Source organism: Pistacia vera, unplaced genomic scaffold (assembly GCF_008641045.1).
Source record: "Pistacia vera cultivar Batoury unplaced genomic scaffold, PisVer_v2 Contig562, whole genome shotgun sequence".
Lineage (NCBI taxonomy): Eukaryota > Viridiplantae > Streptophyta > Magnoliopsida > Sapindales > Anacardiaceae > Pistacia > Pistacia vera.
The window spans coordinates 185,410-329,588 of record NW_022196404.1 but is presented as its reverse complement, the minus strand read 5'-3'; the positions used below and the strand labels follow the sequence as shown (position 1 = coordinate 329,588).

The following is a 144,179-nucleotide window of genomic DNA, read 5'->3' as shown; positions in this document are numbered from 1 at the left end:
TGTCATTAAATCATTCATCAAACTTGAGAAGATCACCTGAATATTATATGGTCTAATTATATTTTCAAGATCATCACCTTGTACAATTGATATTATTTTTGTAGACATGTCTTTGATATTTGATGTCAGTATTTTGTAGTGAATCGTGTATGATATTTAAGATCACCTGAATATTATCAAGATCAATTATTTAAACTTAAAATTTATACTGACCGTCTGCAAATTCTGTTATTTATATTCATTTTCAAGTTGCGTTGCGTGGGTATGTTTATTATAATTTTTTTACATTATTATTGGTTTTTTTGTCTTTTAAATATATATTTTCTATATTGAAGTTTATTTTATATTGAATTAATAATTAAAAAATCAATAAATAAAATATCCCCAAATTGAACTCAAGTCTATATATCATCATGGTTCTTCTCAAATATGTCACCATTTGAAATTTGCAACCAAAGTTTAAAACTTTGTCAAGAAAAGCAAAAAAATTTGCAGGATAACCCACTGGGTATTATTGGTAAGTCTATAAATTAATCAAAGAAAGAAAAACCTTGTTGAAAAATGTGAACTTTTAAGCAAGAGACTTGTAGAGCCAAAGAAAAAACTGATTTTGATTGTTGAGAAGAGAAAATGAATTATTATTATTATTATTATTATTTTAGAAATTAAAAAAATTAAGAATGTTGAGAAGAAAACTCACATAGAAAGCAACAACAACTCCAACAGTATAATCTGAATGCAACTTAATTGAAGCATTGAAGAAGCCATGAAGATAAAGGTCATGTGACACAAATCTATTTGCTACAATTAGAATTAACCACCACCTATAACAAAAATGCATTTGATGATAGCATCCTAAAGAAAGACGATAATTGTAAAACCCACAAATCAAACAACAAAATCAATCTAAAAATCAACAAAAAGAGATAGAACAAATACAATTAAAACAACATATCATTATTTGTTTTCCTTTGTCATCACAAAAATTGAATTTGTTTTATGTGTGTGATGATAAAATAAATGGTTTAACAGCAGGTCTATAGTTATCCTAATTCTTTGTATAATATATCAAATTAAAGCCCTATATATCCAGTTTTCAAAAATTCAAACTGCTCATCAATTGGATTTTTATTGAGCAAGTTATAGCTAATTTACTACTGATTGTTTAGTAGAAATCGAGAAATAGGGGAAACCGATATGTGTGTGATGATAAAAAGAATTGTTTGGCAGTGGGGCTACAGTTATCCAAATTAAGCGTGTAATATATCAATTTAAATGCATGTCTGTCTAGTTTCTAAAGATGAAAACCTCTCATCAATTGAATTTGTATTGAGCAATTATGGTCAATTTACTACTAACTGTTTAGTGGAAGCTGAAATGTATGTGATGATGAAAGAAATGGTTCGGCAGTGAGGCTACAGTTATCCAAATTAAGTGTATAATATATCAAATTAAATTGTCTGTTTAGTTTCTAAAGATTCAATCCTCCCATCAATTGGATTTTTATTAAGCAAGTTATGGTCAATTTACTACTGGTTGTTCAATGAAAACCAAAATGCATATGATGATAAAATGAATTGTTTACTTGACCCAAATTTAAGGGATTATCATATTATGACTGATAAGAAATATTTCAAATAACACCTATCAATTGGAAAACGAAATCAGCCAAAATTAATTCATTTAACATATATACTCGCACATCAGTAAGACATAAACAATTAATCATTCATATCATAAATTAAAATACACGAATGTTTTTATAGAAAACATATTTAACACAAATGAACTATTTCTACTAATATAAATATGACACATACTCACAGTTCGACTGACAATAGGATCATCCTCGATTTGAACTTAATAAAGTACATGAACATTTCCTTGAATACAAACATAACAAAATCGAATCGATCTTTATGTTAAGATTGTTAAGGAACAATTATTCATTCGTATAACAACTATTACCTGAAAACGAAATTAACGAAAGTTAATTAATCTTCATATGAAAATTGTTAAGGAATACACTTACCGTTTGGCAGGACTAACACAATTAATCATTCAAATAGATTGATTGAACAAAAACAATCATTCAATCAAATAATAACCGTTAAAATAATTAGGAGATATACTTATAATTTCTGATTAAAATAGTCAGAAGATATACTTACAGTTTAGAAGAATGAATCAAAATAACAACTCATTTGACAATGTCAATCGGTCATCATTCCTTTATTTCATGTCAATTCATGAATCTTTGACCTGTAAACAATAACAAAAACATAAATAAACAAAAAATCACCGATTAACAAAATCATGAAGAATAGACATATTATTGACACAAACTAACATGACCTATAAACAATTAACAAAAAACCAGATGTATTGTTGACATCAACTAACATATTGCGATAATACACAACCGAACATACGCCCCTTTTATAACCCCTTATTTAGACCTTTCAAATGCCAACACAATTAAATACGAATTGAATACGAAGAAAGGTTTGCAATGTCAATGCAATGCACCTCTGTAATTATTAATAAACATGTATGTTTTTGCTACCAATGTAGTGCACCTATCTAATCAAATCTTTATGTCTATTTATTTAGACTTTGGAATACTAATGTAGCAATTAATATTGTCTACATCATCACCAATAAAATTCAACCACATGCAATCACAAATCCAAGGTGTCATTATGGTTAGACCTTTAGAATGTCAACGCAATGCACCTATATAATTAGTCTTATTATTAATTATTAATACAACCAATGCAATACACCTATATAATCCAATCTTTATTTCTATTTATTTAGACTTTGGAATAGCAATGCAGCAATTAATATTGTCCACATCATCACCAATAAAATTCAACCACATGGCAATCACAAATCTAAGGTGTCATTATGATTAAACCTTTAGAATGGTAATGCAAAGCACATGCATTATTATTATTAATAATTATTAATACATATTCTATTTTTTAATTAATAATTATAGATGGAGCAACAAATACCAATCTAACGTGTCAAGATAGAGCAATTTGATTAGCTTGTCAATCCAATGTGTCAAAATAAATGGAGCAATTCTAGAGCTTCCAAAATGTGTCACACATGACGAATAACTATATATATAGATGGTCACACATGGGTATTCAGCTATATATATAGATGGTCGAGTCTTATCAGAATATTTAATGTCTAAGAGCCTGTTAGACTTCACTAGAATAATTACTCTCCATTAATTGTGACTATTTGTATTACCAACTTTATAAGTCAATTTGCATTTCTTTTACATAATATTATAATTTGGAGGAGTTTGTTTGGATTTCACGAGAACAATTATTGTCACCATAAATTGTGTGACTATTTGTATTACCATTAGTGTTCAATTATGATTATATATTAACTTCCTTGAATCACCATTCTCTCAATTGACTGCTTGCAATTTGCAGCCATGGTTACAATCACTCCTGATTGGACTAGACATCCTCGAGACCTCCTCACCTCAATAGTAAAACGTCTCCACATACGAATTGACATTCTTCGTTTTCGTGCAATTTGTTGCTCATTTCGATGCATACTTCCTTTTCTTCCAAAAGTCATGTTCACAGAATCCATTTTAAGAACTACTAACTTTCTCAAAGGTCCCTATCCTGACAATGAAGGCCCCTTTGACCTCATTGAGTCTACTATTTATGCTATCCAGCCCTTTTACGATGAAATGTCTCAACCATGGTTGGTCCAAGTAAAAGAATCAACTTCATGTAAAGTCCGAATGGAAGATCCCCTCTCTGGATTTCATTTTAAAAGCTTGGAAAACAAGTCTTTGAACTTGTTGGATTATCGGGTCAAGGAAATAAGTAAATCATACGTTTTTGAATCGGCTGCTATTAGTTGGGAGATGTACTCAATGATATCTCCTATTGTTGCAAAAGTGGTTTTTTCTTCTTTGCTTGATGAGACTGATGATGGGTTTGCTATCATGGCGAAATTTAGAGACAAAGAGCTGAGTGTGTGGAGAAATGTAGACAAGAAATGGACTAAGATAAACCTTGAGTTTTGTTATGCCTAAAAAGGTAGGGTTGATGTGGAGCCTTGTCAGTAAAGTATGGTTAGGACTCAGAAGGCTTTTGTGTCGTCCAAGTGCGGCCACATTGCGCCCAGTGCAAGTGGCATGGCTCCTAGTATAGCAGGTGGGTGCCAGACTTGCAAGGGGTTGGAGATTGCCCACGTGTCAAAACCAGTCAAGGAAATCGCTTGGGTAGGTGACCAATGGGACATAGAGAAGGATTTGTACAGCATCTACCCACTTGCAGCTTTCATAATCATTACCTTGAACTCTCATACTATAAATAGAGGACTTCTCTCTCGTTTTGGGGGATTAGTCAATTTCACACTTAAACAGCTCTCTCTCTCTCTTGTATTCTCACTCAAATTTTAACCCAGCTCGCTGAACGCGACCTAATCTCTCTCTTATTAATACAATAGCAGTGGACATAAGATTCACCTTCGAGCATCCGAACCACTTTAAATACTATTCTTCATCCTTTGCTTAATTCAACTCCCTCATATCACGTGTGACTTCTAAGTCCTTTTAGCATTTTACACGTGCTAGTAGTTAGTGTCAAAATCAAGCATCAATAGTTTGACACTAGAAGGAGGGTCTGATTTAGTACCTACTCTTTATCAGAGGAATCTTTGACTAATCGATCCCATAACAGCAAATAGCTTGCGGTTTCAAATCTGAGCGAACCAGTCATGGTAATGAAGTAATCCCCCAGGTATAGAAAGACACTTCTCTCGAAGAGCCAAGAGTCCAGTAGAATATCATGGGGGATATTCCTTCAAGCTCACAGCCCGACCTAACCATCATGAGTTACTGGAGAGGTCAATAATACTCTTCAAACGGTCAGCCGAAGGCTAGATCGATTGGATTGGGTCATGCCACCCAAATCCAATGAGGTGGTGGCACCACCAAAAACGCTTGCAGATCATGTGAAAGCATGGAAAAGGGCGAAAACCCATGTCGTGTGCACTGCAGAGCATCAGAGAAAGGGAAAGCAAGTGGCACACAGCGGACCCAAGGGCTCTGAGGGAATAGCAAACACTGATCACACCTTGGGTAGAATACCTATGGCATTGCGACTCGGTGATATGTAGCAGCATGAGCCATCCCATGCCATGTCGCATGGGCACGCCCCTAAAGGTGCAAGGCGAGGCGATTCCTATCGTCAGCGGGTCGTTTCATACCACCGCAGAGGTCGGGAAGACTCTCCAAATTGCTTAATGCCATCATAAGGCTCCAACCAACGTGTGTCGAGATTAGCCAGGGCTCCCAGCCGAGGTGAGGAAGAGTCTGACTTGTGGTCTTTCCTCAACCGCAATCGTGAAGGTTGAACCCACGTTGCGGAAAGTAATCGCCAGGTAACTCTGCTGCCTCAGATTGAGGAGTCAAACAAGCCTTGGATCATCTTAAAGCTCAACAGAATGAGCGAAAGGAAGGTCGCAGAGGCGTTTCCCTTTTCTCTGGCAATTTTAGTTGCCCCTCTCCCATCGAAATTCAGAATGCCTGACATGTGAGCATTTGACGAGAATTTCAATTCGCAGGATCATTTATACGAGTTTAACGACCTTATGGAACTCCACCAAGTCTTTGACTTGGCAAAATGTCATTGTTTGGCAGTAACTCTTATCGCCCATGCCAAGCACTAGTTTAGGTCGCTCCTAGCAGGATCAGTCGGCTCATGGCCTCAAATAAGGTTGCATGGGCATGTAAAGTATGTGGGAGACTTGCATAACCATTAAAACACGACATTTACACAAAACAGTGTCTAACCACAATTATGGACAAACCCAACACAAAACAGAACCAATAGTTCAATGTTTAAAACCATGTTGTAATAAACCATTTTCAAAAACCTCACAAAACCTTTCAACTAGCACCTCAATTGCTTCTAAAATGGTGATTATGCATGAATTCATGAAATATATATATATATTTTTTAAAATAACTCAATTTAGTTTACTTTTATCACTTTTGGACTTACAAGAGTAAGATTCAATATATTTTCAACAAAAAATATCATCATGCCACAAAAATATGATGCACAATCCATTCAACACACAGTCTCCACAAAAGCATCATCAACAACACTTCACAAAAATATCACAATCTCCACGAAAGCATCATCAACAACACTTCCCAAAAATATGATCAACAACATACTCCACAAAAATAAAAATCAATCAACACTCCCCAACTTAAAATGTCATTGTCCTCAATGACCCACAACTACAAACATCCTCCCCAACTTAGCACCAAATGATCTCAAATGGCAATATGATCAATAACATTAAAATTGTCCAACATATTTGAGAAACAAGAAATCTAACAATAACAGCATATAAGGTGGAGAGATACAACCTAAGGGACAATGGTGGGGTTGTCACCAACGGAGTTTGTGGAGCATGCGTAAGCATAGCCTTGGACTAGCTAATGAGTTTCCAAACATGGCAATTCCTGCAAAGACAAAAATAACAAAAACATAAAAGCAATAAAAACATATTTAAAAAGGTGGGTTGCCTCCCACAAGCGCTAAGTTTAAAGTCTTTAGCCAGACTAAATGCAAACATCAAGTTCAAGGTGGTTGAAACATTGGCGGTGCCTTACATAACCCTCGCCATTCAGCAACAAATAGGGTATCACGAGGTCCCTAGAAGGCATATTTGAATTTAATACACCATTTCCATGTGCACAAGTCTTTTAAGAACTTAGCATAGGCAAGTATGAGCTTAATGGCATCTAGAAGTGAAATACCAATCAGCCCTTGTCTAAACAACTCAACCATTTCCTCCATCCTGGTAGTTTTCTTAAAATTGGATGCATTATTCGACTCTAGGTATTGAGGACAAGGTTCTATCGGCATCCAAATGCAAGGGATGGTTCTTTCTCCCCAACTTCCTTGTTTTCATGTCTCAGCATACCTAACTCTATGGTTGGTTCTCTTTCACTCCTCTCGGCTTGGTTTCCCTCTAAGCTCTCTTTCTCTCCAAACTTAGCTTATAATTCCCTCTCAAGCCTAGCTTGTTCATGACACCCCATCTGGTGAGGTTCACCATTGGGATTATCTACAACTTGACTCAGCAAATGACATTCCTCTTTCGTATAAACCGCTTCAGCTATTTAACCTATTTGGGTTTCTAGCTTACTAATAGATTGGGAATGTGAATGTAATATCTGATAATGCTGCTCTAAGTCATTGAACCTAGCATTCATGTCATCTTTTTTTTCCTGCATGGTCTGGAGCATTTGAGCCATCATTGATTCCAGTGGATTGGGCTCTAGAGTGGGCTGTTGGACGGGAGGTGGGATCCTAGGTTGGGTGGGTGGTTGGACCGAATACATGTCCTAATAATTGCCCTATTGATTAGAATAACTATATGGCATATTATGGGAGACATTCTGAGATTGTTCTTGCTTCCGTGCAAAATGAGGATGGTTATGCCACTCACTATCAAATGTGTTCGAATACGGATCATTCTGTCTCTGGAAACCTTGTGCATCTTGCACTTGCTCCTCAAAAGTATAGGGAGCTGGTTCCTCAAATGTGTACTCAACAGCTAAAAAGTCTAAAGGCATAGAAAAGACATCCTGACTTGGCCTATCGGGAGCTGGTTGCCTAGAAGTTTGCCCTTGTATAGATATGAACGTGTCAAATTGATAGGCTAAAGACTCCAACTTGGAGTCTATATCGTCTAAGGGAGAAACCTCATAAATGCCACCATTCCTAGACGGCTGTCCTATGATAGGAATCTTAGAAGCTAGATGGTTGTGCATGGGATACAGAATATCATCCATCCTACGTGCTTTCTATTTTCAAATCCCAGGGTACTAAAATTGAAAATTGGTTGATACGACTATCTACCAAGCATTTATCAACAAATGTACCAAAGGTTCCACCAACAACCACAACATCAAAATTAAAAAAAAAAAAAAAAAAAGAATCCACACAATCAACAAACTAACCAACAGTCAAACAAAAAGAAATTATTTCTAAATCAAAAACCAAATCCTATGAATAAAAACAAAATATGCAAAACTAATACAAACATGCAAACTAAATGAACACGAAACATGCAAACATCACACACACGATTAACAAGAACTAAAAAGAACTAAAGCTAAAAAGATTAGAAAATATCACAATCGGGTCACGCTTAAACTTTGATGCACATGACACACTGCAGCGTTTCCCCAATTATGATCTTCCTGCAAAATAAAAACAAACACGAATGAAACTGTCCTAATGAAAACTAAAGAACGTAGAAAAATTAGACTTAAAGTAATTACAAACCCAAATACACACAAAGTCAAAAGCACATTGCTCCCTGGCAATGTCGCCAAAATTTTGTCAAACCGGTCGTCACAGTCACAAAATTAAACCTAAATACCATAGTTAGTAGTAAGCAAGGTCGAATCCACAGAGAGCAAGACTAATGACCTAATGTATATTTGAGTTAACGAAAGAGAAATTGGCAAAATGATTGATTAAAACTAAGGAAACTAATTACTTGCAGGAAATTAAAAGCATTAAATAAATTGTTAACTAAAACACAATATTAAAAGCATTGTCGCTACGGGTTCGGTTTGACTCAAGACCAACTCTCACAATTCCACTTCTCGCTCTTCAATTTCCTAATCCTACAAGGCTAGACAAATCAATAAAATGGCTTCCGGCAAGCTAGGTATAATCTATCCTGTCTCCCTGTCGTCTTAGTTATAGATCGATTGGTTAAAGACTATCATCGACTAACCGAAAAACGCTAAACTCTTAAACACCACTAGTTGGTACAATGTTAACAAGTACAACCTATCAACTTGTATCTTCCAATCAACCAACTTCACAATAAACGCAACAACAATAGAAATGAAATTAAATCCGAACACAACTCAATTACAATCGATGCAAAGTAATGAAAAGAAATATCCATCATTCAATTATTTCAAACCAACGTTTATCATTCAGCAAGTTCTATGAAAACATTAAATCACAATGGACAACAATATTCATCACAAATTATGCTCAAATCATATTAAAGTATCGAAATCAAATATAATTCGAAACACAATACTACCAAATGTCCTACAATCAGGCTCATCCAACTAGTCGAGAGTTGATGAGCAGAGTCGTGGAGTCAATCCCGATCTCGCCTACATCGTAACAGACAACTGAAAACTCATCTGCTCATGGTGGTGATGACGGAGACTGAAACGGTGGAAATGAAGCTGATCATGGCGAAGAGGAGATAATCGACAGCGATATGATGCAAAGAAGGGGCAAAAATGACCAACGAATAGCCCAGAATACGAATAGCTGCACTTATCGGAAAACATTAATTTTCTGACGGGTCTTTCGAAAAACAGTGGCGAAAATGGGATCCGAAGGTACCGATGGAAAGCTCTGGTGATGGGGAGTTTAGATCAGCTCCTGGGGAGATGAGAAGTCACCAAAAATGAGCAGGATCTAGGCTGAAAGATGAAGAGGTGCAGCAACGATTTGGCGGATTTCGGCGGTTTTTGCGGCGGCTGAAGCTTACAAAGGGTAGATCCGGCCTTGGGGAAGGGAGATCAAGTCTTGGGGAGTCCAATCATCCAATCGTCACCGAAAAATGGTGAAATCTTGGCTAGAATGAGAAAAGTCATGGTGGGAAGATGAAGCGTCGTGGTGGAATGCGTGTTTCATGGTGGTGATGATGGGATGATGGTGACCGAAGCAAGGGGAAGCCGAAAGGTCATCGGAAAAGGAGATGAAGGGTCGCTGGAGCTTGGTCGGAGAAGGTGAAGAGTTTTGGTGGGTGGTAGCCCCCAAGTCTACGACCATGAACTGTAGCTTTATATAAAATTTGGCAAATTCGTTTAGTCCCTACACATTTGAAAATGACAAAATCAACCTCAAGATTATGACAATTTGACCCCTGAATGGCATAAATGAGACAACATCAACCCTAAAAAATAAATCACATCCTAATTTCAACTTACTCAATCTCAAATTTCAATCCAAACATGCCAAATTAGTAAGAAAAACTCAAAATATGATTTTTAAACATAAATTCATAATTTCTCTTAAGTGTCTCAATATAACTTTAATTCAATTACACATAGGGTCTTTTTATCACCAAAATAGAGTCACTTTCATGACTCTAACAACCTTCACATTGAAAATTTTGTGGCCACTCTCAATCGCCATGACCTTGGCCCTTCAGGTATTGCTCCTAACCTGGGGGAGAATAGGAGGGTTGATCGTAGCTGGGCTAATGATGATCAGTGAAAATAAAAGAAGCAGCAGTACGAGCCCAAGAAATCTTATGCCTTAGTCCCTCGTCACGATCACGACAAGAGTTAATACACTCCTCTAAATACCTCAGTATCGGCTATTCTGGATAAATCAGAGGAGACCGGTTTTCTCAAAGAGCCCGAGCCCGAGCCCATGAAGAATCCCCCCTCAGCCAGAAACAATAAAAAGTACTACCATTATCATCAAGATAATGGGCACCACACCAATGAGTGTCAATCCCTCATGTAAGCAATTGAGGACCTCATTAAACAAGGGCACTTCAAAGAATTTTTCGGTGACTCAGCTCCCATTCGGGAGAAAAATCATGAGGAACCAGGGAAAAAGCATCGTGGTCGCAAAGGTCTTTATAGTGTGAAGGATCGCACCTCGCAAGAAACTCTCAAGGTGCACAGGAAATGTACGCTCGGGAAGCTCATCATGACCCTATGAGTGTCATAAGCACGATACCGCGACCCGCTAAGGTTCACAAAGAGGAGGAAATCACCTTCTCTGAGAAAGACATGGTGTGACTGCATCATCCCCACCATGATACTCTCGTCATCACGCCTGAAATAGGTTGGTGTGAAGTCCATAGGATGTTGGTGGACAATGGAAGCACCGTGAATATCTTATTTCAGCAAGCCTTCGAGAAGATGAAACTAGACGACGTAGATCTGAAGCCTGCCTCTATCCCTTTGTATGGTTTCACCGAAGATCATTTGATCCTCGAGGGGACGATCTCGCTCCCGATCACGTTAGGAGAAACCAACAAGATGACTAAAATAACTGAGTTTCTAGTGGTAGACTGTCATTCCGTTTTCAATGGCATATTGGGGCGACCTCTACTACGAAAATTCAAGGCAGTCACCTCGATATATCATTTGAAGATGAAGTTCCCCACCCCGATGGGGATAGGGGAAGAAAGTGGATCTCAACGCGCATCTCGCGACTGCTATGTAAGGGCAGTGCAGATGGCATGCAAGGAAAAGGGAGTGTTGTTTGGCATCCCCAAGTTGGCAATAACGATCAATAGGATTGAGCCATGGCCTAGCCCGGTTGAGGATGATATGGATCCTCGTATCCAGGAATGCCCTCATAGTAGGCCGGTCGAGGAACTATCTGAGGTGTCGGTTGATCAAAACGAGCTGACCCGAGTGTTAAGGATTGGGAGTAATCTTAGTCCTCAGATCGCTAACGACCTGACAAGCATCCTCAGGTAAAATATCAATGTGTTCGCATGGACTCATGCTGACATGGTTAGGATCAGCCCGAATGTCATATGCCATGCCTTGAATATTGACAATGAGGTCAGGCTGGTTCACCAAAAGAGGAGAGCAATGGACTCCGAGCGATATGTCGCCTTGAAAGTTGAGGTAGATAACCTCTTCTTGAACTGGTCCATCCGAGAGGCACTTTACCCGAGTTAGGTTGTCAACACAGTTTTGGTAAAAAAGCCCAATAACAAATGGTGAACCTGCGTTGACTTCACCGATCTCAATAAAGCCTGTTAGAATGACAACTTTCCCTTGCCAAGAATCGACTAGCTCGTCGATACCACATTCGGGCATGAGCTGTTGAGTTTTATGGACACCTACTCGGGATACAATCAGATTCTAATGTACGCGTTGGATGAAGAGCATACCTCCTTTGTTACAGATCGAAGGCTGTATTGCTATAAGGTTATGCCCTTTGACCTAAAAAACGTTAGGGCAACTTACTAACGGCTGGTTAACCGAATGTTTTCTGAGCAGATTGAAAAGTCAATGGAAGTCTATGTTGATGATGTGCTAGTCAAGTCGCATGCCATTTCAGATCACATAGCATATCTCGTTGAGATGTTCTGCATACTCCGAAGGTACAGAATGAAGCTCAATCCTCTCAAGTGTTCATTCGGGGTATCCTCGGGAAAATTCTTAGGGTTTATGGTTAACCGGGGGGAATAGAAATCAACCCTGAAAAGATCCAATCTCTTCTTGATATGAGCAACCTAACCAACCAAAAACAAGTTCAGAGTCCCAATGGGAGAATAACCGCTCTTAGTTGCTTCATATCAAGGGCAACAGATCACTGCTTGCCATTTTTCAGTATACTTAGGGCCAATAAAAAGTTCGAGTGGACTCTAGACTGCGAGCATGCTTTCCAGAGCATTAAAGAGCACCTTGGAAAGCCGCCTCTCCTGTCCAAGCCGCTCCCTTAAGAAATTCTTCTTTTGTATCTATTCGTCTCTCAGCATGCGGTCAGCGTAGCTCTGATTCAGGAAGAAAACAGAGTCCAATGGCCCGTATATTACTCGTGTAGGCATCTGTTAGCCGCCAAAATATAGTATCTAGAGATAGAGCGATTAGCTTATGTCTTGCTGATCGCCTCCAAGAAGTTGCAACCTTATTTTCATACCTACACTATCCATGTATTAACCAACTACCAACTCAGGCAGGTCTTTTAGAAGCCAGAGGCTTCAGGTAAGTTACTCAAGTAGGCGATGGAACTAAGTCAATTCGATCTGCAATACAGATCGAAAGCAACCATTAAGAGGCAAGTTATTGCCAATTTCATTTTAGAATTTTCATATCAACCAATTCAGGAACCCGAGCAACAGTCTAGGGAAGTCACCTAGGAAACTATTCTTTTCATTCAGCTCCAAGAGTCCTCTAGCAGATTCTAGTTGGGTATTTTGTTGGGCCAGGTGCAGAGCGAGCAAAGACTGCACGAGAAATAAGCAAGTGTTAAGAGCTTCCTTGAAAAGAATAAAGTATTGAAAAGTCCTCAACGAGGACAAACCATTTACCTGACTTTGTTGTTGGATCGCCTTGATCATTAGGTCTGCAAGGTTGGAGGCCACGAGCTCTTCAAACACTTTGGTGAGCTGGCACTCCAAAAGGGTGTACACCACCTATTGTAGGTGCTTTGGGAGTTGACCCATGGAGTCCAACATCGGGGTGTCAACAGAAGGCACCTCGCTAGCTGGCCCTTTGCCTTCTCTCTTCCCAGGAGTCACAATTTGTCTTCTACGTGAATGGCTCAGGAGAATTGTAACCCTAGTCACGTGCCTCGAGCTCCTTCTTGCACGAAGAGCCTGATAAGGCTACAACCTCTCAGGTTGCACCCCCTAGCCCTCTGGCTCGGACTCCAACTCTTCGGGTTGTAGCACCCTTCTCTTCTTAGTCTTCTAGCCCATAATTTTCTGCTTTAGGCGAGTAGTCACAGGTTGAGGAGCTTCAGTTGGTTGGATGGGTGGTTGCGCCCACAACTATGCTCATTCGGAAGAAGGGTTGCTAAGGCCCGCCTCGACTGGTCTCATGGCGCCAACCCAAGGAAAGATGAAAGCTCTCTTTAGCACTCTGGTTGGCATGTTCGCTATGTTCAGTACTGTTAGTAAAAATTTTCGCTACATGTAAAAAGCAAAAACTTGAAGAGATTACGAACACTTACAAAGTAGGGGTTCTAAGGTCGCTTCAAGGCTGAAGAAGTCGTACTTCCTCAAGTTCACGGTTGTCACGAGCTACTTTACGTCGCAATAGTAATATGACAGGGTATCGAATGAAACTATTCGGCTATGGTCAGAAAGGTCTATCAGCCTGGTCGACTTGTTTACTGCGAAGAGACAAGAAAGGTTGTTAAAAAGCAAAGCCAGAAAGAAATAAAAAATTCGTTAAGTACAAAATGGGAAGACCTACTTGGTTCCCTGAAGTGGCAGATGCCATCATAATGAAAAAAGAAAAATTTTGTCTCATATGCCCCAACATTGCTGAGGTAATTATAAATGCCTCCCTCGATCATCAGTCACTTCGAGAGATAATATGAGTCTTTGTCTTTGCTTTTCTTTAGGTAATACGAGTAAGTGAGCTCCAGCGCCATCAGCTAGCCTAGGCCACACTCGACGCACGCAATACATAGCCATGACTATCATATACGCGTTAGGCGTCACCTGTAAAGGTGCGACCTTGAAGTGATCGGGTATCGACCTAATGAAAGGGTGGAAGGGGATCAGTGCTCTGCACTTAAATATGGCTTCAGAGATCGTAGCCATTCCCTCTCGTCGATTCCGAGCTATATGCCTCCTGTACCAGTAGACATCTACGCTAATTGCATATTGGTCTATTGCCTCTTGTATTTCATATCGAGTATCTATTGACATAATCTCTTGCGCAGGACCCACTAGGGTTGGAAATCCTTGGGGTTCCAAGTGGGGGCTGATCCTGGAGATGACTTATGTATAAATTGATTCCATTTGATATGGATTGGCAGCAAGGGGAAAAGAGACGAAAGCTAGGGTTTCTTCAGGTTGTATTCTTTCTTACTTCTTCAGTTTCTTTCTTTGTTCAATACTCTGTAAATTGTCTACTTGACTGTGATAGTAATGACATCATATTTGTGCCTTGAAGAGTGGATGTAGGCTACCCAACCGAACCACTATAATACCTTATGTTGATCATTATCTCTTTACTTGATCTGCTGTTAATTAATGCTTGATGATTCACTGTTTTAATATGTGATTACTTGGTTGTTAACCAGAGAACTTAATATGTGATTATCATCTTATTATATAGTTTTTTAGTTAGCCTTAGAACTGTAATCTATGATAACTCAGGACAAAATCTTAATAGATTGGTATCAGAGCTTGGTTCAGGCTTCGTAAAGTGTGTTTTTTTTTTTTTTTTGAGTATTCTGTGACCAGTTTCAAAGGCTAAACTCTAATCATGTCCACTAAATTTGAACTTGAAAAGTTTATAGGTGAGAATGATTTTGGTCTATGGAAAATGAAGATGGAAGCAGTATTGATCAAGGAAGGGCTAGCCCTAGCCCTAAAGGAAGAGACTGAACTTCCAGAGACTATGATAGCTTCCAAGAAGTAGGAAATGCTAGACAAAGCCAAAAGCTCCTTGATCCTTGGATTGGGTGACAAAGTCCTTCGGAAGGTCAAAAAGGAGAAGACAGCTGCTAAAATCTGGAGTAGGTTAAATTCTCTCTATCAATCTAAAACTGTCCCAAATAGATTATTTTTAAAGCAAAGGTTGTTTGGCTTTAAGATGGATGAGCATAAATCTTTAAAAGATAATAAAGATGATTTTTTGAAAGTGATTCAAGATCTAGAAAGTATTTCTGTAAACATTAATGATGAGGATCAGGCATTAATCCTGTTGAATGCATTGCCTAAATCATATTCTAATTTTGTGGAAACCCTTAAATATGGTAGGTGAACACTGAAGTTAGGAGAGGTATAGAGGCTATTTCTACCAAGGATAGTGAGAATAGGATGAGAGATAAAAATAGTGGTGATGGTAAAGGCCTTAATGTTAGAGGGAGATCAGATAGGAAGAATTGGAAAAAAGGGAGGGCAAAATAGGAACAGGTCTAAATCTAGGTTAGGAAATAGAAAATGTTTCTTGTGCCATAAGGAGGGTCATTTTAGGAGAGATTGTCCTGAGAGAAAGAACAAGCAAAAACCTGAAAGAGATAGTGAGGGAGGCAATACTGGTGTAGCATCTCAGGGACATGAAAGTTCTGAAGTCTTAGTTATTTTCGAGGGTAAAACCAGTGAGGAGTGGCTCCTAGACTCAGGGTGTACATACCACATGACACCAAATAGAGAATGGTTCAGCTCATTTCAACCTTTAGATGGTGGGAAAGTTCTGATGGGGAATAATGTTGTATGTCATATAAAAGGTATAGGTACAGTTAAACTAAATCTTCAAAGTGGTGTAACTAAAACTCTCACAGATGTTAGATATATCCCTAACCTGAAAAGGAATTTAATCTCACTAGGAACTTTAGATTCTAATGGGTTTAGCTATAAGGCAGCAAATGGCAGCCTTAGTGTCATGAAAAGATCTCTAGTTGTTATAAAAGCTGAGAAGAGAAATAGGTCATATGTGTTGAAGGGTAGAGTGGAGAGTGGGATTGCTACTGTTGGGTCAACAGAAGTTCAAGATAGAACTTCATTGTGGCATTAAAGACTTGCACATTTTAGTGAGAAGGGCTTAGTAGAGTTAGGGAAGCAAAACCTGCTGTGTAGGGATAAGATTGGAAGTCTAACTTTCTGTGAACATTGTGTCTTTAGAAAAATGAGTAGAGTTAAATTTGGATCTGGTGAACACTACTCAAGTTCACCACTTGAGTATGTTCACTCAGATGTTTGGGGGCCATCTAGGCACTACTCACTAGGAGGATGTAGATACTTCATTAGTTTTATTGATGATTATTCTAGGTATGTGTGGATCTATTTCCTTAAAACCAAGGATGAGGCATTCTCTAGGTATAAGGAATGGAAAGTTATGGTAGAAACACAAACTGGAAACAAGTTAAAGAAACTTAGGACTGATAATGGTCTAGAGTTTGTAAATGAAGAATTTAACAGTTTTTGTAGGATACATGGAATTGTGAGACACAAAACAGTACGGAATACCTCACAATAAAATGGTATGTGTGAGAGGATGAATAGAACCATTTTAGAAAGGGTTAGGAGCATCATGTCTAGCTCTAGACTGCCAACTAAATTCTAGCCAGAGGTAGCATACACAACAGTCTACCTAATCAACAGAACTCCATCTTCAGCAATAGGTTTTAGGGTCCCTCTGGAGAAGTGGACTGGTCATCCTATAAAACTAGAAAATCTTAGAGTTTTTGGGTGTCTAGCTTATGTCCATGTTAGAGAAGACAAATTAAAACCTAGAGCCATTAAATGTATCTTCTTAGGTTATCGAGATGGGGTAAAGGGCTATAAACTCTAGAACTTAGAGTCTAAGAAATGTATCATCAGCAGAGATGTTGTTTTTAGAGAAGAAATCATACCTGGCGTTGGAAATGATTCTGAAAATTTAGAGGGTAGTCCATTAGGATCAGATTACTTAGAACTAGAACTTTAAAACCCAAAAGATGATCAAACTGTGAATCAAGGTGGAGCTGATGAGATTAAAGCTGAAGAAAATTATTCTGAAAATTTTGTGGGTGATCAAACTGGTGAACTTAAAGGTGAGAAGTTGAACCATGGTGATGAATTAGGGCTGTCTAATTACCAACTATCTAGAGATAGAGTTAGAAGGGTAATTAAACCTCCAAGCAAATTAGGGTATGCTGATCTGGTGGCTTATGCTTTACAAGTTGAAGATGATATGAGTGATGAACCTAAGTCTTTTCAAGGGGCTGTGTCAGGACCAGAAAAATTACTATGACTTAAAGCAATTGAAGAAGAGTTTTCTTCCTTGATAAAGAATGAAACCTGGATTTTAGTAGATAAGCCAAGAAATTGTAGAGTGGTCAAGTGCAAATGGATTTTTTTAAAGAAAATCAGGTTTAAACCTAACTGAACCACCAAGGTATAAGGCAAAGCTGGCCACAAAGGGGTTTACACAAGTGGAGGGCATGGATTACAATGATATTTTTTCCCCCATTGTCAAGCATTCCTCCATTAGAATTTTGCTGCCACTTGTTGTCCAATTTAATCTAGAATTGGAACAATTGGACGTGAAGACAACTTTCTTACATGGAGATTTGGAAGAAACCATTCTGATGGAGCAGCCAGAAGCACATAGAGATGTTGCAGGTAAAGTTTGTCTACTTAAAAAATCCTTGTATGGTCTAAAACAGTTACCACGACAGTGGTATAAAAATTTTGATTCATTCATGATTGAAATACGTTTTAACAGATGCAATTATGATAGTTGTTTCTATTTTAAGAGAGTTTCTGAACTGACTGACATTTTCCTACTTGTGTATGTGGATGATATGCTTGTGGCTTGTCATGAACAATCTGAGTTGTCTCGGTTGAAAAAGATTCTTAACACCAAATTTGAGATGAAAGAGCTGGGTCAGGCTCAAAAGATTCTTGGGATATCAATCATTAGAGACAGAGTTCATGAAAGTTTGAAGCTGGTTCAGCAAGATTATGCTAAAAAGATTCTGCAGAAGTTCAACATGAAGGATGCAAAGGTTGTCCAAACTCCCCTTGGTCAGGATTTTAAGCTGTCTCAAGATCAGAGTCCCCAAATTGAAGAGGGAAAACTTGAAATGTCATCTACTAATGTGCTGGGCAGTTTAATGTATTTGATGATATGTTTAAGACCCGACTTGGCCTGTTCAGTAAGTATTGTGAGTAGGTTCTTGAGTAATCCAAGGAAGATCCATTGGACTGCATTGAAATGGATCTTGAGGTACATAAAGGGGACCAGTTTAGTAGGTATAATGTATAAGAGGAATCAGAAAGAAAACTACTGTGTTGAAGGATTTGTTGATGCAGACTATGCTGGTGATGTTGATAGAAGGAAATCAACTTCAGGTTTTGTTTTTACAGTATGGGGAAACATTGTTAGTTGGAAGTCTAAACTCCAACACTTGGTTACATTATCTTCAACTGAATCTGAGTATGTGGCACTAACAGAGGCAGCAAAAGAAGCAAAGTGGCTGAAGGGTTTTGTGATTGAGCTAGGTTTAGAACAGAGGGCAGTAACAGTTTACAGTGATAGTCAAAATGCCATACATCTCTGTAAAAATCAAGTATTTCACGAACGGACTAAACACATTGATGTTCGACTCCACTTCGTTAGAGGGATGATTGATAAAGGTGAAATAAAGGTTGAAAAGGTGGATGGTTCTCATAACCCAACAGATATGCTTACAAAACCTATTACTGCTGACAAACAAAGGCTCTGTATGAGCCTTCTTAATGTTACCTGAGCAAAGCCTATTTCCAAGGCCAAATAGGGTGTCAAAACAAAAGCCAAGGTGCAGAATTGTGGTGATGCGGCTTGTGTTTATGCCACGATGGAGTCAATTAAAAATTGGGTGAGTCAAAGAATGCAGCGATGTCGTTTTATGATGAACTAAAAAGGGTTTTTCATCTCATTCGATCCAACCCTCATTTCTCTTCTCAAACTTCATTTGTTCCAGAATGTACTAATGGAAGACAAAATCTGTTACTCATCTATGGTTGGAAATCCTTGGGGTTCCAAGTGGAGGCTGATCTTAGAGATGACTGATGTATAAATTGATTCCATTTGATAAGGATTGGCAGCAAGGGGAAAAGAGAAGAAAGCTAAGGTTTCTTCGGGTTGTATTCTTCCTTGCTCTTTCTGGTTCTTTCTTTGTTCAATACTCTGTAAATTGTCTACTTGACCGTGATAGTAATGACATCCTATTTGCGCCTTGAAGAGTGGATGTAGGCTAGCCAGCCAAACCACTATAATTCCTTGTGTTGATCTTTATCTCTTTACTTGATCTGCTGTTAGTTAATGCTTGATGATTCACTGTTTTAATCTATGATTACTTGGTTGTTTGGGGATTGGTTGTTAACCAGAGAACTTATTCTGTGATTATCATCTTGTTATACAGTTGGTTAGTTAGCCTTAGAACTATAATCTGTGATAACTCAGGACAAAGTCTTAACATTAATAATATATTGATTGAACATGGTGTTCATTATTTTACATTATCTTCTCATTTGCATCCCGATGCTTTATTTAGGCTCAATATGACTTTCATTTGGTTCTTTTGTTTTTGTACATTGGCGTCTGTGGACCTTAAAGTTGAATTACTGGAGTTCTGGAAGCTCTCTCCCTACTTCATCCCTATAATTTACAAGAATTACAAGATGTTAAATAATGAATGCTAGTGCAAGCTTTCGTTAGTAGTCAAAATTAAAAAAGGTATTGCTAATTAGGGGTGTTCAAAAGAACCGATTGGAACCGAAACCAACGGGTACCCTGGGTTTGGTTCCGGTTCCTATCCAGAACCTGTCGTCAATGGGTAGGTTCCGGTTCCAAATTTTTGGAACCGTTACTGTGCAGTTCCGGTTCCGGTTCCTATAGTTAGGAACCGGAACCGGAATCAGAATCAGGAACCAAGAATCGAGACTAATATAAAATAAAATTAAAGATTAAGGGGGTTAATAAAAACTTTTGTAGAAAAAGTAATGTGAATACATTTATATTTATATTTCATAACATTTAAAGTAAGTTGGTTTGACTTTTGAGAATCTACCTTTACAAAGTAATGGAGTTTGTAATTTTGAATACATTTATATTTATATTTCATAACATTTAAAGTAAGTTGGTTTGACTTTTGAGAATCTACCTTTACAAAGTAATGGAGTTTGTAATTTTGAATTTATAATTTGTAATTTTATTTTTGTTAACAAGTGCTAGGTGGGGGGGTATTTGTAAGTTTTTAAGGGTTTTTTTGCCCTTTTAAAAACTCTTGGGGGGTCAGGAATTTTACAAGGTACCCAGAATCGGAATCGGAATCGGAACCGTTGTTACAGGTTCTGGTTCTAGGTACCTAGGAACCAGAACCGTCGGTTCCGGTTCTGGTTCCAAATTTCAAGGAACCGTCGGTTCCGGTTTCGGTTCCTTCAAAAAGTGCAGGGTACCCGGAACCGAACACCCCTATTGCTAATGCATCAAGAGTTAAGTTCAATAGATAGAAAATAAAATTGCTTGTGATGCCTGATATATCTATAGAGTACTTCTCTACTCGAAGAAAAGAGCATATTAGATATTCTCAAATACGGAGACTGATATGTGATCTGAAATTCACATTTGTGAGGGTTAATTTGTTGAGGTATTTAAGCTTTTTAAGGAGAGAAGAAAGTGGTTTTGGGTGAAGGATGGAGTAGGATTATCCATATTCTGTATCGGTTAAGGAGTTCCTGAGCTTTAAAGAGGGCTGTGTTAATTATGCAGGTGATACAGATGATGGCTATCCGGGACAAGGTACCTGGATTTCTGACATAAAGAATGGTGTAGTCAAATGTCTCCCGAAATTTCCAGGCTATTTAAGCGTTTTTTGGCCTCCACCAGCTTGGTTAATGTAAGTGTTTCTTCGTTCTACTTGTTTCGATTTCAAATGAAAATGTATCTTGATAAATTTCGTGTGTCTCAAGGTGCTCTGTTTCCGAAATTCTTTGCTTGCAGATACTTGTTACAAATCTCAAGAGCTGACTAAGTCTGATAGTTTAATTTTTTTAACATGGTGTACTTTGTTTTTCATTATCATCTCTATATGCATCTTTGTAACTTTTTTAGGCTTAATATCATCTTTTATTTTGTTCTTTTTTGTTGCTATGATAGGATCTGTAGACCTTGAAGTTTTATATCAGAAGTTATGGAAGTTCTTGCGGAACTCCGTGTGAAGCTTAATTCATCTAGAGTTTCTCCTCTTCCCCATGGATCAAAGAGAAGAGTATATTAGATATTCTCAAATATGGACATTCACCAAAGAGCTAAAAAGAATGCATGATTAGTACTTTCACAAGAATGTAAAATTTTGTGTTTTTGTAATTCTTACCTGTATTCTGCATCCTTTGGAAGAGAGAATGGCTAATGTGTATATGTTACATGGTATTTAACTTCAGAAACGGGCAAGAGCTGATGGCCAATCCTGGTGGAGGAGGAACACAGAGAAGGCAGCAGAGATACACCACTAAGGTTTATTGTTGCCGACAGGGTTTGATTGTCGGTTGACAAGCTTGAAATGGTGAATGAACGCCATGATTTATGTATCATACTTGTTTGCATACAAATATTGTATATATTAATTTCATGGAAATTAATTCTACTCTTTAGTCATTTTCATGAAAGAAAAAGTTTCCGAAAATGGGATAATTTTATTAACATCCCTTAGGTTTCAACAATTACATATGTGTACCATGACTTTCTCAAAAGTTAAGCCAACCTTATCCTTGAAGTAATGGAAGGGACAAGAAAAGCTAAAAAATTCGATCCTCTTCTTCGTCTTCATCTTCGTCTTCATCTTCATCCTTTGCTTCTTCTTTGCTATGGAGAGAATGAAATGCGATTGGAGCAAACTTCTTGAAGACCTAATTTTCTCCATCATAAAACTTCTCCCCACAAGAATTGATATCCTTCGCTTGCGAGCTGTTGTTGTCATTTCGCTCCACAATTCCTCTTCCTCCATTGGAATACAAACTAAAACTAATGATGTTTTTTTAAACGGTGTACATATACAAACTAAAACTAATGTATACAAACTCACTATTCATTAGTTGACATGTTATTCACCTTTATTTTTTTAGTATTAAAGTTCATTTTTTGCATGTATTCATTAATCGTTAGATTCAATTTAGAGTAATATTACGTTGATAAATCTTTCTCACTAACTTTTTCTCACAAATGCAACGTAACTGCTCGCAATGAGTCTTGTCTATCCAATAATGGGTTCTGCTAACCAATTGCAAGCTGTCACGTCACGTTTGTGAGAAGTGTTTGTCACCCAATCTCTATCGTTCAATTTATAACACATCGACTTGTATAAAAAAGTTTGTACATACTAAGTTTTCAGAAAAGAAAAAATCTTCTTAAAACCCCTTAGTTCTTAGCAATTGCATATGAGTGATAAGATTGCAAATTTTACAATACACCCCGAAGTTTCTCAAAACTTAACCCCCATCCCATCAAGATTCAAGAAAAGCTAAACATTTATCTTGTCTTCAGTCTTTATCTTCCTCCATCAAGATTCAAGAAAAGCTAAACATTTATCTTGCCTTCAGTCTTCGTTTTCTTCCTGCTTCTTCTTTGTCATGGCCAGAATCGAACCCGATTGGAGCACACTTCCTGAAGACCCTCTTCTCCATCGTAAAACTTCTCCCTACACGAATCGATATCCTCCGTTTTCGCGCCGTTTGTCGTTCATTTCACGCCACAATTGCTCTTCCTTCAGAACAATACCCATTCCCACACTCTATTTTAACCACCGCTGACTTCCTCAAAGGCCCAAACCTAGATGACAAAGACATCTTTGACTTCATGTTCTCCACTATTTACGCCATCGAGTCCCTCAACAAAACCTCCCATACCCACGACGAAGAAACTCCACAAACGTGGGTGGTCAAAGTGCAAGAGCCGAACCCAGGTAGAGTCCGAATCATTGATCCTATTACTGGTTCAGAATGTCAAAACTTGTCCGATTGGTTACTGTTTCATTAAATCTATTGGATTATCGGGTTACTGAAATAACCAAGTCATACGAACTTAAACCAACTGTTGAATTGCTTGATGTTTCAAAAGTGATATTTTCTTCATCTCTTGATGAGAATGAGGACGAGTTTACTGTTATGGCGAGCGATAGTTATGGAAAAGAACTTGGAATCTGGAGAAATTTAGACAAAAATGGAGTAAAATCGACATTGAACTTAATTTTCCCGAGTTCTTTGTGGAGAATATTATTTATCATGCTCACAAGTTTTATGCAGTGCTCACCATGGGCCACACTGTAACTGTGGATCCTAAATCTTTGGTTATTACTCGAGTTGCAGGAAAGGTGCAGTTGTATTACGAATGTGCGATGCTATACTTGATCGGGCTGAATAATGATTTGTTTTTTATTGTTCAGTTCCAGGACGACGATGATGATTATGACGAGTGTAATATCGCAATTTTTAAGCTTAATGAAGAGAACCAAAAATGGGTTCCAGTTGTGGATGGATTAGAGTTAGAAGATAGAGTGTTATTTGTGGGTAGAAGTAGTTGTGCATATTCGTTTTTTATTAAAGAGGTCGCGGGTTGTGTGTACTATGCAGGTTTTAGGGAACTCTCTGTTTTTCCAAGCTATTTGAACCTTTTCTGGCCTCCTCCAGCTTGGTTGAGGTAAACATTTCTTTTTTATAGTCGTTTCCAATTTCCATTCCATTTATATCTAGATGTATATGCATCTCGAGTTCCACTTTCTGTGTGGTGCTCAATCTTCTATAGGTGTTGAAATAAAATGAAATGAAATCAGTCAATTCTCAAGTATATTTTTTTGTGTTCCAACTCGTGTATTATCAACAAATGTATTTTAGAAATATGAATATTTGTTGCAAATGTCAAGAGCTTATTATGTACGATAACTTGCCAATAATGCTTGATTTATCTATAGAGTTTCATCTTTGCCTGGAAGAGAAGAGTATATTAGATATTCTCTAATGTGGAGACATTTGCTTTAAAAGCTAAAAGCAATATATGATTAGTAAAATTTTGTGTTCTTGTAATTTTTATCTGTAGACGTTTTGGGGTCTGAATTTTGTGTCGTTCCGATTTCCGAAGAGAAAATGGCTGATGTGTGTATGTTTGTATATATGGTTGTTAACTTCAAAAACAGGCAAGAGCTTACTGCCAGTGGTGGGGAGAAACAGAGAAGAGGAAGCAGAGATGATTGTGAGGAAACATGCCAAGCTTGATGTTGTGATGGTTAAAGAAGCATGGTGAACATTTGCGGATATGGTTTGATTGCCGGTTGACAAGCATGGAATGTGAAATGGATGCCACCAATGGATCAGAAATGGTGAAATGAATGCTTGACTATCTCTTCCTACTTAGCAACAATTAGTTGTTAGTTTGTATGATAGATCAGAACAGTGTTCAAAAGGTCACAACAATGTTCACACCCACCAAGCTGTTTCCTGCAAATGAAAGTCTGAATTAAGAAGAATGTATTTCAGATTGGAAGACCGTAAAAAGCAGCAACCTCTCTACTTTATAAAAATACAACCAAAAAAAAAAAAAAAAATTCAATAACATGAGCATGAAAAACATATAGTAACTATCACAAAAACCTACATCTTTTTAACTGGCAGCAAATTGAGCAGTCCTTTTACAGATGCAAGGGGCACAACAGTTTCATAGCACTAGCAAGTTTGGCCAGCATCTGCAGACAACCATGTCTATGATACATTATAATGGACAAAAAATAAAATAAAGTTGAGAAAGTTTCAATTGTACCCCCAGAGTTTTTCAGTTTCTCTCTTTAAACGTGAAAATTAATTATTAGTAAAGAAGTTTATATAGACAAAATTATACCAAAAAAAAAAAAAAAAATCAATTAAAATGAATTCTGTTAACATCATAATAATTTTAAAAATCAAATCGATTTTTTTTATGGAGATTAATTATAACAACCAATTTTGAAATATTTATTATTTATAATACAAGGTCTTCAAGAGTTGCCTACTTTTTGTTTTTTGTTTTTTGTTTTTTTTTTTGTTCTTATATTGAGAAAATGGTTGAGTCTTATCAGAATATTTAATGTCTAAGAGTCTGCTGGATTTCCCTAAAACAATTATTGTCTCCATTAACTGTGTGACTATTTGTTTTAGCCAAAGAGTTCTCCAGATATGAAGGGAGTTGTATTTATGTTATAAGATTTTGCAGAACTTTTCGTTATAAATACTGGGAGGAGCAGCCTGGATTTTTAAGTTGAAAAGATGGTAAAGGTAAAGTTGTTCACATCTCAGATGAAACAGGACATTATAACATCTTTCGGCCTTCATCAACTTGGCTGAACCAGCATTCCAGTTTCAGCTTATGTCGTTCTCCCGTTTTTCAAGTGGTGCACATATACAAACTTAAGAGACACTATTTATTAATTGACGTGTCATTCGTTTATTTATTATTATTTTTTTTTTCACATCTATTCATTAATTCAATCTATAACACATGGGTTTGTAAAATATAAGTTGTAAAAGTTTTCGAAAAAGAAAATTCTCACTCCCAAAACCCCTTAGTTTTCAATAATTACATATGAGTGACACACAACTTTGAAAATTTTGAATCCCCGGAGTTTCCCAAAACTTACAACCCCATCCCATCAAGATTCAAGAAAAGCTAAACATTTATCTTCCCTCCAGTCTTCGTCTTCCTCCTGCTTCTTCTTTGCCATGGCCAGAATCGAACCCAATTGGAGTACACTTCCTGAAGAACTCCTCTTCTCCATTGTAAAACTTCTCCCTACGCGAATCGATATCCTCCGTTGGCGCGCCGTTTGTCGCTCATTTCGCGCCACAATTCCTCATCCTCCAATACAATACCCATTCCCACACTCTATTCTAACCTCCAACGACTTCCTCAAAGGCCCAAACCCTAAAGAAAATGACGTCTTTACCCTCATGGTGTCCACTGTTTACGCCATCGAACCCCTCAATAAAGTCTCCAATATCCAGGGCGAAGAAACTCCCCAAACGTGGGTGGTCAGAGTCCAAGAACCAAACCCAGGTAGAGTCGTAATCATTGATCCAATTTCTGGTTCCAAATGTAAAGACTTGTCCGATCAGTTACCAAAGTCTTTAAATTTGTTGGATTATCGGGTTACTGAAATAACTAAATCATACATACTTGTATCAACTGGTGGAAAGCTTATTGTTACAAAATTGATATTTTCTTCGTTTCTTGATGAGAATGATGTTGAGTTTGCTGTTATGACGAGAGACAATTGTACAAAAGAACTTGGAATCTGGAGAAATGTTGACAAGAAATGGAGTAAAATCGACATGGAACTTGGATTTCTTGGATTTCTTGAGTTTGTTGAGGATGTTATTTATTATAATCGCAAGTTCTATGCTGTGCTCTCCAAGGGCCGTACTGTAACTGTGGATTCTAAATCTTTGGTTGTTACTCGAGTTGCAGAAGAGCTGCAGTTCGTTTCGATATATTCGGAGCTATACTTGATGGAGCTGTATAATGATTTGTTTTTGATTGTTCAGTTCCGGGAGTTCGGCGATGATTTTGATGAGTATATTATCATGCTTTTTAAGCTTAATGAAGAGAACCAAAAATGGGTTCCAGTTGTGGATGGATTAGAGTTGGAATATAGAGTGTTGTTTATGGGTAAAAGTAGTTTTGCATTTTCGTTTTCGATTGAGGAGGTCGCGGGTTGTGTGTACTATGCAGGTTTTAGGTCGATTGCCCATTACCCCGGACAATATACTTGGATTTGTGACTGCAAAGATCATGTAGTTGGGGAACTCTCTGTTTTTCCAAGCTATTTGAACCTTTTCTGGCCTCCTCCAGCTTGGTTGAAGTAAGTCGTTTCCATTCCATTTATATCTATATGTATATGCATCTCGATTTCCACTCTCTGTGCGGTGCTCAATTTTCTATAGGTGTTGAAATGAAATGAGTCAATTCTCAAGTAAATTTTTTTGTGTTCCAACTCGCGTTCTGTTTCCGATTTTCTCCGCTTGCATATTTTAGAAATATGAATATTTGTTGCAAATGTCAAGAGCTTATTATGTATGACAATTTGCCAATAATACTTGATTTATCTATAGAGTTTCTTCTTTGCCTGAAAGAGAAGAATATATTAGATATTCTCAAATGTGGAGACATTTGCTTGAAAAGCTAAAAGCAATATATGATTAGTAAAATTTTGTGTTCTTGTAATTTTTATCAGTAGGGGTTTTGGGGTTTGAGTTTTGTGTCGTTCCAATTTCCAAAGAGAAAATGGCTGATATGTGTATGCTTGTATATATGGTTTGTTTAACTTCAAAAACAGGCGCGAGCTTACTGGGGAGAAACAGAGAAGAGTCAGCAGAGATGATTGTGAGGAAACATGGTGGACATTTGAGGATATCATGGAATGGTGAAATGAATGCCGCCAATGGAGCAGAGATGGTGAAATGAATGCTTGACTATCTCCTCCTACTCAGTTTGCAACAATTGGTTGTTAGTTTTATGTGTTGTTTGTCTAAAACTCTTGGCGGTTTTTGTTAAGAGACAACTTAATATGTATTTTGCTCAGAATGGATATGGATATGGTGCATAACACCAATTTTCCCCGATTTCCTAATTTCAACTTATTTTCTCTTCTTTAGATTTAAATTCATTAAGTTATATTTTTTATACAAACGAATATTTAAAATAAAACAAATGGTTTCAATAATTACAAAAATTTAGAGTTAGGGTTTATGTAAGATTCAATATTAAAATTTGAAACAAAAATATAAAATGTAGTATGAGTGTATTTAAAAAATCTAATATTATTTCTAGTAATTTAAATTAAGAAGGTTAAATTTGGCAAAACAAAAAATAAATTTTAAAGTAGTGGGTGAAGAACTGAAGATGAATTAGGTGGGCGCTAAAAAGTAAAAAATAGAAGGTTAAAAAAAAGAGTTAATGACTTTTTCCCATCCGAATAATGACGTAATGACACTTTCCCACCTCAAACTTCTAAAATACCACTTTACTACCCAAAGCTTAATTCTGTTTGTAAATTTCATTATAAAGAAGGGTAGAATGGTAAAAAAAATGTCTTATAAGAAAGGGCAGGACGGTCAATGTCAATTGATGGATCTTCTTCTTCTTCATCTCCCCTCCTCTAATCGCGATTGCCTTTTTTGCGTCGCTAGCCAATTTCGGCATTTTTGCGACTCCCCACCACCACCATCTTGTTCCTGGTGCCTCCTTCATCAAAATCCATCTTCCAACATCCTCATCAAACCCACCATTGGAATCCTCATGCGCGCGTCCCATTCTTCGAACTATTTTGGCCGGAATCTGACATTGTTGACTTTCCTTCATCCCTCTTCCAGCTTCCCCATCCTCTATAAACCAAAATCCCCAATGTTTCCAAGCCTCTCCTCCCACCGTTCATCGGCATTGCCTTGTTAGGATTTTGTGTTCTAAACCAAATTCCGGTGGCTAATGGCGGCCAAAATCCAATCCAATACCACCATTCGAACCACTGCACTCCACACTACAAAGCCCTCCAAATCCTGTCACCTGTTAGCCCGTTGATCATTGGCCGAACTCGCCTCCATGGCCGTGACTGGGTTTTTATTTTCCTGTGAAATTGGCTTTGATTTGATGTTTCTTTGTGGTTGTTTGGGCTTATTGAATGTTTAAAGAATGATTGTGTTGGGTTTTTGGGTTGTTTCCATTGCTGACGGCGACCATTTTACACCCACTCCAAGTGGCATGGGCGATTGAGGAGTGATTGTGTGTGAGGGGTGAGAGGGGTTTTGGTTGGGGACATTGATGAGTTGAATGGTGGTGACGAGGTCGATTTTCGGTGTTGAAATTGGCCGAAATTTGGGTTGAGGTGCATCAAACTTTGATTGCGGTGGTCGGCAATTGAGGGTTGATCTTCGGTCTTTATAGTGAATATCACTACTTTTAACTGAAACTGTTAATGGAATCTAATGTTTGGGTAGTAAACCGGCTAAAAGTATAAGGTGGGAAAGTGCCGTTACGCCATCATTGGGTGGGAAAAAGTCGTTAACTCTAAAATTAAAAAAAAAAAAAAACCTTATAAAAAAGGATCTAAAAAATGGGGCAAACTATAGTACCCCTAAATTTTCAAAATTAACGGACCATGTGGTATGTTTGCAGCTCTTGCAAAGACACCCCATTACAGATACTATTTCAGCAAAACCTAACCTTCTCTTCGGCTTACTCTTCTTCTTTCTCCAGTTCTTCCTTTCTAATGGCGGGAATCAAACCCGATTGAAGCAGAATTTCTGAAGACCTCCTCTTCTCCATCGTGAAACTTCTCCCAGCACGAATCGATATCCTCCGTTTGCGCGCCGTCTGTCGTTCATTTCGCGCCACAATTCCTCTTCCTTCAGAACAATACCCATTCCCACACTCTATTCTAGCCACCACCGACTTCCTCAAAGGCCCATACCCAGATGAAGAACACCACTTTGACTTCACTGTCTCCACTGTTTACGCCATCGAGCCCCTCAACAAAACCTCCCATACCCACGAAGAAGAAACTCCTCAAACGTGGGTGGTCAGAGTCCAAGAGCGAAACCCAGGTAGAGTCCGAATCATTGATCCAATTTTTGGTTCAGAATGTAAAGACTTGTCCGATCACTTACCAAATCTTTAAATTTGTTAGATTATCGGGTTACTGAAATAACTAAGTCATACCAACTTGTATCAACTGATGAACAGCATATTGTTGTGAAATTGATATTTTCATCGTCTCTTGATGAGAATGATGATGAGTTTGCTGTTATGGCGAGAGATAATGATACGAAAGAACTAGAAATCTGGAGAAATTTAGACAAGAAATGGAGTATAATCGACATGGGACTTCAATATCCTGAGGTCTTGGAGGATATCATTTATCATAATCACAAGTTTTATGCTGTGCTCCCCAAGGGCCATACTGTAACTGTGGATCCTAAATCTTTGACTGTTACTGGAGTTGCAGAAAAGCTACAGTTGGATTGGAAATATTGGATGATATACTTGATCGAGCTGAATAATGATTTGTTTTTGATTGTTCAGTTCCAGGAGTACGATGATGATGATGAGTATAATATCGCGCTTTTTAAGCTTAATGAAGAGAACCAAAAATGGGTTCCAGTTGTGGATGGATTAGAGGTGGAAGATAGCGTATTGTTTGTGGGTAGAAGGCGTATTGCATATTCATTTTCGATTAAGGAGGTAGCAGGATGTAAAGGGGGTTGTGTGTACTATGCAGATTATAACTCAGTTATTGAAGATTACCCTGGACAAGATACTTGGATTTGTGACTTCAAAGATCATGTAGTTGGGCATCTCCCAGGTTTTCCAGGCTATTTGAACCTTTTCTGGCCTCCTCCAGCTTGGTTGAAGTAAATGTTTCTTTGTTCTAGTCGATTCCATTTGATTTATATTTATATGTGTATGTATCTCCATTTCCACTTTCTGTGTGTTGCTCAATTTTCCATTGGTGTTGAAATGAAATGAAATCAGTCAATTCTCAAGTAAATTTTTCTGCGTTTCAACTAGTGTTCTGTTTCCGGTTTTCTCCGCTTGCATATTTTAGAAATATAAATATTTGTTGCAAATTTCAAAAGCTTATTATGTATGATAATTTGCCAGTAATGCTTGATTTATCTATAGAGTTTCCTCTCTGCCTGAAAGAGAACGGTATATTAGATATTCTCTAATGTGGAGACATTTCCTTGTAAAGCTAACAGCAACGCATGATTAGTAAAATTTCGTGTTCTTGTAATTTTTATCTGTAGAGGTTTTAGGGTCTGAATTGTGTGTCGTTCCGAAGAGAAAATAGTTGATGTGTGTATGTATGTATATATGGTTGTTAACTTCAAAAACAGGCAAGAGCTCACTGCCCGTGCTTGGGAGAAACAGAGAAGATTCAGCAGAGATGATTGTGACGAAACATCCCAAGCCTGATGCTGTGATGGTTAAAGAAGGAAATATGGTGAAGATTTGCGGATAAGGTTTGATTGTCAGTCGACAAGCATGGAAGGGTGAAACAAATGCTTACCAATCGAGCAGAGAATGGTGAAATGAATGCTTGACTATCTCCTCCTACTGAGTTTGCAAAAATTGGTTGTTAGTTTTATGTGTTATACTTGTTTGTATAAAAATCTTGGGGTTTGATGTATAAGGTTTTTGTTAAAAGACAACTTAATACGTACTTGTAAGGATTAACTCTTAAGTCAATGAAAACTTTGCTCGGAATGGATATGGATGTGGTGCATACCACCAATTTCTTGGTAAAAATTGGCACATGGACATGGATTTCAAAGAAAGTTTTAAAATATAAACACCCTTCACATTCAGTGTAAGTACAATTATTTCCAGAAGTAATCACTGGAAATTCATGGGTAAAGCCAGAGTGTGGTAAGTGTACAAGTTACCAATACAATGGCATTGATTTAAGAGCTTCCTCATCTACTACTTCCAAGCTCTCTGGAGGAGTTTCTGCTAGCATAGCTGCTCCCGCATCAGTAAGGTACACTTCATCAATGGAAGTCCTCTCACAACGACCCTTCCTTGCAAGAATGGATATTACCTGCAAAATTTAACGATCCATTCAAAATGTACTTTAAATCCATACACCTCTGAACCCGTATTGCGGTATGTACTCAGATCAGCTTTACCACGCTATATATATAATCTTTTATGTTTTTATTTACCATTTAAAAAATTAAAACGGTGAGAGGAGATTTCGTTTTCTGTTATGGCGAGATATGGTGGTCAAAGTAAACTGGGAATATGGAGAAATGTAGACCAGAAATGAAGTAAGTGTTTCCGGCCTCCACCAGCCTGGTTGAAGCAAGTGTTTCTTCGTTCTAGTTGTTTTAATTCTAACTGAAAATGAAACTTAATTAGCACTTTCTCTCTGGTAATTTTGTATTTCTTAATTAGTATGCTCTGTTTCTTATTGTTGATGCTGGATTTTGGCACCAACTAATTGTCACGTGCACATTGCTGGTTGGAGGATAAACACACGTGATAATGAATGTATCAAGTGAAATAAATGCAAAGAAAGCTTTTTAAAGTGGGTTGGATGCTAAGGTAGCAAGTCCTACGTCCACTGATTTGTATTGATATTAGTGTGGGTCAGGTCGCAAAGCGGAATGACTTACAGAGGAATTATGAAAAGTCAATGTGTTTACAGGAGAGAGAGCGTTTTTTGTAAAAATGGCCGAATACCCTTAATGAAGGGGTCTTCTTCATTTTATATCAAACTGAAGCGTATAATCATCATTAAATCCATGGGTTGGTGCGATTGTCAGGATATAATCCGGCTTTATGTCCCATTTCTCTCTTCCCAAGCTGATTTCGCACGATTTATTGCAGGGGAAAGGGACACGTGTGAGCTCCATATCACTTGGCAGGTTTGACGTGTGCGTGTTGCTCTGACGGGAGCAAGTCACTCTTCATGTGACTTTCCCGCAGCAGTCCTTATTTTCCCAGGCATAACAGAAGCCCCCTAATTTTTAAGGTTTGAGGATCGAACCTTGGAAACTAAGTCACATCGGAGATTCTGGTCGTTCCGACCTGAATGGGATGAGCTCAGCACAGGACTCTTGGCGAACATGATCTCGCGCAATTCCTTGCCTAAGCGACCTGACAATCTTCATCCTAGCGACCTGGATCTGATGGACGCTCCTTTCTATACCTTAGAGGTTCAATGAACCTGGCTCTGCGCTGTCAGGCGCTCTGCATGCGTTAAAGCGTTTGTCAGACACATTAAATGCGTTGTGTGCTGACCCGACGCCGTTTTGATAGTATTGGTTGTGTAACGCATTCGAAACGACGACTCCTATCACGGCATTTAATGCGACGTGGATTCGAAATGACGAGTCTTATCACGGCATTTAATGCGACGTGGGGCGCATTTAATGCGGGGAGAGAGAGAGCTGTCATTTCGATTCCGAGGGGTGGTAACCGTCGATTCGCAATCCATATAAAAACTGGTATTTTTCAGATGAGGTCACCGAAATTTCTTTCGCTTCGAGTGACAAACCTTTGCAAACCAGGAACCATTCTTTTCCGATCGGCGCTTTTCAGGCAACTGAAACAAGTTTCGGCCTCAGCTTCGCATCCCAGAGAGTAAGATTCTCCTTTCCCCTTTTTCATTTTGCACTGGTTTGGTTGGACCATGGCGTTGGGTCTCCTGGTGTTTCACCAGAGACGTGACGCCGTCATTGGATTCGAGCCGTCGATGGCGGCTTGAGTCACTGTTAGGTTTTAAGAATTTGTCCCCTGTCGCCGCACGGGACAAACACGAAGGCCTAAATGACCCTGTCTGTCGATGTTGCAGGCTGGAATGGAATCGTCAACATCCAGACCCGAGGAAGGAGCCAGCTCGTCCTCGCGGGGAGTTCCCGAGGATGCAGCCCTCGATGTCTACTCGGTTCTCACCTCTGAGGAATATAATAGAATAAAGAGGCACTTTGACATCCGCGCGGAGGTGTTCCTCGACCACACCAGGCCGTCACGGCGCCCGGCCGATAGCCTTGCCGCGATCTCTGAAGAGATCTTCAAGGGTGGAGGGAGGATTCCCTTCCATCCTTTCATCAGGTCGGTCTTGGATCATTTCGGGATCGCACCGATGCAGCTGAAGCCAAACGCGTACGTCATCACTGTCGCGATGTACATCGCGTGCTGCGAGAGCGGCTTGGGAGAGCCGACGGCGGTGGAGCTCGGAGTCGCCTACTAACTTAAGAAGAGTAGGGACAAGGACTCGTAATAAATGTCTCGGAGACCTACCATTGCCGCGGGGATACACAGCTATCCCAGCAATGCGGGGGCCTACGAGACAAAGTTCTTCTTCTTCTTTTATGAAGGCTACTGCCGTTTTCAGGATCCAAGTAGGTTTTCCTTCACTGGGTTCATTATCTACTCGCCTGATCCATAATAACGACCTGTTTTCTTTTGCAGTTAATAGAACGACCGAACAAGCGCTACTCGCTGACCCAGATAGGCTCATATCTTTCGGAGTACTGGATGAGGAGAGCCGGGACGCGAGGAAGCTTGTGACAACCGCGAACTTGCGAAAGTACGGTTTTTTCAGTAATAAGGCATCGTTAGAACCCCCAGAAGGTAAGTTATACTGGTTCCTTTCTGGTCGTAGAATAAATTTCCTTACTAACGAACTTAAATGCAGAGACCATGCCCCCAAAGGAGTCCGGGCAGCCCCGCCGAGCACCATTCGTTTTCCCTCGATCGAGGAAGGAGAGAGTGGCCGAAGCTGCCCGTCCTATTCTAGCACAGCCGTTGCGAGCTGCTGCGCCTTCGCAGCCCCGTCTTGTGCAAGAAGCGACCAGGACAGAACAGGTCGCTCAGGCACCATCTGCTCGCCCAAGGTGGAAGGCTCCGGCCCAAAGGTCCAAGAAGAGGAAACAGGTCCACGCCAAAGAGTCTGAGACCGAATCCGAGGAGGAGCCTCTGAGGATGCGCCAGGAATCCAGGAGGTCGGGCAAGGAGCCCGTGAGCGAGGCGGCCGCTGCCGGCAAGGCGAAGGACGCACCAGTTCTAGACTCATTAGGGAGTTTGCCCGAGCACCTGCAGTCGATAGTCTATGGCCTGCTCGAGTGCGAGCTATCGGAGTCATACGATGAGTTTGCAGACACGGGGGACGACCTGATGACCACGTCGTTCCAGCATCTGAGCAAGGTAAACGAGCTGTATTTGAAACTTCATTCTGATTTATTTCTAACTCACATCTTGCTCGCAGGCGTTGCTTACGATGAGGATGTCTATGAAGAAGACACGGCTGGGAGCCGCGAAGGGGTCCAGCGACCTACAGGAGGAGGTCGCGAAGTTGAAGCAGAGCTTGGAGTCCGTTGAAGCGGAAAGAACATAGGCGTTCGAAGCGGCGAACAAGTATCTGAGCCAAAAGGATGCCGCTTTACGAACGGTAGATTTCCAAAAGACGGAACTCGACCGACGTGCGGAGGAAGTTAAAGAACTTCAAAGGACAACCGCCAGGCTCTCCAAGGAGGTCGGAGAAAAGGACCAGGAGATCCAGGCGACCTTCGCACGGGCTCAGCGAGCTGAATAAGACAGGGAGGCCTCCGAACAGGAAAGGCGAGCTCTTGAGGCCGAACTCCAGGAGAGTCAGGAGAGAATCGCTTCCCTGACTGAAGAAATGTGGAATCAGTTAGAGGAGCTGGAAGAGAAGGCCGCAGACTGGGCAATCGGGTCTATTTACTCCCTGCGAGCAAAGAACCCAGATCTGGATATGTTCGACCTCCTGGAGGGTTGGCAAGCGACTTTGCAGATCATGGCCGAGGAGAGTGATCAGGAAGCCGCGGCCGCCTAACGACCCGACCAGGCAAGGGGTTCTGGTTCAAAGGATCCCCCCGACCAGCCTTAGCGTAATGAGTTGTCCCCATTGTAATCGGGTCTTGTGACTTTTTGTTTGTACATAAATGGAGACATTTTCTTTACAATTGTAGTTCGCCTTTTCATATATTTATGTGCAATTTACAATTGTGATTTACACAAGCAATTACATACAAATTCTTACATGCGAACAGAACACATGCGAACTGTTTCGAGCGAACAAAGTAATACTTGAAAGAAATTAACAAAAACTGAGAGCTGAGTTCAGGATTACTGATAGTATGGCCGGAGGTGCTCGGCATTCCAAGCTCGGGGTACTTTGGAGCCGTTCAATCTTTTGAGGTGGTAAGTCCCCGGTCTGATCACTTTGTCGACCTGGTACGGACCTTCCCAGTTAGGCCCTAATACCCCTGCACTTGGCTCTCTGGTCCCGAGGAGAACTTCCTTTAGCACAAGATCTCTGACCTGGAAGTCTCTTCGCCTGACCTTTGAGTCGAAGAACCTTTTTGCTCGCTGCTGGTAGGCTGCTATCCTTAGCGAAGCCTTGTTGCGGTACTCTTCGACCAGATCCAAACCTGCTCTCATAAGCGCTTCGTTTTCGACCTCATTGTACAAGCCCCTCCGAAGAGAACCAGTTCCGACCTCTACAAGGATCATCGCTTCGCAGCCATAGGCTAGTGAAAAAGGGGTTTCCGCGGTGGAGGTTCTTGGAGTTGTCTTATACACCCATAAGACTTCGGGGAGATCGTCAGCCCAATTTCCTTTGGCTGCCCCGAGCTTGGCCTTCAGAGTGTGCTTGATGGTCTTGTTGACTGCTTCAACTTGGCTATTCGCTTGCGGTCTGGCGACTGAGGCAAATTTTTTATGGATGCCCAGCTTGTCGCAGAATTGCTTGAACTCTTCATTATCGAATTGCTTCCCATTATCCAAGATAAGGGTGTGAGGAATTCCGTAGCGGCACACTATGTTCTTGAAAATGAAATCTTTTAGCTTTCTGGTCGTGATCGCGGCTAGCGGCTCGGCTTCAACCCATTTTGTGAAATAGTCTACCACGACCACAGCATACTTGACCCCTCCCTTTCCAACTGGCATGGGGCCGATAAGGTCGATCCCCCACATAGAAAATGGCCAGGGGCTAGACATAGTAATCAGCTCGTGAGATGGGGATCGCGGAATGTTCGCGAACCGCTGGCACTTGTCACATTTCTTGACAAAGTTGTGTGCATCTTCTTGGATCCAGGGCCAATAGTATCCCTGACGAACAACCTTGTTCGCAAGAGATCGAGCTGCTGTGTGGTTACCGCAGATCCCTTCATGAATTTCCCTCATGATGTAGTCTGCTTCTTCACTGGTTACACATTGGAGGAGAGGGGCACTGAATCCTCTCCTGTACAGCTGATCCCCGATGAGTGTGAAACAAGCAGACCTTGCTTGCAGAACCCTTGCCTCAACTTTGTCGCTCGGCAAGGTCCCATCCTTGAGGTACTGGGCAATGGGAGTCATCCAGGAATCTGGTTGAGCTACATTTAAGACCTATTCGGTCGAGCTGATAGTTGGAGCATCGACGAAGCGAACAGGAATGTTATCAGGAGCCTCAGAATCTAACGATGAGACTATCTTTGCCAAGGAGTCCGCTATAGAATTGCTCTCTCTGGGGATCTGAGCGATTTCAAAGTGCATAAACGACCACAAAGAGGACTTAGCCTCTTTAAAGTAGAAGAACATGTTCTCTTCCTTGGCTTGGTATTCCCCTAGGATTTGGTTGACGACCAGCATAGAGTCGCTGTAAATGCTGATCGCGGTTGCACCCATTTCTTTGGCAAGTCGCAACCCGGCGAGCAGGGCTTCGTACTCGGCCTCATTGTTGGTCGCTTTAAACCCGAATCGGAGGATACCATGAACCCGAGCCCCCTCGGGGCTCACAAGGAGAAGACCTGCGCCGGCTCTTTTCTTGTTTGATGACCCGTCGACGTAGAGGTTCCAGGTCGACAGGTTCTAAATACTTTCTTGCCCGACTTCGTTAGGCTGTTGCTCGCTTGGGAGATAAGAAAATTCCGAGATGAAGTCTGCAACAGCCTGCCTTTTGATGGTCGACCTGGGCTTATACTTTAGGTCAAACTGGCTCAACTCCATGGCCCATTTGAGCAGTTTACCCGAGGCCTCTGGTTTCTGGAGGACCTGCTTGAGGGGGTAATTTGTCATTACATTGATCGTATGGGCATGGAAGTAAGGTCGCAGCTTTCTGGACGCGATCAGCAGAGCAAAAGCTAGTCGCTCCATCTCTGGGTACCACATCTCGGCATCCGATAGACGCTTACTTGCATAATATACTGGCCATTGAGCCTTTTCCTCTTCCCGTATTAAAGCTGCACTGACCGCGAACCGAGACACGGACAGGTAGACGAGCAGGGTCTCTTGTGGAAGAGGCTTAGAGAGGAGAGGTGGCTTCCCAAGGTGTTCTTTTATATTCTAGAATGCCTGCTCGCATTCGGGAGTCCACTGGAATTTTTTATTGGCCTTTAGGACGTTGAAGAATGGTAAACAACGGTCTGTTAGCCTTGATATGAAGCGACTAAGTGCCGCTATTCGCCCGTTCAGACTCATGACTTGCTTTTTGCTGGTCGGGCTTTCCATATCGAGCAGAGCTTGAATCTTTTCGGGGTTTACCTCTATGCCCCACTGATTGACCATATATCCCAGGAACTTTCCTGACGATACCCCGAACGAACATTTGAGAGAGTTCAGCTTCATTCTGTAGAGCCGGAGTATGTCAAACATCTCAGCGAGGTGCGCAATATGTTTTGAGACTACCTGGGATTTGACCAGCATGTCGTCCACATAGACCTCTATTGTCCCTCCGATCTGGTCGGAGAACATTCGATTGACCAACCTCTGATAGGTCGCGCCCGCGTTCTTAAGGCCGAAAGGCATGACTTTGTAACAGTATAGCCCCCGATCCGTAATGAAGGTCGTATGTTCTTCATCTGGTCCATACATCGGGATCTGATTGTATCCCGAGTAAGCATCCATGAAACTTAACAGCTCGTGCCCCGAGGTGGCGTCAACGAGCTGATCAATTCTTGGCAGGGGGAAGCTGTCTTTCGGGCAAGCTTTGTTGAGGTCGCTGAAGTCTACACAGGTCCGCCACTTACCATTTGGCTTCTTTACCAGGACCGGGTTAGCAACCCAGGTCGGGTAGAGAGCCTCGCGAATGGATCCATTTCGGAGAAGGTTCTCCACTTCTGATTTTAGTGCGGCGTACCGCTCCGGATCCATCGCCTTCATTTTTTGGCGAACTGGCTTGGCTTCACTGCTGACATTCAGTGAATGGCAAATAATGTCCGGGCTGATCCCGACCATGTCTGCGTGCGACCAGGCGAACACGTCAATGTTCTCCTTCAAGAAGCTTACCAGCTCGGAAGCGAGCTGAGGGTTGAGACAGCTTCCTATCTTTAGCACTCGGCTCGGCTCTTCTGGATCTATCGAAACTTCAGACAGATCCTCAACCGGGCCGCTCGGGAGGATTTCCTGAATTCGTGGATCTATGTTGTCCTCCGTCGGACTAGGCTGTGGCTCGATCCGGCTGATCGCCATGGCCTGGCGGGGCGTATATCTCGAAATGCCCTTCCCCTTGTCGGCCATTTGGACCGTTTTTACATAGCATTCGCGAGATGCGCTTTGCGATCCGCTTACCTCCCCTATCCCCGATGGAGTGGGGAACTTCATCTTGAAATGATAAATGGAAGTGACTGCCCTGAAGGTTCTCAGCAGAGGTCGCCCCAGGATTCCATTGAAGGCCGATGGGTAGTCCACGACCAAAAATTCGGTAACCCTAGTCACCTCGTCGTAATCACCGAGCGTGACTGGTAGCTGGATCGTTCCTTTGGGGATCAGGTGATCCCTTGTAAAACCGTACAGAGGCATCGAGGCTGGCTTCAGGTCGGCCTCGACCAGGTTCATTCTATCGAAAGCGGACTTGAACAGAATGTTCACAGCGCTTCCGTTGTCTACAAGCATTCTGCAGACATTATGACACCCTATCAGGGGCGTGATCACCAGAGCATCCTCATGAGGATGGTGCAAGCGAGCTGCCTCTTTCTCGCAGAAGGTGATTAGTTCCTCATTTCTGGCTTTTTGAGGTCGCTGCGAAGTGTTCATTACCCTGATCGGGTCATGGTGCGCTTCGCGAGCATACCTTTCCTGTGCTCCTCGCGTATTTCCCGCGAGGTGCGGTCCTCCGAAAATTATGTTAACACTATCGTACCCGCTGCGATCACGACGCTTTTTCTTTCGCTCCCCTTGGTTTTCTTTCGGGGAGTAATCAATGTACTCCTTGAAGTGCCCCTTCTTGATGAGCTCTTCGATAGCCTGCTTTAGAGCTCGGCACTCATCGGTGAGATGCCCTTTATGCCGATGGTAAAGGCAGTATTTTTTGTTGTTTCTGGCCGTAGCAGGGGTTTTCATTGGTTCAGGCTCACCGAGCAGGCTAGCTTCCTCGGATTTGTCGAGGATCGCAGATACAGACACATTCAGTGGAGTGTATTGAGTCCTGTCGCGGTCGCGACGGGGGACAGGAGCATAGGACTTTTTCTGCTCATAGCGGGGTTTCTTCCCTTTTCGCTGATCGTCAATGTCTCCCTTGCGATCAGCTCGCCTATTGTCTCCCCGACCTGACATACTGCTGGAAGTGCCGTGATCGCGACGGCGGAGTGCCGCCAATGAATTCTCTATTCGGAGATACTTTTCTGCCAGGTTGTAGAATTTGGTGAGGGAAATATCGTCCTCAGCCTGCAGCTCTTTCCACAGGTCGGTTTGCGGGCAAACTCCAGCTATTATAAGAGTTCGGATGGACTCTTCTGGGGCGTGAGCCACCTTGTTGAGTTCCCTGTGGAAGCGGTCAATGTAAGACTGCAGGGATTCGTCTCTTTCTTGCCTTATGTTGCTGAGGTAGCTCAAAGGCATTGAGAATTTCCGATTGGCTTGGAAATGCCGTAGGAACGTCGCGCTCATCTGAGGCCACGAACTGATCGATCCCGCTGGGAGCGACCTTAACCACCGTTTGGCGTGAGAAGTCAGCGTCACGGCCAAACAACGACATTTTGCAAGGTCCGGAACCTGGTGGAGCTCCATCAGGTCGTTGAACTCATATAAATGATCCTGCGGATCATAGTTTCCATCAAACGGCCGCATATCTGGCATCCTGAATCCCGATGGAAGTGGAGCAGCTAGTACTTCGGGAGAAAAAGGGGATGTAGAGGCGACCTGCGCCTGTTCGTTTTGCTACTCCCGTAACCTGTCCAGAGCTCGCTGCAGCTCCTCAATTTGCGGTAACGGAGCTAATTGGGGGTTGCTTTCACCCGTGCAGGCCCGGCCTTCTCGGTTGCGGTTCAGGAAAGTCCGGAGGTCGGATTCCTCCTCGCCTCGGCCAGCATTTCCGACCGCACTTGACACACGCTGACTAGAGGCGCGTGGAGGTGATGGATTGTGCGGGGCATTTTCACGACCCTCGCGGTGGTACGAACCGCCCTGCGGGGTGTGGGAGCCACCCGCATAACGATCGGGATCGTTCTGCTGGTGATGATAGGAATCATCGTGCCCAGCATTTTTGCTTGGGTTGGCCTGCGACGTGGCATGGGACAGCTTGGGATTCACTTTTTCACCGAGTCTCAGCTTTGACGACACCCTGCTCGGGGCGCCTTTCGTGTTTGCTGGCCCTTGGGAGCCCGTAGGCTCACTTTTTGCCACTTGCTTACCCTTGCGCTTACGCGCTGCAGTGCTCACGGCACGGGCTATCGCCCTTTGCCGCGCTTTCGCGCGACCTGCAGGCGTCTTTGGCGGTTGTACTGCTCCGGCTGTCGTAGATGACATGCCTTGGTCCAAACAGTCCAACCTCTGGTTGACTGTCTGGAGAGTATTGTCGAACCTCTCCAGGTAGCTTCTAATGGCAGGGTCCAGTTACGGAGCTGCCGGGATATCCCCAGTAGCATTGTGCGAAACTGGAGGTATGTTGGAAGGGGTGTCCCTCTGGGCTAGGGGGACTCCTTCAGCACGCTTGTTGACCTGCTCAGGTTCGATTGGCGGGCCATTTGTTGCTGTAAGGCCAGTAGGTTAAAGATTATCCTGATGAAGGGTAGACACTAAATCAGGCCCTCCTTCGAGCGCCAAACTGTTGATGCTGGATTTTGGCACCAACTAATTGTCACGTGCACATTGCTGGTTGGAGGATAAACACACGTGATAATGAATGTATCAAGTGAAATAAATGCAAAGAAAGCTTTTTAAAGTGGTTCGGATGCTAAGGTAGCAAGTCCTACGTCCACTGATTTGTATTGATATTAGTGTGGGTCAGGTCGCAAAGCGGACTGACTTACAGAGGAATTATGAAAAGTCAATGTGTTTACAGGAGAGAGAGCGTTTTTTGTAAAAATGGCCGAATCCCCTTAATGAAGGGGTCTTCTTCATTTTATATCAAACTGAAGCGTATAATCATCATTAAATCCATGGGTTGGTGCGATTGTCAGGATATAATCCGGCTTTATGTCTCATTTCTCTCTTCCCAAGCTGATTTCGCACGATTTATTGCAGGGGAAAGGGACACGTGTGAGCTCCATATCACTTGGCAGGTCTGACGTGTGCGTGTTGCTCTGACGGGAGCAAGACACTCTTCACGTGACTTTCCTGCATCAGTCCTTATTTTCCCAGGCATAACACTTATTTTTCCCCACTTGTGGTTTTTTAGAAATATGAAAATTTGTTAAAGAAATGTCAAGAGTCCTTTTTTTGAACAGGGAGTCCTTTTTTTATATTATTATTATCTTCTCTATTTGCATCCAAATACCTTCCTCATGCTTAATGTGACCTTTTTGTTTTGTTTTTTTTCTTTTTGTATGTTGGAGTCAGCATACCTTAATTCCAGGAGTTATGGAAGTTCTCTTTGAACTTCATGCTCACAATTACTCAGTACATGCATCAGTTTAAATAATTTTTCTTAATCATTTACATATGTTTTTTTTTCTTTATCTTTCTTATATTGAGAAACTGTCTATCTTATCAGAATATTTAATATCTAAGAGTCTGTTAGATTTTCTTAGAATAATTATTCTCTCCATTAATTGTGACTTTTTGTATTACGAACTTTATAATTTTGAAGAGTTTGTTTGGGCTTCACGATAATAATTATTGTCTCCATTAACTGTGTGACTATTTGTATTACCATAGTGTTGAATTATGACTATATATTATCTTCCTTGAATCACCATTCTCTCAATTCACTGCTTGCATTTTGCTTCTCTTCTCCTTCTTCCTCTTGTTCTTTTTTAGATATATGCAGCCATGAACACTGTCACTCCCGATTCGACAAGTCTTCCTCGAGACCTCCTCACCTCAATACAAAACTTCTCCACACACGAATCGACATTCTTCGTTTTTGCGCCGTTTGTTGCTCATTTTGATGCATACTCCCTCGTCCTCCAAAAGTCATGTTCCCAGAATCCATTTTAAGAACGACTGACTTCCTCAAAGGTCCCCACCCTGACAATGAAGGCCCCTTTCACCTCACCGAGTCTACTGTTTACGCTATCGAGCCCCTTTATAATGAAACGTCTCAACCATGGTTGGTCCAAGTCAAAGAATCAACTTCAGGTAAAGTCCGAATGGAAGATCCCGTCTCTGAATTTCGTTTTAAAAGCTTGCCAATCAAGTCTTTGAACTTGTTGGATTATCGGGTCAAGGAAATAAGTAAATCATACGTTTTTGAATCCGCTGCTCTCAGTTGGGAGATGTACTCAATAATATCTTCTGTTGTTGCAAAAGTGGTTTTTTTTCTTTGCTTGATGAGACTGATGATGGGTTTGCTGTCATGGCGAAATTTAGAGACAAAGAGCTGAGTGTGTGGAGAAATGAGTTTAGTTTGGATGTTGTTGGTATTGTTTTTCGTTTTCACAAGCTCTACAATTTCACCCACCTGGCGTCTACAGTAATTGTAGATTCTAAATCTTTGACTGTTGTGGAAGTCCCGTACCCAGGAGATCTGTTGTCTCTATATTTGGTAAGAGGTGTCAAATGAATTACTTTTGTTTGCCAATGAAGAATATGATTATGAAATAGTCTTTAAGCTCGATGAAGAGAATCGTGAGTGGGTTAAGGTGACGGATGGATTCGAGGACAAAGTGTATTTTCTGGGTGGAAGAAGTTCATATTCTATTGTCGCTGAAGAGTTTTTTGGGTATAAAGGGAATTATATTTATTTTAAAATTGACCGGGTTTTCTATGGTGATTTTTATGCTGAAGACGTTGGTCTAAATGTTCCACATATGAAGATTTGTAACTTAAAAGATAATCCTTCTGAAAGAATTGCAGATCCTCCTAGCCCTTTCTGGTCTCTACCAGCTTGGGTACTTGGATTGTAAATTCCTGCTCAGGTTCAGCTCCAAATGCAGGTGTTCGTTGTTTGATTTGCTTAAGTTTCAATTGAATAACGCATGTAAATTTGTTCTATTTGATTCTCTTCTGTTAGTATACTGTATTCTGCATACTTGAAATGTTAATTGCAGGAGTTCATGGAAGTTTATATATTTTCTTCCACGAGACCTCACATCAATAACAAAACGCCTCCATACTCAAATCGACCTTCGTCGTTTTTTAACATTTTAGAAATTGAATACTTGTTACAAATCTCAACTTTTATTTTGTTTATTTTTATACATGACAAAAGATGATTGCAAGAGTTTCTTAAAACTAAAAACCCCATCCCATCAAGATTCAAGAAAAGCTGAACATTTATCTTGCCTTCAGTCTTCGTCTTTCTCCTGCTTCTTCTTTGCCAGGGCCGGAGTTGAACCCGATTGGAGCACTCTTCCTTCAGAACAATACCCATTCCCATACTCTATTCTAACCACAACCGACTTCCTCAAAGGTCCAAACCTGTATGAAAAAAACATCTTTGACTTCATGGTCCCCACTGTTTACGCCATCGAGCCCCTCAACAAAACCTCCCAAACCCACGACCATGAAACTCCACAAATGGGGGTGGTCAAAGTCCAAGAGCCGAACCCAGGTAGAGTCCGAATCATTGATCCTATTACTGGTTCAGAATATCAAAACTTGTCCGATTGGTTACCAAAGACATTAAATCTATTGGATTATTGGGTTACTGAAATAACCTAGTCATACGAACTTAAACCAACTGTTGAATTGCTTGATGTTTCAAAAGTGATATTTTCTTCATCTCTTGATGAGCAATAGTTATGGAAAAGAACTTGGAATCTAGAGAAATTTAGACTAGAAATGGTGTAAAATCGACATTGAACTTAAATTTCCCGGGTTCTTTGTTGAGGATATTATTTATCATAATCACAAGTTTTATGCAGTGCTCACCATGGGCCATACAGTAACTGTGGATCTCAAATCTTTAGTTGTTACTCGAGTTGCAGGAAAGGTGTAGTTGTATTACGAATGTGCCACGATATACTTGATCAGGCTGAATAATGATTTGTTTTTTATTGTTCAGTTCCAGGACGACGATGATGATTATGATGAGTATAATATGGCAATTTTTAAGCTTAATGAAGAGAACCAAAAATGGGTTCCAGTTGTGGATGGATCAGAGTTGGAAGATAGAGTGTTGTTTGTGGGTAAAAGTAGTTGTGCATATTCGTTTTCGATGAAGGAGGTCGCGGGTTGTGTGTACTATGCAGGTTTTAGGTCGATTGCCCATTACCCCGGAAAATATACTTGGATTTGTGACTGGAAAGATCATGTAGTTGGGGAACTCTCTGTTTTTCCAGGCTATCTGAACCTTTTCTGGTCTCCTCCAGCTTGGTTGAAGTAAATATTTCTCTTTTCTAGTCGTTTCCATTCCATTTCCACTTTCTCTGTGTTGCTCAATCTTGTATAGGTGTTGAAATGAAATGAAATCTGTCAATTATCAAATATATTTTTCTGTGTTTCAACTCATGTGTTCTGTTTCTGATTTTCTCCGCTTGTATTTTAGAAATATGAACATTCTCTGCAAATGTCAAGAGCTTATTATGTATGATAATTTGCCAATAATGCTTGATTTATCGATAAAGTTTCTTCTATGCCTGAAAGAGAAGTGTATATTAGATATTCTCTATTGTGGAGACATTTGTTTGAAAAGCTAAAAGCAATATACGATTAGTAAAATTTTGTGTTCTTGTAATTTTGATCTGTAGAGGTTTAGGGGTCTGAATTTTGTGTCGTTCCGATTTCCGAGGAGAAAACGGCTGATATGTGTATGTTTGTATATATGGTTGTTAACTTCAAAAACAGGCAAGAGCTCACTGTCAATACTGGGGAGAAACAGAGAAGAGGCAGCGGAGATGATAGTGAGGAAACATCCCAAGCTTGATGCTATGATGGTTAAAGAAGGAAGCATAGTGAACATTTGCGGATATGGTTTGATTTTCAGTCGACAAGCATGGAAGGGTGAAGCGAATGCCGCCAAACAAGCAGATAATGGTGAAATGAATGCTTGACTTTCTCTTCCTACTTAGTTTGTATAAAAATCTTGGGGGTTTGATGTTTCAGGTTTTTGTTAAAAGACAACTTAATATGCATTTGTAAAGACAACTTAATTTGCTCGGAATGGATATGGATATGCACCATAACGCCAAATTCTTGGCAAAAATTTGCACAAGCTCATGGAGTTCAAAGAAAGTTCATGATGTATGTATATTATATAGTCAAAAGATTGTTTGAGTCGTAAGATCTTGGGCAAGATGATTTTATTTTGCAAACACAAAACGCACCAGAAAGATGCAACATTTTGAGGAGACAGTAATGTTGAGTACACAAATGGAAGATAGAATGTTGTTTGTGGGAGAAATTTGTTGTCCATATTCTCTTCGGTTAAGGAGTTCCCGAGCTTTAAAGAGGGCTGTGTTTATTAATTATTATGTAGATGATAGTTCAGATGATAGGTTATCCATGCTAGGAGATCCTGCAGCAAAAAAACATTTGTTCGAGATGAATAAAATAAAGATAAGATTACACCACATAAAGAAACATGATATTTATGTGGTTCGATATAATTTGTTTACATTCACGGATGAGAGAAATTCACTATAGCTTCATGAACACGATATACAAGAATACATAACACCATAAATTCAATATATAAAACAGAGCGAAAACAATCTTAGTTTCTAACTACGCTTAACCTAGTACCTAGAACACGAAAGCGAGCCACAAATATCCCAACAATCCGGACAAGGTACTTGGATTTCTGACTTAAAGAATAGTATGGTCAGGCGCCTCTCGAAATTTCCAAGCTATTTAAGCGTTTTCTGTCCTCCACCAGCTTGATAAATTTTGTGTCTCAAGGTGCTCTGTTTCCGAAATTCTTTGGTTGCAGATTTTAGAAATTGAATACTTGTTACAAACCTCAAGAGCTGATTAAGTCCGATAGTTTAACATTTTTCAGCATGGTGTACTTCTTTGTTTTTCATTATCGGCTCTATATGATCTTTGTAACTTTTTCAGGCTTAATATCATCTTTTATTTTGTTCATTTTTATACAATATTTCTTATATAATATAACGTGACAGAAAATGATTGGTTAATTTTAAATTAAAAATAAACTTTCACCCAATCATTTTTATCACACCATACTAAGTTTTCGAAAAAGAAAATAATCTTCTTAAAACCCCTTAGTGACAAATTTGCAAGAGTTTCTCAAAACTTAAAACCCCATCCCATCAAGATTCAAGAAAAGCTGAACATTTATCTTGCCTTCAGTCTTCGTCTTTCCTCCAGCAAGTTCAAGAAAAGCTAAACATTTACTATTCTTCAGTCTTCGTCTCCCATCAAGATTCAAGAAAAGCTGAACATTATCTTGTCTTCAGTCTTCGTCTTCCTCTATCAAGATTCAAGAAAGCTGACATTTATCTTGCCTTCAGCCTTCGTCTTCCTCCATCAATATTCAAGAAAAGCTAACATTTATCTTGCTTCAGTCTCTTCGTCTTCCGCCTGCTTCTCTTCTTCCATGGCCAGAATCGAACCCGATTGGAGCACACTTCCTAAAGAAATCCTCTTCTCATCGTAAACTTCTCCTTACACGATCGATACCTCCGTTTGCGCCCCTCTGTCGTTCATTTCGCGCCACAATTCCTCTTCCTTCAGAACAATACCCATTCCCACACTCTATTCTAGCCACCACCGACTTCCTCAAAGGCCCATACCCAAATGAAAAGACCTCTTTGACTTCACCGTCTCAACGTTTTACGCCATCGAGCCCCTCAAACAAACTCCCATACCACGAAGAGAAACTCTTCAAACGTGGGTGGTCAGAGTCCAAGCCAAACCCAGGTAGAGTCCGAATCATTGATCCAGTTTCTTGCTCAGAATGTAAAGACTTGTCCGTCACTTACCAAAGTTTTTAAATTTGTTGATTATCGGGTTAACTGAAATAACTAATCATACCAACTTGTATCAACTGATAAACAGCATATTGTTGTGAAATTGATATTTTCATCTTCTCTTATGAAATGATGATGATTTTGCTGTTATGGCGAGAGATATGATATGAAGGACTAGGAATCTGGAGAAATTAGACAAGAAATGGAACGATGACTTAATTTCCCAGTCTCAGTTTGTGATATATTTATTATGATCACAAGTTTATGCAGTGCTCACCATGGGCCGTACTGTAACTGTGATCCTAAATCTTTGGTTGTTACTCAAGTTGCAGAAGGGCTACAATTGGATCGGCAATATTGGATGCTATTCTTGATCGGGCTGAATATGATTTGTTTTTGATTGTTTCAGTTCGACGACACGACAACGGTGATGATGATGATATGATATGATATAAATTCGCGCTTTTTAAGCTTATTAAAAAACCAAAGTGGGTTCCAGTTGTGGATGGATTGAGTTGAAGAAGAGTGTTGTTTTTGGGTGAAGTAGTAGTGATATTCGTTTCCGATTAAGGAGTTCGCGGGTTGTGTGTACTATGAAGATTTTGCTCGATTGCCAATTACCCCGGACAAGGTACTCGGATTTGTGACCGCAAAAATCATGTGTTGGGGAACTCTCTGTTTTTGCTTTTGAACCTTTTCTGGCCGCCTCCACTTGGTTGAAGTAAACGTTTGTTTTTTCTAGTCGTTTCCATTCGATTTATGCATCTCGATTTCCACTTTCTATGTGTTGCTCGTCTTCTATGGTGTTGAAATGAAATGATGTCAATTCTCAAGTAAATTTTTTTGTGTTCCAACTCATGTGTTCTGTTTCTCTCCCGCTTGCATATTTTAGAAATATTCTATATGTATGATGATTTGCCATATGCTTGATTTATCTATAGAGTTTCTTCTTTGCCTGAAAGAAGAGTATTTATATACTCTCTAATGTGAACATTTGCTTGAAAAGCTAAAAGCAATATATGATTAGTAAAATTTGTGTTTGTTTAATTTTTATCTGCAGAGTTTTGGGTTTGAATTTTGTGTCATTCCGATTTCCGAAGAGAAAAAAAAAATGGATATAACTCTTTTGTTCCATTTCTGGTTCAGAATTATTAGGCCGAGAAGTTACCAAAGTCTTTAAATTTTTGGATTATAGGTTAAGAGATAAGTAATCATATGAAATTGATCAGCATTTGAAAAGCTTGACTTGCAAAAAGTGATATATTCTACGCTCTATGTGAGAAGGATGCCAGTTTGCAGTTATGTAAGAAAATGTGGGGGTGAAAAGAACTGGCAATGTACTGGAATCATAAGATGTCAAGGAAACAAAATTCTATGTATATCACAGCCTAAATTTATTCTGTACTTACAGACAAATGTAGGAACAATTTTTACTTGCTGAAACAGAAAGAGTTATATTCCCCGTCCATTGTAATGAGTTCCTTGAGTTTTAACTCCATATCAGCCTAAAATATTCGACGTAATCCACTTAAACCCTAAAAACTCAAGATCTTAGGAAAAGGACCTAATAAACTGTTTAAACTCTAACAAAAAAACGAAAAATTGGCTATACCTCATAAATTGTTAATTTTTAGCAACAGAGTTATTAAAACTAAATAATATACTACTGGAAAATAGCTGAGTTTTAAGTCACTAAGAAGCAAACATTTACACAAGACAATAGGCACATCTGGGAAAAAATTGTTATCTATGATCTCATTATTGAAAATAAACCAAGTAAGGACTGCTGACCTTATATGAGCACAACAGCGGAACAGATATCAATTCTCCTTCAAAACTGCTTCCTAAGCTCTGCAACCAATGAGGGCCCCACAGCTAATAATTTATCACGGTGATCAGCTCCACTTCTACATAGGCACCCTCACATTGATTTGGCATCACCCATCCTGAACTCAATGCCAGATCCAATATAACAGTTTAGATAATATACAAATTTAACAGGAAAATAAAAAAGCAAAGAACAAGAAGGAAAAAAAGGCGTTCAACATGAGCGTTCTCATGTCTAATGAATCTTAAACTTTTTTCCGAAAAGACTTTTATGAAATCACAGAATAGTGATTCCCAAATTGAATTTGTGAATAAGTTAAAAAAGAAATGATTAAAAAAAAATTAATTAAAAAAAGGTCTTGACTCTTGGGCTTGGGATTGCAGAACAGATATAAGAAAGTATAAATTCTCTTCTTTATCTTCTGTTGAGTTTTTAGATGAGCAAGATAGAAACTGGCCAAACAAATTCCTAAGTATTCCCAAGGGCTAATGAGAAATTCTACCTCATAGTAGGTGAGATCTACGGCAAAGTTCGTGCGCTTGACAAAAAAGAGATACAGTGGTGATTTCACCAATTTCTGCAAAACTTTAAAATCCTGTAAAGCATAAGTAGATGACTCAGCCACTGCTAGAAAATCATATATGTTGGAACAATAGTGACTCTCCATGTAACCAGCCCTGGGGCACAATAAAAATAAACCTAGAACAATTAATCTTTTTTTTATTATGTACTGTTTCTGGTCCACATTCTAACTTTAGATATTGACAGGGGTATCCCCACCGCCCCCTATATATGTAAACAGGTATCAACAAAGTGCAAGGTTTGGTCACTAAACAGTTTATGCAAAAGCAAAGAGTTTTAGAGGTTCAAATGATTAATGAACAGCTTGGTGGTTTTTAACCATTCCTCTTTGACACATTTCATTGAAACCATGTAGACCAGTATTTAGCTGTCATCAATTTTTTATTCAATTATGCCATCATAGTCTGAGCATTCAGTAATATTACAGAAATTAAAAGCAATCATGTATCCCCACTTCCACCCTAATATGTGTGATTTATGAGCTTCCTACATCTACTACATCCAAGCTCTCTGAGGAGTTTTCTGCTAGCATAACTTCTGCAGCGTCATGATAGTCAAGACACCTTCATCAATGGAAGCCCTTGTCACATGACCCTTCCTTGCAAGAATGGATACTACCTGCAAATTTGATAGAAGATGCATAAGATAACTTTCAATAAAATTTAATGATCCATTCAAAATGTATTTTAATCCTACACCTCTCACCGCATTGCGGTATGTACTGAGATCGTCTTACCACGGGCTACAGGACTTGGACTAGTCTCAATTTGTGGAAAAACTGCCTTTGCCTCATCACCTCTCATTGAACTGAAAATCATGGATAAGATATTTAAACCTAATGCATTTCTGCAAAAGACTTTGTTACAAATAAAAATCCTAGCTAATAGCAATCAGGGCCCACCTTTCCACTCATGACTGCAACACAGCAGTAGGCAAACCCCTTGAATGTGGTTGCTTTCTCTGCTCCAAAGCATTGAAAATTATATCACTTTTCAGAACAGAACAAACTACAGCATAACTAAAGCAAAGCATGTGAAAGAGAAAGACATATAAGTCTTCAACAGAGCATTTTACAGAAAATAAGTGAATCATCATTATTTGAATCAAAAAAACAAACACCACCTCAATAACACTATCACTAGCAATTCTTACCTTGGTTAATAACAAATAATAATGCGTTCAAATATATGAAGGTTTCGGCTATTCATTTTGGTTTCATGCCACCACATTCTCAAGCTTCAAAAACTAGTCTATTTTTCCAATTATTCAACCATCACTAGCGTTGTTTCACAGTATCAACCTTCTTCTTTTTCTCGTCGACAAATCTCAGTTCACCAACAAAGTTAAATTCAAGCACAAATACGCAACGAAATCGCAATATTGTCCAAAATTTTACTCATAATGCTTTAATTTTCTCATAACAACGAAATTATTCTCTAAAATTCATCAAATGTTCTCGAACTCAAAACCAAACATGATTTTCCCATTATACATACATTTAACTACACACACTTAAAAAAAAGAGAGAGAGAGAGAGAGAGAGAGGGAGAATCGGTAGGACCTTGAACGTAGAGGCAGTCCATGTCGACGTGAGCGATGTCCTGGCATCAAAGATTGTGTTTCGCCGCTGGCATTGCTTTTCCCTCCAACTCTAAGACGAAATAAGCGAGAAAGACACTCGTGTGTGTTTTTATGTTTATGAAGGGTAATTTACAAGTACCTCCTCTACAGTTGAAGAAGTATTAACTTTACCCCAGGTTTTTTCGTTTCTCCTTTAAATGTGAGAATTAATAATTAGTAAAAGTTAATATAGACGAATTATACCCAAAAAAAAAAAAAATTCAAATAAAATGAATTCTATTAACATCACTAATAATTTTAAAAATCAAATTAATTTTCAATGGAGATTAATTAAAACAAAGTTTGTTAATAACCAATTTGAAATTTTATTATTTATAATGCAAGATCTTCAATATTCCATTAACTTTTTATACAAATGAAAAATTCTTGAAAAATACCAACAATTGTTTGCTATCATAAAATATATGTTAAAATAATTAATTTAGATAAAAAAATAGTGTATTATATTCAACATTTTTTTTTTCAAGTAAAGTAAGAAATGAAAAGGAAAAAGAAAACAAAAACAAAAACCATAATGAAAAATTCTAAGTATTTCTTAAATAAATGAACAAATAACATTACAATTTCAATTGACAATTAATGTTTAATTAGCGTTTTTCAATCTCTTAAGTACATATGTTTTCTTGTGATACTGTGATTGTGAAAAGATGAAAAATACCCTTTAATTATTTGACTTTATAAATTTTTTATTATTTTTTATAACACAAAAATAAAATTTAAAAAGTCAAAAAAGAAAAATAGTTAATCCCACCTAAAAGTCAATTGAATGCTATAAATTTTTAAATGTTAAATGACTTTATATTTATTATTTATAATATCATCAATCTCATCACTATTATTCAATACCTACTAAATTTATAATGTTTTTCATAATATAATGATTTTCATTTTTACTAATTAATAGAAAATTAATATTCCTAATTAATTAAATAAAATAAAAATAAAAAAAAAAAGATAACTTTTACATTGAACTAAGAAATAATCGATAAATTTTTGACTTAATTAAATTTTAATTTTAATAACTAATTAAAAATATTTATTTAAGTGTATTTTTTATCATTCAGTCAATATTAACGAAACATAACAAATCAACAAAGACTTAAACGGTGGGAAAGTGTCGTTAGCTAAACTTGGGTGGAAAATGTCCTTCTTCCTAATTATCACTCCATTAATTGTGACTATCGGCATTACCAACTTTATAATTTCCAGGAGTTTGTTTGGTTTCACGAGAACAATTATTATCTCCATTACTTTGTGACTATTTGTATTACCATTAGTGTTGAATTATGACTATATAAATCTTCCTTGAATCACCATTCTCATCAATTTACTGCTTGCATTTTCTTTCTTCTTCTCTTTCCTCTTAGCAATTTGCGCCATGGACACAATCACTCCCGATTGGACCAGACTTCCCGCGAGACCTCCTCACCTCAATAGCAACGACTTCTCCCACAACAGCGACATTCTTCGTTTTCGTGCCGTTTGTTGCTCATTTCGATGCAAACTCCTCATCCTCCAAAAGCATGTTCCCAGAATCCTTTTAAGAACGACTGACTTCCTCAAGGTCCCATCCTGACAATGAAGACCCCTTTGTTCTCACGGAGTGTACTGTTTACGCCATACACCCTTGACGACGAAACGTCTCCAACATGGTTGTCCAAGTCCAAGAGTCAACTTCAGGTAAAGTCCGAATAAGATCCCTCTCTGGATTTCATTTTAAAAGCTTGGAAAACAGCTTTGAACTTGTTGATTATAGGGTCAAGGAATAAGTAATCATACGTGTTTGAATCGGCTGCTATCCGTGAAGATAAAGTCAAACTCTATAATAGATAGGCTCTTATAAGAGTTCCTCAGAAGAATCTTCTGTTGTTGCAAAGTGGTTTTTTCTCTTTTCTGATGAACCGATGATGGGTTTGTTGTCATGGCGAAATTTAGAGACAAAGAGCTAAGTGTGTGGAGAAATGTAGACAAGAATGGACTAATATTAACATAGACCTTAGGTTTCGTGAGGGTATCTAGATATGGTTTATCGTAATCACAAGTTCTACACTGTCACCCCGCCTGTTTCTACTGTAATTGTGGATTCTAAATCTTTGACTGTGTGGAGGTCCAGTACCCGAGTCTGGAAGCTCTGTCGTATCTTTGCTTGTAGATTTGTCAAATGAGTTACTTTTGATTGCCTCTGTACGATCGGCCTTTGAAGGTTATTTTATAGTCTTTAAGCTTGATGAAGAGATCATAGTGGTTCGGGTGACAGTTGGATTGGAGGATAGCGTGTTTTTTGGGTGGACCTTTATATCTGTTGTGTCCGTTTTCTAGGTATGACGGTATTAATTCAATATGAAGATGTTGATCCTTTGTTCCATTTGTTAAGATTTTAACTTAAAGGATCATTATTCTTCTGAGAGAATTGCATATTTTCCTAACCCTCTCTGGTATTCATCAGCTGGGTTACTTTGAAAGTGAATTCCTGCTCAGAGTCTCAGACTCAGCTGCAACGTCTCAACCATGGTTGGTCCAAGTCGAAGAGTTGAATTCGGGCGATTATTCTTCAAGGATTTTTTTGCTTGACGAAGAGAACTATGTGGGGCTCCAGTTGTTGATGGATCGCAGTTTTGCATGGTAATGTTTTTTTTTTTTTTTTTTTTCAATGCTACATGATCATTTTCTTATAACTTATGAATCAGAGGCAAGAGCCATGGCGGCTCTCATTGTTATCAATTTGACTGTAATTATTTGCATTAAGCATGAGAAATTCTATGTCTGGAATTGCTTAAAAAATACTATTTATTTAAAAAGATCTATAAAATTCTGAAAAATACCAACAATGTTATCCTATTCATAAAAAATATTATATAATTTAGAGTAAAATACGGTATTAATATTAACTTTTTTTTTCAAGTAAGTAATTCTTGCTAACTACCCCTAAAAGAAACATAATACAAAAAAGAATAATTCCTAAGTAATTCTTAAATAAAAAATAAAAATATAACATATAAATGATTTTCAGGAAGGAGGTAAATTTTACTACCCTAAAAGGCCAAATTATATGTGTCGGACCCCTTCGTCCTCACCGAGTCTAATCTTCACGCCATCCACCCTTTGACGACGAAATACATATATTGTAAGGAATATGTGTTGATCAGTTTATAAACCCAGAGGAAAGTGTTGTGATTGTTAACTAAAAAGATGGCGGGTGGAAAATCCCCAGTATTTTCTTGACTGTTTTTGCCAATCATTATCTCGGTTAACCTGCATTCCTGCTGAGCTGGTTGTCTTTAATAACTTTAAGTGGCATTGTCCTCTGACTCCTCTCCATGGTGAGCGTTTCATCTGTTTCTTTCTCCGTCACTTCATTGGTGGGAATATCCCACCAACATGACCTAGTTTTGTTTGAATTTTCGGCTGCTGCATAATTTTTCTTTTTTTAAACTCGGTAAGAGTACATGATTGTAAGGCTGATGTGTATATGCATCCATGCATGGGTCGCGAGTGTGGTGATAGCTGGATGTTGTAACGACGCCAGTTTTGCATGGTAATGGGGTTTTCCAATGCTGAGTTGGTATAATTTCGGTGAGATTAACTGGCATCGGTGTACAACTCGATGCTACATGATTATTTTCTTGTAACTTTTAAATCACAAGCAAGAGCCAATGGCGGCTGACATTGTTATTAATGGATTAAAATTTTGATTCCTAATTATGAATTTGACTGTAAGTGGTGTGTGAAATTTTGATTCCATAATTATGAGATACTATTTCAGCAAACCTTAAGCTTCTCTTCGTTTTACTCTTCTTCTTTCTCTCCACTTCTTCTTCCTTTGCAATGGCGAGACTCGAACCGACTGAAGCAGAATTTCTGAAGACCTCCTCTTCTCCCATCGTTAAACTTCTCCCAGCACGAATCGATATCCTCCGTTTGCACGCCGTTTGTCGCTCATTATTTATCATAATCACAAGTTTTATGCTTTGTCTTCCAAGGGGCGTACTGTGACTGTGGATTCTAAAACTTTGTTTGTCACCCAAATTGCAGAGCTACAGTTGTGTTCGGAACTTTCAATGCTATACTTTGGTAGGATCATTAATGATTGTTTCTAATTAAACAGCTCAAGAGGACATTGGTATTGATTATAAGTATTATGTCGAGGTTTTTAAGCTTATGAAAAAAGGGAGTGGGTTCAAGAGGACATTGGTATTGATTATAAGTATAGGAAGATAAAGTGTTGTTTGTGGTGAAAGTAGTAGTTTTGGTTAAAGAATTGTGAAGATGTAAAGGAGGTTGCGTTTATTATGTAGCCGATACCTCATAGATGATATGGTTACTTGGATTTGGACTTCAAAGATGGTGTATCTTGGCATCTCTCAGATTTGGTTAAAGTGTTTCTTTGTTCTAGTTGTTTAAATTTCAATTGAAAATGTATCTTCACTACCACTTTCTTTCGCGTGGCTCTATCTTCACAGCTTCCGAAAAGAAATGAAATTAATCAATTTTCAAGTAAATTTTTGTATGTTTTGATGTCCTCTGTTTCTGATTTTTTCCACTTGCAGATTTTAGAAATATGAATATGGTTAATATTTTCAAGGGCTCATTAAGTTGATAATATATTGATTGAACATGGTGTTCGTTATTTTACATTATCTTCTCCATTTGCATCCCGATGCTTTATTCATGCTCAATATGATCTTTCATTTGGTTCTTTTGTTTTGGTACATTGGAGTCTGTGGACCTTAAAGTTGAATTACTGGATTCTGGAGCTCTCTCCCAACTTCATCCTTATAATTTACAAGAATTACAATATGTTAAATGATGAATGCTAATGCATCAAGTTTAAGTTCATAGATGATAATAATTTGCTTGTGAGCTTGATATATCTATGAGTTCTTCTCTACCCGAAGAAAGAGCATATTAGATATTCTCAAATACGGAGACATTCACTTAAATGCAAAAAGAATGCATGATTAGTACTTTCAACGCATAAACAAGAAGCTAAATTTTTTATTTTTGTAATTCTTATCTATAAACTTTTTGGTCTAAATACTACATCATTTGGAAGAGAGAATGCCTGATGGTGAGGTTAACTCTTGAATCAAAGTAAATTGTGTTGCGAAATGGATGTGGTGCATAACACTGATATGATCTGAATTCACATTTGTGAGGGTTAATTTGTTGAGGTATTTAAGCTTTTAAAGAGAGACGAAAGTGGTTTCGGTGAAGGATGGATTAGGATTGGAAGATAGATGTTGTTTGTGGAGAAATTTGTTGTCCATATTCTGTATCGGTTAAGGAGTTCCCGAGCTTTAAAGAGGGCTGTGTTAATTATGCCGGTGATACAGATGATGGTTATCCGGGACAGGTACTGGATTTCGGACTTAAAGAATGGTGCAGTCAGGCGCCTCCCGAAATTTCCAGGCTATTTAAGCGTTTTCTGGCCTCCACCCACTTGGTTATGTAAGTTTTTCTTCCTTCAACTTGTTTCGATTTCAATTGAAATGTATCTTGATAAATTTCCTTGTGTCCCAAGTGCTCTGTTTCCAAAATTCTTTGCTTGCAGATTTTAGAAATTGAATACTTGTTACAAATCTCAAGAGCTGACTAAGTCCGATAGTTTAATTTTTTAACATGGTGTTCTTTGTTTTTCATTATCATCTCATATGCATCTTGGTAACTTTTTCAGGCTTAATATCATCTTTTATTTTGTTCTTTTTTGTTGCTATGAGAGATCTGCAGACCTTGAAGTTTTATTTCAGAATTTATGGAAGTTCTCGCGCACTCCCGTGTGAAGCTTAATGCATCTAGAGTTTCTCCTCTACCTCAATCAAAGAGAAGAGTATATTAGATATTCTCAATTGGACATTCACCAAAGAGCTAAAAGAATGCATGATTAGTACTTTCACAAGAATGTAAATTTTTGTGTTTTTTGTAATTCTTACCTGTATCTGCATCCTTTGGAAGAAGAATGGCTAATGTTTATGTTACATGGTATTTAACTTCAGAAGCTTGAAATGGTGAATGAACGCCATGATTTATGTATCATACTTGTTTGCATACAATTATTTGTTAATTATAATTCTTATGAATAATTCTACTCTTAGTCATTTACATGGAAAGAAAAAGTTTCCGAAATTGGATAATTTATATTAACATCCGTTAGGTTTCAACAATTACATACGTGTACCATGACTTTCTCAAAGTTAAGCCAACCTTGTCCTTGAAGTAATGGACTGCGATTGGGTAGACTTCTTGAAGACCTCATTTTTCTCCATCATAGAACTTTTCTCCACAGAATGATATCCTTCGCTTACGATCGTTTTTTGCTCATTGGCTCCACAATTCCTCTCCTCCATTGGAATACAAACTAAAACTAATGTATACAAACTCACTATTTATTAGTTGACATGTTATTTACCTGAGAATACTACAAAGATTCTTTGTACAAAATGATGTACAGCTCCTATACCACTATTTTCATATCATCTTCTTTTCTTTTTACAAACTAGTAGTGTGACAACTGCCACATCATTTGTACAAAGACTTTTTGTACATGTAACTTTTTCTATTCACCTTTATTTTTTGAGTACTAAGTTGATTTTTTGCATGTATTCGTAATCGTTAGATTCAATTTAGAGTAATATTACGTACAATCTTTCTCACTACTTTTTCTCACAAAAACATATAGTTGCTCGTAATTAGTCCTGTTTATCCAATAATGGATTCCACTAACCAATTGCAAGCTACTACGTCATGTTTATGAGAAAAGTTATTGAGAAGGATTTATCACCCTATCTTATTATTAAATTTATAACACATTGACTTGTATAAAAAAGTTGTACATTCTAAGTTTTCAAAAGAAAAAATCTTCTTAAAACGCCTTAGTTCTGAGCAATTACGTATGAGTGACAAGTTTGCAAATTTTTAAAGACCCCGGAGTTCCTCAAAACTTAAACCCCGTCGCATCAAGATTCAAGAAAAGTTAAAACATTTATCTTGCCTTCAGTCTTCATCTTCCTCCATCAAGATTCAGGAAAAGCTAAACATTTATCTTTCCTTCGGTCTTCGTCCTGCTTGTTTCTTTGCCATGGCAAGAATCGGACCCGATTGGGCACACTTCCTGAAGAACTCCTCTTCTCCATTGTAAAACTTCTCCCTACACGAATCGATATCCTCCGTTGGCGCGCCGTTTGTCGCTCATTTCGCGCCACAATTCCTCATCCTCCAATACAATACCCATTCCACACTCTATTCTAACCTCCAGACTTCCTCAAAGGCCAAAACCCTAAAGAAAATGACGTCTTTATCTCTCATGGTGTCCACTGTTTACGCCTCGAACCCCTCAATAAAGTCTCCAATATCCAGGGTGAAGAAACTCCCCAAACGTGGGTGGTCCGAGTCCAAGAACCAAACCCAGGTAGAGTCGTAATCATGTATCCAATTTCTGGTTCCAATGTAAAGACTTGACCGATCATTTACCAAAGTCTTTAAATTTGTTGGATTATCGGGTTACTGAAATAACTAAATCATACATACCTGTATCAACTGGTGGAAAGCTTATTGTTACAAAATTGATATTTTCTTCGTTTCTTGATGAGAATATGATGAGTTTGCTGTTATGGCGAGCTTGTCGTGGTAGTGAGAACTGGGAATCTGGAGAAATGAGACAAGAAATGAGTGAAATCGACATGGAACTTAGATTTCTTGAGTTTCTTGAGGATGTTATTTATCATAATCGCAAGTTCTATGCTGTGCTCTCCAACGGCCGTACTGTAACTGTGGATTCTAATCTTTGTTTGTTACTCGAGTTGCAGAAGAGCCACAGTTCGTTTCGATATTCGGAGCTATACTTGATCGAGCTGTGTAATGTTTGTTTTTTGATTGTTCAGTTCCGGGAGTTAGGCGATTTGTGATGAGTATATTATCAGCTTTTTAAGCTTAATGAAGAGAAAACTAAAATGGGTCCAGTTGTGGATGGATTGAGTTGGAAGATAGAGTGTGTTTTGTGGGTCAAAGTAGTTGTGCATGTTCGTTTTCGATTAAGGAAGTCGCGGGTTGTGTGTACTATGCAGGATTTAGGTCGATGCCCATTACCCCGGCCAATTACTTGGATTTGCGCCTGCAAAGATCATGTAGTTGGGAACTCTCAGTTTTCCAAGCTATTTGAACCTTTTCTGCGCCTCCTCCAGCTTGGTTGAAGTAAAGTTCTCTTTTCTAGTCGTTTCCATTCCATTTCATTTTCTGTGTGTTGCTCAGTCTTCTATAGGTGTTGAATGAAATGAAATCAGTCAATTATCAAGTAAATTTTTTTGTTTTCCAACTCGTGTTCTGTTTCTGATTTTCTCCGCTTGTATTTTTTAGAAATACGAATATTGTTGCAATGTCCAGAGCTTAATATGTATATATTTGCCAATAGTGCTTGATTTATCTATAGATTTTCTTCTTTGCCCGAAAGAGAAGAGTATAAAGAATATTCTCTAATGTGGAGACATTTGATTAGTAAAATTTGGTGTTCGTGTAAGTTTATCTGTAGAATTTTGGGGTCTGAATTTGTGTGTATGTTTATATATATGGTTGTTAACTTCAAAACAGCAAGAGCTTACTGCCATTGCTGGGGAGAAAAAGAGAGAGAGCAGCAGAGATGATTGTGAGGAAACATCCCAGCTTGATGTTGTGATGGTTAAAGAAGGAAGCATGGTGAACATTCGCGGATACATGGAATGGTGAAATGAATGCCGCCAATGGAGCAGAGATGGTGAAATGAATGCTTGACTATCACCTTCTACTCAGTTAGCAACAATTGGTTGTTAGTTTTATGTATTTTTTTTTTTAAGAGACAACTTAATTCGTTTGTAAGGACTTAATCAAAGAAAATTTTGCTCAGAATGGATATGGAAGGTGCATAACACCAATTCTTGGCACAGGCTCATGGAGTTCAGGTTTTTATGTTTTTCATAAGTCAAAATTATTTGAATTTTTCTTAGCACCTTTTTTTTTTTTTTTTTTTTTGTAGCCGATTTCCTAATTTCAACTTATTTTTTTTCTTCTTAGATTCAATTCATCTATTTAATTTTTCGTACAAACAATATTTGAAATAAAACAAATGGTTTCAATAATTACAAAAATTAGAGTCGAGTTTATGTAAGATTCAATTTAAAATTTAAAAGAAAATATAAAATGTAGTATGAGTGTTTTTAAAAAATATATATTTATTTCTAGTATTTAAATTAGAAGGTTAAATTTGTCAAACCAAAAATAAATTTTAAAGTAGTGGGTGAAGAACTCAAGATGAATTAGGTGGGCGCTAAAAAGTAAAAATAAAGGTTAAAAAAAGAGTTAATGACTTTTTTCTCCTCACTTTCTCACCCTTAGACTTTTAAATATCACTTTACTATCCAAACTCAATTCTGTTTGTAAATTTATTTATAAAGAAGGGTAGAATGGTCAAAAATGTCTTATAAGTAAGGGCAAAACAGCCAATGTCAATTGATTGATCATCTCCTTCGCTCTCTCCCCTCATCTAATCGCGATTGCCTTTTTTTTGCTTTGCTAGCCAATTTCGGCATTTTTGGATTCCTTGCCACCACCATTTTGTTCCTCGTGCCTCCTTCATCAAAATCCATCTTCCACCATCCTCATCGAACCACCATTGGTCCCATCGCGGGTGCCCATTCTTCGAACTATTTTGGCCAGAATCTGCATTGTTGACTTTCCTTCACCCCCCACTAGCTTCCCCATCCTCCATAGACCAAAACCCCCAACATTTCCAAGCCTCTCCTCCCGCCATTGCCTTGTTAGGATTTCATGTTCTAAACAAAATTCTGGTCGCTAATGGCGGCCAAAATCCAATCCAACACCACCATTCAACCACTGAACTCCACACTACAAAACCCTCCAAACCCTCATCTGTTAGCTCGTTGATTGCTAGCCGAACTCGCCTTCATCGTCGTGACTGGGTTTTTAATTTCCTCTGAAATAGGCTTTGATTTGATGTTACTTTGCGGCTATTAGGCTTATTGAATGTTTAAGGAATGATTGTGTTGGTTTTATGGTGTTACTGCTGACATGGCCATTTTACACTCTTTCATCAACGCGCACCAAGTGCTCATGAATTGCCTCTCTCCAGTGGCACCGACGATTGGGAGTGATTGTGTGTGAGGGGTGAGGGGTTTTTGGAGGGGGGACATTGATGAGTTGAATGGTGGTGATAGGGTCGTTTTTCGATGCTAGAATTGGCCGGATTTGGGCTGAGGCGCATGAAACTTTGAATTGTGGGTGGCCGGCGATTAGGATTGATCTTTGGTGGGGGTATTTTGGTCTTTACAATGAATATCACTACTTTTAACTGAAACTGTTAATGGATCTAATGTTTGGGTAGTAAAATCGGTATTTTAAAAGTGTAAGGGTGGGAAGTGTCATTACACCATCATTCGGGTGGGAAAAAGTGGTTAACTCACTTATAAAAAACAACGATCTAAAAAATGGCAAATCTTAGTACCCCTAAATTTTCTAATTAACGGACCATGTGGCAGTTTTGCAGTTCTTGCAAAGACACCCCATTACAGATACTATTTCAGCAAAACCTTACCTTCTCTTCGGTTTACTCTTCTTCTTTCTCCAGTTCTTCCTTTCCAATGGCGGGAATCGAACCAATAGGAGCAGAGTTTCTAAAGCTCCTCTTCTCCATCGTGAAACTTCTCCCAGCACAAATCGATATCCTCCGTTTGAGCGCCGTCTGTCGTTCATTTCCCGCCACAATTCCTCTTCCTTCAGAACAATACCCATTCCCACACTCTATTCTAGCCACCACCGACTTTCTAAAAGGCCCATACCCAGATGAAGAAGACCACTTTGACTTCACCGTCTGAACTGTTTACGCCATCGAGCCCCTCAACAAGACCTCCCTACCCACGAAGAAGAAACTCCTCAACGTGGGCGGTCAGAGTCCAGGAGCGAAACCCAGGTAGAGTCCGAATCATTGATCCAATTTTTGGTTCAGATGGAACTTGTCCGATCACTTACCAAAGTCCTTAAATTGTTTAGATTATCGGGTTACTGAATAACTAAGTCATACCACTTGTATCACTGATGAACAGCATATTGTCGTGAAATTATTATTTTCATCGTCTCTTGATGAGAATGATGATGAGTTTGCTGTTATCGCGAGAGATAATATATGAAAGAACTAGGAATCTGGAGAAATTTAGACAGAAATGGAGTATAATCGACATGGACTTCAATATCCCGAGTTCTCAGTACATGCATCACTTTAATAATGATTTACTCAACCTTAAGAATATGTTGGCGGTGCTTAATTAGTGATATATAGCGTTTCCTGTCTGTTCGAGAGAGAAGAATATATTAGATATTCTCAAATGTGGGCTTTCACGTTAGCAAAAAGAATTAATGATTGATACTTCAATGCATAAACAACAGCAAAATTTTGTTTTGGTGGAAAAACCAGCTGGATTGTATCATAACTAAACTACAAGAAATATTGTCTGATGCATGCTGGCTTCTACATGAAGGATGATTCATAATTTTCTAACCAGCTTGTATCATAACTAATCTTCTTTATAACTTCCTAAATTCCGTAATCATAAAGCTGTTTGTCACACATTTTGCTCCATGATTCCTCTTGCTCCGCAACAATTACAATTCTCATTCCCACACTTATTGTAACCACCGACTTCCTTAGAGGCCCAAAACCTACGAAAATGAGCTCTTTTGACTTCATGGAGTGCACTGTTTGCTCTATCGAGCCCTTAACATACCCAGATAGACTTTGGATCATTCACCTAATAATAGTTCCAAGAGACAATGAAGACCACTTCGTCCTCACCGAGTCCACTCTTCACGCCCTCCAGCCCTTTGACGACGAAAATATAATATGTATAGAGGAATATGTGTTGATCAGTTTATAAAACCCAGAGGAAAATGTTTGGATTGTTAACTAAAAAAAGATGGCAAGGGTGGAAAACTCCCAGATTTTCTTGACTGTTTTTTCCAATCATTATCTTGGTTGAACCTGCATTCCTGCTGGGCTGGTTATCTTTAAATAACTGTCAGTGGGCATTGTCCCGACCGCTGTCCAGGGTGACCGTTTATCTGTTTCTTCTCCGTGACTTCATTAGTGGGAATATCCACAACATGACCTAGTTTTGTTTGAACTTTTCGGCTGCTGCATAATTTTTCTTTTATTAAACTCGGTAAAGTACATGATTAGTACTCTCATAAAGTAAACGGCTGATCTGTAGAGTAATTTTATCTGAATTTTGTCTCCGTTCCGAAGAGAAAATGGCTGATTCGTGTATGCATCCATGCATGGGTCGCGAGTGTGGTGACAACTGAATTGTGTAACGAGACAGTTTTGCATGATAATATATTGATTGAACATGGTGTTCATTATTTTTGCACCCCGAAACTTTATTCAGGCTTAATATGAACTTTCGTTTTGTTCTTTTCTTGCTGTATGATAGTCTGTGGACCTCAAAGTTGAATAAGGATTTCTGGAAGCTCTCTCCCAACATTTGTGTGTCTCAAGGTGCTCTATTTCCGAAATTCTTTGCTTGCAGATTTTAGAAATTGAATACTTGTTATAAATCTCAAGAGCTGATTAAGTCCCATAGTTTAATATTTTTTAACATGGTGTACTTCTTTGTTTTTCATTATAGTCTCTATATGCATCTTCGTACTCTTTTTTAGGCATAATATCATCTTTTATTTTGTTATTTTTATACAATATTTCTTATACAACATGACAAATAAAAGATGATTGACTAATTTTAAATTGAAATAAACTTTCACATAATCATTTTTGTCACGTTATGTTTATGTATAGTATTTACATTGGACATACTAATTTTTGAAAAAGACAAAATCTTCTTAGAACTCCATAGTTCTCAGCAATGATACGAGTGACAAGTTTTGCAAATTTTACAAAGACACCGCGGAGTTTTCAAAACTTAAAACCCCATCCCATCAAGATTCAGAAAAAGCTGAACATTTATATTTGCTTTCAGTCTTCGTCTTCCTCCTGCTTCTTCTTAGTGCACACATTATTCACCTTTATTTTTTGAGCATTAGAGTTGAATTTTTATATGTATTCGTTGATTCAATTTTCATTAATGCAATGTTATAAACCTTCTCACAAACGCAACGTGGTAGCTCATAATTGATAGACTCGCAATAGATCTTGTCTATCTATAATAGATTTTATTGACCAATTGTAAGGTACCACATCATGTTTATGAGAGAAATGACTTGTATAAAAAAGTTTGTAAATACTAAGTTTTCGAAAAATAAAAATCTTCTTAAAACCCCTTAGTTCTCAGGAATTGCATATGAGTGACAATTTGCAACATTCTCAGGACACCCCGAGTTTTTCAAAACTTAAAAGCGCATCCCATCAGGATTCAGAAAAGCTAAAACATTTATCTTGCCTTCAGTCTTCGTCTTCCTCCATCAAGATTCAAGAAAAGCTAACATTTATCTTGCCTTCAGTCTTCGTCTTCCTCCTGCTTCTCTTTGCCATGGCCAGAGTCGAACCCGATTGAGCACACTTCCTGAAGACCTCCTCTTCTCCATCGTAAAACTTCTCCCTACACAAATCGATATCCTCCGTTTTCGCGCCGTTTGTCGTTCATTTCGCGCCACAATTGCTGTTCCTTCAGAACAATACCCATTCCCACACTCGATTCTAACCCCCACCGACTTCCTCAAGGTACAAACCTAGATGAAACATCTTTGACTTCATGGTTTCCACTGTTTACGTCATCGAGCCCCTCAACAAAACCTCCCAAACCCACGACGAAGAAACTCCACAAACGTGGGTGGTCAAAGTCCAAGACCGACCCAGGTACAGTCCGAATCATTGATCCTATTACTGGTTCAGATGTCAAAACTTGTCCAATTGGTTCCCAAGTCATTAAATCTATTGGATTATCGGGTTACAGAAATAACCAGTCATACGAACTTAAATCAACTGTTGAATTGCTTTCAAAAGTGATATTTTCTTCATCTCTTGATGAGAATGAGGATGATTTACTGTTATGGCGAGCGATAGTTATGAAAAGAACTTGGAATCTGGAGAAATTTAGACAAGAATGAGTAAAATCGACATTGAACTTAAATTTCCCGAGTTCTTTGTTGAGGATATTTATCATGATCCAAGTTTTATGCAGTGCTCACCATGGGCTATACTAACTGTGGATCCTAAATCTGGTTGTTACTCGAGTTGCGGGAAAGGTGCAGTTTGTATTACGAATGTGCGATGCTATACTTGATCGGGCTGAATAATGATTTGTTTTTTATTGTTCAGTTCCAGGCACGCGAGGATGATTATGATGAGTATATATCGCAATTTTTAAGCTTAATGAAGAGAACCAAAAATGGGTTCCAGTTGTGGATGGATCAGAGTTGGAAGATAGAGAGTTGTTTGTGGGTAAAGTAGTTATGCATATTCGTTTTCGATGAAGAGGTCGCGGCTTGTGTGTAATATGCAGGTTTTAGGTCGATTGCCCATTACCCCGGAAAATATCTTGGATTTGTGACTGCAAAGATCATGTAGTTGGGAACTCTCTGTTTTTCCAGGCTTTTGAACCTTTTCTATTCTCCTCCAGCTGGTTGAAAAACATTTCTCTTTTCTAGTCGTTTCCATTCCTTTCCACTTCTCTGTTTGCTCAATCTTGTATAGGTGTTGAAATGAGATGAAATCTGTCAATTATCAAGATATTTTTTCTGTGTTTCAACTCATGTTTTCTGTTTCTGAATTTTGTGTCGTTCCGATTTCCGAAGAGAAAACGCTGATATATATGTGTAAGTTTGTATATATGGTTGTTAACTTCAAAAACAGGCAGACTCACTGTCAATACTGGGGAAAACAGAGAAGGGCAGCGGAGATGATGTGAGGAAACATCCAAGCTTTTGCTATGATGGTTAAGAAGGAAGCATAGTGAACATTTGCGGATATGTTTGATTGTCAGTCGACAAGCATGGAAGGGTGAAGCGAATGCCGCCAATCAAGCAGAGAATGGTGAAATGAATGCTTGACTTTCTCTTCCTACTTAGTAAGCAACATTGGTTGTTGTTTGTATAAAAATCTGGGGGTTTGAGTGTTCAGTTTTGTTAAAACACAACTAATATGCATTTGTAAGACAACTTAGTTTGCTCAAAATGGATATGGATATGCCCATAACGCCAAATTCTTGGCCAAAATTGGCACAAGCTCGTGGAGTTCAAAGAAAGTTCTGATGTATGTGTACTTTGAAAATTCAGTAAATCATTATTTATATTCAAAAGATGTTTAGTCGTAAGATCTTGGACAAATGATTTCATTTTGCAGACAAAAAACCACCAGAAAGATGCAACATTTTGAGGAGACAGTAATGTTGAGTACACAATGGAGATAGAATGTTGTTTGTGGGAAAATTTGTTGTCCATATTCTCTTCGGTTAAGGAGTTCCCGAGCTTGAAAGAGCTGTGTTTATTAATTATTATGCAGGTGATAGTACTGATGGTTATCCATCTAGAGATCGTGCAGCAAAAAACATAAGTTCGGATGAACAACATAAAAATAAGATTACACCACATAAGAAACACGATATTTATATATCGAATAATCTGCCTACATTCACGGATGATAGAAATTCACTGTAATTTCATAAATATGATATACAAGAATACACAACACCATAAATCCAGTATAAACAGAACGAAAACAATTTTAGTTTCTAACCAGTACCTAGAACAGAAAGCAAGTCACAAATATCCCAACAATCCGAGACAGGTACTTGATTCTGACTTAAAGAATAGTATGGTCAGGCGCCTCTCGAAATTACCAAGCCATTTAAGCATTTTCTGTCCTCCACCAGCTTGGTTAATGTGTATCTTTGTTCTACTTGTTTCGATTTCAATTGAAAATGTATGTTGATAAATTTGTGTGTGTCTCAGTGCTCTGTTTCCGAAATTCTGGTTGCAGATTAGAAATTGAATCTTGTACAAACCTCAAGAGCTGATTAAGTCCCATAGTTTAACATTTTTTAACTTGGTGTACTTCTTTGTTTTTCATTATCGTCTCTATATGCATCTTTGTAACTTTTTCAGGCTTAATATCGTCTTTTATTTTTTCATTTTGTACAAAATTTCTTATACAATATGACGTGATAAAAGATGATTAACTAATTTTAAATTAAAAATAAATTTTCATCAATCATCTATTATCATATCATGTTATATATATAGTATTACTTAAAAAAGTTTGCACATACTAAGTTTTGGAAAAAGAAAAAAAGTTGAACATTTATCTTGCCTTCAGTCTTCGTCTTCCTAGTTCCTTGAGGTCTTGACCGGCGAGTACCCGACTCTTCTACTCTCTCTTCCCCAGCTCACTCCCCCTCCTGAGCACTCTAGAACTAATAATTCTCTCATATTTCGTGCGAGGCTGGCCACTTTGACTCTGCTGATATCTATAAAACTAAACACATTTTTTCTAAAAAAAAACTCATGGACGAAATAAACTTCATTTAGGGACAAATTGGCATGCGTAAAATTTTCAAAAAATGCCCTTAAAAATCGAAAACCATGCTCTGATACCAAGTTGACACGACCCGTCCCGAATTTCCTCATCCCGTAGGATCCCAGCGCTCCCACAGGACTCGGATACCCGAGACGTGCCATATAGAAAAACTGTGAAACTGTTAAAGAACTTCCTTTTTCTGAATAACATCATAGTATTTTCATTTCCAACATCTCAAAAAAAAACGTACACCATCTTTCGTTTTACAAAAGAAAATTTAGGGAAACTGTGGTACCAGTTTTCCACTTATACAACACATTCTGAAACATAAAAAAAAAAAAGGAAATACATGATGGGAACGTGAGTTTTTGAAACGAAAGTCCAAAGATACAATACGAGGTAAATGTAAAACCCACATAAAAAGATGTCGACGCGTGGCACAACCTTGAGCGGTGACTCATTGCTCGGCACGATCCCTTGTAAACCTGGGGGGAAACTTTTTTTTGAAAGGGTTGAGCTAAAACTCATGAGTGGGGAAAGGGGAAGTTTGCAAAACATTCGTCAAACAAAAGTTATGGTAGGCAATGGTTCTTATAAATACAGAAACAACATGATTCCATGAACATTCTTTTATGGTGGTAGCTAATCATCCATGTAGCATGCATAACTCATTTCTAATTGTTCTAAGTATTAATCTGATCAATTAAACTGACAACATTTCTGATCCTACTTCATCACTAAATGCTGAAAATTCTTTTATGAGAACTTAAAGAATAGTTGTAAATGCTTATGCTTCTAAAGACAATGTTTTCTATAAATCATGCTACAAACATCAAATGGTATCTGAAAACTTTAAACTGATATCCTGTTTCGAAACAGTAAACTGATACTAAAGGTTCTCACCACAACTAGTACCCTGAGAAAAAATCTCGATACCTGGTGGGCATCCCACACACAGGCAGAGCTGGGAAATACATCTCAATACCCGGCAAGATCTACCATCGCGCGGGCAGAGCCTGAAGAAAACCATCTCAATACCTGGCGGACAAACTTAACGCCCAGGCAGAGCACTAAATATCTCAATACGCATGCGCAGAGCCTAAAGACCAAATATCTCAATACCCAGCGGAATCCTGCATCACGTGGGCAGAGCCTAAAACTGGGGGATGGGTACCTCGTAGGGTGGTTTTAGCACCATAACAATCTCATGCATAATCTCAAGTAACATGTAAGTCAAGAGGATATTTCGTAAGTGCTTATAAATCATACATATATGACATAATATTCAAAATCACATATAGGGGTGAAACGGCAATTTTCTAAACATGTTTCAGAATCTGATGGTTTAACCCAGATTGAAAATTATTTCAACATCACATGAGCTTAGCATATATCCGATACAAATCATAAGCAAAAAATCACTTTTAAAAGTCAAAACTCATATAACACATTATAATTATAATTAAACCCAATAGCAATAATAATAATAATAATAATAATATAAGAATATTTTATATAAGGATAAATCATGTCAACGTATGAGATTTCATGGAAAATAGGGGGTGAAATGCAAGTTTTTAAAATACACTTTCAAAGCTGACGAAAAGCACCCCATTTCCCCTTTTTACCAAGAAAATTATTACCAACCTCACAAATCTCAGTCCTTTCTTTAACGTTTTAACAGGCAAAATACCTTAACTCCCAACATTTTAAAACACCATGGAAATCAATTTTCTCAAAGACAGTCCAAGTGGAAGCATGCAAGCGTATTCAACCAACCAAAATTTAGTCCAAATACATAACTCAAGCACCTCTCAAAATGCAGTCCAGCCAAGTGCATGCAACCAAAATATGCAGCCACCATCACAGTTTATTGAAACAACCAAATGCATGCAAGTTCAATTAGCAAGCAAGTTCATTTCATTTTAAAAACTCAAAACAACCACTCTAGAATCTGTCCGAAAACATGCAAAGAAAAATAAACCAAGCAAGCTTCACATTTATCTCAAACCTCATCAAAATACAAAAATGGCATACTAGAAATTAACATGCAAGCATAGATCTAAAATTTTAAGGAAAGTTTTCATTAAAACCACTCACACAAAAAATTTAGCTCAACCCGAAATACCCAGCTGCCCCTAAGCATCATCCTTCTCTTCACCTCACTTTCCCTCCCTCATTTATCTTTTTCTTTCCCTTCCTCCTCTCAGCCGAACGTTCTCTCTTCCTTCTTCCTTCTTTTCTCCCTTCTCTCTCTTCCTTTCTCTCTTTCTTTTCTTTTTCTCGGTTTTCTTCTCCCCACTTTCTTCTTCTTCATTTGGGCGAGCAGCCCAAATTTATATAAAACATTTTTTTTTTCTTACAACAGCCCCCAAATTCTCTTAATTCTAATATAACCCTGCCACATCATCTTTTCCTTACAAAAACATCTAGATTTTGTGCCCTTGCTACATGCAAACCCAACAGTTTCCATTTCTTCGTTTTCACCACTAACCAAACTTTAAAATTTGACAGAAAAGTCCCTCCTTATAAACAAAACCAAAGGGAATATATATATTATTAGAATGGGGTTTTACAATATTCGTTTCCGATTAAGGAGGTCGCGGGTTGTGTCAGTGTGTACTATGAAGATTTTAGCTCTATTGCCAATTACCCCGGACTGGGTACTTGGATTTGTGACTGCAAAAATCATGTAGTTGGGGAACTCTCTGTTTTTTCAGGCTATTTGAAACTTTTCTGGCCGCCTCCAGCTTGGTTGAAGTAAACGTTTTTTTTTTCTACTCGTTTCCATTCGATTTATATCTATATGTATATGCATCTTGATTTCCACTTTCTATGTGTTGCTTAGTCTTCTATAGGTGTTGAAATGAAATGAAATCGGTCAATTCTCAAGTAAATTTTTCATAAATATACAAAATCTAAAAAAAAATGTTTTTCATGATAGAAAAATTATTTCTTTCCACTAAAATTATAATAATAAGTGTTTAAATCAAGGAAATAAAGTTTTATTATAAAATTATTTAATGATATAGTAGTTAAAAATAATAATTTGTGTACTTTATCCATTTGTTACCCATGATTAGTTGTGCTATTATGTGACACAAAAAGATAAACTCTTTTGTTTTTCAATCTTATTAATTTTCATATGATTTCCAACTTTACCCTTCCATCTAACGGATTAGACTATTGGCACTAATCTTTTGGATGAAAATGTCACTATATGATAACGATTGAGTATTTAATATCACTTATTTAAACATTGGAATCTAATTGTCACTTACACTATCTATACATTATTAAACTCTGTTAAAATTAATGAAAAGCCTCAAATACCTTCATATATATAACTAAAAGATGAATTTTCAATCTTTGCATATCATTGTAACTGTAAATATATATCTAAAAAAAAAAAAAAATACATGAATTATATTTAAGGGTATTTGTACATCTATTATCAACTCATTCTTTGGTCAATTATTCTTTCTGTAAAGTTATAGGGTTTTGTGGAGATAGATAAATATTACCATCCCATAAATTTTGGATTTCTCAAAAGTTAAACCAATCTTATGCTGCTTGAAGTAATGGAAGGGACAAGAAAAGCTAAAAACTCTGATCTTCTTTTTCGTCTTCCTCCTCTGCTTCTTCTTAGCCATGGATAGTATATATGAAACGCGATTGGAGTAGACTTCCTGGAGACCTCTTCTCCATCGTAAAACGTCTCCCCACAAGAATCAATGACACGACCCATCCCGAATTTCCTCATCTCGTAGGATCCCGACGCTCCCATAGGACTCGGATACCCGAGACGTGCCATGTAGAAAAACTGTGAAAACTGTTAAAGAACTTACTTTTTCTGAATAACATCATAGTGTTTTCATTTCCAACATCTCAAAAAAAAAAAAAACGTACACCATCTTTCGTTTTACAAAAGAAAAGATTTAGGAAAACTTGTGGTACCAGGTTTTCCACTTATACAACACATTCTGAAACATAAACAAAAGGAAATACATGATGGGAAATATGAGTTTTTGAAACGAAAGTCCAAAGATACAATACGGCATAAATGTAAAACCCACATAAAAAGATGTCGACGCGTGGCACAACCTTGAGCAGTGACTCACTGCTCGGCACGATCTCCCTGTAAACCTGGGGGGAGGAAAACATTTTTTTGAAAGGGGGTGAGCTAAAACACTCAGTGAGTGAGGGAAAGGGGAAGTTTGCAAAACATTTGTCAAACAAAAGTTATGGCATGCAATGGTTCTTATAAAATACTAAAAACAACATGATTCCATGAACATGATATGGTGGTAGCTAATCATTCATGTATGCATGCATAACTCATTTCTAATTGTTCTAAGTATTATAATCTGATCAATTAAACTGACAACAATTTCTGAATCCTAGCTCATCATTAATTGCTGAAAACTCCTTTATGAGAACTTAAAGAATAGCTGTAAATGCTTATGCTTCTAAAGACAATGTTTTCTATAAATCATGCTACAAACATCGAACGTTTCATATAACTAATGCAAACTATCCATCAGATACTGAAAACTGAAACTATTAACTGATACTGAAAACTGTAAGCTGGTATCTGAAAACTTTAAACTGATATCATGTTTTTGAAATAGTAAGCTGATACTAAAGGTTCTCACCATAACTAGTACCCTGGGGAAAAATCTCGATACCTGGTGGGCATCCCACACACAGGTAGAGCTAGGAAAAAACATCTCAATACCCGGCAAAGCGGACAAGCTCAATGCCCAGGCAGAGCACTAAATATGTCAATACGCATGCGCAGAGCCAAAAGACAGAATATCTCAATACCCAGCGAATCCTGCATCGCATGGACAGAGCCTGAAACTGGGGGATGGGTACTTCGTAGGGTGGTTGTAGCACCACAAATATCTCATTCATAATCTCAAGTAACATATAAGTCAAGAGCATATTATATAAGTGCTTATAAATCATGCATATATGACATAATATTCAAAATCACATACAAGGATGAAATTGCAATCTTTTAAACATGTTTAAGAAACTAACGGTTTAACCCATATTGAAAATTACTTCAACATCACGTGATCGTAGCATATGTCTGATACTAATCATAAGCAAATATCACTTTTAAAAGCCAAAACGCATATAACACATCATAATTATAATTAAACCAAAGAGCAAATAATAATAATAATAATAATAATAATAATAATAATAATAATAATGGTAATGATAAGAATATTTCATACTAGAATAAAATAAACATGAATAAACAAAGTACTTAAAATTCTCTTTTGTGCCTTCACGGTTATTTGCACAAATAATTGAATAAAATAACCCAAAATAAAATCTTCTTGGACATTAAATAACTCCCTTTGACCTGCCTTTTAATCACCTATATTACACCAAGCCAAAGACCTCATTTACAGCACTTCATTTACAAGTAAAAGAAACTTCCCCATGTCGAGAACAAGCAAGAAAACACTTGTGGTTATTTTATTCTAGAGCGAAAATTTCAGCCTTTCCAAGCATGTTAACCAGCCAAAATTTAATTCCTCTTTATAACGCCATTTCCATCTCATTATAAGCACACATTCCATTATAAAAATTCCACGAAACCATCCTTTTTCATACCAAAATATGCTGCATGAAGTCACATATTTATAGACCAAAACCAGTGAAATAATTACAACCTGGCCGAAGCATGAAGGGAGGATTTTTAATCAGTTTCACAAAATAACAAGACTCTCAACAAGACATCAATATACAAACATGAGTCTTGTGTTTTTAGGAAAGATATAGTGACATGCAACACAAGTATATTTCATCAGGACCACATCTGATGCAGTTTCACTCATTCCATGTTCAACCGAACACATGCAAGCAAGGAAAGCCACAGTCAACAGTAAGTTGTATCAAACAGCATGAGATAATACATTCACTTAACAAGCAATCGAAAAAGGTTTAGGTTTTGGAAAAGTTTTAAGGAAACCACTCACACAAAAAATTCAGCTCAACCCGAAATACGCAGCTGCCCCAAGCATCATCCTTCTCTTCACCTCACTTTCTCTCCCTCATTTATCTTTTTCTTTCCCTTCCTCCTCTCAGCCGAACGTTCTCTCTTCCTTCTTCCTTCTTTTCTCCCTTCTCTCTCTTCCTTTCTCTCTTTCTTTTCTTTTTCTCGGTTTTCTTCTCCCCACTTTCTTCTTCTTCATTTGGGCGAGCAACCCAAATTTATATAAAACAATTTTTTTTTTCTTACAACAGCCCCCAAATTCTCTTAATTCTAATATAACCCTGCCACATCATCTTTTCCTTACAAAGACAACCAGATTTTGTGCCCTTGCTACCTGCAAACCCAACAGTTTCCATTTCTTCGTTTTCACCACTAACCAAACTTTAAAATTTGACAGAAAAGTCCCTCCTTATAAACAAAACCAAAGGGAATATATATATAATTAGAATGGGGTTTTACAATTACTCTTGTAGTTCTTCCAGTATTTTTAAAATGAAGGCTGCTCAATCTAAGGCTAACAATGTCTATGACTTGCCGCTTCACATACTCCAGGCTCTTGAGTTTTCTTTGAAAAATACCCTGATTTCTCTCTTGTCACACTGCATAGACAGATGCCCGAAGGAGAAGCCTACCTGTTACAGCTTTAACTTTCTTTCCTTCGAAGATTCTCGAAGACCAAACTACAATATTGCCATATAAAACACACGAAGGATCCTCAAAGCTACTCCACTCCTGCATCTGGCCTTTGGTTAGAAGTTTCTTTCGAATGACAAGCCATAATATAAAGGCATCTCATGGGATACTAGTGCTATTCCAAACAATAGTAGCCCAAGGAGCCTTAGTATTCTCCATTGACAAATCCTTCCATGTCTGGGATGAGGAGAAATTAGTTCGTCGTCCATCAGTCGTCTTGTAGAAAGTTTCATCTTTCCATAAGGACCCCGAAATAGAAGGAACTTGGTCCACAACATGAGGAAACCTGTCCCTAATGATATCTGGCCATCTCCACTGCCCATTAACCAAAACATCACCGCCAGATGCCCTATGTCCTAGACCCGAGCTGTAGAACACCCTTGAGGAATAATATGATGAAGTGGGCCTAAGGTGTGCCAAGAGTCAAACCAAAGGGAGGTGGATCTACCACCAGCAAGGTTGACCCCAGTATGTCTCTTAACCAAGTCCATTATCAAAAGAATTTTACCCCAGCTGTTGGGTATGGTTTTTCAAAAGTGGTTTCTCTTCGTTTTTTTGATGAGTGTGGTGAAGAATTTGCTGCTATGGCTAGATATGATGAAAGGACACTGGGAATCTGGAGAAATGTAGACCAAAATTGGCGTCATATACATATAGGACTTCTGTTTTATGAGTCTGTTGAGGATTTTATTTATTATAATGACAAGTTTTATGTTGTGTTATCCAGCAGTCGTATTGTAACTGTGGATCTTAAATCTTTGATTGTTACTCAAGTTGCGACAGAGCAAGGGTTCAGTCAGAGTCGTCCGATACTATATTTGGTAGGGTCATTTAATGATTTGTTTTTGGTAGGTGCATACCATGAGGACCATTATGATCATGGTGAATAACATGAGGACCATTTTGATAGTTATGATAATGGTGAATACCATGAGGACCATTATGACGACAATGATGATGATGATGATAAGTATTATATTTAAGTATTTAGGCTTAATGAGAAGGAGGGGAAATGGGTTTGGATAGGTTGTGGATTAGACTCGGTAGATCGAGTGTTGTTTGTGGGGGAAATTTGTTGTACATTTTCTGTTTGGATAGATGATGATTACCCTGGGCAGGATACCTTAACTTGGGACTTAAATAATGGTGCATGCATCTAGGGCTGTAAACGAGCCGAGCCGAGCCGAGCCGAGCCAAGCCAAGCTTTTGGCTTATCGAGCTCTTGTCGTTTACAACAGTATCGAGCTCGAGCTAGAGCTTGAGCCTGGCGAGCCTCAGAATTGAGACTCGAGCTCGAGCTCGGTCGAGTTCGAGTTGAGCTCGCGAGCCTAATCCCTAAATTTTAAAAAATGACAAAACATGCCCCTGATTTTTTAAATTTTAAAAAATGAAAAACACCCCCCGGATTTTTCAATCCCTAAAACCAGTAAACCACACCTCCCAGTCGTCGTAATCCCCAAAATTTTATCAATCTCCACCACGGTTTGTCGGCAGCACCAACACACCTCCTAGTCGCCATCAACTCTTTGTCGTGAACCACGTCTTCTTCATCAGATTTATCACCAAAGTACCTTGTGTAAGTGTACAGTGCTTACTTGAGTTGAACTAGGCTCGCGAGCCCACGAGCCGAGCTTCACTGTGTTCGAACTCGACTCGGTAAACAAACCGAGTTCAAGTCGAGTCGAGTCGAGCCTTATCGAGCGGAGCTCTAAACGAGCTTTTACCGAGTCGAGCCAAGCTAGCTCGGCTCGTTTACAGCCCTAAGTGCATCTGAGCATATGTTAGTAGCCTGTGTTTCTGGCCTCCACCAGCCTGGTTGAAGTAAGTGTTTCCTTGTTCTAGTTGTTTCAATTTGAATTGAAAATGAATCTTAATTAGCACTTCCTCTCTAGTAAATTTGTGTGTCTTAATTAGTATGCTCTGTTTCTTATTTTTTCCACACTTTAGTTTTTTAGAAATATAAAAATTCATTAGAGAAATGTCAAGAGCTTATTTTTGTGTCTTAATTAAGCTTAATATGATTTTTTGTACGTTGGAGTCAGCGTATGTTAAAGTTAAATTCTAGGAGATATGGAAGTTCTCTTTGAACTTCATGCTCACAATTACTCACGTTATATAATGAATGCTAATGCAAGCTTTGGCAGAGAGAATGACTGATGTGGTATGTATATATGGTTTTTAACTTCAGTTACAGACAAGAGCTCATGGCCAGTGCCGTTGAGTAGAAACAGTGAAGAAGCAGCGGAGATAACTGTGACAGAAAAATTCCAAGGTCAGCTGACAAGCATGGAATGGTGAAATTGGTGTGGTTAGGAACGTTTAGCGAACGAGTCCGGTTGCTCATATTTTAAAACTTCCTCCCCAATTTTGTCATTATAATCAAGCTAATAATGATTTAATATAAATAACACATACATGTATATATGTATCAAACATGAAATACAAAATAAGAGTGAGTAAGAAAAATTACCGACTCCTTTACTATTTCTTTCTCCTTATTAAATCCTCGCAAAATATCGCAAGTGTGGTATCTCTAGATTGATACACACAGGATCTCTCCATATTCCTTACAGACATATCATAGCCTCCAATCAATGAATGAAGTGAGATCATATGAACTTATAAAATTGAGTGTTTCAGTCATGTCACCTCATTCCCTCCGATGTCGTGTTCCAATCAAATGCAGACCATGGTATTGTCAAATCCCTAACTTGATCACATAATTTGAATCATCTTAAAATATGGAACTGTGTTTCTAGGAAACTATTCATAAAACACAAATGCTTTGGCCAAAGACTTCTTTCACATTCGTTGATCCCTTAGAACACTTAAGCTCTTAACATCCGAGCCATCAGATTCCTTATTGAATACGCATATGATTTCATACATGATTAACTCATGATCAACAAGCACTACACACTAGATATATACAATCTAGTGATAATGTACTGAAGAACCATGAACACCCATGCACAAGACACAATCGCATCTCAAGTCTAGGGATAAAGTGACACTAATGCACATAAAGATGATCATTGACTAAAGATATTATACTCATATGATCAATCATCGAACGGTCACGTTCGATGCTTCATTCTCTAATAAATCACCTCATTACTCGTGCTCTTATGATATGACTATCATCACCCAACCATCAACATCTCATGGTAATCAATGACGGCACACAATAATGCTGATCTTGCAATAATATTGCCCCCGATTATTATCACATCTGATCAGGAACATACTTAAGAGCAAGTTACATAAAAGAATCATGATACTCATATTCTCAAACTCTTTGAAAATAGAATTCTTTCCAGAATAAGCTCAAGGATATACGCAACTTAATTAAATATAGATGACATAAAGTAGCTAGCATAGAATAATCGTCATTTTATTAATGATAAAACTTTACAAAGTTTATATATAAATATTTCCTTAAACCTTACATCTATCATTAGTTTTAGGACACATACACCAACAAAAATGAATGTCACAAACTGGATATTTAATTAGCAACTAGTTCTAGCTAATTTATTGTGCAGTACATACTGTATTCAAATCTCGGATGTTGATGTATAAAGTATTTGTTAAAAAGACAAAACTTGTTATGAAATGAAACCTCTTGACTAGTTAGTTGATAATATATTGATTGAACATGGTGTTCATTATTTTACACTATCTTCTCCATTTGCACCCCAATACTTTATTCAGGCTTAATATGATCTTTCATATTTGGTTCTTTTGTTTTTGTATGATGGAGTCAGTGGACCTTTTTGTTTAATCACTAGAGTTCTAGAAGCTCTCTCCCAATTTCATCCTTATAATTTACTTTGTACATACATCATATGATCTAGATGGTGATATTTTTGTTGACCACAGAGTCTTTGACAACTATAGTGTTGCTACTCAGATGCATCAATTCAGGCAAAGTTTCCTAAGGGTAGTTGTTACTACAGGGAATGTTGGTGATTGATCACAGAGTTCAAAGTAGTGTAGTTGAGTTTGAGGGGGAATGTTGGTGAAAGGCTGAAAAGTGCAAATGATCAAAGTTAGAGGAGCTGATTGTAATTTCTCATATGTCACTAACAAGCAACGGTGTCGTTTTGGAATTGTTAAGAGCTGTTGTCTTGTTCATTTCATAAGCTCTCTACTTTACTCTTTCACTTCTTTACTTTCTCTCCTACCAAGCTCTGTGTATATAAATCCCTAACATTGTAATCTCATTACTTACTCAAGTTCAATAATATTGAATTCCCTTTCTCTTCATTTTTCGATTTCTTTCAGTTTCTTCTCAATTTTTAACTTAAAGGATCATTCTTCTGAGAGAATTCTACATTTGCCTAACCCTTTCTGGCCTCCACCAGCTTGGGTACTTGGAAAGTGAATTCCTGCTCAGGCTCAGCTGCAAATGTAACTGTTCTTTGTTCGATTTGCTTCAGTTTCAATTGAAAAATGCATGTTAATTTGTAGACTTCAGAAATATGAATATTTGTTACAAATTTCAAGAGCTATTAAGTCTGACAAATAACTTTGATTTGGTACTTTGCCATCGGTATGATGGATCCTCGGTACCTTGAAGTTTAATTTAATTCCAGGATATGGAAATTCTCTCCCAACTTCCTGCTAAATAATGAATGTTAATGTATTAGAAAAAAAATTGTTTGTGATGCTTAATTTATCTGTAGAATTTCTTCTCTATCTGAAACAGAAGAGTATATATTCTCAAATATGGAGACATTCGCCTGAAAGCTAAAAAATTCGCAAGAAGGTAAAATTTTGTGTTTTGGTAATTCTTATCTGTAGAGTTTTTTATATAAATACATCATCGTTTGGAAGAGAGGTGTCTATGTATATACTGTTGTTAACTTCAGAAAAAGGCAAGAGCTCACATCCTTTTAAATCATCAAGATCATATCTGTGTTTTTTTTTTTTTTTTTTAAATGAAAATTCTCAGATTTAGACGTCTGAATATATGTTGTTTATTTGAAATTCTCTAGTTTTTGAATGTATACATGTTTCGTTCTTAAAAAATAAATATATTTTTAATTAAATTATCCGTTTTTTAATGAGTTTTGGTTGTATTAGTCAAATAAAGATAATATTTGACTGTAGCAGATGGGGGCGAAATCGAGTTGAGTATCTGGGTAATTGAACTTAACTTGAGTGCTACAGTAACTAATTCAGATCGAGCTTAAAAAATCAAGTTCGAATCAGGTACTTGAAATTAGAAATCGAGTTTTACCTTACTGATCTTGGTTGTCATTAATTAAGTGTTTGAATTCTGACAAAATTTATTATTGTCCTTTTAAAATCATTTCAGTTCACTAGTTCATTTCAAAGATAACTTTCTCTTTGTTTTCTTGTTCTTCTTTGTGAATTTGCCAGCCATAGATCAGATCATACCCGATTGGGCCAGTCTTACTCAAGAGCTCCTTACTTTCATTGCAAAACGCCTCCACAGGCGAATTTATCTTTTAGAATTTTCGACTTTAATCTTTTTCTGAATTTTCAATTTAATTATCTAAATTTCTATTTCAGGAATAACGATGCTGAGAGGCATATAGTATAAGTGAAGGGATCAAAATGTTAACTTTTTAAAAATATATAAAAGAAAAATATAGAATGAAGGATATTCATGGAATCTATGGGGCTCCATAAGAAAATCATTTACTTTTAAAACTTTAAAGAGGGTGTCTTAACAAATGGACCCGAACTCGAAAGCCCAAACCGGTCCAAATCGACCCGAACTGAATAAAATATGAACTCATTGGTTTGGGTTTACTCTTCATCTCAAAATTAATAGTATAATATATATTTTTTAAACTTTTTTATTGTTTTTTTTTTTTCCATTTAAAATACACATACTTTTGTCAGCATGGGCTTTTGGTAAACTATTGTTAAGTTTATATTACAATCGTCTACTTTTCTTTTCTGTATCTTTATCTTTAATAATTTTGTTTCACCAAGAATCTCCGTTTGATAAATTATTTTTTCCTATCTTATTAATACTATTTCCAAAATAAATATTTGTTTTCCTATTCTGAAAATACTATTATATTTTATTTAACTTTTAAACCCCCTAAGTTTATTAATTTAACTAAACACCCTCCCGAAAAAAAAAGTTTAGAAATTGACAAAAACACTCCCATTCACCCACATTTGCCAGATTCAGGCCACCACCGCTATAACTCTGGCCATCGTTGGCAACCAAACACGGTCAAATTTGGCTGTAGATCTGGCCTTTTCCGGCCAGAGAAAAGGCCAGATCCACGGTGGATCTGGCATCTGGCTGGAAAATGTCATCTCGGCTCACGACCCGTCAGATCCAGTCGGTCATGCGTCGTAATGCCAAATTCTAGTCAGATTCCAATAGTGGTAGATGGAATCTAGCAACTGTGTGTGGTGGGGGTGTTTTTGTCATTTTATAAGATTTTTATATATTGGGGTATTAAGTTAAATTAGCAAACCAAGAAGGTTTTTTTTAATTAATTTCTAAATTTTATCTCGTAATAATCACCCAACTCTATCTATCAATAATATTTTAAAAATACTACTTAAAATAATAAAACAATCCTCAAGTCTTTCCAAAGACTTGCTTAGCAATAATTTTTTTTTTTTTTTTTTTTTAAAATATCCTGAAAAGAAAATTTATTCACCAATCTGAGCCAAACCATTTGACAGAAATTAAGTTTCACACAACCCACTTGCTATACAAACATTACTTGTATATTCTACTCGGCAATTAGGAGATAAAAATAAACACCAAGTTAAGTTCAAATATGAGAATTGAAAAAACTTACCAAGATTACTGCTTTGAGGTTCTCAGTAGTTAAGGAAAATTCAAGAACACCATGCTCTTGAAACTTTCAAAAGAACATCAACCAGATCTTCACCTTCTTCACCAATTTTTAATGTTGCCTGACCCTTCTTGTGTTCATTGATAATGTTTTCAATTATCCTGTCAGTTTGTTTATGCATCCTCTCTAGTTAAGGCCTGATTCCACTCACAGATTCAAGAAATTTAATAGACAGAAACAGATCAGCAATGTTAAAACCTCCTGAAGCAACTGTAGCTTCTTTGATAATTGATATGAACAAGTCTTGATCTTTCCATTTGTTTCTGATTTGGCCTGCTTTTGAAGCAATCCAATCAACGAGAGTAGACACCTCCGCCTCTCTTATAAATCGGAAAGACTGGACTTGTTTCGTGCTTAAAAGCTGTTGGTTTTTAGAGCTGGAGAATATTAAGGAAAGAGGACTAAAGCAGACGTGAGATAGAGCTATAAAGAGAGCAAATCTGAACAGAAATTTTACTCTGTTTTTCATTCAAAAAACAGTGGTAGTTTTTATACAAGAACTTGCTACTGTTCCACGTAAAGTTACAAATTTAAAATTTAAACCAAACACTCCAACTAATCCACGTACAAATATATCAAAATACATTATTTTATCAAACTAATTCACCTAAACACATCACTGAAATATTTTCTAAAACAGTGACCAAAAACAACTTCTGCATGCACAGCAGCATTTCAAACCGTGGCACCACAATCTTGCAACTCCCACTGTGTATTGACTTCATCATTTCCAGCAAGATATCATCATCTTCAACACTCCTCCTTGATATCTTTGCTGGAAACACTAAGTGAGCTTTAATTCTTCAAACTTGGCTTTGGACAAAGCTTTGGTCATTATATCTGCAATTTGTTCTTCATTAGTAAAGAGAACTCCTCCTCCATTGCAGCTTCTCCAAGCATCAGATTTGACTACCTCATTGTAGCTTGTTGGTTCTAACTCAGCCACATTGCCTCTGTCATAAAGTTCAGATATTGGCTTTGTACCTCTGACTGGAACTTCATCAACTTCATCTGAATTCACTTCTTCAATCTGACTTTCAGGCATTCTATCCTGCTGGAAGCTTGGCTTGACTTTAACCTGACTTTTTTCCCAATTCCAAACAACACACTCATCCACCTTGACATCTCTATTGACTATGTTAGCTGAATGGTTTTGAAAAACAGCCTTTCCCCACTCTACCAGGAAGCTTTTTCCTTGCATTCTAACTCTCATTAACTCACTCCCATCACATTCTATAATGACACATGCTGAGTTTTTAAAATGCAAAGAGTAATTTCTCTCAAGCATTTGTCCTACACTTAGTAAGCTTTGACTAATTTCGGGAACAAATAAAATATCATGTATGAATTTGGTACCTGACTTGGTTTGGACAGAAACATTTCCCTTGCTTCTGACCTCTAGTAGCTCTCCATTTTCTATCTTCACTTTGGATCGATAACTCTGATCTAAGTTCACAAAATGACCAAGGTTTGGAGTCATATGGTTGGTGCAACCACTGTCAATTAACCACAACTCTTGATCACAATCACCTACACATCCTGAAGCCATAAACAACTGCTCAGGTTCTTGACTCTGCTGTTGATTCTCCACTTCTTAGGATTGATGCTCCTGTTGCCCTCCTTTATTCTTGCACATCCTTTCTACATGTCCAAACTACTTACAAGACCTACATTGTATGCCAGGCCTAAACCAACATCTGTTTTCAGAGTGGTTCTTTTTCTTGCAATGAGGACAAGGAGGAAAGGTTCTCATTCCCGCATTTTTTCCTCCTTCGTTGTTAACTTCGTCCTTTCCCTTCTTCTCTCCAGCATACCTCCTGTTTTGGCTTGCTATCATGGTTCCTTCACTTGAGTCTTTCTGCATCAGCAACCTCCTCTACTCTTGTGCTTGAAGAGAATGCACAAATTCTGCTAAGCTGATTTGGGACAAGTCTTTGGAGTCTTCAAGTGAAGAGATTTTTGCCTCAAATCTCTCAAGTAAACTGACCAAAACCTTTTCTACTATCCTCTTGTCAATCAACTCTTCACCAAGTAGCTTAATCTTGTTCACCACATTCATCAGCCTATCCACATACTCCTTGACAGACTCAGTCTCTTGCATCTTAAGCATCTCAAATTCTCTTCTCAGGTTTAGAACTTGCATGTTGTGTGTTGTATTGCTACCCCAAACTCCTCTTTAAGCTTATCCCAAGCCTCTTTAGGAGTTTCACACGCCATACTTGGTCTGTCACTACCGAGTGTATGTAAGATAGGGCCCTTGGTGCTTTAGACATCTCCTCTTCATGAATCCTCATTTGGTTCAGTGTGGGGTTTACTCCCAACTGAGGAACTTGCTTCTCCTCCTCCACGTATTGCCATAACCCATGGCCTCTTAAACAAGTCTTCATCTTGACAACCCATACATGGAACTGATCTCCATTGAAGATGGGTGGAGAAAGTGAAGCTGGAGCTGAAGCCATGAAGAAGATTATGTATGGTGTTGAGTTTTGTTAAGAGGTTTTTGTTTTTCCAAGTTCTGAAAGATCACAACAACTTTGATACCAATTGTTGGTTTTTAGAGCTAGAGAATACTAAGGAAAGAGGACCAAAGCAGACATGAGAGAGAGCTGTAAAGAGAGAAAATTTGAACTAAAATTTTGCTCTGTTTTTCATTCAAAAAACAGGGTAGTTTTTATACAAGAACTTGCTACTGGTCCACCTAAAGTTGCAAATTTAAAATTTAAACCAAACACTCTAACTAATGCATGTACAAACATATCAAAATACATCATTTTATCAACCTAATTCACCTAAACACATCACTGAAATATTTTCTAAAACAGTGACCAAAAACAACTTCTACATGCATAGCAACATTTCAAATCGTGGCGCCAAAATCTTGCAACTCTCACCGTGTGTTGACTTCATCATTTCCAGCAAGATATCATCATCTTCAACAAAAGGTCCAATGTAAAAATCGTCCTTAGCTGTCTCCATTAATCACCATATGGTGCAAGACAAGATTAGTAGAATCATAAGACAAGATTTCTATTACTAGAATCTGAGGCCTTGATGCAAAGTTTACATCATGAATTCTCATGACTTCTTTTGCAAACTTTGGCGATGAAATAATAACGGCAGCAATTTCTCGAAGATGTAGATGCATAAAGGGTCCATATTTCTTGGCCAAATCTCTGAGNAGAACCTCAGGCCTTGAGGCAAAGCTAACATCATAGGTTTTCATAACTTCTTTGGCAAATTCGGGCGAAGAAACAACAACAGTGGAAACCTCTCCAAGCTGTAGATGCATAAATGGTCCATATTTCCTGGCCAAGTCTATTAATCTGTGATGGGGTAGAGATCCAACAAGCAGGTGCATATTTCCTATGACCAGTAATTTCAACGGCCCTGGAGGCAAATGAAAGGTTTTGTCAAAGGACTTGAATCTCTTCCTTATTTTCAGCAACATGAAGAGGAAGAGAACAACGGTAAGAAGGATTGAGAAGCTGGGACATGTCCACTCCATGAGAAGACAAGAAGATTGAGAGGACCGGGATACTTAAATCTTGTTCACCTTGATTTTAGATACCCTTTATGCATGCCTTTCTAAAAGATGATTCTTTAGCTGGAGCATCTCAAGGGTGGTTATGGTTCCAATGATTCCATCCATAAAAGACAATTAAAATATTTTTTTAAAGTTTGAAAACGATATTTTAACTATACTATAATGTTATCATTTGTCTCAATCTCCAACATTGAATAACATGGAATTAGGGCAATTTTTTGGCACGGCCCACCATGTCACGGCACAAAAATTTCGTGCCGTGCCATGGCCCGTGGGCCGTGCTGTGAGTTCAAGATTTGGCGCATGGGCCAGCATGACATAACCCATTAATTTAAAAAAAAAAATTAATATAACCTTTGCAACAACCATATTCAAGTGCAACGTAGTTGTTGACTACTTTACTAAAGTAGCCGTGAGCCTTGGGTTTTGGTTGTCTGGCACGACCCATAGCACGATGGATGTTGAAAATTTTGGCATGGCATGGCAGAACCCACCGCCACTTTTACATAGAATAAGTAGACATTATTCTCCATTTTCAACAACCCGAATTATTATTATTTTTTTTTTTTTGTGATCGGAGTGTTTGAGTCAATTTTCGTGCGTCTCAACTAATTTTCGAGATTCATTAAACACCCTACAAGTCTAATGGGTCAAATAAGTCACAAACAAATCATTGAGATCTATTGAATACTTTACAAGTCTAATAGACCAGATAAGTCACAAATGTGATAGGTGATTACTTGGTAGAACTCAAACATAAGACCTCAAGGTAATATAAGGACCTGCCATCTGGTCACAAGTCAAGTGGTTAACAACCCCAGTTGGCTAGCGTGTAGGTCTCATAGCTGAACAACCCCAATTATTTGTCAAAAAGATTGGATAATTATTTCTTATATGTTACAAGTTAATTGATAATTTACTCGGAAATTGATGAAATAAATAAATAAATAACGAAGAGGAGACAAACCCAATCAAGTCAATATTTCTCAGAAATTGAATTCCCGATTCTTATTAGTTGTTCCACAAATAACACTGTTGATGAAGTCTAGAAAATTATATTTTTCATTTATTATTTAACTAAAAAATTATAGAAAAAACTCAGAATTTGAACCAACTAGTGGTCAATGTCCAACAATTTTAGTCAATGCCGCTCAATGCTGTATTGTTTGACCATGAAACTCCAGTTAACACTTGTCAATGCCAATCAAACATTGGTCAAACTATGGTCAATGTCGGTCAACACAACATTGACCAGTCATTGCATGTTTTAATTCATAAATTTTAAAAATAATAGACATTGTATATTGAGTGTAAAATTAATGTTAAGCAAAATTGTATTAACTAATAGAATTGTTTGACTATGCATTATTTAATATAGAATAAATTGCATTATTTTAAATTTTGTATTATTTATTAAAGTGCAGTTTTGTTACCGAACATTGTATTATTATTCAGTACCATGCAGTTTAGCTAATAATGTCGTGTGTAAAACATGCCTTTAGTATGGAAGAGCTTTGTTGTGTGGAAGAGCTACATATCATTCTTTTTAGGTTTTATTTATTTATAATTAAGTTTGTTATTGTAATAATATATAAACTTACTTTTTATTTAAATTAGAGATCAAATATTTTTATTGATACTTTGAAAGCCGTACTGGTATACAGAAAAAACATAAAAAAACAATACAAGAACAATAGATGTAAGATTTACATCTAACATCCGAACCATTTTAAAAATTTATTTCTTGTACTATTGTTTGGTTTCCCATTCATCTATTGATCAAACATCGAAATCACGGGTTTTCATACAAACTCCTACATAGACTCTACTATGGATCATACGTACTTCTCGTTGGTGCAAATCACAGCACAACAAGCTTAATTATCCAAAGATTTTAATCATTTTTGGTGAGTGATGACGAAGCTAGAGGAAGATAAGGTATGGGAATAATGTGCAGGTTATGTTTTCTTCCAACTGCTATACCAAAGGCCTCCGTCATGTCCAAATCTTCATTCTTCATTCCATTTGGAAGCTTCCAATGAAAATGATACAGGAACATGGCTAGTGGAAGCTCAACATTGGCTAGACCGAATATCATTCCGGGGCATATTCTCCTGCCAGCACCAAATGGGATGTATTCAAAATTAGTCCCCTTAAAATCAAGAGAACTATTAAGGAACCTCTCTGGATTGAAGATCTCGGGCTCACTCCAATATTCTGGATCTCTTCCAATCGCCCATGCATTAACAATGACTCCGGTTTTGATGGGTATGTCGAAGCCATTAATCACACATTTCTCTCTGCATTCTCTTGGAACTAAAAAAGGTGCAGGAGGGTGTAGTCTTAGAGTCTCTTTTACTAGAAGCTTCAAGAATTTCATTTCCTCGATGCTTGTTTCATCGATCTTGCCTTTTCTATTGAAGACTTCCCTCACTTCAGCTTGTGCCTTCTTCAGCGCTCTTGTATTTTTTTTATCATTTCGGATATGACCCAATCTATTAAGAGTAATGTTATGTGCACTAACCAATTTGTAACAATCCAAGCATTAACATTGAAAATTTAATTTCTTTTCTGGAGGGGAATTTCAAAATTTCAATGTTAGTACTTGGATTAGTACAAATGGTTAGTGCACATAGTATTATTCATCCATTAATGTGGCAGCTGTCTCCCCACCGGCACCAAAAATGTCCTGGAAAGAGGAATATGTATGAACTTTTCTCAGTTAAACTATTAGATAAAAGCAGTATCTCAAACAAAATTTTGTAAGGACAAATTCTAGCTTGTTACGAATCTTGAAGGTTTGCAGATGTAAGCCAAGTATTAAACAGAGAAAATTAAAGGGAAAGATGGGATTGAAACACTGATTTCGCTTCAATTTAATAAGTTGCAACTATTGGAAAAGAAATTACAGTATGGAATTGCACAAGTACTTACGGAGATCACTGATTTGATGTTGTCAGTAGTCAAAGAAAATTCAAGATCACCATGCTCTTGAACTTTCAAAAGAACATCAACAAGATCTTCAGCTTCTTCACTCTTGTCAATGTTTAATGGTGCCTGGCCCTTCTTGTGTGTATTAATAATTTTTTCAACCATTCTACCAGCTTCTTCATGCAGCTTCTCTACCTTAGACTTGACTCCAGTGATCCATTGAAGAAATTCAATGGAAGGAAAAAGATCTGCAATGTTAAAACCTGCACACACTTTTGATGTTTCTTTTATTACTGATATGAATAATTGCTGATCTTTGGACTTGCTACATATATTAGTGATTGAATTTTCTCTGTAAGGTTGATTGGTGATCCTGCTTTTGAAGCAATCCAATCAATGAGAGCAGACACCTCTTCCTGTCTTATTGATCGGAAAGATTGGACTCGTCGCATGCTGAAAAGCTCCAACGTGCAAATTTGTCGCAGTTGTCTCCAATAATCACCAAATGGTGAAAAGATTATATCAGTATTATCATAGAACAAGATTTTTGTTGCTAGAACCTCAGGCCTTGATGCAAAGCTAACATCATTGGTTTTCATAACTTTTTTAGCATATTCGGGCGAAGAAGCAACAACAGTAGAAACTTCTCCAAGCTGAAGATGCATAAGTGGTCCATATTTCCTGGCCAAGTCTGTTAATCTGTGATGGGGTAGAGATCCAAAAAGCTGGTGCATGTTTCCGATGAGAGGTAATTTCGACGGCCCTGGAGGCAAACGAAAATTTTTGTCGATGGTTTTTGATCTCTTCCTTATTTTCAGTACCAAATAGAAGAAGAGAAGAAAAGTGAGAAGGATTGAAAAGCTTGGAAATGCGAAATCCATGAGAAACAGCTAGAAGATTGAGAGGATCGGATTATGAGTCTTGTGCACCTTTTCTGCTTTTCTGAAAGATAATTATATAGCTGAAGCAAGGATGGTTTTGGCTGCAATAATTGTATCCATAAAAAGTAATTAATGGATTATTTTATCCAGCATCTTTAAAACGATATTCTAACTACAGTTGCATCAAATCAATGATCCGAATCTCCACAGTACAAATCCTAATTAAAAAAAAAAAAAAAAGAATAAAGCAGAGCTCATTTTCCACTGTCAACAACCCCCACTTATTTATCATTTTTGATAAATAATTTCAACGTGTTAAATGTTATCTGATAATTGATATGCAAATTGGTTAAATAATAAACTAAATTGACAATGTACATTAGAATTATGAGGCAATCAGGTTCATATCGTTCCTGGAATTTAAAACCCCGAATCCTTCTATTGTAGTTCCACAAATAGCAGAGAAGAAGTTACAGTTAAGTGAAAAAGAAAAATGTAATAAAAGAAAAGATTTTAACAATACATGAATAGAATTAAGACATGGTACTAAATAGATCCATTGAAGTTTAGGAGAACTCAGATTAGCAGAGAACATTATTTCTTTAAAGCTTCATTAATATAAAGCTAGCCCACATTCTTCATTTGAGCCTATGAAACAGTGTTCGGATGATAAGGAATGGGAATCAGGCACAAATCCTTCTTCCTTCTGACTGTCCCATCAAAGCGCTCTGTGATGTCCAGATCTTCATGCTTCATTCCATTAGGAAGTTTCCAGTCAAAATGGTATAGCAACATTGCTAGAGGAAGCTCCACATTGCCTAGACCAATGAAACCCCAGGGCACATCCTTCTTCCAGCACCAAATGGGATGTACTCAAAATTAGTCCCCGTATAGCCAACAGAACAACTGATGAGCCTTTCTGGAATAGAACTCTCAGGTTCTTTCAAATACTGAAATGCAGAAACGTTGAAATTATCTGTTCTTCGCAGGGTCAAATAAAAGCAATAGCTGTTTGCTTATGTTAATCTGTCACTATCTACACAGATAGTCCAAGAGGCCAAATTTTGGTGAGTTATTTTCTTTGTACTTACCAAAAACCATTAATTATTTATCAGAAATATTGGATAAAATATTTAAAATCTATTTTTGTCAATGGAATTAAAAATAAAATATCATTTCAATTAAATACTCAATAAATGTGAATGAATGATATGTCAATCGAACAATTATACCACATTTGTTTGTATATCAAGTGGTGCTGTATTGTTATGAAAATCTTCCTAATATTTAACACACAATCAAGATAAAACAACCACAACAATACACACAAATTTACCGTGGTTCACCTATCCAAGATTGGGTAGGCTACGTCCACGCTGAGCTCCGGAATCAGAGGAGCTCGCTGCACTAATCAATTTGTTTCAAGAGTTTACACCACAGATCAAAGATCAATCACTCAAGAATACAACTCAACCTTTCCCGTAATCCTACCTAGAGAACACAATCAGATTCCCAAAGAATTTGAGAGTAAAACCCCTCTCACTTGAATGAAAAACCAAACACTCACTCACCAAGATTACACAGATTGAATGTAAAAAGAGTAAAACCCTTCAACAATTGCTCNTTTTTGCTTGCCCTGTGGGGTTCCGTTTGGGTGGAAGATAGATAGGATGTATATGTTTATATGCTAACCTTCCTTCTTTTGTCTGATGCTGCTGCAAGGTCTGTCTAGTGTTTCCTTGTTGTGTGCGTCTTGAGTTTTTTGGGATTGTATATCCGTGGCTCCTTTTGTGTAGTTAGAGCCTTTGGGGTTTGTCCAAGGTTCTTCCCCAAGGGACCCTTTCCCTTGTTAGGTTGTATTTTTTCATTATTTTATACAATTTCCAGTTTACCCAAAAAATCATGCCACATTTGTTTGTAAACAAACGTACATAAACTCTTCTATGCAAATTAATGTGGTATGATTCAACAGAAAAGTATTAGGGAGAGGCAGCAGTGGTTACATTAAAAGTGATAATCTTGAAAATTACATCAATCTCAAACCAACTATTGAGGGTACAGGTAAATGGTGACAGATAACATAAACAAACAGAAATCAATTACTTTAGAGCCCATGTATTACGCTATGGATGATGAGGAATGGGAATCAGACGCAGATCATTTTTCCTTCTGAGTGTCCCACCGAAGGACTCGGTCATGTCCAAATCTTCATTCTTCATTCCATCAGATAGTTTCCAGTCAAAATGATACAGCAACAATGCTAGTGGGAGCTCCACATTGGCAAGACCAAATGAAGCTCCAGGGCACATTCTCCTTCCAGCACCAAATGGAAGATACTCAAAATTGGTACCCTTATAGTCAATAGAACTATCAATGAACCTCTCAGGATTAAAACTCTCAGGTTCATTCCAATATTCTGGATCTCTTCCAATCGCCCATGCGTTAACAATGACTTTGGTATCGGCAGGTACATTGAACTCATTAATCTCACATTTCTCTCTACATACTCTTGGAATTAACAGAGGAACAGCAGGATGCAACCTCATACTCTCTTTTATCACTAGTTTCAAGAACTTCATTTCAATAATACCTGTTTCATCAACCTTTTCCGTTCCATTAAAGACTTCCCTCACTTCAGCTTGTGCTCTTTCCATCACTCTTGGATTCTTTATCAATTCAGAAATTGTCCACTCCAATACTGTCGAAGATGTCTCGATGCCAGCAGCAAACATGTCCTGGAAAAAGGAGTTACATGATTCTGAGTTAACCACTAAAACACTAATTAAAAACAAGAACAGAGATTAAGTTTTGCATTCAACTCCAACGGGTGAAGGTACTTACAAAGATTACCGCTTTGATGTTTTCTTTAGTTAATGGAAATTGAAGATCGTTTTGCTCTTGAAGTTTCAAGAGAACATCAACCAGATGTTTATCTCCGTCACTCTTTTCAGACTTCTTGCGTTCGTTGATAATGTTTTCAATTACTCTGTCAGATTCTTCGTGCCGCTTCTGCAAATAACGATTCGTTCGACTGATGGAATCGAGCAATTTAACGGAAGGAAACAGATCTGCAATATTAAACCCTCCCAGTGCCTTTGCGATATCCTTGACAGCAGAAATGAATAGTTCTTGGTCAGCTTCACGCACTTTACCAAAGGCTGCCCTGGAAGTCACAGCATATGTTAATTCACAAATTTTATCCGAAAGGTTAATCACTGATCCTGATTTTGATGCAATCCAATCAATTAGCTTAGCGATCGCTTTTTCTCTCACTGATCGGAAAGATTGAACTTGTTTCGTGCTTAAAAGCTCCAATGTACAAATCTTCCTTAGCTGTCTCCAGTAATCACCATATGGTGAGAATATTACATCAGTATAACCATAAGACATGATACTTGCTGCTCGATTATAAGGCCTTGATGCAAATATAATATCATGAGTTTTCATCACTTCTTTCGCGAACCCTGGCGATGAAACAATAACCGCAGAAATTTCTCCAAGCTGGAGATGCATAAAGGGTCCATATTTCTTGGCCAGATCTCTGAGTCTGCGATGTGGTAGAGAGCCAACAAGCTGGTGCAAATTTCCAATCAGAGGCAGTTTCGGTGGGCCTGGAGGTAGATTTGAAGTTTCATTATTGTTTTTGAATGTCTTCCCTATTTTCAGGACCATGAGGATAAAGAGAAGAAAGGTGAGAAGGATTGAGAAGTTTGAGAATATGAGCTCCATGAGAAAGTATAGTGAGAATTGGACTAAGAATTAAGGATTAGATAGAACCATCTATATAATATAAGTAATTTCTTTTCCAAATATTCTTTTAGAAAATTATACTTTAATTACTCTGCCATTGCATCAGGTTTCAGAATCTGCACCTCGTTATTCCCAACGCTAAAAGACACAGAATAAGACAAAGTGATGCTCTGCTCTTTTTTTGTCTCTGAATTTTCAACAACTTCCAATTATTTATCAGAAAGATTGGATAAAATATTGAACCGTTTTTGGAGTAAATGGAATTAAAAATAAATAGATTATAATTTTTTTTTTGGTAAACCTGATCATTGTCTTTCCTGCGACTCAAACACAAAATGATACAAGAGGATATAGTTAACCCTAATAACTAAAAAATTTGTTATCTAATTATAAGGAAAAAGGCAAAATAGATTGTAACCGACAGTTAATTAAAGAAAAAAAAAAGTAAAAACAGGGCACCAATCTCAAATCACATGTGTTCATGAATGTATAGAAGTTAAATCTAGCAGTGATTTCTTAAATATGACACAAAATTAGGATTAAAGCTGAAGAATATTGTCAGGGTTATTATTATTGTAACGCCCACTTGAGGTACATAGCTAATGTATGTTTATTTTGCCTTTAGTGTTGATTGTTTTGCCCTTAGTTAAACTTGTATGTTATTGATATTGCTTGGTTGGTTCCTAATTGAATTGATATGTTGTTTTGGTTAAATGGTTGCCCTGAATTTGGTGAAGACTTGGCAAAATCTTGGAGTCAAAGACTTCGTCGGGGCGAAGAAGAATCTTCACCGCGGTGACGAGGTTCTGTAATTTTTCGCCGTGGCGAAGAGCCGACTGAACTTCTTGATAAAGTTTTTAGAGAATTTTTCCTTTAGGGAAAAACGACCATTCTACCCCTAATTAGCAAGAAAAGTGGGGAGTAAAATGCAAGGAAATTTCATAGAAAATAGTTTAGAATGGGGGTGACTTTGTAAAGAATTAAAGGACAAAGATGAAATTCCTAAGAAAGAGTAAGGGCAAAATGGGAAAGAGTGTTACTTATATGTGATATTAAGGGTTTAGTTGTCTAAATCCCCTTCATTTCCCTTCCTCCACCGCCTCTTCCATTCTTCATTTTCTCTCAATTCCTCACTCAATTTTCCAAGGATTTTTGAGGGCTTTTGGTGGGATTTTTTATAAGAGTTGATCTTAAGCAACAAGAGGTAAGAATTTCTACTCTAGATATGAATTTTATTTATATAAGGGTTAAGTTCTTACTAAGTTTATGCTTAGGAAGTTAAAGAAAGCTAAATTCCAACAAGAGTAGAGAGCTTAGTGAAGACTATTCAAGTATAAGGTAAGTAAATCCAACCCAAGTTAAGGTTTAAAAAATCAATTGAGTAGAGATTTCTTTATGATGTATATGCTATGATTGTTGAGAAATTGAGATGAGATTGGTGTTTATTTATGCTTGTTGTTGAATATATTTGGGTTATGAGAAGTGTTTTGATTGTATGATGATGGATTGAAGTTTGGTTGAAATTGGGAGAGTTTGAGAAAACTTTTGGGAGTGTTTTTCCTTGATAGAGATTGTGATGATACAAGGGAGTTTTACTCCCATTTTGGATGATTTAAGAAACAAATAGAATTATAGTTAAAGTAGAGTTTATGTATGCACATTAGTTGTTTGATAAAATGCCTAAGAGAAGCATGAGTATGAGTAGAGAACCTTAATTTATGCAACATTACATATTTGCATTTCATGAGTACATTTAGAATTCAAGCATGAGCCATCCATATGCATACAATTATATGTGAAATACTTAAGAAAGATTAAAGAATTCTAAGAAGAAGGTACTCTAAGAATAAGCACACGAGAAAGAAAGAAAAGAGCAAGAGAAAATAATAGGTTGTGCGATGGGGAACTCATGAGTGATGAGCAAGATATTCCCGCATGTACGCCGCCTTTAGTGAACGGTCTGAGAATGAGAACAAGAATTGGTATAGCCTGTGAGAGTGCATGCGGATGAGGGCTATACCCAAGAAATAGAATACACTCACACGGCCGAGGGTTCCGATTCTATGCATCAACCGAGTCCGATCGGCATAGAATAAGAATGAGAAAACACAAGAAAGAAAAGAATAGAAAGATGCCTCACTGCATGGACTTAGTGATGTGTTGATGCAAGTAGATAGGGTTATAGCCTATGCTTCTCGGCAATTGAAAGAGTATGAGACAAGATACCCTACGCATGAATTAGAGTTGGCAATTGTGGTCTTTGCATTGAAGATTTGGAGGCATTACCTTTATGGTGCCAAGAGTAATATCTACACCGATCATAAGAGTCTCAAGTACTTCTTTACTTAAAGGGAGATGAATATGAGACAGAGAAGATGGCTAGAGCTAGTCAAGGATTATGAATGTGACATTAAGTATCAGTTGGGGAAAGCTAATGTAGTAGCCGATGCTTTGAGCAAAAAAGCTTATCTGTCCCGACTTACTAAGTAGAAAGAATTAATAGAAGAGTTGTGTAGAGAGCAGATTGAATGTGAGTTTGGGAAGGATTGCCAGACTAGAGGTTCGACCTACTTTGCTGGAAGAGATAAAAGAAAAGCAAGTAGTCGATGAATGGTGTCAAAAAATAATTCAGAGGGTACATGAAAGTGAGATACCAGATTTCCACGTAATAGATGGTGTCCTTCGTTTTAGGAATCGGTTGTGTATTCCTCAGGTTGATGAGTTGAGAAAGAGAATTCTGACAGAGGCTCATGACACACTGTACACTGCTCATCCTGGAGCAACCAAGATGTATCAAGACTTAAAGAAAGGCTATTGGTGGCCAGGTATGAAGAAAGCTATTGCAGAATTTGTAGCTAAATGCCTGGTTTGTCAGCAAGTGAAAGCAGAACACCAAAGACCGTCATGGTTGCTTGAGCCACTAAGTATTCCAGAGTGGAAATGAGAAAGTATTTCGATGGATTTTATCACAGGTCTTCCTAGAATGCAAAAAGGGTATAATGCTATATAGGTGATTGTGGATAGATTGACTAAGTCAGCCTATTTTCTTCCAGTAAAGGAGAACACTACTTCGGATCAATTGGCCCAGATTTACATCAAAGAGATAGTGAGATTGCATGGAGTACCCAAGACGATAGTATCAGATAGAGATTCTAGATTTGTCTCCGCTTTCTGGACGAGTTTACAGAGGAACTTGGTACAAGATTGGCTTTTAGCACTGCCTATCATCCTCAAACAGATGGCCAGACAGAAAGAACAAATCAAGTACTTGAGGATATGTTGAGAGCATGCTGTAAGGATTATAGAGTATCCTGGCATGAGATGTTGCCCTTAGTGGAATTTGCTTATAATAATAGCTACCAATCCACGATTAAAATGGCTCCATATGAGGCCTTGTATGGTAGACGTTGTAGATTTCCACTGCATTGGGATGAGATAGGCGAGAAAGATGAGTTAAGAGTGGCTCTTGGGCCAGAAATAACTTAGAAATTGATAGAAGACGTAAAGTTAATCAGAAGCAGAATGAAACAAGCTCAAGACAGACAAAAAAGTTACGCCGATTTGAAGAGAAAAGATGTTGAGTTCGAAGTGGATGATAAAGTTTTTCTAAAAGTTTCCCCCTACAAGCGTGTGATGCATTTCGGTAGCAAAGGGAAGTTAGCATCGAGATACATTGGTCCATATAAGGTATTATAGCAAGTGGGAAATGTGGCCTACAGATTGGCACTACCACCCAGCATGGACAAAGTGCATGATGTTTTCCATGTCTCGATGCTTCGGAAGTACGTAAGTGATCCCTCCCATATACTGAGCATAGAGGACGTAAATGTAGAAGAGAATCTTGTGTATGAGGAGCGTCCAGTTCAGATATTAGACAGGAAGATTAAAGAGTTCCGAACTAAGAGTATTCCGTTAGTGAAAGTCCTCTGGCAAAACCACAAGGTTGAAGAAGCCACATGGGAGGTAGACCAAGACCACTCGGTCATGTCCAAATCTTCATTCTTCATTCATCGGGAAGTTTCCATTCAAAATGATACAACAACATTGCTAGTGGAAGCTCCACATTTGCCAGACCAAATGAAACTGCAGGGCACATCCTCCTTCCAGCACCAAATGGGAGGTACTCAAAATTTGTCCCCTTATAGTCAACTGAACAATCAATGAACCTCTCCGGATTAAATCTCTCAGGTTCATTCCAATATTCGGGATCTCTTCCAATCGCCCACGCATTAACAATGACTCTGGTTTTTGCAGGTACATTGAACCCATTAATCTCACATTTCTCTCTAGATTCTCTTGGAAGTAACAAAGGAGCAGCAGGATGTAACCTCATAGTCTCTTTTATCACTAGTTTCAAGAACTTCATTTCAGAAACACCTGTTTCATCAACCTTTTTCATTCTGTTATAGACTTCCCTCACTTCAGCTTGTGCTCTTTCCATCACTCCTGGATTTTTTATCAGTTTAGAAATTATCCATTCCAATACTGTAGAAGAAGGTCGATGCCAGCTCGAAACATGTCCGGAACAAGGAGTTACATGATTTTGAGTTTAACCACTAAAAAGACTTAAGGAAGGAGAAAAAAGGAAAAAAAAAAAAAAAAAAAAAAAAAAAAAAAAAAAGACAAAGTCCAAGGGGTGAAAGTAATTACAAAGATCACTGCTTTTATGTTGTCGTCAGTTAAAGGAATTTCAAGATCACCTTGCTCTTGAAGTTTCAAGAGAACATCAACCAGATTTTTTCCTCCTCCACTCTTTCCACGGTCTTTGCGGTTCGTTGATAATGTTTTCAACTACTCGGTCGGATTCTCATGCAGGTCTGCAAATAAGGATTCGTTCCACTAATGGATTCGAGCAATTTAATTGAAGGAAACAGATCTGCAATATTAAACCCTCCCAGTGCCTTTGCCATTTCCTTGACAACAGACATGAATAATTCTTGGTCAGCTTCACATATTTTACCAAAGACAGCCCTGGAAGTGATAGCATACATTGATTCGCAAATTTTATCCGAAAGGTTAATCACAGATCCTGATTTTGATGCAATCCAATTAATTAGATTAGCAATCTCTTCTTCTCTTACCGATTGGAATGATTGAACTCTTTTTGTGCTTAAAAGCTCCAATGAACAAATCTTCCGTAGTTGTCTCCAGTAATCACCATATGGTGAGAATATTTTATCCTTGTAACCATAAGATACTATACATGTTGCTTGATTATAAGGCCTTGATGCAAATGTAATATCATGAGTTTTCATCACTTCTTTTGCAGACTCTGGCGATGAAACAATAACAGCAGAAATTTCTCCAAGCTGCAGATTCATGAAGGGTCCATATTTCTTGGCCAAATCTCTGAGTCTGCGAGTTGGTAGAGAGCCAACAAGCTGGTGCAAATTTCCAATCAGAGGTAGTTTCGGCGGCCCCGGAGGTAGATTTGAAGTTTCATCATTTTTTCTAAATCCGTTTGCTATTTCACCGCCGGTAAGAGAAAAAGAAGAAAGGTTAAAAGGATTGAGAAGATGGAGAATATGAGCTCCATGAGAACAGTATTGTGAGGATTGGACTCTGAAGTAAGGATTAGCCAGAAACATCTATATAAATATATTTTTTTCCCAATAATCTGATAGCGGTTTTTTGGATAATTACCCTCAAGATTATTTTATTTGAAATTTATAATTAACAACACTTGCATCGCCTTTGCATCAGCTTTCCGAATCTCCTCGAGTTATTCCCAACACTAAAAACAGAGGTGGAACTTGCTGATTTATTTTCTTGGTACTTTCAACAACTTGCAATTTTTTATCAGAAAGATTCGTAAAGTATTTAGCAACCTTTATAGTCAATGAAACTAAAAATAGACAATGAAGAGCAGAATCTTACCATTATAGTAGTTACAAAATGAAAAAGATGTCAGAATATTTAAAAGGAAAACAGACGTGGTCATCAATACTGGAAATGAAAACTAAAATATAATGAAAGAACTAAAGAGCGTCTAGAATCAAAGAAACAAATAACCGCACACAAATATCAAACTAGTAAAGAGAAAAAAAATATGCGCGATTTATCCCGACTCACCCAAATCCGGATTATGTTTAACAAAGTCAATATTATTGAAATATTTTCTCATCTCTCATGTTATAGTGAATGTATTTGCTATGACTTTTGTATATCACTAATACAGGGGAATAGCGTCTTAATATACCAGGTTATGAAGAGAAATCTAATACAACTTGGACCCTTTTTTTTAAGCCCAACCTCGAGCGGCCGGATATATAAACCATTCTGCACCAATTATTTTAAAACAAAAATTACTAATGGAGCTGAACGTTGATAGATAAATAAAATAATAAAGAATATTGTTATAATAGTCCGCCGTGAAAGCACACCTGATCAATAATTGATCTAACACTTGTAAATTTTTTTTTTTCCTTATTAGGTCTTAGATATATTTCTAATGTTAATATCTAAACTTACATGATCTAATACCGATATTTTTCTTTGAAATTAACAAATAGGGTGCCCTGTAATCTTTCATATAATTTTTTCTGCAAAATGTAAGATTGCTCTAGGGCACAATTTAAAGCTAAATGTTGAAATCTTGATTCTTCGCTCAAGCAGGAAGTTTCGAATCTAAATGGTACAGCAACATTGCTGGTGCAAGCTCAACATTCATCACCCCAAAACCAAAAGACATGCCACCGGAATGCAGAAATGAGGCCCCAGAACCATGTTGCAGGCTGGGCAAATTGGACAATTAAAAGGGTTTGGGGTTGTAGAATGGGCCTTTTGTGTGGACTATTGACGTATATGGGCAGGATGTGCAGATGCATGGGCCGCCCTTTGGGTTATGTAGATTCCTTTTTTGGGCTATGTGGTCTTGTATAAATACTTTGTTTTTGTTTTAGGCTAAGGCCTGTTTTTTTATTGGGCCTTTATGTAGAGCATTGTGCATCCTTTTGGTTATCACTGTAATTTATTATACTTGCTGCTTCAAGATAAGACCTGGATGCAAATATAATATAGAGCAATACTACTCTTACAAAGACAAAAACAAAGAGGTCATACAAAGACAATTTCCACCCTTCATCTTCATGATTTCTCTCTCTCTCTCTCCCTCTTTTTCCGTTTTTTCTTTGTTTTTTCCTTCCTAGTGATGTCACTTTGTAGCTCTCTTTGTATTGTCTTTGTAAAAATATCATTTTTCATATAATATAATGAGTTCTTATCATTTTTCTCCAAGCTGAAGATACGTAAAGATCCATTTTTCTTCGCCAAATCTGTAATAAGTCCCGGATGGGTGGTAACTTTCGTGGCCCTGGAGGTAGATTTGAAGTTTCATGATTGGTTTTGAATCTCTTCCCTATCTTCAGCACCATGAAGAGAAAGAGAAGAAAGGGGAGAAGGATTAAGAAGGAAAGAAGATCAAATTATAATAAGATAAAACTTATTAAAAACACTTTTGTCTGAATTATGAGAGAAAATATTTTTTTGATTGAATTATATCAAATCAGTGAGTATAATTGTAATACCCCGTATTTTTTGTATAAAATTTTATTAAATTTTATATTGTGATTTTGGGGGGTAAAGTGTTGGATTTTGAAAGTTTTACGGGAGTAAAATGTAATAGCCGAAACAAGTGAGGACTAATAAAGTTAGTTGTTATTTATTTTGATGAACAGTGATCAATCAAAGAAAGAAAAAGGGAGAAGAAGGGACCGAGGGGGAGAAGAACAAAGAGAGAAAAAAAAAAACAAAGAGAGGGAAGAGAGAAAGAAGAGACAGAAAATAGAGAAAAGAAAAGAAAGAAAGGAAGAAGGGAGAGAACGTAGAGAGAGAGGAATTGAGAACGATGAATGTGGCTGAAAAGTGGCCGCCGGCGAACAAAACTCCGGTGATCGGAAAGAGTGGAGGGAGATCAAGCATATGGGAGGTGAATAAAACTTAAAATTTCCCTCTTTGATGAGTTTTTGTTCAATTGATTTGTGTTGTTTATGATTGAATATAATGGCGTGAGATTGAACTAAAACAGGGAGATTGATTTCAATAATCTTACGTGGGTAGAACATACAAGTTGTTCCTAAACAAAAATGGGTTAAAAATATGATTTTTGATATAATGGTTTATTATGCAAAATCTGTCCATCTGGGATTCCGAAAATTGTTTGCATGCTTTGGGTTTTTGATTGAAGCTGAATTTTGGATATCTTGTTGTAGGCTTATTGAAGAGTGTTTAGAAATTTTTTTTCACTAAAAAACATAGAGGATTGAATTTTATATGGATATTTGAAGTTGCCTTATCAATTCTGGAATTTTCGTTTTCTGCTGAGCATGTATTTTTGGAAAATGATTTGATGCATATATTCTTATCCAAATTGAGTGTTTTTAAATTCTGGTGAATCCTATATGTGTCTAGTTTAATTCTGGAGAGTTTTGTGAGGTTTAGATTAAAGGTTGAATTGTTATGAATTTTATAATTCAGTAACCTCAATTCTGGAAACAGTTGGCAGATTTGAATGAATTGAAAGAAAATTGTGTTTTAAATAAGTATTGATTCTAGAATGACATGAGAAAATTATGAGAACAACTTATGTGCCTCTAAAAGGCCCCATTAAAATTATGCCTTAAAATGATGAATAGAATTTTTATGAAAAATCCGAGAGTAACCAATGTTCAGTTATGGGACAGTTTTGCTAAAGAATAAGTTAGTTTAATCTTTTGGTGTGTGAAGAGTCCAATGATTTTAATATTGCGGTGCTACTTTAGAGGGACTTATGTATCGAGGATTTATTGGATTTTGTATATAGGGAGGCAAGTGGGGGCATTATTTAGGATTTCAATCTTTTTTTAAGGTTAAGGGTCAAACTCCAAAATGGTGAATGAAAAATCCAAACCCTAACTTCCATTTTGAAATAATTGTTTGTTATAAATTTCAATTGAGTTGTTTTGGTTTACTATGTTCCATAATTTAGTGATTTACTTTATATAAATATGATTCATTGCTAATGCTATTAGTTTACATCATAGCTCTATTGTTGTAGGTCACTTAACATGCAGTAAGTTCCAGCAGTGCTTGAACTTGGCTGGAGAGACCACCTTTGTTCCCAAATCTGCAGGGTTGTCCTTTATTGGCACCTTTTTCAGATTGATCACCCCCTCATCCACAAGTTCCCTCACAAAATGGTATTTAACATCTACATGTTTGGTCCTTTCGTAGTAAACAGGATTCTTGCACAAATGTATGACACTTTGGTTGTTTGAATAGACAGTGACTGCACCATCAAGTAGCTTAACTTCTGATAATAGCGCTTGAAGCCAAAGAGCTTCTTTAAGCACGTCTATCACAACCACATATTCTTCCTCGATAATGGACAGAGCAACAATTGGCTAAAGTTGGGATTTCCAGCTTACATAGTTTCCTCCTCAGGTGAACAAATATGCAGTGGTAGACTTTCATGAATCTTTGTCACATACAAAATTAGAATCTACAAAACCTACAAGATCAAGTGAGTCATATCTTTTTTCATATTCCAAGCCAACATGCAACTAGCTATTAATGTATCTAAGCAACCATTTAAGAGCAAGCCAATGTTGAAAACTAGGATTTGACATGAATATACTTAAGAGTGAGATTGCAAAGGAAAGGTGTAGTCTGGTGCTAATCATGGCATACATGACTGACCCAATTACATTAGCGTATGGGATGTTTTCCATTGTATTTAAATTAGCATCAGTTTTGGGGCATTGTGATTTACTTAAAATAAAATGTCCAGCCAAGGGTACAGTCACCATTTTTGAACCTGCCATGCCAAATTTAGACATTAGCTTTTGTAAGTACGAATTCTGGTGGACTTTTAGCTCATGGTTATTCCTATTTCTATCTATGATCATGCTTGGAATCCTTTTTGCATGTCCTAAATCTTTCATATCAAATTCAGAGTTTAATTTTTTCTTTTGCTCTTCTATTCTAGACTTAGACTTGCAAATTAAGAGTATGTCATCAACATACAACAACATATATAAAGGCATGTCATCAGAGAATGCATAATAAAAATAATTATCATACTTACTTCTATTGAAACCGATGCTAAGTATGAATGCATCAAAACGCTTATATCATTGCCGAGGGAATTGTTTTAGTCCATATAGAGATATATGAAGAAGGCACACATGATTAGGCAGGTTACTATCTACAAAACCGATGGGCTATCTCATGTAAATCCTCTCTTCTAAGTTCCAATGCAAAAATGCAGTTTTAACATCAAGTTGTTCTAATTCCAAGTCCTTATAGGTAACTATGGCTAACATGATCCTAATGGTCTTGTATTTCATAACAGGGAAGAATATTTCATTGAAATCTATTCCCTCCCGCTGTGTGTAGCCTTTGGCTACCAACCTAGCCTTATACCTAGGAGGGTCAGAAGAGTTTATACCTTCCTTAAGCTTGAATAATCACCTGCACTCAACCAATTTCTAGTCTTTAGGATTTGAAACCAAAGACCAGGTTCCATTTACCTTTAAAGACAACATCTCTTCCTCCATTGCAGCTTGCCATTTTTCTCTGTCTTTGGATCTGACTGCTTCATCATAATAGTCTAGTTTAGTTCTCTACACCGGTGCCCCAGCCACTAAGGCTGTGTAAATGAGATCAGCATAGGAGTATCTAGTTGGTGGCCTGATTTCTCTTCTGCTTTTATCTTTGGCCAGCTGGTATTATGATGAGGGGTCAGGATGGAGTTCATCAGTTTCCTCAACATGTTCCTCTTCCAACTCAAGGTCTAGGCCTACTCCATTAGTTCCAACATCTAGTTTCTCCAGGTCAGGTTAAGGTGCTGGAGGCTCCACCTCAATTTGAACTCTCTCAGGTTGATCTTGATTCATAGGGTGGCTGCTAGTTGAACCTGCATCAGAGTTAATAGTTTTGCAAGTAAATACATTCTCATTAAATATCACATCCTTACTGATTGTTATCCTAACCCCAAGGGCACTTCTTTTCCAAAGTCTATACCCTTTGGTTCCCTCTTGATAGCCTAAGAAAACACACCTAAGGGAGCTAGGCTCCAACTTCCTTTCACTAATGTGCACATAGGCAACACACCTAAAGGTCCTCAAGTATCCTAGGTTTGGTTTCCTATTACTCAATTTTTCCTTAGGGCACATGAAGTTAATTGCACTTGAGGGGCTTCTAGTAATAAGGTGGGCTGCAGTGTTAAGGACTTCTCCCCAAAAGGATTTTGGTAAACAGAAGGTGAAGAGAAGGCATCTAACCTTCTCTAAAAGAGTCCTATTCATTCTTTCAGCAATCCCATTCTGCTGAGGGGTTTTCCTAACTGTTCTATGTCTTAGGATATCCTATTCAGTGCAATAGGAGTCAAATTCCAGTTACAAAACTCTAATCCATTATCAATTCTAAGGGTTTTAACCTTTTTGTTAGTTTGGTTTTTTACAAGCACTTACCAACTTTTAAACTTACTCAAGGCTTCAGCCTTAGTCCTAAGTAGGAATACCCACACTTTCCTACTGTAGTTATCTACTATGGATAGGAAATAGCTGCTGTCACAATGTGATTTTACCCTCTCAGGCCCCACAAGTCAACATGCAAATACTCTAAACAATCGGCAGCCAGGTGAGTTCCCCTTTGGAAACTCAGTCTGTGTTGCTGGCCCATGATACAAGTCTTACAGAACTTAAGAGATTTAATAGGATCCTTACCAAATAGGCCCTGTTTGTGAAGGATGTCAAGGCCCTTCTGGCTCATGTGGCCTAGCCTTAGATGCCATCTTTCTGTAGCATTCAGGTTAGTAAAAAACAATGCAAAATTTAAACAATTAGAGTAGTAGTTTCCACACAGGATATAAAGTCCATTTCTTTTTACACCCTTAAGTAATGCACTGTTATTTTTATAGACATTAAGGCACCCATTTTCAGTTGTACCCAGATTCATCTAAAGTGCCTAATGAAATTAGGTTTCTTTTTAATTCTGGAATGTACCTTACCTTAGTTGGCTTGACAGTTTTTCCAGTGTCTAGTCTTAGGGTTACATTACCTATTCTTTGGACTTTACAAGCATTGTTATTACCTCTATACACAGTTTCTGGCCTATTCTCCTCAAAGTCCTGAAACCATTCTTTATTGGGGCTCACATGAAATGAGCACCCGGAATCCATCACCCAATCATTTATATTTTCAGTTTTGGATACTGTTAGAACTTTAGATTCTTCAATATCAGACTTAGAGGTTGCTAGGTTGCTTTCAGTGTTCCCTTGTTTCTGTTTCTTAAGCCAGACTTAGCAATTCTTTTTTAAATAACCAGTCTTATTACAGAAGAAACACTTCTTGGTTTCTCCCTTGGTCTTACGGTTTAGCTTTCCTCTTTTCTTGTTCCTAGAGCCACTATCAGACTAGTCAGTATTGCCCAATTGGTTAAATTCACCTTTTCCCTTAACAAACAGATTACTACCTGTTCTTCTTTGTACCTTAAGCTCTAATTCTCTAACTTTTAGTCCCGAGACTATTAGGTCTAAACTTGGAACAGTACCAGTTTATTGAAGGGCATTCTTTACAACCTAGTACTCTTCTGTCAAAGAATTTAGTAAGATCATGGCTAAGCTAGAGTCCCTGAGTTCTTGATCTGTGCCCTTAAACACTTGGGTTATTTTCAAGAACTCGTCAAGATTTTCGTCAATGGTTCTAGAGCTATCCATTTTATATGAAAACAGAACACCTTTTAAGTAAGTTAAATTAGGAGCAGACTATAAAGCATAAAGGGATTCGAGTTTACCCCATACGTCAATTGGAGTTTCAAAGTTGTCTACCTTTCTCAGGACACTGTCGGAGAGATTCATGATAATCAGGTTATACGCCTCCTCGTCCACCTCTGCTTTCTTTTTCAGTTTCTGCTCTGACCATTTGGTTGCATCTTTCTCTAGCGCAACAGCTACCTTATTATGTGATAATAAGGCCTTCTCATTTTTCTTCCAATTATTGAAATCAATTTTTCCATCGAATTCGGTGATTTCAACTCGTGTAGTAGTCATTGTGGGGTTAGTGTTTGGATTCAGGGTTGACACAGGAAACCCTAATCAATTTAGGATCAAATTCAAACCAATTCCAAGAAATTGATAGGACAATCCAAGGTTTTTCAAGCCTCAAGATAATGATTTGACTGATTATCAAGAAATCCCCAATTTGTATAAACCCTAGGTTTCACGAACAATCAAGACAGACCAGAAAAACCCTAATTCTGGCTTTGATATCACTGTTGGATTTTAATCAAACTCAATCCTAACAATTATCACCAGCAAACACACCAACGCACAACGCACAAATCAACCAAGAAAGAAATCAAGAACAAGAACGATTTTACCGTGGTTTGTTTATTCCAATGGAATAAACTATATCCACATTGAGCTCCAAGTAATTTGGGGCTCACTGCACTATAAGGATCAAGATCTTACAATTACAAACCAATCAACACAGAAATTACCCAACCCTCTCTCTCGCACAACAATCCCTCAAAATCACCTAGTAATCGCAACAAAGCAAGGCACTAAATAGTATGTCTATACCAGAAGAACAACCTATTTCTTCTACCCACAATATTCACCAATTGTGACCCGATTACACGATTTGAAGAGAGTCTAAATCAAGAACCCTAACAGAGTTGAAAGAACGCGAGAGAGGTTTTCTTTCACTGTGTATTTCTCTTGAACAACTCAGCTTTATATAGTTTGACTTGTTGGACTGATTAGAGTTGTTGGATCATGCTGGATTCTACAATTGAGATTTGTCATTTAAGTTAAGTCCAAAATGACAGCATATCGGCAAATGCAATGCGACACCGTTTAAAGCTTCACTAAACAATAAGTATCCCATTTTATTTTGTTTCAGGAATGGGTACTTCTCCTAGTCATTACTTGTTAAAAATCGAGTCCTTCTCAAGGCTATGTAATGCTTCATTCAAGAAATGTCAGATGGATCTGATGCAGCGGGCTACAAATGGTATGTGTTGAAATGTAAAATAGGAAATAGAATTATTCTCTTTGTAATATAGGAAATTATTCTCTTTGTAATATAGGAAATAGGATTATTCTCTTTGTAATATAGGAAATAGAATTATAATAGGAATGTAACAATTTACTTCCTAGATTAGTTTTTTGTTTTTGCTATAAATTCATTGTACATTTCGTTATGAATACATAAGAAAATATTTCTCCACATGGTATCAGAGCCAAGTGTCTGAAATTTCAAATTTTTTTTTTTCTTCTCTCTTTCTTGGAATTTTTTTTCCGGCGACTGTTCTCTGGCAACGATCAGAATCTGGTCTAATCACACCAGACTGATCGTCTTCCCATCGTCGTCATAACCCAAGTGATTTCGTCGCCGGCCACTGCTGCACACGCCCTCACGCACCGCTCGTTTTTTCCGCAAGTATTCTGTTTTTTCGGTGCACGTAAGTTTTTGCTTTTCTGTCAGCTTCAAGACACTCTGACCTTCTCATGGATTCCTCAAAATCAGTCTCTCAATCACATACAAGTGGTTTTTCTTTTTTATCTCTCCCTCTCATCATCACCAAGCAATTGATTGGGACTGCTAATTATTCATCATGGGCTGCCTCTGTTGAATTATGGTGTATGGGTCAAGGTTTAGAGGATCACTTGACCACCAAAGCTGCCGATATTACGTCAGATAAGTCTTCCTGGACTAAAATTGATGCTATGATATGTAGTATGTTATGACAAACTATTGATCCACCACTTCACCCTATTTACAAATCTTATCGCTCTTGTGTTGATATTTGGAGTCAGGCTAAACTTCTCTATACAAATGACATTCAGCATTTATATTCTATTGTGTCCAACTTAGTTCATCTTAAACAACAGAATATGAATATGTCGGACTTCCTTGGTAAGATGGCCTCCCTTAAGACAGAATTTAATCTGCTGTTACCTGCTGGTAAATCTGTGGCAGAAGATTTGGCTCAACGAGACAAGTTCTTTATGGTCCTAACACTTGCAGCTCTCGATCCAGATCTTACACCTGTTCGAGATCAAATTCTTTCTGGATCCACTGTGCCTTCCCTTGATGAAGTGTTTGCCAGATTACTTCAGGTTTCCTCCCCTACTACTGTGCATTCCCCAGGTGACTCTTCTGTCCTTGTTTCTCAGTCCCACTCTTTTCGAGAACAAGGCGATCGAAGTGGCAGAGGACATCGGCCCAAGTGTAGTTACTGTCATCGGTGGGGGCATACTAGAGAGAAATGTTTTAAGTTACATGGTCGACCTACCCGAGCTGCTAATATTGCTCAGGCTGATCACTCTGATCTTCATTCTGAGTCCTATACAATGCCAGCTCAACCCTCCTTAACTCTCACAGGTACTGATTATGATGAATACTTACAGTATCAGGCCAGTAAGTAGTCTTCTTCATCCATTGCCTCCGTCGCTCAAACGGGTAATTCAGTTGCTTGCCTTTCTCAGTCTTCCGCTTTAGGACCTTAGGTCCTAGATTCAGGTGCCTCGGATCATATTTCTGGTAACCCTCGTTTACTTACTCAAATTATAAATAATGTATCTTTACCTCCTATTACTTTAGCCAATGGGTCTAAAGCCGATGTTCAAGCTATTGGATGTGCAAAACCCCTCCCCTCCTTAGCATTAGAATCTGTGCTTTATATTCCCAAATGTCCATTTAATCTCGTGTCTGTTAGTAAAATTACCTGCTCCTTAAATTGCTCTATTCGTTTTGATACTGACTCTGTTGTTATACAAGATCGCGACACGAGATAGATGATTGGCACAGGATGTGAGTCACAGGGTCTCTATCATCTCCATATCCCATCTACAGCATGCATTGTCTCCGAGTCTCCAGATCTCCTTCATAATCGTTTGGGCCATCCTAGTCTTTCCAAACTTCGGAAAATGATCCCAGGTCTATCTACATTATCATCCTTGAGTTGTGAGTCAGGCAACGTCGAGGCAGATGCAATGCGACACCGTTTAAAGCTTCACTCAACAACTATTTTGAAGAAAAAGGCCCGAGAGCTAGAAAATTATCTTCTTTATCCTTCCCAGGTGAAAATGTGGTTGGACTGCCATCTTCTAATAATTTACTATTATATCAAGACAACATTCCTGGAAATCAAAGATTATATGTATATGATACCATCACCCAACGCCACAAGTTACTACCATCTTGTTCTATCCTCTTCAGTTGTTGCGCATTTGTGTACGATGCATCATCCCATATTTATAAGGTTTTCGTTTCCAGAGATGGCGGTTTAGCTGAGAAACTCATCTATTCATTGGATTATGAAAGGTGGTCAGAGGATGAAAAGTGGAGGCAGTTGGAAGCTCCAGGGTCTCAGGGAATGGAATTCTCTTCTTTTACTGTCCTGAAAGAGATAATTTATTGGCTATACCGGTTGTTGAAATGAAGTTTTTATACAGCCTTCGGAAATTGCGACAGAAAAAGTTCCTGGAAATCATAAAGCTTCCACACCAAAACTGTTACGGCTTGCTCGAAATGAGAGAATCAATTTGTCTGATGGATGCAGTCTTTGAGACAAAGTTTGTCGTATGGGTTCTTAAAGATTCAATCCGAAGCCTTTGGATTAAGCAGCATACAATTTCTGTTTCTAGCATGATTGATAGACCAACTCATTTGACAAGTTTATTTAAAACCATGCCTGGTTTTGGAGGGCTGCAACAACAAACTTACACAAATCTTCGTAAAGTCCTTGGGGCGACTGTACTAGTACAAAATTGACAGTGATCAGTTCAGGCGCATTGACATTGGATCTTCGGTTTTGTTGAAAAAGTTTCAGTGACTAGTAATATTATGTTTTGTTTGAGAAATGGATGATTGACAATCACAATAATGTAATTACAATCAATCAAATAATTGATTGATTTTGGATGATTAACAATCAATCATACATTTAGAAAATAAAAAAAAATAAAAAAAATGGCATGGTTGTGGGAATCGCCTGTTTGTTAAGAAATCATTATTTGTTTTAAGGCCAAATAAGAATAATCCACAATTTTCTATCATATTAAAAGAAAACTATACTTTCTTTACATTGTTCCTGGGATCAGACTTCACATTACACAAGATGAACACTTCCAATGTATAACCTTCCATAATCAGAAGGTGGAACCAATCTGAAAACATCATGCTACCTGTAAGCTTTTTCATGGAATATGTTCGCACTTACTCATGTACTGCAAAAGGGAATTTGCTTTTCTTTGAGCTCTGTTTGTTCCACATCTTGTAATCTCTATTAAGTGCTCATACACCCCATACTGAAGAGCAGCCAGAATGAAAGATGAATTGTTTAACCCCAACTCAAGTAAAACAGATGTGGCGCATTCCTTGTTCTTAGGAGTCCCATTCTTTATTATTTCAACCAACGTTTCAATGAATGATAGCCGCCCGATTTCATTCCGGCCACCAGGATGAGATGCAAGGAGCAACAAGATTGAAAGAGCTTCATCAATCATGCCCAGAGTTTTATCCTCAAGTAGTTTTAGTAATGATGGAATGATACCTGCCTTAATAGCCCTGGACTTGTTGCCTTGGTTTAAAGACAAGTTAAAAAGTGCTGTGGCTGCATCTTTTTTGCCTCTGATTGTTCCATTTTTCAAAAGATCTACCAATGGAGGGATCCCATTCAAGTTTCCTACCATTACTTTATTCTCATTGAGCATTGACAAACTGAACAATGCTGCTGCAGAGTTTTCTCTGGCTTCATAAGTTCCATTTTGCAGGATTTCAATTATAGCAGGAATTGCTCCTTCTCTTGCTATAAGTCTTTTGTTAGCTTCATCAAGTGACAAGTTCAAAAGCGCGGTGACAGTATGCTCTTGTATCTTGGAATCCGGATAGGACAACAGCTGAACCAAAGGAGGAATGCCTCCACTGTTGGCAATTAAAACTCTGTGTTCTGGATTCTCTTTTGATAGCAATCTGATCTTCATTACAGTTTCTCTTCTTATATTCAACTCACAAGAGGAGAGATTTTGAACTAAAGAAGAAATTTCTTCTATGAGTTGAGCTGAGGCAACATCAGAGCCCGCATTGGTATCCTTCTTTGGCAGTTCAACATTGTTTTTCTCGCACCATTGCAAAATAAGATTGCGGAGAGCATAGTTGGGTGCTAGAGACAAGTGATCCAAAGTTTGTCCAGTCTTTGGACATGTCCGATGATGGGAATTTAACCACTTCTGTATGCTCTCTCTTTCATAAGTCTTTAAAAACAGAAAAAAAAAAAAAAAAAAAGAAAAGAAGAAAGGAAGGTCTCAGTTTTTATGGCATGTTGAAATATTGGTAAAAGAATCTTCGCTTAACTTGAAATTTGATTAACTTTTGGGCTCCTTATGAGGTAAAGCATACTATAAGGTTATTTATAGTATGAGTATACCTTATAAAATAGGTATGTCCAAATGATTTGTTAGCTGGTTAGACGTAATTATTGAAACTAGATGACAGTTGTAGCAATAATGTATGCAATAGAAGTTTTTATCTAATTCTGAGATTACCTGTCCAGTGGCCACAATGACTGGATCTGTCATTATCTCCAGTATAATTGGACACAGAAATTCATGAGGGACTAGCATAGTTTGACACCTCTGTAAACTTTTTTTTGAAACAGATCCATCAGGCACAATAGTTTCTTCGACCCCTGCAATTTGCTTAAATTTTCCTAAAAGATCTTTGATTTGCTGAATGCTATCAGCATTCTGCCCAGCCCTCTCTTTTACCAGTTTCCTGACAGCTAATGTTTCATCTTTCAAGTCAGCAATGGTGTGCATCTCTAATTTCTTTGCTAATCTTTCCAGAATGGCATCATCTGCATTGCGGTCATCTGTTTTAGACAAAACAACCATCAAATCCATTGCGAGCTCTATATCCTGAGTATCTGTTCGCCTCTTTGCTCTTTTAAGTTGCATACGCATTAGCTCAACCTGTAAATCAGCCAAACAATACAACTGGACATGAGAAAAGAGGGAACTTTCATTCATTAGCTTACTAAACACACCGAAACAATGGAGGAAGAACTTGTTAACCTTGAAAGATATCTACAATTTAAACAGTCAAACCTGACAATCCTTCTCCAACCAATTTTCAGTCATAAAACCACAACATGTTCATGGTCCCAGTTACATACTATCTTGCAAACTAGATATAGTGGGTTCCTTATCATGATAGTCAGCATTATCTTCAGCTAGGCACATCCACGAACACCTAGTGACAGTAAATATTTGCACTCAAATGATATTTCCTAAAAAATATTATTCAATGTGAGAGCCTATCTAAGCAGAGCATCTTCATTGCGCTCAAACTGAAGTATCAGATTATTAAGTTGTAACAACATTACTACTAGACAAGATATAAATGCTATGAAACTCATGTTATTCATTGCAACTACATTTTCTGTAGAACATTATGAAGTGAAATCTATCTTTAAGCAGTGGATCAAACCAAAAAGAAACTGCAGTAATCAAACCAAGAATCTTAAATAAACACCAAAAAGAGAAAGCAAATCACTTGTTCTTTCACTTCAACTGAGATCCCCAGCTCCTCATAAGGGACATCATCCAAAGCCTGATACAGCTTGTCATAAACAGCATGGAATCTACACATCACAGCCTCACTCTCCAGTGCCTAATTAATTTCAACAAACACAAACACCCAATAAGTAACAACATAATCTTAAATGCCATGAAAATCAAAAATAATAAAATGAAAGTGAAGAACTGACACTAACCAGATAAATCTTGCTTCCATAGTTACAATGCTTCAACAACTTCTTCGCTGCAAGAAGCGCTTTCTTCAAATTAGCAAAAAAATTCAAAGCCTCACAAGAAAACGGCTTATCGTGCTCCCTTGTCTCTTCCAAAAGTGGCACCAAAAGCTTCAATCTTCTCACCATGTTCAAACACTCCTTCCTCTGAGTTTTCCTATACCCATTATACCCTCCCACCATCTCAATCACTTCCAACAACTCGCCGACCACATCACTCTCATTCCCAGACCTTGAAACACCCTCCATTGCCCACTTTCAAGCTTAATTCTCAAAAGGGTTGCTCTAGAATCAACACAAATGCAAAAGAGTTGCTTCAAAAATCTCAAAATCTCAAAAGGGGTTGCTTTAAAATCTCAAAATTTTCCCAGGAAAAGAAAGAAAATGAGGGGTCAGTAGTGAGTGCATTGATACAGTGATGGTGATGTAAAGAGAGAAAGAGAGAGAGCAAATGATATGTGAGGGAGAATATTTTTTGGAATAAAAAAAAAAAAATTGGCGGCATTTTTCCAGGAGTTAAGTCATGATAAACGGTTAAGATGTGAGGGAATAATGATCGCGGGTATTGTGGTTACTAAATTCAGGAAAAAGTGTTAGTTAATTTGAAAAACAGTTAAAAGTGGGAGAGGGTGGTGGTCGGTTCACGCGGTTTTTTGACAATGTGACGCGTAATCACGTGCAACTTTGTTCTATGTTTTTAGTGCATGATACCTTTCACTTTGATTCAATTAATTATTAATGGGGTCCTTTTACCTTTTCTTTACGTTGAAATCTTATAAGGAATTCAGTAATTAAATGTTTGTGTTTTTCCTATTCCTCATGCATTAATTGGATCTTATATACGTCACATATACGTTTATATGATAGAAAGAGTAAATGACTTTTTCCCACCTAAGGTTTGCCTTAGTGACACTTTCTTACCCAAAAAGTTTTTAAATATCACTTTTCTACCCAAAGTTTATATTCCGTTAATATCTAAAATACATTTCATTTTTTCAACCAACGTTCAACAGGTTATCAGGAGTTAGGGTGATAGGATTTTTGTAAAGTGGAGGCTAGTGGGTCGAATGGTGGTGATAGATTGAATATTAGTTGTAGAAATCAGTCAAAAATTAGCTAAAAACATAAAATCCTAGTTTTGCAGTGGCTAGCAATCAGCGAGAAATCAGATGTCAGAGTAAGAAGAGTTTTGAAGAGAGGAGACATAAGGTTCAAATGGTTGTAATGTTTTATGATATCGATACGAATCGGTGATTTGACAAATAAAATGACAATACATAATTGAAATAGAACACGTCACTTATAATGAATATGTTTTGAGATATAACCCACATTTGAGTAACTCAAGTGATAGGATGGGCGTTGGGATGTGTGGTTAAGACATACGTTCTTAAGTTCAAATCTCCCTGACTCCCAAAATTTAAGAAGGTGATCATAAGGGTGGAATATCAAGGCGATTGCTCCTCATAGAATAAGGATATTTAGTGAAGTCATATTCCGAAAATCTAGCCAAAGGTTTTCAAATGGATGAATCTAGAAAGTATAGATCCACATCCATACCTAATTTTTATGTTGAATGGCAAACAAGATTAAACAAACAAGGTTCATTTAATGCTTACATTGAGATTGTGTTTATGCATGAAGTTGGTAAGAAAACATAAGGGTGGTAGCATTTTCATCAATGGTACAAGTTCAAACAAGGTCATCGAATTCAGGAGGTACATCGGGAGCGGTTTAGTGAAGAGGATGATGAACAGAAACTGGACTGGGTTAATGGTTGGAACACAAAACATGGAAGAGGTTTGGATCTTGGGTTCATGAAACCAACTTGTTTAGTTTAGGTGGTAAATAATCTGCAATGGTGTTGGTGTGACCTTTGATATGCTGGACGGTGATGAATATTTACTGAACCATTCTGCCAACGAAGTACTGCTGATGTGGAACCTTTTTCTTATTATGTTTCTTTTATGTTCTTGTTCTTCAATTTTGTACATGTTCTTCATTTATATTTATGCTCTCCATTTACGTTGTTGTTTAATTTTCATTAGCCCTTTTAGATGATGTTAGAAGCTACGTGGGTGTACGTGTGTGTGTGGATAAAAGGAGGGCCTTGACCATTTTTAGACCGATCGTGTGTTGATTGGTTCCGCTTAGGTCGGCTATCATAGTTTCCCACATGCATAAACTCATGATTTTCTGACAGCATCTCTAAGGTCTAGTAATCCTTGGGCTTAGGGTTTAGGGTTAGTAATCCTAGACTACACTGAGAAATTGCTCCACGCAAACAGACATGCATACGTTCCATCAATGCTCAATCCGATGACAATTCATCTTATCCCGAATGGTGGTACCCGGACTCACAGCCAGATACTGTGTAGGAAGAAGAGCTTCAGCAATCTCGTGATTACTATCCATAAATCCAGTGACAACAATACGTGAATGCACCACGTACATCTGCAACGCCAACATCTCAGATTCCAGACATTTCTTCGGATACTCATAGATACATCTCCCCGACAAATCTCTGCTGATTGGATTCAATCAATGGGTTGTTTCGACTTCCAGGATGAAGAATCGTGGCACTTACCAACTTGTCAGACGATTAAGCTCTGGTGTCTTAAATTAATGGTGTTGTCCTTTATGCTAAAATAGGAGTGGACTAAATGACAATTGACACAAATAATAAACAATTAATGGGTCAAACTGTCTCCTTTAACACAAGGAAAGAGGCTCAGTTTGCTTGTGTCACTGTTCATAATCTTGTGACACTTATCACTACCCATCTCCATCCACAATTATCTCTAGTTTCCAGGGCCAAGAAAGAGATGTACTTAGTCACAGACTTAGATATAAAGGAATCTTGGATTTTATTTATACCCAATTGGCTTCACTAAATTGGTCTCACTTTGGTGTGTCTGCCTAATTATATTGACCTATTGACTTCATGTTCATGACAAGCTAATTAAAGAGGAAGATAAATTCAAAGTCTTTTTATGAATTCTGCGTTCACGGGGCCACAACTATGAGAAATTTGGACTTGAGAACCAAATATTATTGTGTTTGCCAGCTCAATTTGCCTGTGCTTTCTCAAGGGTCAAATCCTTTTTTCTTTTTTATTGTCGATAATTAAACTTTAGGGTTTAATTTCACCATATATATACATACAAAAGTAATTAAGTTATCGGGTCAATAACCTTATCTGTTTTTCAATGTTGTAACATAAAGTGTCATATTTTATTAATAAAAGTTGGTTCCATGAAAGATTGAAGACTAATAACGTTACCCATTTAATACGTTGTTCGTTATGTTTATCTATTTAATAAGAAAGTTATTGAAAAAGAAAAAAAGAAAAAATGGTCAGTGATTATAGAAAGATAACTAAGGGTCCACTTGGAAGTTTTTTTTTCACTGATTTTAAGAGGTTTTTTATTAGACTGGTTTTGAGGTGTTCTAAAACTATTACTTACAATATTTTTTATGCATTGGTTTCGACTGGCTCAAAAACCTCGCAAAACTAATATAGTATATTTTTAAGGGGTTTATTAAACACCTAAAATCGGGATATTTTGGTTGGTTTTAAAATTTTATTCCACAAATACCATATCCACTATAAAACCATCCTAATTATATCCAAAAAAAAAAAATTTAAACATATTATACACGTTTCCAACTATATTAAATATAAAATAATTTTAAGCAATCATAAAAAAAAAAAAGAATTAAAATCTCATTTCTAGATGTTTTCTTGGAGAAATGGAACTATAATTTTTCAATCATTCTAGATATTGTAAAGAATGACGAAGAAAGATAAGGAGATTTTATCATATTTGAAGTTATAAAATACTAATAAGTAGAAAACAAATAAAGAACCCTTACTTTGTAATTAAAAAAACAAAACTCTCAAGTACTGGTTAAAGTTATGGTATTTTCATGGGCATATATGTAACTTTTCATTTTAAAAAACTATTAGAACCGCTAGAAAATAAAGTTCCAAACATAAGTTGGGTATTTTAAAAATTGCTATTTAAAACCTCTCAAAATTGTTACGATAGTTTACCCTCACAACCGCTATCATAAAACTCTCATGCGAACTCTAAGCAGTGACGGATCCAGTCACTTTTTGGGTGGGCCATGGCCCACTCTCAAATTTTTTTTTTAATATTAATATGTAAATTTATATATTTTAGCCCACCCTAACAAAAATATTAATGGACAAAAATAGTAATGTATAATAAATTTTTATTTTGATCTACCCTAAAAGAAATTTTTGGATCCGTCACTAACTCTAAGTAATAAGCCTTTCAAATAATTTGTTCACATGATCACATTAAGACAGAGAGGAAGGATGGAAGGAGGTCTAATCAAGCAATTGTGTAGTGTTTTTATTACTATTGACAAGAATAAATTCATAATTAATGCTAGTGCACCTTTTTATAGTACTTAAATCACTAAAGATTCTTAATAAATAGTGTAATTAATGTAAATTATTGAATAAGTTTAATTAAAACATGTACTTAATTAATAGTCCCACCTAAGGTTTTCTTTAACGATACTTTCTAACTCAAAAAGTTTTAAAATACTATTTTTCTATCCAATATTTTATATTCCGTTAATATTTAATATATATTTCACTTTCTTAGTTGACGTTTGACGAGTTACTAAAAACCAAAATAAAAACGATTTTATAGAATAGAAACCGACTAATCAAATAGTAGTGACTGATTAAATATTTATTATTAAAATAAGATAGAAATCAGTTAAGAACAAAAAACCATAGCTTTATGATAGTTAACAATAGACGAGAAATCAAGTGTTGGAGTGAGAAAGGTTTTATAGAAAGAAGACAGAAGATTTAAATAGTGGTGACAGAGAGAATTTTTATGGTAGGAATAGACATTGGGTAGTAACGAAATATTAACTTTTGGTAAAAAAATGATATTTTAAAACTTTTTGAGTAAGAATGTGTCATGAAGCCAATCCTTGGGTGGGAACTGGGAACAAGTCTGGTTTCCATAAAGATTTTACACATAATTCTAGAATATCTTGACAGATGAGAGGATCTGCCAAGAACTAATGGAGATAAATTATGATACATTAATAAGTTGGAAAAAAATAAAGGAATAAACGTTTTTTTAATTATGAAGATAATATATATGGTTTTAAATACAAAAAAATATAGTTAATTTAGAGATTTAAGTATTTTTCACATTTTAGTTATTAATTTAGAGACTAATGCAATAAATAAAAGATGGGAACAAGTACAATAAAGCATTTATAAGAAAGTGCTAAAAAATATATTTTAATAAAAATATTTTCAAAATTAATAATGTGTCAACGTCATGAAATGAAGAAGCTTCTAAGAAAGCATGATGGCTCCTTAGTGGAGAAGAGCTTAGATCCATGGGTTAAAAAGCCTTAGGCCCAACACCGTATGGGCCCAATATTTTAAAAACGGAACACGTCACACGCGCTGCGCTCTAGACCGTTTAACGGACCAACGTAACTTTTCAATTTCGTTCTCATCAACGGTCCTTATTTACTAGCCGTTATTTTCAAATAAAGAAAGAAACCAATTCTCTCAATCTCTCAGTTCTCTCTCTTGTTTTATCCGTGCCTTTTTTATGATCGTCAAATAGTCTTGTCATTTCTCTCATTCGTGTTCACGAGAATGAAAGAAATGGGTGGATCAAAGGGTCAGACTATGTGTCTCATTGCAGGAAGAGCTTCAGTTTTTCAAGGTATGCATATTCTTTTAATTTAGTGTGCTTTTGTTCAAATTTTTGTTTTTTACTCTTTTTTACTTTGTTTTTTGAAGATGGGTTGAAAATGGGAGGAGAGAAGAATGTGAAGGAGAGGGATCAAAATCAAAGAAGGCCATTAATTAGCGTGAACGTGAATCCCAACATAATGGGAGCTACCCTTTACTCTAATGTGGTCAACAAAGGGTGAGATTTGTTAATCTTTAGAATCTTTTTGGTTAATTTCTGGTTTGATTTTGAATCTTTTGTTTATTGTCATGTAATCGATCTGATATTGCATTATATTCAGGAAAGATGTAACTTGTGATAAGAACTCAGTTTTAGCACATAGGCCTAGTACAAGATTGGCTGAACAAGTGGTTAGCTACAAGCAACTCCAACATTTCCCTGAAGTACTATTTTCTACGTGGACCATCTATTAATTTTATACATGGATTAAGAATTTAAGATGATTAACATTTCCCTTAGGTATATTCATTGTTGGGTTGACTGTGTTATCAGGAGACTAAGAAGCCAATTACATTGGCAAAAGATTGTACAATCATAGATGCAGAGGACTGTGATGAGGTTGATGATGACAACAATGTTGGGGTACCAATGTGTGTGAGGCACACAGAGGCATTTCTTGACGAGATTGATAGAATGGTATGTGTGTTTGGTTAATCTTGCCTGGGATCTTGTCTAAAATATATATTTTTACGGCCAAAATAATATCATATATTAATACTATGTACTTAATGTTTCTAGGATGTTGATGAAATGGAGGATTTTGAGGACCTAATTATAGACATTGATGGCAGAGATTCACAAAATCCACTTGCAGTTGCTGAATATGTAGATGACATCTATGCTTATTACAGGAAAAGTGAGGTAAGTTTTGTTTAGCTATTAGATATTAAGCAATGTTGCAAAATGTAAACATTTAGCCCTTTGACAAATTGGGAGGAGTAACCCTTTTATAGAATATTGACCATTAATGATTGAAGTACTGAATTGTAGTCATTTTATGCAGATTTCTAGTTGCGTTTCTCCTGATTACATGGACAATCAAACTGACATTAATGAGAAAATGAGGGCTATACTCATTGATTGGCTCATAGAGGTATAGATAAAATAAATATGCTTTCTAGTTTCACTAGCACATATTAACTGAGGACTAATAGGCTTCATGCTATAATTAACAGGTTCACTACAAATTTGAACTCATGGATGAGACATTGTTCCTTACAATTAATATCATAGACAGATTTTTAGAGAAGCAATCAGTGGTCAGAAAGAAGCTTCAATTAGTTGGCATCACAGCTATGCTATTAGCATGCAAGTATGAGGAGGTTTCTGTCCCCATTGTGGAGGATTTTGTCCTGATATCAGATAAGGCTTACACAAGAAAAGAAGTTCTTGATATGGTAATTAATTTTCCCATTTCATGATTCTTTTTTAGTGAACTTTTCTGCTTTCCAATTTTTAACTATGATCTTGAATGTTCATTTTTTGTTATAGGAGAAACTAATGATGAACACTTTACAATTTGACATGTCTGTGCCAACCCCTTATGTGTTTATGAGGAGATTTCTCAAAGCAGCTCAATCTGACAAAAAGGTAGTAAAAGTTTTCTCAAGATTAAATTATCTAGGGCTTAAACTCTTTCATATTTAAAATTAGAGTCTGTTGTGCTTATGAATTGCGCCAGCTTGAGATTCTTTCCTTCTTCAACATTGAGCTATGCCTGGTGGAGTTTGAAATGCTCAAGTTCCCGCCATCTTTGCTCGCTGCTGCAGCAATTTACACAGCCCAGTGCAGCCTTTACCAGTTCAAGGAATGGACTAAAACAACCCGGTGGCATACCAACTACTCAGAAGATCAGCTCTTGTGAGTAGCTGTGTTTCACATTTTGTTTCTCAATACTCTCAATTTGACTCAAATTTAATACTAATGAAATGATATAATTTTCTTGTATGCCAAAAGGGAATGCTCAAAACTGATGGTTACTTTACACCAGAAGGCCGGGAAGGGGAAGCTAACTGGAGTATATAGGAAGTATTGCACAAGCAAGTTTGGCTATGCAGCAAAGACTGAACCTGCCCAGTTTCTCTTAGATAATTGACTGTAAAAACCACAACTTTGATGATTATGTCTCAGCGTGTTGTGTGTGGAGATGAGCAACAGAAGTTGCCTGTGATTACCTTTTGTTGCTTGTGCTTATTGTTCGTTTTTGTCAACTCTGAAACTCTATTGAGAGCCAATCCTTGGGTGGGAACTGGGAACAAGTCTGGTTTCCATAAAGATTTTACACATAATTCTAGAATATCTTGACAGATGAGAGGATCTGCCAAGAACTAATGGAGATAAATTATGATACATTAATAAGTTGGAAAAAAATAAAGGAATAAACGTTTTTTTAATTATGAAGATAATATATATGGTTTTAAATACAAAAAAATATAGTTAATTTAGAGATTTAAGTATTTTTCACATTTTAGTTATTAATTTAGAGACTAATGCAATAAATAAAAGATGGGAACAAGTACAATAAAGCATTTATAAGAAAGTGCTAAAAAATATATTTTAATAAAAATATTTTCAAAATTAATAATGTGTCAACGTCATGAAATGAAGAAGCTTCTAAGAAAGCATGATGGCTCCTTAGTGGAGAAGAGCTTAGATCCATGGGTTAAAAAGCCTTAGGCCCAACACCGTATGGGCCCAATATTTTAAAAACGGAACACGTCACACGCGCTGCGCTCTAGACCGTTTAACGGACCAACGTAACTTTTCAATTTCGTTCTCATCAACGGTCCTTATTTACTAGCCGTTATTTTCAAATAAAGAAAGAAACCAATTCTCTCAATCTCTCAGTTCTCTCTCTTGTTTTATCCGTGCCTTTTTTATGATCGTCAAATAGTCTTGTCATTTCTCTCATTCGTGTTCACGAGAATGAAAGAAATGGGTGGATCAAAGGGTCAGACTATGTGTCTCATTGCAGGAAGAGCTTCAGTTTTTCAAGGTATGCATATTCTTTTAATTTAGTGTGCTTTTGTTCAAATTTTTGTTTTTTACTCTTTTTTACTTTGTTTTTTGAAGATGGGTTGAAAATGGGAGGAGAGAAGAATGTGAAGGAGAGGGATCAAAATCAAAGAAGGCCATTAATTAGCGTGAACGTGAATCCCAACATAATGGGAGCTACCCTTTACTCTAATGTGGTCAACAAAGGGTGAGATTTGTTAATCTTTAGAATCTTTTTGGTTAATTTCTGGTTTGATTTTGAATCTTTTGTTTATTGTCATGTAATCGATCTGATATTGCATTATATTCAGGAAAGATGTAACTTGTGATAAGAACTCAGTTTTAGCACATAGGCCTAGTACAAGATTGGCTGAACAAGTGGTTAGCTACAAGCAACTCCAACATTTCCCTGAAGTACTATTTTCTACGTGGACCATCTATTAATTTTATACATGGATTAAGAATTTAAGATGATTAACATTTCCCTTAGGTATATTCATTGTTGGGTTGACTGTGTTATCAGGAGACTAAGAAGCCAATTACATTGGCAAAAGATTGTACAATCATAGATGCAGAGGACTGTGATGAGGTTGATGATGACAACAATGTTGGGGTACCAATGTGTGTGAGGCACACAGAGGCATTTCTTGACGAGATTGATAGAATGGTATGTGTGTTTGGTTAATCTTGCCTGGGATCTTGTCTAAAATATATATTTTTACGGCCAAAATAATATCATATATTAATACTATGTACTTAATGTTTCTAGGATGTTGATGAAATGGAGGATTTTGAGGACCTAATTATAGACATTGATGGCAGAGATTCACAAAATCCACTTGCAGTTGCTGAATATGTAGATGACATCTATGCTTATTACAGGAAAAGTGAGGTAAGTTTTGTTTAGCTATTAGATATTAAGCAATGTTGCAAAATGTAAACATTTAGCCCTTTGACAAATTGGGAGGAGTAACCCTTTTATAGAATATTGACCATTAATGATTGAAGTACTGAATTGTAGTCATTTTATGCAGATTTCTAGTTGCGTTTCTCCTGATTACATGGACAATCAAACTGACATTAATGAGAAAATGAGGGCTATACTCATTGATTGGCTCATAGAGGTATAGATAAAATAAATATGCTTTCTAGTTTCACTAGCACATATTAACTGAGGACTAATAGGCTTCATGCTATAATTAACAGGTTCACTACAAATTTGAACTCATGGATGAGACATTGTTCCTTACAATTAATATCATAGACAGATTTTTAGAGAAGCAATCAGTGGTCAGAAAGAAGCTTCAATTAGTTGGCATCACAGCTATGCTATTAGCATGCAAGTATGAGGAGGTTTCTGTCCCCATTGTGGAGGATTTTGTCCTGATATCAGATAAGGCTTACACAAGAAAAGAAGTTCTTGATATGGTAATTAATTTTCCCATTTCATGATTCTTTTTTAGTGAACTTTTCTGCTTTCCAATTTTTAACTATGATCTTGAATGTTCATTTTTTGTTATAGGAGAAACTAATGATGAACACTTTACAATTTGACATGTCTGTGCCAACCCCTTATGTGTTTATGAGGAGATTTCTCAAAGCAGCTCAATCTGACAAAAAGGTAGTAAAAGTTTTCTCAAGATTAAATTATCTAGGGCTTAAACTCTTTCATATTTAAAATTAGAGTCTGTTGTGCTTATGAATTGCGCCAGCTTGAGATTCTTTCCTTCTTCAACATTGAGCTATGCCTGGTGGAGTTTGAAATGCTCAAGTTCCCGCCATCTTTGCTCGCTGCTGCAGCAATTTACACAGCCCAGTGCAGCCTTTACCAGTTCAAGGAATGGACTAAAACAACCCGGTGGCATACCAACTACTCAGAAGATCAGCTCTTGTGAGTAGCTGTGTTTCACATTTTGTTTCTCAATACTCTCAATTTGACTCAAATTTAATACTAATGAAATGATATAATTTTCTTGTATGCCAAAAGGGAATGCTCAAAACTGATGGTTACTTTACACCAGAAGGCCGGGAAGGGGAAGCTAACTGGAGTATATAGGAAGTATTGCACAAGCAAGTTTGGCTATGCAGCAAAGACTGAACCTGCCCAGTTTCTCTTAGATAATTGACTGTAAAAACCACAACTTTGATGATTATGTCTCAGCGTGTTGTGTGTGGAGATGAGCAACAGAAGTTGCCTGTGATTACCTTTTGTTGCTTGTGCTTATTGTTCGTTTTTGTCAACTCTGAAACTCTCAGTGTGTTGTGTGTGGAGATTAGCAACAGAAGTTGCCTGTGATTACCTTTTGTTGCTTGTGCTCATTGTTCGTTTTTGTCAACTCTAAAACTCTCAGTGTGTTGTGTGTGGAGATAAGCAACAGAAGCTGCCTGTTGCTTGTGTTTATCATTCGTTTTGTCAACTCTGAAACTATGTGAATCTAGTGCTATGATTTGTATTCAAATCATACTTAGAAGTTGTTGATGCTAGATTTTGACACCAATTATTCGCACGTGCAAAATGTTAAGCAGACTTAGAAATTACACGTGAATTGGGAATGGAAATAAAGAAATAAAGGAAGATGATTTTTAAAGTGGTTCGGATGCTCAAAGCGAATCCTACGTCCACTGTCTTTTTACAGAAGAAAGGTTACAATCAGGTTGCAAGTAGCGATCAGATAAGAAATACAGAAAGAGAGAAAAAGTGTTTATATTATCATTAGCCGAATCCGGATAAAGAGAAGGGAGCTCTCTATTTATAGTAAGAGGTTCCTAGGCAATGTTACGGGTCTGTTACGAGCAATGATTACGGGTCCACTGTCTTTTTATAGAAGAAAAGTTACAATTAGGTCTCAAGTAGTGATCAGATAAGAAATACAGAGAGGGAGAAAAAGTGTTTATAGTATCATAAGCCGAATCCGGATGAAGAGAGAAGAGCTCTCTATTTATAGTAAGAGGTTCCTGGGCATGATTACGAGTCTGTTAATGGGCAGGTACTGTACAATTCCTATCTTGCTTCCTATTGTCTGGCTGTGCAATAGGTATCCTTAAATCGCATAGGGATCGGGCAAGTGGATGACTCCCAGCCATTCACTAGCCATACCCTTACCTGCCAAGTTGATGACAGTCTTACTCCTTTTGTCCTTGGATGACGTGGTAGCGCCTGGACGGCACAATGCCTTCCTAAACTCTGATTAATCCTTACTAACGTGAGTCTACGTCAGCCCTAATTTTTTAGGCATAACAGAAGCCTCCCAGTTCTTAAGGTTCAAGGCTTGAACTTTGAAAACTTCATGATTATGCCATGATTTGACTCGTTCCGAGGATCGCTCGCTCAAACTGTTGATAGAGATCGGCCAAGGTAACGCGAAGCACACGACTTAACTTGACCAATGAACTGCATGGAGGTCGCGATGCAAAGCTTCGCGAGTTGCACAAGCGACCTGATGTGATCGTCCCCTAAAGGTTCAGCAACCTAGGATCAGATCCTGCTTAGTGCTATACCAACGTGCTTGGAACTTTGCCCATCGTTCGCGACCTGAGAACACTTAAGAGTATTTTTGCCGAAAATTAGAAGTCACTTTGCTTCGAGCCTAGTACACAGAGAAGAGTGTTTCACTCGAATGACCTTTTCAGAAGTTATCTGTTGCACCTGACAGTTGGCCTGGTCAATAAAGTAATATTTATCTAATAGACGTGTTTTTATGCAATAAGTGTCAACCATGAGCATTAAATGCAAGCCATGCTAAAACAACATTCTCTTTTAAGGAATTAAATACGGATGAGGGCGCATTTAATGTGGTGAACATAACCATGCCGATGTTTGGTATTTTCAATGGAGGGAAACGTCGATTGATCTTTACGAAGCATGCAAGTCACTCTTCGCGAGTATTGGTGACACGTGGTCGCATCCAATGGTTGGAAACGCACCCCGCCCAAACGTCGCTTGCGAAGGAAACCAGGCGCAGCCTTTTTCCCTATAAAACCCTAAGCCTACCTCAGAATTTTCACAGAGTTTGAATCTTTAGAGAGAAGAATAGAGTTTCCACACTCAAGAAACAAGTTCATCCGTCTTCCAGTTGATGCAATCTCGCCGTTATGACAGAGCATTAATTCCCAGCAACCAAGAGGTAAGGAAAACTTTTCCCTTTCTTTCTTTCATTCTTGTTAAAAGCTTGGTTCTTTAATGACAATGGTGGACTTAAACGCCTGGTAAACTTTTATGATGCACATTCTGAGGTGGTGTTAAAAAAGGAAACACCCTCAAGAATCGAAAACCTAGGGCATAAATCCTTGAGAACTAGTTCCCGAGGACGTTTAAGGTTTTTAGGAGTTAAGGAGGGAAAATTAGGGTTTTTCTTACTCTTTTAAGTCATCGTACGACACACTGTACGGAGACTGAGTCACCTCTACATGTCGCACCTTTTCAGACTTTTGGAGTGATGGATGCTTTAGATATGCGATCAACCGAAGGAACCAGTTCGCAGCCTCTAAGCACCTCGACAAGCCCCGCACAGGCCGTGCTATCAACAACCATTGCAGATGAGATTCAGAAAGCGGTAGACCAGTTTGCGATCAACATAAACGTCTACCAGCATAGATCACACTCTGCTCAAGACCCTCTAGAGGGAACAACTATGATCTTGGAGGCAATCTTTAAATGAGGGGTGACGATGCCTTTTCACCCCTTTATCAGATCGATCCTCGACTACTTTGAGGTCGCACAGTTCCAACTGACACCCAACTCGTACATGATTATGATTGCTATGTATATTGCATGCCGCAAACACGAACTCGACGAGTTAACATCACTAGAACTTGCATGCGCCTACATACTAAAGAAAAGCAAGGACAAGGATTCCTTCTATCTCTCGAAGCAACCCACGATCGACGGAGGGATATTTGGTTACCCCATCAACGTTGGGGCTTATGACACTAAATAATTCTTCTTCGAGTATGACAGTGTCTGTAAATTTAGGAAGCCGAGTAGGTTTTTCCCTTTTTAATTTCCAAACTGACCATCCCTTCATTTAACTCTTTTTTGGTAGTTAAGACTAATGGTTTTTTTTTAGAGAACAAGACGACCAAGTTGTCGACTCTAGCAGATTTCAAACGCATCGAAGTGTTTGGTCTCTTACCCGATCAGAGTCACGACGCAAAACTGCTCATGACCACTACCAATCTGCGAAAGTACATATTTTTTTATCCTTGAGGCATCTCTAGAAGCTCCAGCTCGTAAGTATCTTTGTAACCAAAAGATCTTTTAGCCTTATGCCAAAGATGATTTTTTACTAACACCTTTTCATGGCATGCAGTGACTATACGACCAAGGGTTCTGAGGCCACCAACAAGGGTCAAGGGGTTTGTGTTCCCCCAGGTCAACCCGATCGAGGTGACCCCAGCGTCATCCCCATAGAAGGGCTGCGGATCGACGTCGAAAGGCGACCACCCACGGAGCGATGTGAAGAAGCTCCCCAGCCTGTGACTATTTGTACCACGAAGCAGAAAACCATGGGCCAGAAAACCAAGAAGAGGAAATAGCTGGTTGTCGAAGAGGAAACGAAGTCGGAACTAGAGGGTTTCGAGGTGCTACTGGAGAGAACTCAGCCCTACACCGTTGCTATTTCGGGAGTACCCCCGATGGGCCATCCTATCAATTCGGCGACCCCCGGGAGCTCGCGCTAGGGAGCGGGGGTGACCACGGTTGCCCATAGAAGAGCAGGCAAGTAACGGGTTGAGGATGCACCTGCCCCTTCAAGGCCAAACCTGTCCTTGCTGGATTCCTTAGGGCAACTACCGGAGCATTTGCAACTTGTGATGTACTCCTTACTCGAATGCCAGCTTGCCAAGGCCTTCGAGGAGTTCGTGGCCTTACGACCAGCCGACCTGGTGACTACTGCACTCTAACTGCACAGTCAGGTAAAACGGCCTGTTCCCTTTGGGAACCTTCTTAGCTTTTATGATTTTGAGAAAAGGAAACTGACTTTTGTCTCTTTGCCTATGCAATCCCTACTCGCCCTGACTATGGCCCAACAAAAGATCGACATGGACTCTGTCGAAAATCTCCATGAACCGAAGGAGGAGAATGTCAAGCTAAAGCAAGACCTCGCGACTATGGATGCGGAAGCCAAAACGTCTCACACCTAGGCGGAACAGTACCTAGCAGAGAGAGATTCTACACTTTGGGCTATGGACTTTCAGAAGGTCGAGCTCGAGAAGAAGGACGGGGACAATAAGGAGCTCAAATGGATAGTGGAAAGACTCACTAAAGAGTTGAGCGAGCGAGAGAAAGAGTTGAGGGTGAGCACCGATTGTGCGAAGGCGGTGGAAGAGAGTTGGGCTCAGTTGTGGGAGAACTCTGAGAGGCAGAAGAGGGCGATGGAGGCAGACCTCGAGTTGTCTTAGGGGCGAGTTGATTCACTAACCGAACAGATGAAGTAACAAAACCTCGAGCTAGAGAGGTTGACTGATCATTGGGCAATACAAGCCATTTACAGCCTACGGTTGAGGAACCCAAAGATGGGCATCTCTGACCTTCCAGACGAATACCAGTCCATCCTTGTCTCCATGCTTGAGACTGAAGTGGCCAAGCAACGGGAACAGTAGGGACCTCCCTTAGAAGATGATCAGTCGAACATCTCCGAAGATTAGGTGGATGATCCGAAGGCTGACAATCGTCCAGAGGATCAGGAGGTTGCACCCGACGAGCCTGGAAATGAAGACAACTGATTGTCCTTTTTTTTGTCTGTCATTGTAGTTCTCCCAGCTTTTTATCTTTCAATAACTCTTGGTCGCTTTCTTATACATATTCTTTTCTTTTATAATACATAAAAGGAACTCTTGGTTACTTGCGATATCACTTTTATAATTTAAGCACTTCACAGGACAAATATAACTTTTCCAACTACTGAACTAACAAAATGTTATAAAGAACAAGATCATTAACAAAAGACTTGAGATAATGACACAAGTTTTCCTTTGAGAAGAAGCAGAACAATCTTATTCATAATACTTACAAGGATAATTTTACAAGTTCAGAGGAAAAAATCAAAGCTGCAAGCGAGTTCAGCATTACTGATAATAGAGGTGAAGATGTTCAACATTCTAAGCTCGCGGTACTTTGGAACCATTTAACCTTTTAAGGTGATACCTCCCAGGTCGTATTGCCTTTGTGATGCGGTATGGACCCTCCCAGTTGTGTTTCAATAGCTCTGTGCTCAAATCCCTTGTACCGAAAAGGACTTCCTTTAGAACCAGGTCGCCAACCTAAAAGTCTCTTCTCCTAACCTTGGAGTCGAAGAATATTTTTGCCCGTTGCTGGTAGGAAGCTATCCTTAATCGAGCTTTGTCATGGTGTTCTTCAACCAAGTCCAAACTAGCACGTAAGAGTATTTCATTGTTTGCCTCGTTAAAAAATTCTCTCCGAAGTGAGCCAATTCCTACTTCCACTAGAATCATCGCCTTGTAGCCTCATGCCAACAAGAAGGGTGTTTCTGAAAGTAGAGGTTTTCAGAGTTGTCTTATATGCCCATAGGACCTCTGGGAGTCATCGGCCCAATTGCCTTTGCTGCGCCAAGCTTGGCCTTCAATGTGCGCTTAATAGTCTTGTTGACAACTTCAACTTTACCATTGACTTGCGGCCTTGCTACTGAGGCAAACTTTTTATGAATCCCCAGCTCGTCGCAAAACTATTTGAATTCCTCATTGTCAAATTACTTCACATTATCAGAGATGAGTGTATGAGGAATCCCATAGCGACACACTACATTCTAGAAGACGAAGTCTTTGAGTTTTTTGGTAGTGATCGTGGCCAAAGGCTCAGCTTCGACCCACTTAGTGAAATAATTCATTGCGACCACTGCGTACTTGATGCCCCCTTTACCGGTTGGCATGGGCCTGATGAGATCAATTCCCCACATAGAAAATTGCCAAGGATTGGTCATTATCGTCAGCTGGTGGGAAGGAGCTAGCGGAATATTTGCAAATCTCTACCACTTATCACACTTCTTCACAAAGTTGAAGGGGCTCTCGTGAAGTATGGGCCAATAATATCCTTGACGGATAATCTTATTGGCGAAAGGTCGTGTGGCAGTATGATTACCGTAGATTCCCTCATGTATCTCTCTCATGATGTAGTCTACTTTATCATCGGTTACACATTAGAGGAGGGGAGTGCTAAACCCTCTCTTGTACAGTTGGTTCCTGAGTAGTGTGTATCGAGTAGCTCTAGTTCACAGGATTTTTGTCTCAGCTTTTTCGCTGGGCAAGGTCTTATCTTGGAGATACTAAATAATTGGAGTCATCCAGGAAGCAGATTCCATCATAGCTACGGCTTGCTCAAGCGAGCTGATGCTGAGAATCTCAATGTGCCAAACCGGGATGTTGTCGAGGATGTCAGAGTCTAGTGAGGAGGTTATCTTTGCCAAAACATTCGCATAGAGTTATTATCCCTCTAGATTTGACTGATCATATAATGCTTGAAAGGCTCGAGTGCGGCCTTAGCTTTCCTCAAATAGCTAATCATGTTCTCTTCTTTGGCTTGATATTCTCTAAGGATCTTATTAAAAATAAGCTAGAAGTCGCTATAGATGTCGATTATTTTCGACCCCATTTCTCTTGCTAGTCGTAGACCAGTAAGTAGTGCTTCATATTCGACCTCGTTATTAGTAGCTCTAAATCCGAACTTGAGGATCCCGTGAATCCGAGTCCCTTTGGGATTAAGGAGTAGAAGACTAGCTTCGAATCTTCTTCTATTTGAGGACCCATCAACATAGAGGCTCTAAGTCGATAAGTTCTAAATAGTTTCCTGGATGTCTTTGCTGGCTGGCAGTTTGGGTTCCCGATTTAGCTGATAAGAGAACTCCGAAATAAAATCAGCAACAGCTTGCCCTTTGACTGCTGTCTTCGGTCTGTAATGCATATCAAATTGGATTAGTTTCATAGCCCATTTAAGCAACTTACCCGAAACTTCTGCCTCTGAAGAACTTGCTTGAGTGGGTAGCTGGTCAGAACATGGATGGTATGAGCATGGAAATATGGTCGCAGTCTCCTAAAAGCGATTAGCAGGGCATAGGCTAATCGTTTCATTTCTGGATATCGTGTTTCGACATCCAGTGGTCGCTTGCTTGTGTAATACACTGGCCACTAAACTGTACCTTCTTCTCGGATGAGGACTATGCTGATCGCATATTGAGAGACTGTAACGCCCACGTTGAGGTACGTCTTTGATTTATGTTTATTTTGCCCTTAATGTGGTAAATTGGTGCTTGGCTAAGTTTGTATGTTGATATGGTTGTGTGAATGCCTTGAATTTGTTGAAGTCTTGGCGAATTTTGGAAATGCAGACTTCGCCGCGTCGATGTAGGCTCTCTATTTTTTCGCCTGGGCGACGAGCTGGCTGATTTTCCTTGTGAAGTTTCTAGAGAATTTTTCATAGGGGTGAAGTGATAATTCTACCCCTAATTAGCAGGAAAAGTAGAGAGTGAAATGCAAGGAAATTTCATGGCAAATATTTTAGAATAGGGGTGAATTTGTAAAGAATGAAAGGGCAAGGATGGAATTTTCAAGAAAGTGTAAGGGCAAAATGGGAAAGAGTGTTTATGTATATGAGCTAAAAAGGGTTTAGCCTTAGAAACCTCCCCATTCTCTACACCTCCTACACTTCTACTACTCTCAATTTCTCTCATCTTTTCATCCATTTGCTAAAGGAAATTGAGGGCTTTTGGTTGGATTCTTATAAGGATTTGATCCTAAGCATAAGAGGTAAGGATTCTTGTTCTAGACATAAGATTAAGTTGCGTGAATGTTGAATTCTTATTAAGTTTATGCTTAGGGTTTAAGAGAAGGAACAAGTCTAACAAGATAAAGAGTTTCTTGTGGAACTACTCAAGCCAAAAGTAAGTAAATCCAACCCAAGCTAAGATTTAAGCAATCAACTAATTTGATATGCATGTATGTGCTTATAAGTTGAATTTGATTGGTGAGAATGTGACTATTGATGAGTAAATGACTCTTGATGAGTAGATTTGAGCCATGAGAAGTAGAGTTGAGATTGTGGTAACCAAATGAAGTTTGGTTGCATGTAGAAAGAAATTAAGTAGAATATTTGAAGTGTTTTTCTTGGCCATGTTTAGATTTATTGTGGAGGAGTTTTGCTCCATGAATGGATGGTTAAAGAAAGAAGTAGAGATGTATCAAAAATAGAATTAAAGCATGCATGCATGATGTTTGATTAAATGCCTAAGAGAAGCTTATGCATAAGTAGAGAAAGTTATTTTTTGTGCAACATAGCATAATTGCATTTAAGAAAGAATGAGCCATCCATGTGCATATACTTACATACGCATGAGAACCTAAAGAAAGAATAAAGAATTCATAAGAATAAGAATAAAGAAAAAGAAAGAAAAGCACTAAAGAATTAAAGAAAGAAAAAGTGTTAAAGAAGAGAAAAGAATAGGTTGTTGCGATGGGGAACCCGTGAGTGCTAAGAAGAAGAAATTCCCACATACACGCCATCTTAATTGAGTGGCACAAGAAGAAGAAGAATTTGTACGACTCGTAAGAGTGTATGTGGATGAGGGTTGTACTAAGAAGAATTCCTACATGCACGTCACCTTAATTGAGTGGCCCAAGAAGAAAGAAAGAATCTATACGATCCGCAAGACTGCATGTAGATGAGGACTGTACTCACTCACATAGCCAGGGTTCCGAATCCATGCATCAACCGAGTCTGATTGGCAAAGAAAAGAAACAGTAAGAATAAGAATAAGAAAAGAAAGAATAAGAATGGGAAAGCTTGAACAAGCAAAGAAAAGAAAAGAAAAGGAAAACAAGAGAGAGAAAAGAAAAAAAAAAAAAAAGAACTTGAACAAGCAAGAAAAGAAAGAAAAGAAAAGAATAGAAAGAAAAGAAAAGAATAAGAAATCGAAAAGAAGAAAAAAAATGCATTTTTTATGCATTATTGCATATGCATTTCATTCATGCATATTACCATGACTTCTCTCATGGCTAGAAAGAAATAGAAAGAAAGAACATAGAGAAAGAAAGAAACAGAGAGAATTAGAAAGAAAGAAAGAGCAATGAAAATTAGAAACAGAGAAAGAACTAAGAATGAAGTAGAAGAGGATTAGGTAAGGAAAGAACCAAAGAAGAAGTTGCAGGAAGAGAAGAGATAAAGGATTTACTTACTTAGCATTTTTGTGCTCACCTTGTTGTTTTTCCATGTTTTGCAGGACATAGCTGAGCAGCGGTCGGAAGGATGTGGGCAAGCAGAGAGAAATGGCATTTCTGTCCACCATTGTAAAAGCTTATAGATATGTTATTTTGCTATGTACAGAATAATAAATGTTTAGTAAAGAAAATTTTTGGGCCCATCTATTTTTCATTTTCTATAAATATACTTTTATCATAGTATATGTCTCTAAGTATACTAGTAGAAAGAAGTTATTACAGAGAAAGACAGGTAGATGAATAAGATTTCCCTGGGAAGAGGCTTGGATAGGAGAGATGGCTTTCCGAGATGTTCTTTTATGCTTTGGAAAGCCCGCTCACATTTTGGAGTCCATTCAAACCTCTTGTTGGCCCTTAGTGTATTCAAGAACGATAAGCAATGATCTGTTGCTCCTAATATAAAGCGACTAAGAGTCGTTATCCTTCAATTTAAGCTCTGAACTTGCTTCCTATTCGTGGTACTTTTCATATCCAATAGAGCTTGGATCTTTTCGGGGTTGATCTCGACCCCCCGGTGGTTAACCATATACCCTAGGAATTTCCCTGAGGATACCCTGAATGAACACTTTAAAGGATTAAGCTTCATTATGTACCTTCGGAGTATGTCAAACATCTTGGCGAGATGTGCTATATGATCTGAAGCAACATGCGACTTAACCAACATGTCATCGACATAGACTTCCATGGATTTCCCGATCTGCTCGGAAAACATACGGTTAACCAAACGTTGGTAGGTTGCCCCAACGTTCTTCAGACCGAAGGGCGTGACCTTATAATAGTACAGTCCCCAATCTGTAATGAACGAGGTATGCTTCTTGTTAGGCTCATACATTTGGATTTGGTTATACCCTAAGTAGGCATCCATAAAGCTTAATAGGTTGTGCCCAAAGGTGGTGTCGACGAGCTGATCGATCCTAGGCAAAGGGAAACTGTCCTTCGGACATGATTTGTTGAGATCAAAGAAATTAACACAAGTTTTCCACTTGCCGTTAGGTTTTTTCACCAACACCGGATTGGCGACCCAACTAGGGTAATGGGCTTCCCGAATGAACCCGTTTGAGAGGAGCTTATCCACCTCAACTTTAAGAGCAGCGTAGCGCTTCGGGTCCATGGCTCTTCTTTTTTGGAGAACTGGTTGATTGCGCTGCCAACGTTGAGTGCATGACATATTATGTTTGAGCTGATCCCAACCATATCAGCATGAGTCCATGCAAAAATGTAGATATTTTGTTTAAAGAAGCTTGTTAAATCTGCAGTGAGCTAAGGGCTGAGATTACGCCTGATCCTCAACACTCGCGTTGGCTCATTCTAGTTGACAGATACTCCGACAAAGACTCAATCGGCCCACTGTGGGAATACTTCTCTTGGGCAGGAGGATCTATGCAATCTTCCATTGGACCTAGCTACGGCTAGATCTTGGTAATCACCATTGCCTGCTCAGGAATGCCCACTAGCTTTCCATTCCTTTTACATGCTATCTGCACTACCCTTACATAGCAGTCGCGAGATTCGCTTTAAGACCCTTTCATTTCTCCGCACCCAGTTAGTGTAAGAAACTTCATTTTCAAATGATAGATGGAGGTGATGGCCTTGAAGCTTCGTAGTAGATGTCGTCCCAGAATTCCATTAAAGGAGGACAGACAATCTATTACCAAGAACTCCGTCATCTTGGTCACTTCATTGGTCTCACCCAAAGTGACAGGAAGTGCGATCGTTCCCCTAGGAATCAGATGATCCCTAGTAAAACCATAGAGAGGGATAAAGGCAGGCTTCAGATTTGCCTCATCCAATTGCATTTTTTTGAAAGCTCACTGAAATAGGATGTTCATAGCGTTGCCATTGTCCACCAGCATTCTGTGGACTTCGCACCAACCTATTTTAGGCACGATGACGAGTGCATCCTCATAGGGATGATGCAATCGCATCGCGTCTTTCTCTGAGAAGGTAATCTCTTCTTCCCTGCGAACCTTAGCGGGTCGCGGCGCTGTGCTCATCACACTTACGGGGTCATGACGAGCTTCCCAAGCGTACCTTTCCTAGGCACCTCGAGAATTCCCTGCGATGTGTGGTCCTCCAAAGATGATCCCCACACAGTAGAGACCCTTACGACCACAACGCTTCTTCCCTTGTTTCTTTTGATCCTTCTCCCGAACCGGACCATCAACATACTCCTTGAAGTGCCCCTGCTTGATGAGGTCTTCAATTGCTTGCTTGAGAGTCCGACACTCATCGATCTGGTGTCTATTATCCCAATGATAGCAGTAATATTTCTTGTTATTTCTCACTGAAGAGGGATTGCTCATGGGCATCGGCTCTCTGAACAGGATGGCTTCTTATGACTTATCTAGAATAGCCAATACTGACGCATTCAAAGGAATATACTGATTCTTGTCGCGATTGCAATGAGGAACTTGGGCATAGGATTTCTTGGGCTCAAACCGCTGCTTCTTTCCCGTCCGCTGATCGTTATTAGCCTATCTACGATTAGCTTTTCTATTACCCTCCCCCCGGTCATGAGCACTAGTCAAAAGGCCGGGGTCATGGCAATTGAGAGCGGCCACAGAATTCTCAATTCTGAGGTACTTCTTCGTGAGATCGTAGAAGCGAGTGACGGAAATGTCATCCTCGGATTGTAGCTTTTTCCACAGGTCGGTCTGCAGGCAAACTCCCGTAATAATGAGAGTTCGAACAGACTCTTCAGGTGTATTAGCCACCTTGTGCAGCTTCTTGTGGAACCTGTCAATGTAAGATTAGAGGGATTCATTCTTCTCTTACCGTATGTTGCTCAAATAGCTCAACGACATTGAGAACTTCCTATTTGCCTAGAAGTGCCTCAAGAATAACGAGCTCATCTACTGCCACGAGTTAATAAGTCTTGGCAGAAGCGATCTAAACCAGCGCTTGGCGTGGGCAGTCCGGGTCACTGCCAAACAGTGACACTTGGCCAAGTTGGAAACTTAGTAAAGCTTCTTAAGGTCGTTAAACTCATAGAGGTGATCTGTGGATCAGAATTCCCATCGAATGCTCACATATCGGGCATTCTAAATCTTGACGGGAGAGAAACAGCTAACACTACTGGGGATAAGGGATATGCCTTAACGACCTGCCCACACTCATTTTTTTGAGCTCTAAGCTGATCTAGAGCTCGTTGTAACTCCTCAATTTGAGGCAGCTCAGCTATCTGGGGATCACTTTTCGCAACGTGGATTCGACCCTCAAGATTACGGTTGAGGAAAGACCACAGATCGGACTCTTCCTTGCTTTGATCGAAGGCTCCGGCATATGTTGACACATACTAATTAAAGTCGTGTGAAGGCAATGAAAGGTTCAAGGAGTTAGCCCGACCTCTGCGGTGGTCAGAATCGACCCGCGTTTGCTGAGGATTTCCCTACCTTGCACTCTTGTGGGGGTGCCCATGCGATGTGGCGTGGGACAATTCATGATGCGACAAATCGCCAAGTCGCAAAGCCACAGGTATTCTACCTGTTTCACAACCAATATTCGCTGGTCCCTTGGAGCCCTTCGACCCACTATCTATCACCTGTTTTCCCTTGCCTTTTCGCACTGTAGTGCACGCGGTATGGGCCTTCGCTTGTTTCCATGCTTTAGCATGACCTACAGGCGTTTTTGGCGGTAACACTGCCTTGTCGGACTCGGGTGGTACGACCTGGTCCAAACGGTCTAACCTTCAGTTAACCATCTGGAGAGTATTGTTGAACCTCTTCTGGTAATCCATTACAGCTAGTCGAGATTGTGAGCTCGATGGAATGTCCGCTACGGCACTATGCTGAATCGAGGGCTCTTCAGGAGAAGTGTCATCCTATGCCGGGGGGATCTCCTCATTGCTGGGGCTAGCTCGCTCGGCTTCAAAACTGTGGGCTATTTGCTATCGAACATAATCGATCAATCAGAGATTCTTGATGAAGAGCGGATACTAAATCAGGCCCTCCTTCTAGCGTCAAACTGTTGATGCTGGATTTTGACACCAACTATTCGCACGTGCAAAGTACTAAGCGGACTTAGAAATTACACTTGAACTAGGAATGGAAATAAATAAATAAAGGAAGACGATTTTTAAAGTGGTTTGGATGCTTAAAGCGAATCCTACGTTCACTGTCTTTTTATAGAAGAAATGTTACAATCAGGTCGCAAGTAGCGATCAGAAAAGAAATACAGAGAAGGAGGGAGAGTGTTTATATTATCAGAAGCCGAATCCGGATGAAGAGAGGGGAGCTCTCTATTTATAGTAAGAGGTTCTTGGGCAATGATTACGGGTCTGTCAATGGGCAGGTACCGTATAGTTCCTACCTTGCTTCCTATTGGCTGACTATGCGGTAGGTATCCTTAAATCGCGTAGGGATCAGGCAAGTGGATGACTCCCAACCATTCACTAGCCATACCCTTACCTGCTAAGTTGATGACATCCTTACTCCTTTTGTCCTTGGACGACGTGGCAGCGCTTAGATGGCATAATGCCTTCCTGAAATCTAATTAATCCTTGTTGATATGAGTCTACATCAGCCTTAATTTTTTAGGCATAATAGAAGTAAACATGAATTTTAGATCAATTAGCATTATTGCAAGATGACCCTTCTGCAGAGAAGAAGCAAATGCACAGTTAAGAAAAAATTAAACCCATTCAAAGCATCAAGACAGCAAATAATAGCCAAATATTATCGCGCCACAAATTTCAAGAACATATCTTTCTTATGTTAACTTCGTTTAAATCAGCTCAAGATTGAAACAAAGAAATTATTTTACTAGATGATGTAATTTTAAAATTTTAATTGTCAAATATCATTTTAATATGCAAAGAGGGTATTGGGGTTCACAAACTAAAAACAAATAGAGGGTAAGTAAGGTATAATTTCAAAACTTAGGGGGTCTTTAAAGTAGTCTTAAACCTCAGAGATGTAAGTAAAATTGGTAAGAAAGGTATAATTTCAAAACTTAGGGGGTCTTTAAAGTAGTCTTAAACCTCAGAGATGTAAGTAAAATTTACTCCAAGGCTTAAGGTATAAATCACGTGGCGCGGTAACCGAGTCAACTCGAACGGAAATGGAGAACGCGGTGATTCTCAGAGAGTGGTACGACCGAGTTGACTCGGAGAAAACCGGCAACATCACAGCAGCTCAGCTCAAGGTTTCAATTCTCTTCCCTACTCTTTCAAATCCATTCAAAATATCCTTACAAATTTGACCAAAATACGAAACGTTTCACGATCAGTGCGCTTTGGCTGTTGGCAACCTCGATTTTCCCCTCTCCGTCGTCCAACAAATGATCAGGTCCGCTTTTTTTCATAAACGACGTCGAATTATGTTCTACGTTCGTGTATTGCCTTTGTACATGAATTTTTTATTTTTTATTTTATTTTTTTTTGTTTGCAGAATGTATGATTTTGATAAAAATGGTACCATGAGCTTTCAAGGTAATTCAATTTTGAATTTTTCGAATTTTTTTCTTTTTATAATTTTGTTAGATTTGATTTATACTCTTATTTATTTAATTTCAAATCCAGAGTTCGTGGAGCTTAACAAGTTCCTTCTCAAGGTTAGCACTTTCACTTAATCTAGTGTATTTAATATTATGTTATTAATTGTTATTTACTTAATTTTGATTTGCAGGTTCAACATGCCTTCTCAGACCTGGAGAAGTGAGTAACCCTGCACCGTTTCTGCTTAAAACAGGAGTTTATTAGTGAATTTATCGTTGCCATAATCGAAATTGTTATAAAATTGATAGATTTAAGCGACTTGAGAATAATTTGATGTCAAATAATGTTCATTGTAGAGTCCATTTTGCTCACTGTATGTTTAAATTTTTATGGAACTTGATTCCTGATTTATAAGCTGAATATCTTTCTCTTGTTCTAGTACTCTGCCAATTTGAGTATTGAGTACTTTCTCCTTGGTTTTTTAATTCAATGTTGCAGGAGTCGTGGATATCTTGTTCCTGATGACGTGTATAAGGTAGTTTCTGAGATGCTTTTTACTCTTTTTTTAGATGAAGAAATTATTAAGTCCCTACAGGGCATCATATTTTCAAGAATGCAATAATCCTCCATGAAGCTGAGTTTTTCATTTTAGTTTATTTTGTCCTTTTTCTTTTTGGTCACTGCCGAATTGTTTTATTACAGGCATTGGTGAAAATTGGTTTTTCCTTGGACTCTCCTGCTTTTTACACAGTTTGTGAGGTAAAGATAAACTTTTTAATTTAAAGTAGAAACAATTGTTTCTTTATAATAATTTAGAGGACCTGCTTTTGCATAAAATGTTAAAGAGTTCAGAGTTGGAAAATTGTGGCAAACTCTCACTCTTGTACTAAAGTTTGGATAATGTCATCTTTTTAGATGCTCAAGTAATACAGTGAGCTTGACAATTTGGAAGTACTGTTTTTTAAACTGATGGTATTGGATTTCAAATTATTGAATGTATGACCTAAAACAAGCTTTAGTACTTATTCAAAAGAGTGAGACTTCTCTTTGAACCGGCATGGCATACTTTTGTTAACTTACTTGACGTTGTACTGCATTTGTGCTGTTGTTTTGCTAATTAGTTTTTCAGAATGATTCAACTCGTCTTATGAGATCTTTTCTTTGATCAGCATTCCATTGGTCTCTTATTTAAAATGTTTCAAAGAGAACAATTAAAATGTTTTAGGTCTTTCCTTGTTTGAATCATTATATTGTATGTTGATGGATAAATTGTTTATTCGCACTTGTAAGATAAGAACCATTATGTTGCAGTTGAACTTTCTGATTGATTCCCTTTAATTGTTCAGAGTTTTGATCAAAAAAAGAATGGAAGACTTCGCCTGGATGACTTCATATCTCTTTGTATATTTTTGCAGTCTGCACGGTATGTATCCCTAAAAACTTATATGTAAGTGTTGCATATTCTAGATGGAGTGATCAAGAGTGGTAATTGACTGGAACGTTTTGGCAAAAGTGCCCAAATGATCCAAACATGCAATACTAACAAACACATGCATGCTTACTGTAGTAATTCACATTCCTAGAAATGCTTGACCTGAAGTGAAACAGATCACCTTTGAAATGTAGCTCTTGTACCATTTCAGTAATAAACTCCAAAATTTATTTAATTTCAATCTTCTAATTGGGAGGCTGCTTACTTTTTCTAGTTCTGATTGTCGCAGAAATCTGTTTAATTCATTTGATACAGCCAAGCAAGGCAGAGTGACTCTTGATCTCAACCAGTTTATCTTCTGCAGTGAGTATACTAATTCAAGATGACGACAAAATATTTAGTATCAGATATTCCATAGCTTTTTAATTTTATGCAAAAATGGAAAAACAAAAACTGAAGTTAATTGAAATATTATTTTATTAGTCATTAGTTGGTCTTTTAACTGTTAGTAAATCAATCATAGAGTAAACTCATCTTGTACTGGAATCCAGTCCTTTGGTACCTCAAGAAATACATGCATTGCCTGATAATATATATTAACGTCGTTTTCTTCTTGTGCAGCTGCAAATTGTAGAATATGAAACCAAGTTCATACTACCGGGGAAACATGACTTTCAACTGCCTCTGTACATCATAGGTCCTAGTTCTCATCTTCTTATGATTGTTATGTTGCTGGGTAACGTGAAACGCTCATCTTTCATTAGCATTCCAGTAGAACCCTATTTAAGTATGATAATATGTTGTTCATAATGTAAACAATTTTTTCCAGACTATGTGTTGATTTGTTTGTGTGATAATGGAGAATTATTCTCCAAATGTGTGATGGAAGAGTTTCTGCAGATTGAGTGTATTTGAATTTTTTTTTGGTTGATGATAATGTTTATTTAAGAAAATATGTAAAAACAGCCACTTTTATGTTTGGAATATTAATTGATTGAACCAAAAATAGAAGGGTTAAACAATATTAACCACCTTTTCCAAACCCTAAACTATAGTTGCCATTAAGATTCCAATATTACCCTCTTACAAAAATCATTCACTCACTTCCTCTCTTTCTTTTAACTTTCTCTTATAATCAAGTTCTTAACAAATTGAAGCGTTAATTTCAACATTAATTAGTTGTTTCCATAAGATTGAAGTCAAAGAAACCTGACAAATTGATTGGAAGAGTTGAAATTTTGGTTTAGAAAGTAAGGGTAATTGGAGTTCGGTTTAAGGTTGGATTGAAGTTAATCTATTTGTTTAGAGAGTTTCTTTGATAAAATAAATTATTATATTAGGTTATTATTTCTTGTCGTTGTGTTAAAAAATTAAAATGACCACAATTTGAGATTTCTGTGTTTAAGACGAACCAAAGATTCACATAAAACTACATAGTTCACATAAAGTATGCGAAATGTGAGTTAGCCTACGCAAATTGTTTAGAGTTCGAAAGTGGCACAATTCATGTACGTGAAGTGCTAAAGGGCAATGTTTTAAAATCTGAACTAGATCGGCCAATTCGACTGGAACTGGCCCCTTCTTCGGTTCGGGTTTCCTCCAACCCGGTTTTAGTCATTGGTCCAGATTGATTGAATCGATGGAACACTACTGAACCACCGGGTCAGAGAACCACCTCTGCGTCGCCACTTGAGAGAGACGTCCCACGTTTCTTCTTCACGTTGCGCACCACGTGATTGCGACCAACTGCACCTCACCCATTCCGCCACCCACAAACACACCCGAACCCCATCACCTTAGCCATCCCACACACCTCCAACACCACCCTTATAGTCCTCTCAACTGATCAAGCCGCCACACCCACCCCTCGCAATCACCAACATGTTCTTGATTGTTGGGAGTTTACTATGTTTTGTTTTTTGTTTTTGTTTTTTTTTTTTTTTTTTGGGAGTTTTGGATTGATCTGGATTGGAGTTTTGTTGTGGCAAATGATGGTGTTTTGTGGTGGATTAAGGTTTTCGTAGTGGTCTGGTGGTGGTTTGTCTGACGTTGGACTGATCTGGGGTGGATTGCAATTGCAGGGGCTAGGGTTTCCTGGCCAAACCATAGGGGTAGGTTTTCTAGATTTCAAAACCTACAAGGGCTAATGGTAATTTCTCAGGGGTATGTCTATTAAGTTTCATATTTGTTGGATACCCTGGTATCACCGGTCTGACCTGACCCCTTGACAAGCATTGCTAAAGAGTTGGAAGAGTATAAAAAGGGTATATGTTAAAATATATGACTAATTTTTGTTTAGGGTTGTGAGAGGCGGTAATTTTTATTTTAACCCCAAAATTTGGTTAATTTTTTAATGCCCCATTATGTGTTCTCACACATTTATATTTCGAAACTTTTGGGCGACAAAAGAATAAGCAAGAGTAAAAGAATATAGTGAAATTCACGTACATACATAGATGAAGAAGTAAAATCGATGTGTATTATTTACATTCCTTTGATCCAAGGCTCCTACCTTCTAGGAGTTGCCGATGGTAAAATCAAGGGTGTAATTACAACATTTGATCCTAAATCTTTTGACGGATCCAAAAAAATTTGTTTAGAGTAGACCAAAATAAAAACTAATTACATATTAATATTTTTGTGTATTATTATTTTTGTTAGGGTGAACCAAAATCTAAAAATTATATATATTAGTATTTTTTAAAATAAAATTGAGGGCCACCCAAAAATAGGCTGGAGCCGCCCCTGCTTGTAGGGTTGCTGATAATCAGCCTTATTTAAATGCAATTACAAACACAAACACAAACATAACATATATACATCACGACACAATGTTTTTTCACTTCTCTGCCCATTTGAAGCAATTGATACGACTGCTGTCTACCCTTACCAAACACACCTCATGATCCATTGCAGTCCAGCTACATTTTACGCAAGCATCCCTATTCTCGTCGAACAGATTGAAGCGCTGAGCAGGGCTATGCGGCCATGAAAATATGCAGTCTAATATTGTACCTCCAAATACATTTAGCGGCATGTCAATATAAAGGGCATTCATTCCAGGAACCCACTGGGGACCAGTTCTGAAGTTCCTGGTACTGCAATTCATCCAAAGCATTCTCCCTTTTGTATGATTATTGAGTACATCTATATGTACTATCCCATCTGCAGGATAACTCTCTACTTTGGTGTAAAGGCTTAGATCTTGCCAGATGACCTGAAGGGTTACCAAGAAAAGAAGAGTTGTGATCACAGGCTTCATTGTGGGTGAGTTTTGTGTCGTACTGTATTGTATTGTATGTTGAGGATGCGTTTATGGAGAAAGAGCTGAGAGCTGGGTGTATTTATGGTTTCTGGTTTTACCATATTTATTAGTTGGTTTAAGTTTTTATGTTCTTTTTATAGTATTTTGTTTGTTTATATTGTTTAGGAAGTTACCTAGAATCCATTTTAAAATAATATTATCGAATTAAGATTTTATTTAATTAAATTTTATAAAAAAAGATTATTACTTTATTCATAAAAACAAGGTTAATTTCGTTAACAATAAAGATTTGCTTACAACTCAATTTTATAAACTTTCTCTCACAACTACGATGAGACAATTTGCAATTGATCAGTTTGCAATTGGACAGACAAGACCTATTGCGAGCAAGTAGGACCCATTTGCAGTTGACTAATTACAAGCTGTCATGTCGAGGTTGTGAGAGAACGTTTGTGAGATTAGATTGTAAGTGTAGTATTGCCCACTATTTTAAAACCTGACCCCGCCTAGTCGGTTTAATCAGGACTTGGGAGCTTCACCAGGTTGGGTTAACATTTTCTCTATTCATCCAAAACCCTAGAATTTTGGATGATGATCAGCGAACAATTGAAGGTCGTGATATTGGGGCTTTTGAAGAGAAAGTGCCAATGAGTGCAACGGTGGCGACAGAGTTGATTTCTGGTGAGTGAATCGACTAGAAATCGAAAAAAAAAAAACGACGACAACAACGGGCAATTGGTGAGGCTAACGAGGGCGGGGTGAGGTAGGTTTTGGTTAGGAGGAAGAGAGGAGTATTTTCAGGGTGATGAGGAAGGTTGTCGACGCTAGTGTCGGTGAGATCTGCCCGAAATCGAACTCATTTTGGTCAGATCTTAGGTAGATTTTCTGGGCAATAAACTCAAGGGATGATTGAGATTATATTTTGGGTGTCGTTACCGCCAACCAATCGTCGATCGATTTGTATTTCATGTATGTTTGCTAAATTTTAAATCTATAGAGAATTAATTGTAATTTTTAA

General features: G+C 37.9%; 10 protein-coding genes and 1 pseudogene across 11 annotated transcripts; 5 read left to right on the top strand and 6 right to left on the bottom strand.

The window, feature by feature from the left end:
- Positions 1-25,983: 25,983 nt before the first annotated feature.
- LOC116108331 (F-box/kelch-repeat protein At1g64840-like) lies at positions 25,984-27,724 on the top strand. The gene is made up of 2 exons (XM_031394577.1): positions 25,984-26,992; positions 27,597-27,724. The coding sequence occupies exons 1-2, from the start codon at positions 25,984-25,986 to the stop codon at positions 27,722-27,724; spliced, it is 1,137 nt and encodes a 378-aa protein (XP_031250437.1).
- A 1,720-nt stretch (positions 27,725-29,444) lies between these two features.
- On the top strand, positions 29,445-31,514 carry LOC116108340 (F-box protein SKIP23-like). Its single transcript, XM_031394586.1, has 2 exons — positions 29,445-29,859; positions 29,943-31,514. The coding sequence occupies exon 2, from the start codon at positions 30,062-30,064 to the stop codon at positions 30,668-30,670; it is 609 nt and encodes a 202-aa protein (XP_031250446.1). The 5' UTR covers positions 29,445-29,859; positions 29,943-30,061; the 3' UTR covers positions 30,671-31,514.
- Positions 31,515-85,104: 53,590 nt separating this feature from the next.
- On the bottom strand, positions 85,105-85,647 carry LOC116108329 (cytochrome P450 71D9-like). The gene has a single exon (XM_031394576.1). The coding sequence runs from the start codon at positions 85,645-85,647 to the stop codon at positions 85,105-85,107; it is 543 nt and encodes a 180-aa protein (XP_031250436.1).
- A 1,837-nt stretch (positions 85,648-87,484) lies between these two features.
- On the bottom strand, positions 87,485-89,496 carry LOC116108360 (premnaspirodiene oxygenase-like). The gene is given in 4 exon segments (XM_031394608.1): positions 87,485-88,181; positions 88,335-88,375; positions 88,621-88,946; positions 88,949-89,496. Coding segments are annotated over 4 exon segments (1,371 nt in total). The 5' UTR covers positions 89,352-89,496; the 3' UTR covers positions 87,485-87,580.
- A 1,990-nt stretch (positions 89,497-91,486) lies between these two features.
- Positions 91,487-93,328, bottom strand: LOC116108344 (premnaspirodiene oxygenase-like). Its single transcript, XM_031394593.1, has 2 exons — positions 92,340-93,328; positions 91,487-92,233 (listed from the first exon to the last, which is right to left on the bottom strand). The coding sequence occupies exons 1-2, from the start codon at positions 93,225-93,227 to the stop codon at positions 91,622-91,624; spliced, it is 1,500 nt and encodes a 499-aa protein (XP_031250453.1). The 5' UTR covers positions 93,228-93,328; the 3' UTR covers positions 91,487-91,621.
- Positions 93,329-97,111: 3,783 nt separating this feature from the next.
- Positions 97,112-97,737, bottom strand: LOC116108328 (annotated as a pseudogene).
- A 298-nt stretch (positions 97,738-98,035) lies between these two features.
- On the bottom strand, positions 98,036-98,836 carry LOC116108327 (cytochrome P450 71D11-like). The gene has a single exon (XM_031394575.1). It carries the CDS (start codon positions 98,834-98,836, stop codon positions 98,036-98,038), a length of 801 nt encoding a protein of 266 aa, XP_031250435.1.
- Positions 98,837-110,240: 11,404 nt separating this feature from the next.
- On the bottom strand, positions 110,241-113,525 carry LOC116108343 (U-box domain-containing protein 15-like). Its single transcript, XM_031394592.1, has 4 exons — positions 113,010-113,525; positions 112,790-112,906; positions 111,781-112,206; positions 110,241-111,489 (listed from the first exon to the last, which is right to left on the bottom strand). Exons 1-4 carry the CDS (start codon positions 113,292-113,294, stop codon positions 110,434-110,436), a joined length of 1,884 nt encoding a protein of 627 aa, XP_031250452.1. The 5' UTR covers positions 113,295-113,525; the 3' UTR covers positions 110,241-110,433.
- Positions 113,526-118,630: 5,105 nt separating this feature from the next.
- LOC116108351 (G2/mitotic-specific cyclin-2-like) lies at positions 118,631-121,025 on the top strand. The gene is made up of 10 exons (XM_031394600.1): positions 118,631-118,783; positions 118,861-118,990; positions 119,094-119,196; positions 119,306-119,449; positions 119,552-119,674; positions 119,817-119,906; positions 119,989-120,210; positions 120,305-120,403; positions 120,495-120,673; positions 120,770-121,025. The coding sequence occupies exons 1-10, from the start codon at positions 118,714-118,716 to the stop codon at positions 120,906-120,908; spliced, it is 1,299 nt and encodes a 432-aa protein (XP_031250460.1). The 5' UTR covers positions 118,631-118,713; the 3' UTR covers positions 120,909-121,025.
- A 630-nt stretch (positions 121,026-121,655) lies between these two features.
- On the top strand, positions 121,656-124,220 carry LOC116108348 (G2/mitotic-specific cyclin-2-like). The gene is made up of 10 exons (XM_031394597.1): positions 121,656-121,808; positions 121,886-122,015; positions 122,119-122,221; positions 122,331-122,474; positions 122,577-122,699; positions 122,842-122,931; positions 123,014-123,235; positions 123,330-123,428; positions 123,520-123,698; positions 123,795-124,220. Exons 1-10 carry the CDS (start codon positions 121,739-121,741, stop codon positions 123,931-123,933), a joined length of 1,299 nt encoding a protein of 432 aa, XP_031250457.1. The 5' UTR covers positions 121,656-121,738; the 3' UTR covers positions 123,934-124,220.
- A 13,803-nt stretch (positions 124,221-138,023) lies between these two features.
- On the top strand, positions 138,024-140,827 carry LOC116108345 (sorcin-like). 2 transcript variants are annotated; one of them, XM_031394595.1, is made up of 10 exons: positions 138,024-138,172; positions 138,257-138,315; positions 138,418-138,458; positions 138,549-138,580; positions 138,655-138,683; positions 138,963-138,999; positions 139,167-139,223; positions 139,811-139,887; positions 140,212-140,259; positions 140,518-140,827. In XM_031394595.1, the coding sequence occupies exons 1-9, from the start codon at positions 138,089-138,091 to the stop codon at positions 140,234-140,236; spliced, it is 441 nt and encodes a 146-aa protein (XP_031250455.1). In that variant the 5' UTR covers positions 138,024-138,088; the 3' UTR covers positions 140,237-140,259; positions 140,518-140,827. The 2 variants fall into 2 exon arrangements, with proteins under 2 accessions (XP_031250455.1, XP_031250454.1); XM_031394594.1 differs by having other exon boundaries at positions 140,186-140,259.
- The last annotated feature ends 3,352 nt before the right edge of the window (positions 140,828-144,179 follow it).

What these genes read in the sequence shown, in the direction of transcription:
- LOC116108331 (XM_031394577.1), top strand. Translation starts at nt 25,984, where the DNA reads ATGGCCAGAATCGAACCCAATTGGAGTACACTTCCTGAAGAACTCCTC. An exon ending in GGGTTGTGTGTACTATGCAG is followed by an intron (nt 26,993 to 27,596) that starts GTTTTAGGTCGA and finishes CTTCAAAAACAG; the next exon opens with GCGCGAGCTTACTGGGGAGA.
- LOC116108340 (XM_031394586.1), top strand. Translation starts at nt 30,062, where the DNA reads ATGGCGAGAGATAATGATACGAAAGAACTAGAAATCTGGAGAAATTTA.
- LOC116108344 (XM_031394593.1), bottom strand. Translation starts at nt 93,227, where the DNA reads ATGGAGCTCATATTCTCAAACTTCTCAATCCTTCTCACCTTTCTTCTC. An exon ending in ACATCAAAGCGGTAATCTTT is followed by an intron (nt 92,234 to 92,339) that starts GTAAGTACCTTC and finishes TCCTTTTTCCAG; the next exon opens with GACATGTTTGCTGCTGGCAT.
- LOC116108327 (XM_031394575.1), bottom strand. Translation starts at nt 98,836, where the DNA reads ATGTTTCTGGCTAATCCTTACTTCAGAGTCCAATCCTCACAATACTGT.
- LOC116108343 (XM_031394592.1), bottom strand. Translation starts at nt 113,294, where the DNA reads ATGGAGGGTGTTTCAAGGTCTGGGAATGAGAGTGATGTGGTCGGCGAG. An exon ending in CAGTTGAAGTGAAAGAACAA is followed by an intron (nt 112,207 to 112,789) that starts GTGATTTGCTTT and finishes GCTGATTTACAG; the next exon opens with GTTGAGCTAATGCGTATGCA. An exon ending in TCATTGTGGCCACTGGACAG is followed by an intron (nt 111,490 to 111,780) that starts GTAATCTCAGAA and finishes CTGTTTTTAAAG; the next exon opens with ACTTATGAAAGAGAGAGCAT.
- LOC116108351 (XM_031394600.1), top strand. Translation starts at nt 118,714, where the DNA reads ATGAAAGAAATGGGTGGATCAAAGGGTCAGACTATGTGTCTCATTGCA. An exon ending in TCTAATGTGGTCAACAAAGG is followed by an intron (nt 118,991 to 119,093) that starts GTGAGATTTGTT and finishes CATTATATTCAG; the next exon opens with GAAAGATGTAACTTGTGATA. An exon ending in TCATTGATTGGCTCATAGAG is followed by an intron (nt 119,907 to 119,988) that starts GTATAGATAAAA and finishes TATAATTAACAG; the next exon opens with GTTCACTACAAATTTGAACT.
- LOC116108348 (XM_031394597.1), top strand. Translation starts at nt 121,739, where the DNA reads ATGAAAGAAATGGGTGGATCAAAGGGTCAGACTATGTGTCTCATTGCA. An exon ending in TTGACGAGATTGATAGAATG is followed by an intron (nt 122,475 to 122,576) that starts GTATGTGTGTTT and finishes TAATGTTTCTAG; the next exon opens with GATGTTGATGAAATGGAGGA. An exon ending in TCATTGATTGGCTCATAGAG is followed by an intron (nt 122,932 to 123,013) that starts GTATAGATAAAA and finishes TATAATTAACAG; the next exon opens with GTTCACTACAAATTTGAACT.
- LOC116108345 (XM_031394594.1), top strand. Translation starts at nt 138,089, where the DNA reads ATGGAGAACGCGGTGATTCTCAGAGAGTGGTACGACCGAGTTGACTCG. An exon ending in TTAACAAGTTCCTTCTCAAG is followed by an intron (nt 138,581 to 138,654) that starts GTTAGCACTTTC and finishes TTTGATTTGCAG; the next exon opens with GTTCAACATGCCTTCTCAGA. An exon ending in CAACCAGTTTATCTTCTGCA is followed by an intron (nt 140,260 to 140,517) that starts GTGAGTATACTA and finishes CTTCTTGTGCAG; the next exon opens with CTGCAAATTGTAGAATATGA.